The 111,474-nt window shown below is 43.3% G+C and overlaps 2 protein-coding genes across 4 annotated transcripts; one reads left to right on the plus strand and one right to left on the minus strand.

The window, feature by feature from the left end:
- The first annotated feature begins 6,545 nt into the window (after window positions 1-6,545).
- FAN1 (FANCD2 and FANCI associated nuclease 1) lies at window positions 6,546-40,690 on the plus strand. 3 transcript variants are annotated; one of them, XM_066635495.1, is made up of 15 exons: window positions 6,546-6,624; window positions 8,558-9,977; window positions 15,437-15,577; window positions 18,404-18,599; window positions 19,689-19,922; window positions 20,456-20,587; window positions 26,622-26,730; window positions 27,035-27,154; window positions 27,852-28,016; window positions 31,046-31,214; window positions 32,813-32,916; window positions 33,797-33,991; window positions 36,614-36,742; window positions 39,673-39,847; window positions 40,409-40,690. In XM_066635495.1, exons 2-14 carry the CDS (start codon window positions 8,681-8,683, stop codon window positions 39,808-39,810), a joined length of 3,129 nt encoding a protein of 1,042 aa, XP_066491592.1. In that variant the 5' UTR covers window positions 6,546-6,624; window positions 8,558-8,680; the 3' UTR covers window positions 39,811-39,847; window positions 40,409-40,690. The 3 variants fall into 3 exon arrangements, with proteins under 3 accessions (XP_066491592.1, XP_066491595.1, XP_066491594.1); XM_066635498.1 differs by lacking the exon at window positions 6,546-6,624 and adding an exon at window positions 6,910-7,004; XM_066635497.1 differs by lacking the exon at window positions 6,546-6,624 and adding an exon at window positions 7,831-7,999.
- A 543-nt stretch (window positions 40,691-41,233) lies between these two features.
- MTMR10 (myotubularin related protein 10) lies at window positions 41,234-93,407 on the minus strand. The gene is made up of 16 exons (XM_066636243.1): window positions 93,308-93,407; window positions 86,908-86,968; window positions 70,293-70,429; window positions 66,707-66,779; window positions 65,073-65,215; window positions 58,090-58,180; window positions 56,680-56,848; window positions 55,949-56,036; window positions 55,195-55,283; window positions 53,067-53,197; window positions 51,848-51,917; window positions 50,764-50,834; window positions 49,774-49,943; window positions 47,487-47,657; window positions 46,592-46,774; window positions 41,234-46,001 (listed from the first exon to the last, which is right to left on the minus strand). The coding sequence occupies exons 1-16, from the start codon at window positions 93,359-93,361 to the stop codon at window positions 45,402-45,404; spliced, it is 2,301 nt and encodes a 766-aa protein (XP_066492340.1). The 5' UTR covers window positions 93,362-93,407; the 3' UTR covers window positions 41,234-45,401.
- Between the last annotated feature and the right edge of the window lie 18,067 nt (window positions 93,408-111,474).

Genomic DNA, 111,474 nt, shown 5'->3' on the forward strand with positions numbered 1-111,474 from the left:
TAGTCTCTCTTGGCCTCCCATATCACCTTCTTACATTTCTTTTGCCACAGTTTATGTTCCTTTTTATTCTCCTCATTAGGGCAAGACTTCCATTTACGGAAGGAAACTTCCTTGCCCTTTACAGCCTCTCTAACTTGGCTGGTTAGCCATGCGGGCACCCTCCTGGATTTAGTGGAGCCCTTCTTTCTTTGTGGTATACACCTCTGCTGGGTCTCTATTACTGTTGTTTTAAGCAGCCTCCATGCACTCTGGAGATTTTGGACTCTTTTTACCTTCCCTTTCAACCTCCTTCTAACCAGCCTCCTCATTTGAGGGAAGTCTGCCCGTCGGATGTCAAGAGTTTTTGTGAGAGATTTGCCCGGTATTCTTCCCCCGACATGCATGTCGAAACGGATCGCAGCATGATCACTGTTCCCCGTAACATTGATATCTCTAACCAGGTCCTGAGTACCGCACAATATTAAATCCAGAGTCACCTGTCCTCTGGTGGGCTCCATGACTAGCTGCTCTAAGGCACAGTCATTTAGCATGTCAAGGAATCCAGTCTCCTTTTTGTGACCAGAACACAAATTGACCCAGTCAATATGAGGATAATTGAAGTCCCCCATGATTACAACCCTGTCCCTCCTTGTCACCTCCCTGATCTGTTTCCTCATTTCTGGTCTGGAGGACGATAGTACGCCCCCAGTATTACATCACTCCTCGGGCCTGGTAATTTAACCCACATAGATTATACGGTGGAGTCAGACCCACCTTCAATCTCTACTTTGCTGGATTCTATCCCTTCCTTAACATAAACGGCCACCCCACCTCCAACACACCCCTGCCTGTCCCTCCTGTAGAGTTTATAGCCCAGGATTGCGGTATCCCACTGATTCTCCGCATTCCACCAGGTTTCCGTTATGCCCACTATGTCAATGTTTTCCCTAGTCAGCAGACATTCCAATTCTCCCATCTTTGCTCGGAGACTTTGGGCATTTGCATAATAGCATTTGTACATGGAATGCCCCAGGATGGGCTGCTTATTCACTCCTTTGTCTCCGCATCCTCTCATTGTGCAAAACCGTCTATCACATCCCATCATGCTACCATTCCCAATTTGTTCTCCCACTCTGCCTTTGTCTTGTTCTTCTCTAACCTCCCCATCCTTGTCCCATAGGGATGAGGAGTCCCAAACCAGATGCCCCTCTGCTCCTGTCGGCCTTCCCCCAGGGATCAGTTTAAAAGCTGCTCTGCCACCTTTTTAATGTTATGCACCAGCAGTCTGGTTCCATTCTGGTTCAAGTGAAGCCCGTCCCTCTTGTACAGGCCCCACTTGTCCCAAAACGTTCCCCAGTGCCTAACGAATCTAAACCCCTCCTCCCTTCACCACCATCTCATCCACGCATTGAGACCCCTGATCTCCGCCTGCCTAGCTGGCCCTGCACGTGGAACAGGTAGCACTTCAGAGAACGCTACCTTTGAGGTCCTGGCTTTCAGCTTCCTACCTAATAGCCTAAATTTGGCCTCCAGGACCTCCTGGCTACACTTGCCCACGTCATTGGTGCCGACATGCACCACAACCGCTACCTCCTTCCCAGCACTGTCTACCAGCCTGTCTAGATGAGAAGTGATGGTAACATGATGGGGTTACTCCTAACCACCGTGATTTTAGCGCGTCACTCCCCCAGTGCATGTCACTCCCCCTGTGCGTGTCACCTGGTGCGGCCCGCACCCTCCGCGTGATGCCACTGGATGGACCAAAGGTCTGACTTGATATAAGTCAATTTCTCAATACAATCTATCCAGCAGGTTGGGATGGTGTCCTGTATAAACCAAGTGTGTGGCCTATGGTGCTCCCCAGAATCCTTTGCAAAATGCAGGGGTTACTTACCAGATGTGGACAGAATGCCCTAGAGCTAAAATTACTATTAGTACCAGTCAAGGCTTGGACTGCCTTGATTTGACCACACATTCATTCTTCCTATTGTGATGTGGGCAATTTCATTAAGCCAGTTCAACGGAGTGCCCGGCTCTCAGGAACCTTAGTGCAGCTGGGAAGAAGTGAGAATGTGCTCAGGTTGCCAAGACTTTGCCCCCATGGCTGGAGACCTTTTACAATACCTGAAAAGCACTCTGAAAGCAGAGGGACTTGGATCCTGAAAACAACCATATTTGTTGATCTACTGTCAGTCAGATTCAGGCTTCCTGGGGAGCTTCAAGACTGCTATTCATCTCTTAAGATGTCGAATTCTTTTTCAGTCTCCTGGAGATGGTGCTGACAAGCATTCCTCAACCCTTTAACCCAGTAAGAAAGCTTCAGAAGGATTTCTTTCTCTGTCTTTCTGAAACCAGGGGGGGGGAAGGGGGGAGTTTGTGTTATTTATGTTATTCTGCCCATCCAATAAGTATCACTTTACATTCTCTTTGTTGTTAGTGCTATAAAAAACATACTTCCAAGCAGGTTGGTGGGATCTGTGGGAAGGGATGGATGGCCTGGATTGCTATTGATGATGTTCATGGCCAGCCCAACACTTCCCAGTGTCTGAAGTGGCACTGAAAAGGCTACCTCCCCTTGTGCAGAGCACCTGCCACCTCTGCCACTCTTCCTCTTTTTCCAGCTACCTGGATTAGAAAAGAAAAAGAAGAATGGAGCAGAAGAGGAGGTGGTGGAGAGGAGAATCTCTGACACTCTAGCCCACCTCTCTTCTCTTCTGCTCTGTTTTCCTTTTCTACCACAAGGAGCATGAGGAGGATTGGTGGAGATGGGCACACGTACCCTGTCACAGGACCAAATCCTATCCAACTGCTCAGTGCTGGTGCAGCTGCAATGCATCAAATGTTCCCTTACCTTGAAGAGGCCCCTCCGTGACTGCCCTTCCACTGCAGAGTGGAGTGCACGTCCTGTTGGCACAACAGCTTCAGTGCTGGAAATTTGGATAGGATTGGGGCCATGGTCTTGGTAGAAAAAAGCACCCAATGTGTCCTCATCCTGTTCCCTGTTTTCCAGAAACAATCTCTATTTGCTGGTAATTCACTATCTCTATTTTACCTTCTGGAGTTATTTTACATATTACAAACCCCTTCCCTAACCTTTTAGAAGTTAAATCTTTGGGCATGGGACGGCAACATCTAAACTCCATAGACTCCACCCATCCCAATTTCTGGTTCCTATTCCTGGTACATTGCTGTCCCTGTTTTTGACTTTTGGGGGATAATTTGTCAAAACATTGTAAGTGTGAGTTGTAAGTATTGTCATTCTTCAGGATTCAGCTCCATTCCCAGAGTCTCCAGAAGTCAAATCTCAAGAGTGCATGGGTTGATGCATAGTGGTTTTACAGCACATGTCAGTAGATGCATGTGCTACAAGGCCAAAGTCCCAGGCAGAGTGCAATCTGTAAATGCATATATTTGAAGCTACTGAGACACATTTTGAACTACTGTACTCATCATCAGTATTGCAGGACAATTGTGTTTGCCTAGTATATCCTTAACCAAATGAAGGCGCAATCCAAACACCTTATGTCTGTGCTTTCCAGCACTGGCATAATGGTGCCAATGGGACATGTGCTGCATCCTGCAGTTGGGTGTCACTCACGGAGGCCTCCTCAAAGTCAGGGAATGTTTGTTCCCTTACACTGGAGCTGCACTGCCCTTATGTCAGTGCTGGAAAGCACTGACATAAGGGGTTAGGACTGCATCCTGAGTAATCCTCCCACTCACTAAATTGGTGGACAGAAGGAATAAATACAATCAGAGTAAAGCTGGTTTGGATTGCTCTGACAGAGTGCCCAGTTGAGAGAGACAGTGAGCTGCCCAATTGCTACAAATGCTGCAAAGACTCTTGTTGTGAGAGGGAGCATAAGAAGAGCTGTGCTGCATCAGGCTAAAGGTCCATCTGTCTCACGGTATCATGCTATCTTCCTGTATCTCACAGTGGTCCACCAGAGAGCACACGAGAAAACAAGATACCTGTGTCCCATTGCCACTGCTTTGTACCTGGCATTCTGAAGTACCCTACTTCTAAAATCAGGAGGTTGTATATGCCCATCACAGTTTGTAACCTGTGATGAACTTTTCTTCTAGCAATCTGTCTAATCCTGTTTGAAAGGCATCTAAGCCAGACGCCATCACCATATCTTGTGGCCAGGAGTTTCACAGATTAATTACACAATGGGTAAAGAAATATTTTCTTTTTTTCCCTTCTTTTTTCTTTGTGTGTGTGTATGTATATTGGCTGCCTTGAGCTTTTGGAAAGGTGGGGTATACATGTTTTTAATAAATAAAATAAATATGTATGTTACATTAAAAAAAAAAAAAGACCCAGAATGTGAACTTTGGCAATGCCAGCTCAAAAGAAAAAAAAATACAGAAGGGGAGAAGGTAACACCACAAAGGGTAAGGAGCTCAATTGGTCATAACAATCAAGGAGTAAAGCAGCAGTTCCCAAACTGTAGGTTGGACCCACTGATGAGTCGCGACCTGATTTTTGGTGGGTCACCAAAGAGTAATGGAACGATCAGATAAGGAATTGTCTCAAGCCCTGAGGCTACTGAAAAATCAGATACTATAGCTGCTGATTACCCTGCAAAGAACTCAGCTGCTGCAGTTTGCAAGATAGTTGCTGATTGCCCTGCAAGGAGCTGAGCTCCTGAAGTTTGCAACCATGTGTAAATATAGGATGAAAAATGTTTGTGGGTGTTGTAATGGTCATTGTTGCTTATAAATAAGTAAGTTGGCAACCTTCAGTCTCGGGAAAACTATGGTATCGTGCTCTGAAAAGTGGTTCGGGAACAGCATCTAGCGGGCTGAAAAGGCCCATTCGGGAGTGACAATCCCTTCCACACTGGGAGCAAATGTAGTCTGTCCCTGGTGTGTCTCCCTGGCTGTGGGCCTTCCTTCTTTGCCACTTTGCCTCAGTCTGTTGGGCAAGTGTTTCTTCAAACTGGGAGAGGCCATGCTGCACAGCCTGCCTCCAAGCGGGATGCTCAGAGGCCAAGGTTTCCCACCTGTTGAGGTCCACTCCTAAGGCCTTCAGATCCCTCTTGCAGATGTCCTTGTATCGCAGCTGTGGTCTACCTGTAGGGCGCTTTCCCTGCACGAGTTCTCCATAGAGAAGATCCTTTGGGATCTGGCTATCGCCCATTCTCACGACATGACCAAGTCAATGCAGGTGTCTCTGTTTCAGCAGTGCATACATACTAGGGATTCCAGCTTGTTCCAGGACTGTGTTGTTTGGAACTTTGTCCTGCCAGGTGATGCCGAGAATGCGTCGGAGGCAGTGCATGTGGAAAGCGTTCAGCTTCCTCTCCTGTTGTGAGCGAAGAGTCCATGACTCACTGCAGTACAGAAGTGTATTCAAGACGCAAACTCTGTAGACGTGGATCTTGTCAGCTTCTTGTCAGGATCTTAGACCATACTCTCTTTGTGAGTCTGGAAAATGTGGTAGCTGCATTTGTTTAGCTCAGTATCGAGAGAAAGAATGTCAGAGATCATTGAGCCAAGGCACACAGTCATGGACAACCTAAATAGGTCAGTAAATAAAAATTAATTAATTAATTTTTAAAGTTTTAAAAAAGATCTAGAAGAAATCAAGCAATCAATGTTTAAAAAGTTTACTTTTACAAAAGATCTAGAACAGGGGTGTCAAACATAAGGGCCGGATGCGGCTCATGGAAGCTTTTTATATGGCCCTCAGACTTTCAGCTGCTGCGTAGTGCTGAGGTGTTACTGTGGAAAGGGCAAACCACATGAAAATTGGGCTCTCCCATACCTTGAAATATGATCAAGCTTCATATATTTTTCTCTTTTGTTATTTGCAGCTAATGAGCTCCAAAGTGAGAAAAAAATTGTTTATTTTTGGTTATGACCTGTTTAATGACATCACTTCTTGCCTAATAACATCACTTCCGGCCCTCAGCAGGCATCGTGAATGCTATGTGGTCCTCCATATGAAATGAGTTTGACACCCCTGATCTAGAAGAAATGAATCATTTTTAATAATTTGTAGTTTAATTACTTTTTAATCAATTAATTTTTAAACTTTTAAAAAAGTTTAGACTTTTAAAAATATCTAGAATCAATAAATTAATCAATCAATCAATTTTTAAACTTAAAAAAGTTTAGACTTAAAAAGATCTAGAATCAATCAATCAATCAATTTTTAAACTTAAAAAAGTTTAGAATTAAAAAGATCTAGAATCAATCAATCAATCAATTAATTTTTAAACAAAAAAGTTTAGATTTTTAAAAAAGATCTAGAATCAATCAATCAATTTTTAAACTTTAAAAAAAGTTTAGACTTTTTTTAAAAGATCTGGAAGAAATCAATCAGTCAATTAAAATATTTCTTCTTGATCTCCTTTTTAAAAAGTCTGGCAAATATGGGTGGCTCCCAATACAGCGTCATTTAAAAAAGCGGGTCCTGCTGCTAAAAAGTTTGGGCACCACTGGAGTTGAGTTGATTGGCAGCCCAGGGAAAGAGAATGCGTGGGGATCGATCGCTCCGGCATCGACCGGATATGCCTGAGACGCAGGGATGGATGGATTGCAACTGCCTGGCGGCTGAAGGTGGAGAGCAACAGAGCGCGAGGGCAGGGGTGAGGTGAGCACGCGCGCTGCTACCAGTTCATCCCCACAGCTAAGGTAGGTGGTGGTCTCGCGCTCGGCGACTGCCGGCGTTCTGTGCGCCTGCGCGAGCGCTTTCGAATGTCATGCTAGCTGAAGCTTTATGCAGGAGCGTGTGCAGGCATTGCACTGAGCTTTCTCTGCCATGTGTTGCAGGGAGGGATTTCAGGCTGGAAGGGGGTTTGGAGCCTGATTGCTTCCCCTTTAAGTGGATGAAAGAGGAATGCAACAGGCTGTACTGTTTGTCCCATTGGACAATGTTTCCCACACTGTAGGTGTGGTCGCCACTGGTGGGTCGCCAAAGGGTGGTAGAAAGATCAGATACCCAATTGCCTCAAGCCCTTGAGACTGTTCAAAAATCAGATGCTGTAAGGAGATCAGCTCCCGCCGTTTGCAAGGTAGCTGCTAGTTATTGCCCTGCAAGGAAATCAGCTCCTGTTACCATAGTGTGAATGCAGTGCATGTGTTTTGGTTTAATGTTGAGAAGGAGTAAGGGGTTGAGCCAAAACTGTTATGGAAGCACTGGGTTTTGAGGGAGGATCTGCAGGAAGAGTACAGTGGCTAAACAACTGAGGCTGAGCTGTGAACGGGGGCTTTCTGGGTTCAAATATCACTTCTGTGAACTCGCTAGGTGGCCTAAGGCAAGATGCTTTCTCTTAGCTACACTACGGCATAGTAATATTTGCTTACCTTACCACAGCTATTCTCAAACTTCTCTGTCTCTGGAGCACTTTACTAAAAGGAATAGCGGGGAGCCCCAGAGTGCTGGTGCAAACTTGGCAGGGGGCAGGTGGTGGCCCCTTATGGGGTGCTTGTGAACTCCCAGAAGCGGTCTCAAGCCCCAGGAGCACACTTTAAGAAACACTGCCTTACAAGGTTGTTATAAGATTGAATGGCATCAAAATAATGCATGCAAATTTGCACATTCAGAAAGCACTGTACAAATGCTACTAGTCCTCATGGTACCACAGGAGTACTAGGGGGTATAAAGGCAGCAAGTGGGTATGGAAGAGCCTCTATAGTGCAGCAGTTGTCATCTTTTTTTCTTTTTTTTTAATCTCACAGCACACTGGCAAGGCATTAAAATTTTCAGGGGCACGCCATCAGTTTCTTTGACAATTGACAAGGCACACTGCACTGTAGATGGAGAGAGGTTCACCTCCCCCAATGGCTGTACTAATAAATGACCCTTCCCCAAACTCCCATGGCACACAAATGTGCTGTGGCACAAAGGTTAAAAGCAGCTGCTCTAGAGCAGCTTTTCTCAACATTTGTCCCCTGCTGTACCACTTCTCATCGTCCACCTATTGGAAGCACCACTGGAAGCAACTGGTGATGATATCGTCGCTAGTTACTTTGGATTAGGAGGCCAGATGCAATGCAACAAACACCGGTAAGAGGCTCAGGGCTTTTGGGAAGACGTTTTTGAGCTTGTGAAAAGCGCATGCTGGAGCTCTGCCCACCGAGCTGAGCCTCCTATCACCGCTTGTCACATTGCATGGCTGGTCTCACTGCCAGGTGGCAGGGGTCTGGGGATTCTACATGTACCACCAGGCACCACTTCAACTACCGCCAGTGGTACGAGTACTACTGGTTGAGAAACACTGCTCTAGTGTAACATTTTGCAAACAAAACTCATCCTATTTCAAAATTATGACTAAGTTGGTACCCATTCTGCCTGCTTATTAAATTAGTTTTGTTTTCACATTTAAGAAAGAAACCTTAGAAGCAATTAATAAGAAATTTTAAATCTGGCATCTGTGCTGGTCCTTTGACGTATTTTAATAATGCCACCGACAGTTCCATTGGCATAATAAACCTGATTAAATCTGCAGTTAGTTAGTGCTTTTCAGAACACTTCTTCGAGCTCACCAACAGAGAAAATTGAATTACTATTATTTTATAAAATGTAAAATATTGCTTCTAACCTTTTCCCTTTTTGTTTTTAAAGGCAAAGCAAAGAAGAACGCTCAATAATGCGAAACAGATATTCTTTCTTGGGTTGTGATGTTTACATGAGATGGTGTCTGGTAAATGAGTGACACCCATATTCGCCATGTTTTAGATTCTCATTATGGCAGAAAATGGGCCCCCCCAAAATAAAAGGCCACGAAGAAGCTTATCCCTTGGTAAGAGCAAGAACACTGCAAGGACGACATGTGATGGAGAAGCTAAAAGGGCACCTTTACCTCCAGCCTCTACCTCTATTGTTTCATTTTTTAACAATGTTCCCCCTGCCAGAGTTGCTTGTCCACTGTGTAGCCAGAACGTGCCAAGATATGACATCAACAAGCATATTGATGAAGTGTGTCCAGAAAGATGTGGTGGTGATGTGAACCTGGTTGACTCGACACCTGTTGTGAGCCCAAGGCCCTCAGCTGAAAATAGGCCCAGTAGTTCCAGCCCATACTTTGTGAAGAGCACCTCTACTCCAGAGAAGAACCCAAGTCCTCCAGAAGGTGGTGACTTTAAAGGAGGGACAAAGGAGCAGACAAGCCCATATTTTAAGAAAGGTGGTGGTCCAGCACTGGGTGACCATGCATCTAGAGTTCATGCAGTTACAAATATCTCTCTGGGAAGCTTGTCGACCAAGTTGTCTAGAAGACGACGGGCTCAGAGCAGCAATGTGGTTATTCAGGAGGCTAAGACCTGTGTAGCCGCAGATGCGTGCGACGACCCTGTAGAGAGGAACCTGGAAGATGTTACTTCTGAAGACGGCTCCCAGAAAGAGAACAGGTTTCCTTCCTCAAGATTTCAGGAACAATGTAGTCCAAAAGAAAGTTTAACAAGCAAGTGTGAACCTTTGGGTGTGATCCATGATGGTAATGCAGGAGTGCTCTGGGCTGATTTCCATGATTCAGCTCTGGCCTTACTTCCTTTGGGTGATGTTGCTGGCAGTGAACTTGAGCCACCAGGAGGGGACAGTGAGCAGCAAAATAGTCCCAAGGGCCCAGCTTCAGATCACGGCAAACATGCAGCGTGTTCAGCAGCTTATGGCAAAGTAGGGCCATCTAACCTGGAAACCAAAGATCTTGCCTCTAGTGAGCAGGTTTCATTGCCCAGTGCAGAGGAGACATGCCACAAACAAACACATAATTTCTGTGTTGTGGAAAGCCATAAAGACATAAGAAATGAAGTGAGGGATGATGCTTGTTCGAGACCTTTAGAAGAAACCAATTTTCAGAGTCCAAACACCAGTGTTTTAGAAACAATTCTCAACGGAGCTGGTCCAGCCTTAGACTCAGGGGAGCATCCATATTATCTCCGGAATTTTCTAATGGTCCTGAAAACTGTCCTGGAGAATGAAGACGATCGCAGGCTTCTTGATGAGCAAGACTTGGATGTCATTGCTAAATTCTACCAGCTCTCAGGTACTTTGCTATGTTATTATTTGCTGTACACAGTGCTTTATAAAGTTATATAAGCAAAATAGACTGGTCCCTGCATCCATGTAGCTCAGTATTTCTCAGACTGTGGGTTGGAACCCACTAGGAGGGTTGTGAGCCAACTTCAGGTGGGTCCCCATTCATTTCAATATTTTATTTTTAATATATTAGACTGGATGCTACCATGGTATGTGACTGCATCTGAGGAAATGTTACAGCTCTGTACTTTTAACAGGCTACTGTGTATATGCTTTTAACAATGCTAGTCAATGGGACTTACTCCTGGGTAAGTGTGGCTAGGATTGCAGCCTAGGATTGTTAAAAATTTTCCTTCTTGATGATGTCACTTCTGGTCATGACATCACTTCCAGTGGGTCCAGACAGATTCTCATTTTAAAAAGTGAGTCCTGGTGCTACAAGTTTGAGAACCACTGATGTATCTTATAATCTGAAGTTGTTGTTATGAATACTTATATGCCACTTTTCAACAAGAATGATTCATAAAGTAGTTTACATTGTAAAATAAATTGATAAAACTTGATGGGCAGTAGGGAAAAACAATAAAGGGAGAGAGAATTTGGGCAAATGCAGTTACCCTCTATATATACTTGGAGTTTGCTTACAGTTGGGAAATTTGGGTTAAGAATTTATAACAAAGTCCACTCATGCTGGCACCTAACAGGGAAAAGAAGCATGACTGGCACAGTCCCTGTTCCTCTTCCAAATCTCACCTCTGCAACAAACTCACTAGGTGACCTTAGGCATGTCACTATTGACCCTCAGCTCAGTGACTGCACCCTAGCAGTGAAAATCCTATGCAGGGATACTCAGAAGAAAGTCCCGTTAACCTCAATTAGCAGCGTGACCAGCAGTTTATGGCATAGTAAAATTGCATAGGATTGCAGCCTGTCAAACTACACATGATGCAGAGTGAGGTCGCAGAATTCTGAGCTGTTTCTGTTCAGATTGTAGGTGGGGAGTACAATCTTTGCAACTTTCCCCATGCAAAAAACATCCTTGATGTAGTAAAACAGCACATCAGGGAGAAATCTGTACTAAATGAATGCTTTTATTTTCTAGCAGGGGTAGGCTTTCTTAAATATGACCTGACATGCAGTCTCAAGCAGGAAAAATCCAGAATTCTACGTCCTCACTCTGCAATGTGTGGTTCGGGTCTTATTATGACCTGGATTTGCATGGTGACTAACAGACTGAGCTGCGGATCTCTGCCTTGAATTCTCATTAGGTGGCCTTAGGCAAACCGGTTTCTCTCAGCCTCAGTCTTCCCCACCTGTATTATGGGGATAATAATATTTGTTGTTCATTATAGTACAGTGCATACAATAGTAAGGTAAATAAGTTCTTATTGTAAGGACTAATGTTGAGATAATAGATATGAAATGCTTTGCACATTGGAAAGAGCTGTAAAAATGTTAAATGTTATGATCTGCCTTTCTATCTGGTTACTCTAAGCACATACATTTTTCCAGCTTTAGGGAAGGTCTATACAGCATCCTAGCAAAGTAGCTTTGTCAAAGATGTTAGCCCAGCTGACTACATAGACCTGTTAGTCTGTTGTGGACTGAAGGCCCGATCCAGAATAGTGTGTGCCAGCTCACCACCAGTGCGCACTGTTGCAAATATGCCATAAGGCATGTTTGCGGGCATTATTACTGATCCAGTGTGAGCCTACCCTGGGGCAGTGCTGGTCCGCAGCTGGAGATCCACTGCTTGACATTCACTGGTCAGAGCACTGGGCAGTGGAGAGCTAAGTCTGGATGGGGAGGAGGTGTTCCAGGGCGGGCAGGGGAGGGGTTAGACTGGTGGAACTCTATTCGTCAGATCCGGAGTCCTGTGTTGGATCTTGAGACCCAACACGAGGCATCCATACTCTGCACCAGCTGTAGCCATTGCGTGAACATAAGAACATAAGAACAGCCCCACTGGATCAGGCCATAGGCCCATCTAGTCCAGCTTCCTGTATCTCACAGCGGCCCACCAAATGCCCCAGGGAGCACACCAGATAACAAGAAACCTCATTCTGGTGCCCTCCCTTGCATCTGGCATTCTGACATAGCCCATTTCTGAAATCAGGAGGTTGTACATGCACATCATGGCTTGTAACCTGTAATGGATTTTTCCTCCAGAAACTTGTCCAATCCCCTTTTAAAGGCGTCCAGGCCAGACGCCATCACCACATCCTGTGGCAAGGAGTTCCACAGCTTTCCTTACTCCTGGGAAGGAAATGAATGTTCCCTTCCTCTGAGGAAGCCGATGACGGCTGCCCGGTTGCGCTCAGGATGCCGTGGCAGCCAGTTTGGCACCACAGCAGCTCTGTGCGCCAGGCAGCTCTGGATTGGTCAGTAAAAGAGCCAATTTTTGTAAAGCTTTTCACACCCTTGGTCTAAAGAGAGTTATTGCTGCTGATGTGTTGCCCTGCTTGAGGACCTTAGCCTGAAAGCATTGTATGGCTTTGCCATAATTAACTTATTAACTCAGCTAGAATTACTGAACTGAGTGCTTCATAAGAATTCAGACAGGGAATATTTTTTTCCTAATGGAACTGCTGCTATCTCCAATCTTTACACAGGCCTGCCTGCAGCGAATCTTTTGTACTAATTTGAGAACGACAGCAGTGAATGTTTCTCGGGGGCATAAACCGTTTGTCTGAGAGCCCCATGAGGTCTGAAATGCCCTTATGAAAAATGTGAGGGAGTGATTTTCTGCAATTTGTTTTTTTTGGGGGGGAAAGGGGGGAGATCTTGGATTCCTCCCCCCTTCTCTGAGGCTGGCCCACAAGCATTGAATAGAGTAGCGTTGCCTTAGCCCACCAGAAGCCTCTGTGAGTGAGTGATGACCAGGCTGTGATTGCCTGCTTGGGGTCAAAAAGAACTCGGTTCTTAATTAAAGTTTTTCAACCAGTAATACTAGTGGGTACTTCACAGTGCAGTGGGTGGTACTTGACCCCACTGCCAGGGTGGTCACGTGGCACTGCCCTGCCTGACCCCCACTCTGCTGGAAGTGGGGATGCCTGACACAGTGGAGCACCAGTCATTACTTGGACAAGAAAGGTACAGAGCAAAGCTCCAGCTATGGGGCAGGCCACCCATCCCTGTGTGCACCTGCTTTCTCTGGGGGGAAGTGAGCTGGTTTTGCATAGCGGCTAAAAAGACTGAACTGCAAATCCGGACTTCCTCGGTTTAAATCTTGCCACTGCCACAAACTCCCTAGACAAACTGTTCTGTCTCAGCCACTATCTTTCCCATCGGTGAGGTGGGGATAAGAATACGTACCTTCCTTACAGAGTGGCTGTAAGGATTTTGTCAAAATAATTGATGTCAAACACTTTTCACACTCAGAATGCACTATGCAAATGCTTACTATGTATTATAGCCAAAGAAATTGTTTGGCAACTGCTCTGTCCTGGATCAGCTGCCTAGATCCAGGCTTGAGTTTCTTCCACAACCTTGGGGTTGTGGGGTTGTCCACAACCTTGGGCAGCCAGCTTGAGTTTCTTCTACAACCTTGGGGGAAAAATAGTGGGGAGGGAAAGACAGTTGTTGTTAAGGGACATGATGGAGTCCTTCCCAGTAATATGTGTGTTTTGCTTTCCTTGGGCAAATGGGAAAGCTGATCTCTGGCATAACTCGGGGGTGGGTGAGCTCACCTTACTCAGCTCTCCCTTGGGTCAGGTGGGGGGAGGAGAGCCTTGTGCATGCAAATGCAATGAACTTTGGATAGAGGGAAGCAGAGCATGCCTTTGATACAAATCTGCTTTGCCCTGTTGCTATGCCTTGTCGGGCTCCAGCTATTTGCATAACGTGCCTGCTTCTATAATTGGTTGGTTTCTGCTAAGAGGCAGACATGATTTCTGCAGCTTTGAGCCTTTGATGTCAGGTTTTTGATTAGCATCCGGCAGAGGCTGCGCTGGGCGATTATTGCTCCACTTCAGTGATAATTTCCACTTTACGAGGCACGGCTGATGTTGGGAAGCCAGTTTCGGTGCTATCCACTGGGACCTCCTCTTAGCTGTAGGAGAGGGAAGGCGAGGCTTGGTAAATAGGGCTCTGGTTCTTGTTTCAAGGAGCACTTCCTTCCCCTTTGTCTTTGCTAAGAAAAAGGGAAAGCTTTTGCAGCCTTGAGGATAAGTCAGGGAAAGCTGCTTGCCCACAGCCCAACCCGCTTGCCCATGTTAACCTTTCGTTGCCTGACTTCCATTCTTCCCCCCCCACCACCACCATAACCTACAAAGAAAAAAAAAGAAACCTTGTAATTTTTGTAAGGCCTTCTTACCAAATTGCCTGGATAGGAACCTTCTTTGAAACATTAACTGAACGTACTATTTAAAATGTACATGCCACTTTTCAGCAGAACGGTTTTCATTGCAGAATGAATGAAGAGATGATTCTCTTGAAAGGGGCCTCCTTGCGGAGATAGCAAAGGCTGAATGAGTCAACAAATGGTTGCTTGCAAACTCTGCAGAGCTGGCCCTGGGATGCCAAGGAAAGGATCTTGGGTTTGTACTGGAATGCTAGTAGGTTTGTACTGGTTAGAGCAGTGGTACTCACACATTTAGCACCCACAAGTGGTACCCACTTTTTAGAATGAAAATCTGTCGGGACGCACCGGAACTGACATCATCAAGCAGGAAAATTTTTAACCATCCTAGACTGCAATCCTACCCACACTTACCCAGGAGTAAGTCCCATTTACTACCATTGTTAAAAGATTATATATAGTAGCTTGTTAAAAGTACAGGTCTGTAAAATTTCCCCAAATGCATTAACATATTAAAAATGAAATATTGAAATGAATGGGGACCCACCTGAAATTGGCTCGTGACGCACCTAGTGGGTCCTGACCCACAGTTTGTGAAACACTGGGTTAGAGTATTGCCCATAGACTGGGCATTTCCCAGGTTCAAATCCCTGCTTAGCCACAAAGGTCAGCATAGACGACCTTGGCCCAGTCACCTTGCCTCGTACAGGTGTTATTTGACTGGCCTTTATGTGTACAGTGGCTATATTAACAGCAGCATAATTAAGAAACAGACCTGCAGCAGAATGTGGTGTTTGAACTGTAATTGTAACTGAACCTTCTTTTTAAAAAAAAGAAATGGAGAACTAGAATGGTGTGGGTATTGGACTTAGACATGGAAGATCTAGGTTCAGATCCGCAGTCATGAAGCTTCTGGGGTGACCTTGGGCCAGTCACTCTCTCTCAGCCTCACCCACCTCACAGTTGTGAGGACAAAAGAAGGGGATAAAATAAATTCTATCCCAGGTCAAAAAGTGTTGGGCTTTCATTGGACTTCGGTTGGGTTGGCTAGTATGTTAACAGCAAGGCTGAGTGATTGCAAGTATTTTCCAAGTCCCTGTGTGTCGTCCAGCTCTTGAAACCATCTTTTTTCTCTCTGTTCCTCTTTGCTCATAATCAAACTGCAGCCAGTGGACAGAAGTTGTACATCAGGCTTTTCCAACGCAAGCTGAACTGGTTAAAAACAAACAAAATAGAATATGAAGAGATCAGTCGCGATCTGTCACCAGTCCTTGAAGAGCTTGTTGGGGCAGGATTCCTGCAGGCAGGTATGTCTGTTAAAAGCTGTACGGCAGTGAGACAGAGCATGTGTGTTCAGCAGTGTAATTATGATAAGAGTCCTTTACAGACTGTACCACTTTGAATGGTGGAGAATTAAAAAATGCTATCCCCTATGATAAATAGGCATGAAACATTCCTTGCATATTGAAATCTAGTGTATCAGGGAGAATGGTTGACATGAATCTTTTACCTTATTGTGCTAGCTTTCTACATGCATTGATGGTTTTTTTGAACATAGGGAGCAGAGGTGTACTGCCACTGTGGGTCATGGTTGCTTGACTTGGGAAGCAATTGAAGCGCATGCGCCCTCTAAGCAGCCAGTCAGGTGAAATTGCCTGGTCAGCTGCAGAGTGAGCGCTAGCGCTTCAATGCACATGCGCCCTAATGACGTCATGATACTGCGTGGTGTCTTGATGTCTCAGCATTGCCGTGGGCGCTTAAAAGCCCTCAGTGTGCCTCTGTTAGGGAGTGTTCTAGAACGTTATTTCTCAACCTGTATTTTGAAATGGTAACATCCAGAGGAAGCCTCCAGTGCTGCTTCCTTAAAGAATGTGCATCAATCAGTAGAGATTTTGGCCATGTTTGGGATACAAAATCTATTTACTCATTGCGTCCCAATGAGGAGGAGCCATAGGTGGCAGACCATGTGCTTTGCAAGCAGGCAGTGGTGTAGCTAGCGGGGGGCAGTCCGCCCCGGGTACCACCCTTGGGAGGGTGTAACACCACAAATGACCCAACATCAGTAACATTGCGAAGGTTAGGCGTAACCCCATCATGCCATACACCATTCGATGTGGAATTTCCAGTGGAACACAATGCAAAAAGCCGCATTGAAATATCTCCTTTCCATCAAAAGTTATTGCCAAAAAACTGGAAACAAAAAAATGCATTGAACCCTATGGAAAATGAAACTGAGCCATATCGCGCATTTACTCGTGAGTAGGCGAACATGCCATAGTTTGTCGGAAAGGGCAGGCTGAGAGGAATCCAATGACACCAGAATGGTTTCTATCCAATGAAAGCAGCCCCCAAAAAACACCCAAGAAGGAAGTCCCTCCCTCCAAGCAGACGAATGTATTGAGCCCTATGGAAAGCGAAAGTAAGCCGCAGGGTCGCGTTTACTCGCGAGTAAGCAAATGTGCCGTGGCTCCTGGTCAAGTCAGGCAAAGAGGAATGCAAGGCTAGTTGCATGGTCCCCATCTGATGAAAGTGGAACTCAACAAATGCTCCAGAAGGCAGCCTCCCCCCCCCCCAAAGAATAAACCAGAGGCTTGAGTTGGTAAGGTGTGCACTGGGGAGGGCTGAAAATCTCACTGATTTATTTGTGTGTGTGTATGGGGGGGTGTTATTGCAGGCAGGCTACAGAGAAAATTCATTTGGTGAAACAGGGCTGGCTTCCCCTTATTTATCTGTTTTTCTTTAATTTAATTATTTATAATTATTTTATTTTGCTTGATGATGTCACTTCCAGCATTACATCACTTCTGGTGGGTCCTGGACAGATTATCATTCTAAAAAGTGGGTCCCAGTGTGAAAAGTTTGAGAACCACTGCCTTAACTCAAACAGGCCAATGAGACATCCTTGGGGAGGGGGGGTGACACCCTAGTGACCAAAATTCTGGAAATCATGGCTTTTAGGAATAATACCATCATGTTATATACCATTTGATGCAGAATTTCATCCATTGCTTGTGGGGAAATATTCACTGCATTTATTTTTCTGGCCATTATTATTATTCATTCCATGTCATGACTTATTACAATCTCTGTCTCACCTACCTCACAGGGTTGTTGTGAGGACAAAATAAGGGGAGGAACCATGTACACCACCCTGAGCTGCTTAGAGGAAAGGTGGTACAAAAAGCAAATTAAACAATATAATTAATAATTAATTAATTAAGCAATATAATTAATAATTAATTAATAATTATTAATTAATTAAGTCATACGGGGTGACAAAAATTTATGGGCCCCGGGTGTCAAATGACCTAGCTACACCACTGCATGCAGGAGGTCCTGGGTTCAATCCCTGGCATCTTCAGGGAGTCTTTTCAGGACCCGTCTAAAACTCTGTCAGGCTGCTGCCAGGCAGTGCTGACCTAGCTGGACAGTGGTCTGACTTAGCTGTTTATTTGATCCTGAATCAGTGAACTATGTCAAATTTCAGTTCCCTGGCTGCAGCCTAGAGGCCAGGCCTGCAGAAGACTTGGGAGTCCCGAATACAGTTCTTGTATCTTCCCTGATTCAGCCATGCCTTGAGGATTGTCTTTCTAAGTCAGACCAAGGCCCACCATACTGACTTCAGTAGTGGGACAACCCCTACCGGCTGGTGGAAATTCACCAGCCAGGCATGAAAGTGGTGGTCTTCTCTTGTTGCTTGTCGCCATCATCTGGCATTCAGAGGTATGCTGCCTCTATATATGGAAGCCCAGTGGTGTGGTCTGATGGCACATGTTGCAGCAAATTTGGTGAAGCTGAGGAGAGTGGTCAGTGCTTGGGTGAAATCCTGTAAAATCTCTGGGTTTGAGCACAGGCTTGACAACTTAGGGCAATATGGAGGAAGGGTTGTAGCTCAGTGGGAGAGCAACTGCTTTGCATGCAGAAGGTCCCAGGTTCAATCCCTGACAAAGGAGGACGAGAAAAATCTCTGCCTGAAACCCTGGAGAGCTGCTGCCAGTCAGTGATGACAGCATTGACCTAGATGCATCAGTGGTCTGACTCGGTATAAGGCAGTTTCCTGTGGGATTGTGGGTTCCCTTGCTTAGTGGGGAATATATGAGAGTCTCTTGACACTTTTTCTCATGCACCCCCAGAGACAGAACTGCAAGATTTGTCTGAGGTTTTGGACTTACTCTCTGCCCCTGAGCTGAAAACCTTAGCCAAGGCCTTCCATCTGGCAAACCCAAATGCTCCGAAGCAGCAGCTCATCGATGACTTTCTCAGCCTCGCAAAGCAACGTTCAATCTTCAGCAGCAGCCAAGCCGGCGTTGGCAGCGTGATTCTCAAAAGGTAATAATAATCATTAGAATTCTGTGATGGAGCAGATGCAGTTTTTGGAAACTTCAGCCTGTACAGAATCGGGGCCAGCCAAGTGAAGCGTTCTCACTTGTCTCTGCTGCTTCCTGGATTTGGAGTGGAAGAGGAATTGTGGAGGAGAGGAGTGTGAGTGTTGATGCTGCCATTTGTGCATGTTGGTGTCTTGATTGTAATTTTGTTTTATGCTGCTTGTGTTTTGGTGTTTGTAACTTTTTTAAAAAACTGCTTTTGTCTTCATTGTCTTTGTGGTGGTGCTGTGTGTTAAGCATTTTGCTGTAAGCTGCTTTGAGGGCCTTTTTGGGTTACAGAAAAAGCGATTTGTATGTCTACTCTACATGAATACATGCTGCAGTCTGGATACGTGATGCAAATTAGGGCACAATCCTAACCCCTTATATCAGTGCTTTCCAGCACTTTTGCTTTCTGCAAAACCGGAAGTGGAGTATGATAGCTCCACTTTCACTTCTAATGAGCTGGGGAGCCCTGCAGACACTCACGCAGGGCTCTCTGCACTCCCAACATGCTGCTGCAGGAACTGGGTGAGTGCATCCCAGTCCCTGCAGCCCTCCAGAGCTGCACAATCCTGGGTATTGCGTTGCTGCCTCCTCCCTGCCTCCCCACTGCCCCCACCCCTTAAGGGGAAAGAGGTCAGGGAGTCTGAAAACCACTGGTCTAAACTGTAAGTCTCTTGGGGCAGGGGCCTGGTGCTATGTAAATAAATAACAATTTGAGGAGAGAGGAGAACTTTGCACATTGGAGGGTGGTGGAACAGGAGAAACAAAGGTTACAGGCAGGGTGTATCTAGATATGATTGTGGGGAGCAAAGCCATGAAACACTTTCAAGGGAAGTCAGTTACATGCATATTAATTATGGGTGACTTCCTGGTTTAATCGTTTGCAGAACTGAAGCTGCTAACACAAGTATCCTAGTGACCTACCTGAAAATGTTTCGATCTCCTTAATTTGCGCCTAGTTTGCGAGAACCTTTGCTCTAATATTTATACAATGCAGTAACAGGTAGGCTGAGAACTGACTTTGATTTTATTTTTGCTTGGTTCTCAGGGCCAAGGATATGGTAGGGAAGACCGTCCGCATTTGTAGAGGGCCTCGGGCTGTCTTTGCTCGAGTGCTGCTACTGTTTTCCCTGACTGACCCAGTGGAAGATGAAGAAGCTGGAAGCGGAGGCCAAGGACAACTTTCCACTATGCTGATGGTCAACATGGGTCGAGTAGTCTTCCCCACGTACAAGGTCAACAGGAAGACCCCAATCTTTCTTGATCGGGATGATTTTGTCAGGTAGGAAGGAAAGATGAGTTCCCAGGAAACTATTTTGTCATGTGTAGCTCCAGTTTTCTTATTTGTTGATGGTGATTATGGTACCATCACTATGCATGGTGCTTTACAAAGTACAAGAGTGCAGGTCTTTGCCCCGAGGAGCTTACAATCTAAAATTCAGTTAACTGAAGGTAGAAATAAAACAGGTGAAGAATATGCATCCATATAATGGGTTTAGGCTTAGTTACAGGAGGGTATTAAGGGGGCTCTGATGAAGCCTTAAAAAGAATCTGATACCTGTTTAAAATGATACCACGCTCTTCCTCTTCTTCCACCCTGTTTCTCACCACCTTAGTCTTTGAAGACAAAAAAGGTTCGTGAGCGAGAGGTAAGGCTATGGTGCCCCTTGCTTTCTGATTTTCCTCCAGTGGGAGGAGGCAAGGGAAGGAAGAAACGCTGCAGCTAGGATGTAGTGCAACCAGGGATCGTGCACTCATTTCTTTGATAATCTTCCCTTTGAGAAGACGTAAAGACTTTTCTTAATTTCCCACTAGGTACGCCAACGCCGTGCACGTGTCGAATGATGTATCTGCGGCTATGATAAACGGGAACTGGAAGGAGGCGCAGAAACGCTACGGGGTGGCAAAAGAAGCCTGGCAAGAATTGCAGAGTTGTCCTTCTATGAGGTATTAACGCTGGAAAATAAATGGTTTGCAGCTAGCAACAGTATGATCGCTACTGATGCAGCTGGTCTTTGGGAAAGGCTTGTATTCTTTGTGATGATGGTTGTCAGTGCCAATAGTTATAGGTACTTTGTATCCCAACAATTAACTCATATCCTTTTATGTTGCCTTGAGATGTCCATAAAATCTAAGGAGAGGTTCTCAAACTCTTTAGCACCAGAATCCACTTTTTAGAATGACCATCTGTTGGAACCCACTGGAAGTGATGTCATAATCAGAAGTGACATCATCAAGCAGGAAAATTTTTAACACTCCCCCAGTACAACAAAATTAAGTCAAATCCATTCATTAAGTAAATTAAAAGTTTACAATAAATTGAAGTTTAAAAATTTATTTAAAATAAAGAAGAACCCTTCTAACCTTCCCAAGCAGTTGCTGTTCTGTTAAAAAAAAATTCCCCGAACATCCCAAAGGCTGCAATCCTATCCACACTAGGAGTAAACCCCATTTATCACTGTTAAAAGCATATACATAGTAGCCTGTTAAAAATACAGATCTGTAGCGTTTTCCCAAGGGCAGTCACATTCCATGGTAGTATGAAGTCTAATATATATGAAAACCAAAATACACAATGAATGGGGACCCACCTGAAATTGGCTCGCGACCTACCTACTGGGTCCTGACTCACAGTTTGAGAAATACTGATTTAAGGGATATAAATAAATCAAAATCTGAAATGTGAGGAACAGTATATTAGTTAAAGTGCAGGAGGAATTGAAGGAGGGAACAACATATAAAGCAGGGGTGTCAAACTCTTTTCATACAGAGGGCCGAAGTTAGCACTCAGGGTGCCTGCTGAGGGCCGGAAGTGACGTCATTCAGTAGAAAGTGACATCATTAAGCAATTGAGTGCCAGAAATCAGCACTTTGTTCTCCTATAGAAGCTCATTACCTGCAAATGGTAGAAAAGAAAATCCTCAAATCTTGATCATATTTCAAGATACGGAAAGCCCAATTTTCATGTGGGCTGCCGTTTCAGCCGTTTCAGTGGTAACGCTTTGGCACCGCTCAGCTGCTGAGAGCCTGAGGGCCGGATACAAAGTTTCCAGGGGCCGCATCCAGCCCCCGGGCCTTGTGTTTGACACCCCTGGCCTAAAGGGAAAAAATAAATGTTTTAAGTATCTGGGAATAGCATTCTTTAATTTGGTTCAAGAAATGGTTAAGCATAATTAGGAGCCCCTGATTAGGAAAACCGAGCAAGATTTAGGCTGAAATCCTGTGTACAGTTCCTTGAGAGTAAGCCCCATTGAACACAATGGGGCTTACTTCTGAGTAGATATGCATAGGATTGTGCATTTAAAAAGATGGAGAAGGCAAAAAATGTCATGGTTTGGGAGAATTGCAGCAGGCAAAACAAAGATTCTTCCCAGTATTCCTCCCAGCACCTCTAACAATCTCTCAAAAACATTTGGAACTGGAAGAAATCAAGAGTTTTTTTTAAAGCCGTCTCTAAGGAAAAAAGGAATGGATGTTCCTAATAGTATAAAATATATTATAGTCACATAACCCTTTTGTGGGTACTCTTACAATGGGCCAACCGGAAACAAAGGAAATTCTCTTGGGAAATTGAACAGTGGGCAACAGTGGCCTGTGTTCTATGATTCCTTTCTGTAAGACACTGGGACAACACATTTCCAGAAGAAGCTGTAAAAAGCAATAGAGATGTCTTGATGAAACAACCGAACACATGGGTGATCATTGGTCTTCCCTCTAAGCTGCATGGCCAGAATTGGAGCCCCACACAGCTTCCACCACAGTGCTCTGGAGCTTGGCGATGGCCATGACATAATCACCAAGCACTCCAGAACTGTCCCTGCACACCTCCTTTAGGGCTCTGTACGCTGCATGTAAAAATTACAAGGAGAATTGATGATCATAATATTTCTCCAACTGGTGAACTGATGTGTGAGAATATTATTGAACTACCACGAAAGTTTTATCCACAGGCTTTAGATTGCCCCTGTAGCCCTTACTAACATACTGTTGTGAAGTACAAAAGAATATAGGACTGTAGGAGAAGGGAAATGCTGTGCACTGTGTTTTAGTTGGGCTCCATGGGGAGCTGACCCATATCCTCAAGGAATTCTGTCTTCAGCTGAGTCCGGTTTACATGAAGTTCAGATAAGGATTCTTAATAATTGATGTAGAACATAGATCTGATAAGGAATTGCCTGAGTACCTGTAGTGTTTATAAGGGAAATAATTTTCTTTATATGATTTGATATTTCGTTTTTGTTTTCTATGTCTAGTGTGCAAAGTTGTGGTTTTTATGCCTGGTGTTTTTTATTTTAAGATATAAATTTATAGATAATCCCAAGAGGTGTTTGAAAATGTCATTTATTTTACTCTGAAGTAAGCCTATTGCATTCAGTGAGACTTAGGCTGTAATCCTATCTTACTCACCGGAAACGAACACCTCTAAAAATCCCATGTTGGTACCGGACAATGTCTTGAAGTCTACTAATTTCAGAGAACTCATTCCCTCTATTACAATGGAGGTTATAACTTCATAGGTCAATTAGTTTCTAAATACTGAACTGTGAATTCAATAGACCCCATCTTTTCATTTATCAGAAACTTAAATTGCATACTTTGGTTCATGGGATCTTGTTTTTGCCTTTAAACAACTGAAATTTTGCGCCATACCTGGATGTTTGGAATCCGACCTGTTGCTGGGCAACTTACATTTCTTGCCAAAATAAGAAATTTAAGATTTAACATTTGTTGGATACTGATATTGTTTTGGATGCTGATATTTGTGAACTATTTAAATTTTGTATTTTGCTTTTATAAGATTGTTATATAGTTCTATTTTTATATGTCCTTTATTTTTCTATGAAATAAATATTAAAAATATATATTCATATTTACTTTGAGCTTCCAGTTTTACTTGTGATCTATTTTAGTTCCATAGAGGTAAACTCGAGATAGGTTTTGATGCTTATACAGGTCGAGACTCATTATTCGCGAGGGTTCCGTTCCAAGAACTCAGGTGGATGGCAAAAAACGCACTATAGCAAATCAATTTAAAAAACAAAGTCTCTTTCCTCCAGTGCTTTAAAAACAGCCTTGCTGACATTTTAAATGCACACAATCACTTTCTCTCCAGGAGCTTAGGCTTCAATCCCTCCCTTCACCAGGAGCCCCAGCAAGGGGGAAAGAATGGAGAAGGTGATCATTGCTGCCATTTAGCCTTCTTTCACGTGCTCAGGGGGAAGGGAGGAGTGAAGCCTGCAGAAAGAATGATTGTTGGATTGTCAGCCGGCTGCCCTCTCTGGCATTATTAAACGACTGTTTAATTTAAAGGGCCCTTCTCATCAGCTTTGAGATAGAAAAATCTGTGGATACTGTAATCACTTGCATGACTGTCTCTCTGCAACACTAACAAGCAGTTTTTTAAACTGTGATTTTAAAGGGGTGCATCTTTCCCCTTCTCCAGGGATCAGCACATTCCTTCTTATTTGCAGGGGGTCATTTGTGTTGAGTCAAATCCGTGTATAAAAAATGCATGTATAACAAGGCTGGACCTGTATATTGGGCTGACCAATCTGCGAGGCTGAGGTGGTACTCCATCCACCCACTAGTCTCCATTGCTTCTTCGGCTAGCCTACTACTCTCCTCTCTCACTCCATCCCCCTCTTCCTTTTCTAATTCATCAGGTGGGAAAAGCAGAGGCTGGCACATCACCAGGTAAATGGGGGGGCAGTATATGGCACTCTGCTTCAGTCTCTAGGAGGTCTTGGGTCTACCCTGGTTTTACAGGTGGGACCTCAATATCCACTGATTTTGATTCTCCACTGATACAGAGGTCCACCTTTAAATGCGTTGTAACAAGGGAAAAAAGCATCAAAATCCAGTTTCCTGTCTTTGCACTGCTAAATAATTATTTCATTCCACTCAATTCCATTATTCTGAATGCAGTATAACGCTATACTAATGCATTCTGGGGCGACAATGAAGCTGGAAGTGAGTCTTTAAAGCTATTTTTCCACTGATTTGGTATCCACTGATTTTTTTTTAATCCACTGGGGGTTCTGGAACGGATTAAATGAGGCACAACCTGTATGTATAATATTGAACAAACTTACAGGAGAATTTGTACTCAAAAATAAGAACTAACAGCCTGATGTGTGTGGGTTGACATAAATGCAGTAGAAAACAAATCTTATAGTTTTTTTCCCCCTTCTCTTTTTGTTCTTTTAAGTTTATTGTACTTTTTTCTTTTAACTAATAACAAGTGGGAAATTTTTTTTTTTATAGTTCTAGAACAAAACAATAATCTGCTGAATGTTCAAACAACAGGAATCAAAGGAAATTAGCAAACATTTGAGGGGAAGCCTTGTTGGTGGTTCAGGTGGTGAAACAGTCCAAGTTGTTCCTTGCATAAAATGCATGAACCAAGCCTCGGATTGTGGCTGGAGTGTGGGAATGTCTGCTCTGTGGTCTTAACCAGGTTTAGCAATGGCCACATATCGTGCTAAACTAGAGTAGAAAGAAACAAAAGGAATTTATGTAGGAGAAGGGGGAAGAAGGACATGGTCTCTTTTGGTCTTGAAATAATGGTTTTGTGTTACTCCTATACTGGTGTCAAAGTGGTTTTGAAGAGGCAAGGCACAGCTAACCAATAGGAGTGACAACTGGGGAGTTAAACCTCTAAAAACTTGGGTTCAGTTCTAGTTCAGTTTCATCGGTATTTTTTTTTTAACTCTCCAGTTCAATTCTGGGTCAGAAACTAACTTCAGAAAAGTGGTTTGGTACCCTGTTCAGATACCTTGAATCGGTTTAGATTAGTGGTTCCCACACTGGTTAATTGCAACCCACCAGTCAAGGAAACGCTTGTCCCTGACCCTTTAAGGCGTCAGGAGGGGGGAAGGCAGCAAGGCGATCCTCAGGATTGTGCTATTGCTGGGGACAGGAAGTTTTTTTTTAAAAAAAAAAAAACTTACCTGCAGCCAGTGCTGCAGTCCTGGGGCTCCACAGCCCTCCACAAGGCTTCCCGTGCCTGCAAAAGTCTAGACCCCTCAGAACTGGTTACAGGTCACTTTAAAAAAACAAAAAACACCTTTCTGTCCCTGGCAGCAGTGCAATCCTAGAGATTGCTACCTTCCCCCCCCCCCCCAGCAACTTATACTGCTCTCAACTCCCTTGTAGGAGTTTGGGAAGCACTGGTCTAGAAACATTTCATGTTATAGAATATGTATCATATTATCCAATATAACATTACAAAATGTAACTTTGCAGTGTATATAAAATGAAAACAATGCGAGAACTCCTTAACTTGAAGAAAAAAACATATTTTTAAAACTATTAATTTTTTTAGCAAACAAAAATATATGCAGCAGGAAAATAAAAGATGAAGACTACAATTGTAAGCCAAGGGCAGCCTACCATCTCATTCTGCTAGCATACCAACCCACACATTACATAATCTGCCTCCTGAATGACGGTCTTTCTAGAAGGTACTCTTGGATCAGTTTTATTCTGAGTCTGGAGGTAGGCAGTAGTTTTGTTTCAAAGAGCTGAAGGTGGTGCGAACGAGGTGTGCCTGTTTCTCCTGCTGTCACTCTTTCAGTTGTTTTGCAAATTTTCATGGTGTTCCAAAACCCTATTCACTCAGATATGATCTACAAAACATATTTTTACACAATGGGAAATAACAAATGCAACCAAAAAATCTGTTGCAGCATTTATTTCAGCATAAATGCTGACATATTTCAGATGTCCTTTGGTGAAGTGGACTCATCTGCTGTGGATGAAGTTTATGTTGAAATAAATTGGTTAGTCAATAAAGACTAAACTGGCTAGTCTTTAGCCTGATAAATTGGCTAGTCTTTGTTGTTTTTACTGCCACCGACAAGTGGTTTTGGGAAGCAACTTGTCATTTTGCCTCCAACTCTTAAATCCTGTTGTCGTCTGCTGACCTTTGCAGATCTTTTCTTTGTGGCAATCTTTGTGCTTGTGTGTGTTTCTTCCACAGGCACCATCTGTCCCTCCCCGAATACCTAAGGCGTTTCACAGTTGGGTGGGTGTATACACGGATCCTCTCGCGGGGTGTTGAGATCTTGCAGAGACTTCACATGTATGAGGTACTAAGCTTGCATTTCTGTAACAAAGAGACCCTGGTTGGTGTTTGTCAAATTTTATTTGTATACCTCAGATATGAGCATCCTGTTTTTCTGGTTCTTAACCACTTGAGATGGGTAATACAAAGTTTTAAACACCACAATGGGAAAAATACCAGTTTAATTTTACATGGATGACCCTAAACAGAACAGTGTTGTCTGGTCCTAATCCAAAGGTTTTTACATTATGTGTAGTGGGTGTCCACAGTGAAATGCAGACACTGTACAGATGTTGCTGAATACCTCTCTTGTCTTGTGTTGCTTTCAGGATGCAGTGAAGCAGCTGGAAGACCTTTTAGGACAGGAGGCTTATTGCACTGACAGCCGAGGCCGGTGGTGGGATCGGCTGGCCCTTAACTTGCACCAACATTTGAAAGACACAGAGAAGGTAAGATACCCACCTCTGTCCTTCACTATGCATGTTGGATATTGTTTTGATGCAGTGTTGGTTGTTGGTCTTGTAAACCCAGGGTTGGTCCATCCATGAGACTGATTGATGCCTGAGGCATCAGGCAACAGTTTGGCAGATGTGCTCACCTCCATCTGCCAGTGTGCCTCTACTTTTCTTCTTTTCCTCCCACTTTCTGGATTGGAAAAGGAAGAGGGGGGCAGAGCAGAAGAAGAAATACTGGCAAAGAGGAGACTGGTGGCCTCCCCATCGTGGTTGTTTACCGCTGCTTGCCTGCTTTCCTTTCCCAATGGCTCAGGACTTTTCATAAGTAAATCGCCATCTCCGTAGTGCAGCAGCCTCCTGAGATGAAGTGGTGGCTCCAACTGCAATTTATCAGTTGTCTGCCATTTGCAAACTGGCTTCAAACTGACTTCAGACCCTAGTCTGTTGGACACTAACTAACTGTGGTTTGTGATCAAGCTTGAATTCAGACAATAAAAGAAATCACAGTTTTGTTGCGTCTCAACCCAGCCGTTGTGTTGTGGATGAGATAATGTTGTTCAGAAAGCTGAACCATGGGTCTTCTATCTGAAAATATCTTGTAGCTGGCAAACAGCTGCAGTGTCAGAACTCCTTGGCTTCTTGGGTAGTCCATTGGCCTTTCTCTGTTGCTGATTGTTTGGTTGTCCACTAGACAGTCAAATGTATTGGGAAAGGCCTCCTGGATCCATCAGTGCGTACAGGCCATAGACTGTCCCTCTCCCAGCGAGCCCAGCGGATGAAGGATTCCCCAGCTTGTAAGAAGTTAAGGCATCTTCTCCAAGATCTGCCTCTTGTTTCTGTGGAAGATGTTGCCCATGTAAGTAACTCTGGCATGTGGTGTCTGGGGAAATCCTTCCTTGGCATTGCAGTGTGATTAGAAACTGCAGGAAGCAGAAGCACTTCAATCTTGATGGGTTTTTTTTTTGGGGGGGGGGGGTCTTGGCTTTTTTCTTAATGTTGTCTTTGGGCCACAGGAAAGGTCTGGGGGCACCTGACGTTGTAGAGTTTTTGGAGATAAGCAGGTGCAGATCTGATTGGTAAACTGAATGGGAGACCACTGTCTCACTGTAAAGGGAAGATATCAGGATTTTAAATAAAGATCTTGAAATTTATGTACAATAGTGTTTTCAATTTGCATGGCACTTCACAAAGTAAAGGGAGAGGTTCCTGCCCCTTGGAACTTACAGTCTAAAACAGTGATTTTCAACCTTTTTCATCTCCTAGTACACTGACAAGGTGCTAAAATGGTCAAGGCACACCTTCAGTTTTTTGACTATTGGCAAGGCACGCCATGCTGCTGGTAGGGGGCTCAAATCCCCCATTTGCTCCACTAATAAATGACCCTCCCCAATGTCCTGCGGCAAACCTGCGAACCATCTGCAGCACACCAGCGTGCCAAGGCAAAGTGGTTGAAAATGGCTGGTCTAAAATGTAAGATAGGAGAGATGGCAAAGGACGGGGAAGAAATACAAGTGGTGCTAAGGAAGGGAAGAACATGCATTTATTTCTGTTACACATTCTGAGGCTTAGTTATGGTGGAATACAGGGACTAAAGAGAGACAGTGTCCCCACACATCCTGAGAGCAGGAATCAGATTCCCAGAACACAGGCTATCCTGGCAGCTTTAATACTTGGCAATCAAAAAGGGGGGATGAAAGTGCTCCCTCCAAAGAAGCATAGCAACAGAACGAAAAGAATACATATCTGTAATTCTAAGAATGCAAAATGCCCTGTATGAAAATGTTAGACTGGTCATTTGAGCCCCTTGAACTGCCTTCTTTTAAGTCAGGTGGGCTTTGGTCCAATGAGTGGACACAAAGCCATGTTTACTGGTTGAGGATGACGAAGAAGAGCAAACCAGGAAGGACAGCAATAGGGGAAACCTGGCTGCTGCATCCAGATGACTCAGCAGTCTGTTCAGGATATCGAGACATCACAGCAGCCTCTGGGGTGGTAGGAAGGTCCAAAATGGGTGCAAAAATAGACAAAAGAGAGGAAAATTCAGGGATTTTCACAAGTACTTGGGAGATGTCTTCACTGCCGCCACCCCCGCACGAGAGCTGTTGCAGCGCGAAGCTTCCCTCCTACGCGTTAGAATGAGATGTGCCATGCGAGAACAATTTCTGATCCAGACAGCAGCCCCATTTGTCAGTTCCCAAATTGAGTTAGATTGCTGACAAGCGGATGGCAGTTTGAGTGTTGAAATGTTTTTATTTTTAGCACTTCACTTAACAGGTGTTAACCAAGTTCAAGTCAAGTCTCTCTCTCTCTCTCTCTCTCTCTGAATGCCAGATTGCATTATAATTTAGTATTGTATAATTATAGATTCCTGCATCATGGCTGATTGTTTGTGATCAACATGTGAAAGCCATCCCTCTCCTGCCTTCCCTCCTTTGCACCAATGGCACAGAGAACCTTCAAACATATGAAGCTGATCTGGACTGAGTCTAGCTCAGTACTGGCCACACTGATTGGAATTGCCTGGCTCTCCAAGGTCTCAGGCAGGAATCTTTCCCTGCCCTCCTGGAAGATGGCAGGGATTGAACTTGCTATCTTTGGCATGCAAATGAAGTGCTCTGCCACTAAGCTACAGTCTTGCTTATACTCTATAGTTTTTTGTTTTTTTTTGTCTCCACATGTATCACTGCTCCTCTCTAGCACATGCCCATTCCTGACTCTGGGCACTATGTATAGTTTCCCCCAGCTGATTGCTTGATCCCTGTCCCAGGTTCCCTGTTGCCTCAGCCTCCCTGCAGCTCTGACTAGGTCCATTTTGCCATTCATAAAAAAAGCTCTGCTGCATCATGCCAAAGGCCGATCTAGTCCAGCTTCCTGCATCTCACAGCGGCCCACCAGATGCCTCTGGGAGCACATAAAACAACAAGATACCTGTGTACTGGTGCCACTGCCTTGCACTTGGCATTCTGAGCATTCTAAAACCAGGAGTTTGCACATACCATACATGGTTTGTAACCTGTGATGGACTTTTCTTCTAGAAATCTGTCTAAATCCTCTTTAAAGGCATCTAGGGTAGATGCTATCACCACATCCAGTGGCAAGGAGTTCCGCAGACTAATCACACACTGGGTAAAGAAATATCATCTTTTGTCCTAACTCTCCTGACACACAATTTTAGAGGATGTCCCCTGGTTCTGGTGTTGTACGAGAGGGGAAAAGGAAATCACTCTATCCATTCCCTGCATAATTTCAACTAGTTCATTCAGTAATTCACCAGTAATTCAAACTAGTGAGAGAATTTCCCCCTGCATCTTTCATAGGAATCAGAGTTGGACCATCAAGTCCAACCCTCTGCCAATGCTACATGTCAACAACTACAGCTTCTCCAACAGAAGGCCATTCAACCTCCGCTTAAAGACCTCCAATGATGGAGAGTCCACCACCTTCTAAGGCAGACTGTTGCGCTGCTGAACAGTTCATATCATCAGGACATTCTTCCTGATGTTTAATCAAAATCTCCTTGCTGTAATTTGAGCTCATATGTCTTGGTCCTACCTGCCAGAGCAACCAAAAATCTGCTCCCACATGACAGTCCTTCACATATTTAGATAGATACCCTAGTCCCCTCTTAACTGTCTCTTCTTCAGTTTATCTTAATAGATGATGGGCTCCAGCACCCTCACCACCCTAGTCGCCCTCCTCTGGACCTGCTCTTGTTTGTCTTTGACTTTGATTTCCTCTTCCTCTCATGCCTTCTTGCTATCCAGAATCATGCAGCTTCTTCAGACCTTCAGTGCTGTATGTGGTATACACATACCACAGCCCAATTAAATCTTACAGTGACTTCACAGCAGCTGCATGGTTAACAGGATGTTCTTCTTTGTTCAGGTGACCATCAGTGGAAAGCTGTGCCCTCAAACTGGGATGGGGAAGTCGGTCTTTATCATGGAAGACCTTGATGTGGAAGACAAAGGTGAAGACCTTGAGCCATCAACAGTTGTGTGCTCCGTTGAGGAGTTGGCATTGGCTCATTACAAGCAGAATGGCTTTGATCAAGGTATCTTTGAATAATCTGTCAATGCCCAGTGTTCTGCCCCACTTTCCCAATGTTCTGTCATAGGCTGGTGTGGCTAAGACACTGAACCCACAGGAGAAGTTATGCAGATGAAGAGGTGGGACTATGTAATTAGAAGCAGGATTGATTTCTAATGGAAGAGATCTCCTGGGGCGTGTATTAAGTGTATTCTCCCACCATGGTGGTGTGACACCCCACCCCACCCCACACAACCAAGTGCTTTTTTTCAATTTTCTCTCTTTCTCAATTTTCTCGCAATCCAAAAGTGAAGGATTGTGATTCAGCTTTATAACGACCAAAGTATCACATTTGGGGAAGGCAAAAACCTACCCTCTGTTTCTGACCACAGGGTCACCTAACCATCATGGACAGGAATAAGATTGTAAGAAGATGCTTGCTGGATCAGACCAAGGTCCATCTTGCCCTACTTCCTGTTTCTTCTCAGTGGCCAACCAAATGTTTCTGGGAAACCCACATGAAGGCAACAGTTCTCTCATGCTCTATTTCTTAAGAATTGGTACTTGAAGAGACTGCCTCTGAATATGGTGGTTCCACTTAGTCATCATACCATTGTCCCAATGATAGACTTCTCTTCCTCCAGTGACTTTCCTAATCCCTCTTTAAAGCCATCACAACATCTGGTGCAGAGAATTCTGTAAATTAAACCATGATTTGTGAAGGATTTTCTTTTGCCTATCCTGAACCTACTGCCAGTTGCTTCTATAGATCCTGCAAGGTTTCAGTTTGTATATATAAAATGCACGTGTGGACACCACCCTCTCTTTTGTCATTTTGCTAGTTTTTAATAATTTGGGAACCAAGTAAGAGCGTGAAAATGGATGGTAATTTTCTTAACCCAATTTTTGGTTTGAAAGGCATATTGTTTTAACTCAGTGTTTCTAAAACCATGGGTCAGGACCCTCTAGGTGGGTCACAAGCCAATTTCAGTTGGGTCCCCATTCGTTTCAATATTTTATTTTTAATATATTAGACTTGATGCTCCCATGGTCTGTGACTGCATTTGGGGAAATGTTACAAACCTGTACAAGCTACTATGTATATTCTTTTAACAATGATAGTCAATGGAACTTACTCCTGGATAAGTGTGGGTAGGAGTGCAGCCTAGGATGGTCAAAAATTTTGCTGCTTGATGATGTCACTTCCAGTCATGACATCACTTCCAGTGGGTCCTGACAGATTCTCATTCTAAAAAATGAGTCCTGGTGCTAAATGTTTGAGAACCACAGTTTTAACTTGTTATTTTATGTTGCAACAGTATGTTTTTAAAAACTGGCTTAAGAAAACAGCAGATCTGTTTTCTGGCTCTTACTTATCTCTGCAAATTATTAAAAATTAGCAAAAATGACAATGGGCGCGCACACACGCATGTGCACACACAGGTTAATTTTGTGCTGATTTTTTTGGGGGAAAGTAATAACATTTCTCCAGACTCATTGGTAATGACATGATAAGTATGTACTGAAAGTATTTTTGTATTAGTGCTAACTAGACATCCCAAATTGCCCTTTAAAAGCACCCCTAAATGTGTTTTCACATGTGTGCTTGTGATTGTTCTTCAGGGATTCATGGTGAAGGTTCTACGTTTAGCACCCTCTACGGCCTCTTAATGTGGGACATCCTTTTCATGGATGGTATACCAGATGCCTTCAGGAATCCATACCAGGTCTGCTTCTGTACCTTCGGTTATCTTTATGAGGAGACTGCTACGAAAGGGCAGGCTAAGCAGCTTATTTTAAACTTGCAGAACTTTCCTTAGAAGGCCTTCAGAAATGACAAATGTTGCCCTATATATTTAAAGCTGCAGGAGATGGGTGTTAGAACAGCGGTGCAATGCTGCTTGCAGGACTGTGGGGGACGCAGTATATTGTACAATTGCTTGAGATCCCTTTCCTGCTTTCTGAGGTGCCCGTGGGAGGTGTGTCCTCCGGTTCAGCTTCCTTTTTCTCCCACATATTCTGTGCCTCTCTCTTCTCTGACCACCAAAGGAGATGCATCCAGGCTGCTGAGCTCTGTCTCCAGTGGCAGTCAGGCATTGCTAATGAGAATCCCTTCACACCCACACAAAGAGAACAGCTATAGGGTTCTCTGTTCCTTAAGTTGCAGAAGCCTCTGACACTTCAGAAGATGTATATGTTGGAGAAATGGTAAGCATGGTGTATTTTTGGGGGGAACCGGACTATCCCTGCTCCTGTGTGTTTATTGACAGCAGCAGACTAGCTGCGTGGTGGTACTTACCGTAGGAAAATTGTTCTTTTGCTGATTCTTCTGCTTGCTAGTACCAACCCCCTTTTCCAACAGATGGAATCTGATTGAATTCCAGTTCTCAGCGCTTGTGGTTTCAGATTGAATTGTTCATACTGTTTAAGAAACAAAAAAACAGAATAAGCAACAAGACCTGATACAACTATGGCCTAAGCGATGCTAGCTTTTCATGGATGGGTTCATTTGTTCAAGACCATGGATGGCCAGGTTCTTCTTTGTCCTGAGAGTGCCAGAATGTTAATAAATGTGCTGCCTTCCTGGAATTCCCTCCCCCCCCCCAGACCTTCCCGCTGGATTTGTACACAGACAGCTTTTATGAGAACCGGAGGGAGGCCATTGAATCCAGGCTCCAGTTCCTGCATGACGCTTCACCCGAGATCCTGAAGGACCTGATTGGGGATGTCTGGAATGCCCAGGAAGGCAAAGCAGCAGTGCTAGTCAGCTGGGACCGGTTCTCTTCACTCCAGCAGGCACAGGTAAGTACCAAAGCATTTTAGTTCAGTGGTAAGAGTTTGCACTTTGCGTGCAGAAGTCAGTCTCTGGCATATCCAGGTAGGGCAAGGAAAGACCAATCTAGAAACCTTGGCGTAGACAGTACTGATCCAAATGAATCAATGGTCTTGATTCTGTAGAGGGCTGTTCTCTGTGCTCCTTAGGAATTGTTCTTTGTTATTTAATAACACTGAGGATCTGCCCCCCCGTTTCATCATTCTTGTTACTTGCATTTGTACTGCACCACAATGCAAGCAGGTACTGGTTGATAAATTCAAGCTTCCTATTTGTTCTAGGATTTTTTGTTTTGGGGTTTAAAAAAAAAAAAATTTAAGGCATTTAGGTTACAAACAGTCCAGTTCTATTCATTTCCCTGCTGATGCAGTGGTACCAAAATGGCAACCACTGCATCCTATGGTGAGGGGGCAGTTTTGGAGGTCTCTTCTGGGTAAGGGAACAATCATTCCTTTACCCAGGGGTAAGTCTCCGCAGAACACGGGGGGGGGGGGCGCTATCTGGACCTGTGCTAGCTAAATAGCTGGTGCAAGTCTGCATGGACCCACACTGTGGGATTGGGTACAAGAAGAGGGATAGGATATTGGCAGAGCTGGCACCGCTGATCTCTCCCCCTTCCCTGTGCCGGATCACCTGTCCCCTACCCCCCGCTCCTATTTTGCCCCCCCCGACCTCTTCTAGAGAATGGTGGGAAGTGCTGAGTGACGCACTGTGCCTTTTACGACTGGTGCTGACTGCTTTGACAGCAGTGCTGTCTAAAATTAGTCCAAAAGGAGAGCATGAATAAGTACAAAACACAAGAAAGAAAAGAAAACAGTCACTAGAACACTGAATTCCCCCTGGCTGGTTCTAAAGTACGGCCTTTTACCTGGTTTTGCTCAAGCATCTTTCAGCAAAGAGATGATGACCATAATGATCGTTGTGCCATTGTTGATGTAGTTGCATAGGAAGTTTTATTAAAGTACACATTCCTGCAAATTACATCAATTGGTGAATTGACTGCACCTCATATCTGTGATTGATAAAATATTCTTCAGATAAGCTTATAGCCCCAATTTAAATATATTGTCAACTCATTTCAAAGCTCTAAGAAGAAGGCAAGATAAAAAGTGAAATGCAGAAGTGTTGAGTTTTAATTGCTTATTTGTTTAGATCAGGGGTGCCCAAACCCTGGCTGGGGGGCTACTTACAGCCCTCAGGCACTCCCAGTCCAGTCTGGCCCACAGGGAGCCCCCAGTCTCCAATGAGCTTCTGGCCCTCCGAAGACTTGCTGGAGCCCGTGCTGGCCCGACACAACTGCTCTCAGCATGAGAGTGACTGTTAAACGTCTCCCGTGAGCTGTGGGATGAGGACTCCCCCCACTGTTTGCTGTTTCACATCTGTGATGCAGCAGCGGCAGAGAAGAGAAGGCTGGCCTTGCTTTGTGCAAGGCCTTTTATAGGCCTTGAACTATTGCAAGACTTTCATTCATTTACATAAGTTCCATCTCTAATATGGAAGGTCAGGAGGTCTGGGCAGGAGGTCTGGTCTAGAGGGTTGAGCCTCCGTTTGCCTGAAGATAACGTCTGAAGGTTGCCAGTTCCAGGCCACCGGCACCGTGAATGGCGAGACCTTGAAGCAGCTGGCAAGCCAAGCTGAGTTATTCCATCTGCTCTTGGAGAGATGAAGGAGCTGCTTGTCAGCCTGCGTGGGAGGAATCTGGAGGCCAGAAAGTGATAACAGACCACAAAAGATCCATCTGAAATGTTGTGCGGTTCTTGAAAAATAGAACCTTTCTTCAATTGTAAAAATCCCTACAGGGATTTAGAACAGCCTGGCTGTGTAAACTGCGTTGAAAGGAGAAATCTGACGACCAAGAAAGGCGGTATATAAATACCTGTATGATGATGAGGATGAGGATGATGATGTGCGGTTCATGAAAAATAGAACCTATCTTCAATTGTAAAAATCCCTACGGGGATTTGGAATAGCCTGCCTATGTAAACCGTGTTGAATTAAAGTCTGAGGAGAAATCTGAAGACCAAGAAAGGTGGTATATAAATACCTGTATAATAATAATAATAATAATTATATTCATTTGTGTAAATTTATGTAAATTTATTCAAATTTGGAAATGTAAACTCATTCTTTTCCCTGGCCCCTGACACAGTCTCAGAGAGATGATGTGGCCCTCCTACCAAAAAGTTTGGATACCCCTGGTTTAGATAAACCCTAATGAGCAATGTTTCAGGGAAATGCACAAAGAGTTTTGGATGCTGCGTGTTTATTTGACTTTAATGTGCTGCAGATGTATGCAGTCAGTGTTGTGTGAGGGATAGAGGGAGATGGTCCCCCTGGTTTTTTTCTGATATTGGCAGAGGCTGAGAGATTCCCCAGCTGTCCTTCAATGTGCTAGAGAGAAAAAGGAGGGGGATTGCTGCTGCTGGACCTGAAGTTCTAATCCTTATTTGTGCCAAGTAGAGCAGAGGCTACTTCCTCACAAGAACAGTTGGTGCAAGAGCATCATCGAGACCTAGATTTGAATAAGTCTGGTTTTAACCATGCTTGAAAATGCTATTTTGGGGAGAAAAAATGGACCTTGGTTTTTGCAGAGTCTGGCATGTTGCTTCGGGGGCCCTTTTCTGAGTGGAGTTTGTCGGCGGCTCTCCAGAGACCTGCGTCACTGCCGTGGAGGCCTCCCCGATCTTGTTGTCTGGAGAAGCGACAACCGCCAGTTCAAGGTACATTCCCAGCTGCATTTATTGAAGTTGTAGGCTGTCCGAGTCGATGAGATGATATGAAACTAGGATGAATTCCTGTTTTTTTCTGATTGCCTATCACATGACACCAGACAAAAAACCCCTGTGTGCAGCCAAATGTATATAGACTCTCTGTGAATACGGTTTAATAAAGGGAAATGTTTGTTTAGGGACTGGTGCAATGAGCTTTAACTGGCTGAGTAGGAGCGTAGGAGAGTCCTGAGGGCTGCGCTAGCACCTGTAAATGTGTCTGGTGTTATGGGTGTACTGTCTTGGGTCAGATGGGATGGGGTAGTTCTAAGCTGCAGCAGAACCTTTTCAGTGGTACCACCTGTACAGTCGAACATGCTCCCTAAACAGGTTTGCTAAGTAAACCCTCTAAGGATGTTGAGAAGTCTGGCAAAGATTGTTGTCTTTAGAAAGGCTTTTGGGGAGGGAAGTCGGCTGTGGTTATTCTAGCCTGTTTATAGTGATTTTTGTTGCTTTAAAATTTCAACAGTCCAATACATAGCTACTGATTTCATATTGTCTTGTGGTAGTAAGCTGCTCTGTTAGGACTTTGTACCAATGGGGCAGGATATATAGGTAACAAACAGGGTAAATGAATATATGAGTTGGTTCCAGAACTGTTGGGGTGGGGGGAAAGGCGAGTGTGCATATGTTACTACCTGTCTAAATAAAATTCCTGGTAGAGTTGCAGTGGTGAAGCTCAGAAGGGTACTTTGCCCTGAGTAGCACACTGCAAGGGTTGTTCTAGAGGCCTCTGAAAGACCCCTCCGGTTTTCAGGGGGAAATGTGCCTTTTGGCGGCCTCTAAGCCATCCCCTCATAGCATGGTACCAGGACCTTAGAAGGTACACAGTGTTTCCCTGACCTTTGGGGTTTTATAAATTTTGGAGGTGGTGTTATGGAGGGATGGGGGGGGGTGTAAAAAAATTTTGTACCCCTGCCTACCAGATGCTTTTTAGCTACACCATTGGAGAGTAGTGACATTATCATATTTTTGGTAAAAGTTAAGATTATTTTTCTTTTCTCTGCAAACTGGGCAGTATAAAAGATCCCTTCTGCCCCAGCACATGGCATACATTCCATGCTGCAAAATTGCTTTTGTGCATACTTTCCTGTTGCTAAGTTTTTTTTAGTCATGGAGGAAAGGCAGCAGTCTTAATGATGGAAGTCTTGTTCAGCCTCATGGAATGAATCATTTCCCCATGATATTTTCATAGGGGCTAGCATCCTGTTTAAAAACAAAAAGCTAATGGGAGAAGCTTGTATAATTTAAAAACCATTTCTGCCCAATATTGCATATGTACAACAGGGACCAAATGTGTACACCTGTGGGCTGAGCAGAAATGGATTAACTCTGCATTGGGTCCTGCATGTTTTTGTGTGGGTTTTTTTTTCCCTGCATGCCCACAGGACTGTGGTATGAACACAGCTCTGTTCTGTCATTTTTCCATGAAAGGTGATCCCAACAAAGCATTACATCCAGACCTCCCTTTTAAAAGGAAATCTTCTTTTAGTGGCTTTCCTTCTTTTGGAACCCGCAGACCACCCTACTTGTATTGTTTAGCTCTGACAGTTTGGGCTTTTATTACAATTAATGTTGGAAACTAGAATGGGAGCCAAAAACATGTCATGAGTAAGTTCCCAGTGGAGGCTGACCAAGTGGTTTTGCGGCCTGAGAGCAATAACGCTGTTAGCTCAACTAAAGCCAAGACCTCCAAAAGCCAGAAGATCATCAGCCTGCTATCTGAGTTTCCCAGCCGGGCTCTGGTTGCTTTTATCACTTCCTGTGCAAATGATTGCCTCCTTGCAGCTTTCATCTAAAACTGAAGTGCAACCTAAAAAGAGGGAAGTCTGGACTGTGATCAGGGCTATCTGTCTGCAGGCATTTCACAAGAAGCAGGCCAGCTGGAGAATGGGATGATGCTTTTTTGTGCATGAAAAAGTTGCTAACTCTTAATCCAGAACTGTGCTTAAGGGTATGTAGAAGACATTGTCTGGTGAAATCTTAGAAGCCAAAGAGGTGGCTGAAGGTTTCTAGCCTTTAGAGCCCTGCATCACTCCTTCTTGCAGCTTGGCTGTTTTTGCCTCCCTTGTTCAAAGCAGGTCTTAACAATGTTTAAACCCTAAAAAGCCCAAGGGTCACTATCTCTCACCCTAGCCTACCACACAATCCTGTTGTTGAGGACAAATGAAAGGGAAGAACTATGTGCACCATCTCCCATATTAATTATTATTATTAACCGTATTTATATACCGCTTTTCAACTAAAAGTTCACAAAGCAGTTTACAGAGAAAAATCAAATAACTAAATGGCTCCCTGTCCCAAAAGGGCTCACAATCTAAAAAGAGGCAAAAGAATACCAGCAGACAGCCACCAGAACAGACACTGCTGGGGTGAGATGGGCCAGTTACTCTCCCCCTGCTAAAAAAGGAGCACCCACTTGAAAAAGTGCCTCTTACCCAATTAGCAGGGTGAATATGTACCTGCCCTGTGGCTCCTGCCATCTCAAGGTGAAGCTGGTGAGCACCTGAGACGGATTTTTCAGTTGTGGCACTGGGCCATATCTTCCTTGGAAGACCTACCTGGCTCCATTCTAATAAACTGTGAAAACTGCTGTCCAGCTGGGCATTTGGGGAACAGGTAGACTGACTAGCTTATATTCCTGCTTTTACTGTTGTGCTGGTTCTCTCCCTCCCTTTTTCTTGCTATTGTCCTTTGTCTCCCTTGCGTTGATAGATTGTAGGCTGCTTGAGGCAGGGACCTGTCTTCCCATTTCTCTGTAAAGCACCAGGCATATAGGATGATTTAAAGTAATCTTCTAACTTGCCTTTTTTAGGCTGTTACATGTTAAGACTTCATATGGGTTTCCTTTTTTTTTTCTTTTGTTACTAAATCATCTCCAGCTAGTGGAAGTCAAAGGTCCCAACGATCGCCTCTCTTACAAGCAGATGGTATGGCTGGCCGAGCTGCAGAACCTGGGTGCATCTGTTGAAGTGTGCCATGTGGTTGCAGTTGGAGCAAAAAGTAAACGGCTGAGTTGAGCGCCTCCATCATCATGACAGCTGGGCTCAAGGCCAGGTAACCAGTTTTTTGTCTTTTTAATATCATCCACTGGGTTGTCTGTAGAATTTTTCCAAGATAAATGCTGCCAAATCATAACCCCATCCCCAGAACTCTTCCTGCTCGCGTCTGCTAGAAGAGGAACACTTGCAGCTGTTTATGGTGAGACAGTGTCATAGTGGAATTTGGTTTTTAAAAAAATGGAAATCCTCCAATCTAAATTGACTAGGAAGTAACATTTAGCAATTAACAAAACAAACCTGGGTTAATTAAGCAGGAAGGCTACCATGTTTTCTCTCTGCCACTCAGTTGATGTGGCGGCTGCAGGTTATGCTGCTTGAAGCTTTAAGGCTGGCTAGAAGTGACAACTGGCCACTGACTTTCAGGGTGGGTTCCTGCAGTGCCTTTGAAAACTGTTTACATACTGGCTAGTGCAAAATGTTGCTGTTAGCTAATTGATGCTGCAACTATGCTGACCTGAGACCATCAGTTGATTTTCAGTTTATTTCTGAAGTTGCTCTTGGCCTTTAAAGTCCCAATTGACCTTGATTAATCTCATGCAACTTCTCCTCCTCACAGATTGGCTTCAATGAGAAGCAGACTGTTGTGGAGTTCATGCTTTGGAATGCCTTCCACCAGGATATTCATGTAACACCCTTCTGGCTGTCACCCCAAAGGAACCTGAAAATCTCTCTTCAAAGGAGCCCTCAACACTAGTCAATCCAGCTGCTTTATCAATTTTTCCCCCCTAAGGGACTTCACACACTACACAGCATAAGTGTAAATGATTTACTAGTCTTGTATATTAAAACTTTTTGTACACTGCTTTGGGAATATATCATGAACACTTTAAAAAATAAATTGCACCTTAAAAAACATTAACCTACAACAAGTCTTAATTTGTTTTGAAACACCACTCAGGGCCAAGAGGCCCTGAAGGGTAGTGCCACTGCTGTTTTGTTTAGTCCTGTATTTTGTAAGTTGCCTCTACATATTGCTTTTCAGAAAGGCAAACTATAAATTCTTTCACACTGCTTGATATGTAGTAGGATGGCTTATTCTTTCCATGTACTGTGGGTCTTGGTTCTCACTGTTCTTTTGAAGGAACATTTTAATGAAGTCTAAGGCCATCTTAGCTCAATTGGCATGGGATTCAGTAGACCCCCTCCTTTCTCACACCTACAAGCATGCACAGTATGGGAGTGAAGGAGCATGGGGGACAAAGTTAAGTGAACTTCTGCCAAAGTTCATGTCAAAAAAGGAGTAACAGCACTTTATAGCAGTATGAAGTTCTTCGTGGCTTGGCTTATCTTACCTGGGTGTGCAGTGATGGTGCTATACCAATTAAATATCCCCCCATAGCTGAAAATAGTCAGAAAATGATTAAGAGTGCCACACAACATAGCATTGGAAAGTTTTTTTTAATCAATAAGCCTGATTCACATTCACAACCACGACAGGCATTTGCAAGTATCCCTGTCAACTCTACTTTGCTGAAGTAAGGCATTGTTTGGCATTCAAGGTGTCAGATTTTATTAGGAGGAGCCCCAACTGCTGCAGTAGCTGAGAACCCAAGTGTTCCTGACTAACAGCTTCATCTTTTCCTTAAACAAAAAGGTTGGGCATGTTTGACTTTCACTGTACAGATCTTCTTTGGAGACTTGAACAAGCAGTCCTGCTGTCCTACTCAATCCTAAATGCAAAATCCTACACACACAAAAGTATCCTGTGTTGAAATGGGATTCCCTCTGCCATTATGAAACACACACTTTTCAGTACAGTTCCTTTTGGTTCATGGCCCGAAAAAAAACAGGTTAAATATAATTGCACTTCCATAATAAAGTGATAGAACAGTCAACATCTACTCTGCAATAGTGAAAAGACTTCGGTTTCTGGTAAGTCTGTACATAAACAGTTCTTTAACAAGTATCATTAAGAACTGCAGCCCCCTTTGCAATCTGAGCACTGCCTCTTCTGGGGAAGGGGGGGGAGATACAAAAATAAGCCTCTTATCATTTTCTATACTTACAAAAACAGCAAAAGGTAAAAAGTACCTGGGTTTTTTAAAAAGCAGTTAAGTTATTGGATTTGATCCAGCAGGGCCAGCTCCTGCAAGTCCCTTTCCAATTTGAGGAAACAAAGGAGAAGGGCAAGTTGCATATAGCACAGAGGAATGTAGAAGGATAAGACCTTTGAAGGCTGACAATAAGGCAGTTCATAGCTCTGTAAGCAGCCGTGCCTGCATTTCTTGCACCAAATACTTTTAAAATGTTAAACCATCCAGGGGTAGAATCTGCATCTCTTGGGGTTTTGCAAAGGTTTAACATGCTTGAGTGGGACAATGCTGAACATCTGTCATAGCCAGACCTTGCAAAGTTGGCTGTTGCCTCTTCCACACTGCCCTGTGTAGACCTCCCGTGGCCAATATTCACCAGTAAACTATATGCAGGCTGCCTTGTAGGGCAGGACTACAATTTTGCCATAATGGGACAGTGCAGAATGGGACATCAGCCAAGAGAGCACACTTCATAGGATAGGAGCTCCCCTTGTCCACCATCCTCCATTTTCTGGCCACTGCACTCCCTTGGGTTGCCAAAGGTTCGATTAAAGATCCCACCAAACATTAACAGGCTCTCTTGCTATGTATGCTTACTTAACAGTAAAGCAATGAGGCTTCTTTGCTCCCAAGTCTGGGGTATTCATCAGCCACATTTGCTGGGATGATCATACCCCCTGGCTTAATCCACTACTGTCTTAAAGCCATCCTAGTCAGTTTTGGTAAGTAGAGTTTATAGGCAACTGTTCTTAAAGGCAAAGTTCTGTAACAGCAAAAGGTCAAAAGTCACAAACTACAAAATGCACAATTTAAAAAACCCCACACATTCCTGTCTCAAAAAAGTTAAACATCTTTCCTATTAACTCTTGCAAAATATAGTTGCCCCATGTTCAGTTCATTAGCAAAATTTGGTACATCTGATAGTTAAGACTAGTAGGCGTAATTAAACGATTAATAAAAAGTCAACAATAAAAATCCAAGACCTTGTACAAAGAAAAAAGAGTCAGGACACAAAGATGGACATGCAAGAGTTTCAACAGAAGGGGAAACAAGACACTGAACTTGACAAGAGAAACACCTCAGGCATGTTGTTAATGCCCATGATTGATTGTGCTATCCAGTGAAAGCCATTACTCAAATTTCCACTTTGTTGACATAGGGACCCCTGCCCCATTTATAGTCGTCACATGCACATAGCCTGTGCATAGTGGAATCTTGCCGTTTGCAAGTCTACACTCTGCCAAATGCTGGTCAGCAGAATCCCAGTTTCTTCTACCCGGTGGCTATGCTCACAAGAGATCAGGACTAGAATGGGTAGTCACTGAAGTTTGGGGTATGAGGAAAGCAGGAATTCATTACTGGTGGGTGCAAAACCAAATCACCTTCTGGGTAAGTAGTACAAGTCACAAAACGGATTTGAGGTTTTTAGATGAAGCAGCCATCCACTGCTGAACTACAATCTTCCCATATTTACAGACTATATTCTTACTGTATGTCTGCCTGGACCACATAATCAATGGTACTCACTAAGGGACCCAAAGTATTACTGGCTTCGGAACAAAATGTACACTATCAATACAACTCCAGGGCCTTCTAGTTATAAGTTTCCCTGCCCCACTTTACCTTTTACGTGTCGCCCAAAGTCACAGCAACCTGCTTAGGGCATGAAATAATTCACCAACGTCTATCCAACATCCAAAATTTACAAAAAAAATATAAAATAATTTTTTTCTGGTGAGAGAATTTAGAGCAAGCCTACTGAGGTGGAAGAATTCCTCTTAGTGCTCATTCACAGTTATTTAGCCTTTTAGGGGCTTTTTTTTTTTTTGAGGGGGTCTGACTATGGCATCTGGTAACTTCCAGAAATTGCTATACAAATGAAACTCTGAAAATGATTGACAAGTGGGCAGAATAATAGCTTACCAACAGAGAAATTGAATTCCATGATGTAGAGAGAAAAATCTTACTTCAATGCAAGAAAAGGCACTTTTCAAAAGGTGAATACATATTGTCAATTTTGGCTGGTGCAGGTATAACAGCCCCATTGTCTTAAATGCACTTGTCACCCTTTGCAATAATTCCCTCTTCTGCTTCCAACACACTTAAGGCTACCCAGGATTCCCTTAACCTAGGTTCCAAAAAACTATTTTGACACCATGGTGCTAATTTCATTTCTATCTTTAGGAAGTAGAATGTGATTGTGAGGTACTGGAAAGTAATTTAGTGCTCTGTTAAACAGATAAGATTCTGGAGGATCCAGGGCTGATGTCATATAGTGGAGACAGATGACCCAGTGGTGGTAGTTAATCTGATGGCAGCTACTGTCACATCTGGGTATTGGGAAAAATTCATCACAGCACCTATATCAGGTTGACTTTTCAGGATATAGGATAGCATTGCACTGCTATCAAAATTAGTGTGCTATATTCAAATGTGTGGTGGTACATCTGACCAAAACAAGTTTAATTCCTAATGGTCTATGTTTGAAGCTTTTTGGAAAAATGTGCTGCAAGTCCATTATATGCTGTTTGTCATTAATTTAAGGGTGATTGACTGCTATTTATTCTATCTGAAAGTAGAAGTGAATATTTGTTTTGTATATATTGGCTGTATTTACTTTTGTAAAAAAAACTACAAAATCCATGGTTTCAAATCCTGGGTTAAGGGGAGACCAGAGTTAACACTGATACCAACGTAGTCCTTAAAGGCGCAAAAAAGACCTCCCAAAAGGGGGGGAGGAAGGAGTGTATGCATCTGATCACAACGGCAGTTAAGAGAGTGGGGCACTGTGCTCCAGTTTGTTAACAGCACACACTGCCTTCCTTGTAGGCAGATTCTGTGAACTAAAAGCAATCTCAAATACTAAACAGACAGAACTAAGAAGACACAGGCTCATGAGCTAAAGGAAATTAGTCTACTCGGAACATGACTGGCATAATGAAGTTAAAACACTAAAAAATTATTTCAGTGGGAGGGGTTATACCATTGAAAACAGGAATTTGTTTAAAGTGTTTTAACTTCTGCTGACTCATGCTGTAAATATTCAACTCAACAAATCATGTTTTTGTGTTTGCAGGAGTGAGAGCAGTCAGAACTGACACAGCACTTCTAATGGTTCTGATGTCTGTCTTCATCTGCTACTTAAACCAAGCTGACAACAGACTTACTTAAGATGGCAAGTGGAAAAGCAGAACCTCACACAACCACAACATGAGTCACCATGTCAAACCTGGGGTGAGGTGGAATACATTCAGCCTCAAACATTAGGTGCCTTAGGCAAGGGGCCAGATTTAGAAAGAACAAAAGGATGGGTGAAAACAAGATGCTTGACCTGACAGCTTCGGAAAACATAGTTGTGCAATGTTGAAGCATGACATGCTTGCTTTTAAATACTTTGTGCAAAAACAGGGGTAGCCTTTGTATATAAAATTAGTACAGCTTCTGGGGCTGCAGTTAGCAGTGCTGCATCAAGACAATGCAGCCAGTCTTTCTTCGGTGCTCCTTGTTCAAAAAGCATCAGTCTTCATTGGCAAGTGTCTCTGTGGACAACCAAATTTTGGCACCAGATAAGAACTTGCTCAGCGGCGTTCCCAGAATGCTCCGCCGGCAAAGGTTTCCTACCGGAGAAAATGGGAAAGAGGATGAGAGGAACTCTGGGCTTGCAGAAGCATCGCCGAACTCGTTCACTCTAAAGTACATCCGGCTTTGATCCAGTTTGGAAGTGCTGGCTGGCAGAGGTGGGCTGCTACTGTGTTGCCGCAGACTTCGGTTCAGCCTGTCTACTTCGTCAGCCAACAAAGAGATTTTATGGAAGGCGGTTATGAAACCGCCACAGTTGATCTGAGCCTCGGGAACCCAGCGGGAGTAGCAGAGTTTCCAGAGTTTGATTTGCGTTCCAGAGAGCCGGGGTAGGATTACACCATGGAGGTCGACTGGCTTCGAAAACCACTCTCTGAAATATTGCTCCATGCCGCTGGCATTATTGTCCGTGTGCTGAAGGAAGTCTGGTTTCAGTTTTAGTATTAAGGAATTTCTTCTTGGAAGAAAGTCTTGCTCACTGATGATCCCGTTCTTCAAGGATGGGGGAAGGCCTCTGAGCGTGGAACTGTAGTTCTTCTGGAAGCAAGAGAAAGAAAAGACTGACAGTTTCTATCAGGTTCACCTGCTGAGTGAGCTCCAGTTACATCTGACTATCTCTTGTCCTTGCCCCACCTAAACCAGGAATCAATACTTCTAGATACTATTAATGCAGCCATACAAGAGAGTGGTTGACCACAGGACTGGAGGCATCTTCCACAGCAACCACATACATTTGTATTTCCATGGCAACAGTGCAATATTTTAAAGAGGCAGCTTCCTGTCAGTAAAAGCCTATGCTAGCATTTTCTTACAGCAAGCTCTTCATCAAGCACTATGGAAGGGTGGGCAATCTCTGGCTATATAAAGAACAAGACTGATGACTCATGCAAAGCGTTTTACTTCTGATTGATGTGCTAAATGTTCCCACACACAGAGTTAACTAGGAGAAGGTTGCAGAAGATCAGTGCCCCAGTACACAACACCCCGCAGGTTTGTGTTTGAAGTACAATTAGGCCACTATCTAAAAATATGTGCCATTACAAATGTTGTCCTATATGACCACTACCTCTGGAGCCAAAGGGCAGCTGCGTGGCAACAGCTTAATGGAATCACTTCCTTATTCTTACCTTTGTCCGTTTAAAGGATTTCACAGCCCCGTTGTGAACACATGGTGCACTTTTTCCAATGTACAAGGGGTTGTGAAAGAGCATGCGGTCTCTCGCAGTGTGCTGAAGAGACCAGTCCCAGACTGCAGGAAATTTCAGGCCTTTCTCATCACCCAGCTGGATGTTTTTGCTGATTGCAAACTCCTAAGAAAAAAAATTCATATATGCAAGGGTTCACAAATTCCTGCTAACTAAGCATCAAGCTGTCCACCAACACAGTTCCCCCATTCCAAAAAGCCTCCACACTTTCAGGCCATGTTGTAAGCAAGTTACAATCAAAACTCCCAGACAAGATCACCACCCACTGTGGATTAGAACCTTCAAACAGTCGCTCAAGATCCCCAGCAGAAAAGTAACTGTGAGGAACTGGTAAAACTCTGGGAATCTCAACTGTTATTTTTAAAAGTATTTTTGTTCTGAGGCTTGATGGCTTAAGCATGAAAGGGAGCCAACAGAAGTCCAAGTTCTCTATGCTTATTGAAGTATAAATGGCCACAATGCCATTTGTTTAGATATTTTGTCAGATCTTTCTAGAGTTGAAGTTTAACATTTCAAAGTGAGAATTTTGTATGATCAAAGCACAACACGTCCTCTGTGTGTGACAGCCATGCTGACAGAACAAATTATGCCATTTAGACCCTAGTGTGGTTGAACTTTTGAGTGCTAAACAAGTCAAGTGCTCTTTCTATAGCTATACTACCTGTACTCCTCTGGAACAACTTCAGATTTTAGGAAAGGCAATTGGTTTGTGCCAGGCTTAGATGCCACAGGTATGGTTTGCCACCTTTCCAAACTTACACTATAGTTGCGACTGGCAGCTAAGTGATTCAAGGTTCAATCAGTATTGTGTACTCACCGTGCTTTGCTTTACTCTCTGATGTGGTGAATTGAAGAGAAACGTCCCAAACAGTGAAATCCGGGTACTATCATACAATATTGTCAAGTAGGCTTCGGAAAACTCAAAGGCTGAGGGGTACTGCTCTAGCAGTTGCCAGACACAGTCCAGGAACATCAAGAACAAGGGAGACTGGAGTGGGGAAGACGATGGATACAAGTTATGTAAGACCCACACAAATATGCCTCAATCTGTAAATTCACCATAGCCATCAACATTGTAAACATGGATGTTACACAGGATACTGCAACATGTCCAGAACATGGTTCAGCAACATTTGTTGACAGATCCACCTGATGGTCCCTACCTCCAGCATCTGTTCCAGAGGAGGGGCACTCTTGGGCAAACCCCTGTCCAGGGGCACCATCTGCCTCTTCCAGCAAATGGGCTTCCTCACACCCTGTGTCTGAGAATGCCTAACTGCAGATGGTAAAGGTGGGAGAAACCATTATGTCCCTTCCTTTTCTGTTTCAACCACTAGGCAATTCGAAACAGACCCAGGTAACAAGATGCACTGCTTTGCATATGCAGGCAGGGTTTCTCCGGAAGCACCCAAAATCCTTTTAAGACACAAAGGTCAGGTTTCTGACCTTCAGTAAAGTGCTGCTCTAACTGAAAACTTGTTTTAGGTTCTGTGGTGTGATCTTGTTTGTACCTCTCATCCCCTAAAAATTAGGTCTCCCTGACCTTGCCTCTACTTTGTTCTTTTGACATTTTTGGCCTGCTGGTGGTTCTTATTCTGCAATTAGTTCTGAAACCCTCTAGCTCTGTGCAGAATCAATTGCTGTGTGCATAGCTATCTCTGAAGTTATGCTTTGCTTATATATTCATATGATGAATCAGAGGCTGGAGATACTGCAAAAACCAACTCCTCCTGGCAAGGTAAGAGTGCTCTGGGATTTGTGAAAACGCCAACAATTGCAGGATGGGGTTCACAGTCCCACTGAGTAACAGACACAGATGCTGCTGAATGACTCAGGAGAGTCCACAAGGCAACACAGCCCTGAAATCCCTTGCATTTCAGAATATCTGTCACTGTGGTGCTCATGTGTTCTAAAATCCCCTTCCAGGAGAGGTTTGTCTGGCAACAAGTCATGCTTTTCTGGCACCAGGCAAAGGAATCTTTATTTGCCCAGGACATACAGTATGACAATTAGCTAGTTTTCCGCTGTCTCTCTCACCTTGAGCTGTCATACTGGGCCACTGCGTCATTTAACACTACTGCTGCTCAGGGATTGTGTTACGATTCTATGTGTAGCTCTGAGAATTTGTTAAAACTGAAGGACAGCATACAAGTGTTTTAACAAGAACACACACACGATGCCCACTGAACTCATGTCTCTCTGTTTGTGGTTAATGCAAAAGCTCCTCCAGGTTTTCAGGGACAGCCTTGCCCACCACATGAGATTTCCTTTCCAAATGCTTAACATGGCAAATTATTTGCATGGTTGCTTAGGCAAGGACTGATTTGGGGAACTTCATCAATAAGCTCTTCCTTGACTTCCAAGTTCTCTCACAGCAATGTTAGGACCACAGCAATCTCATACCAGGGTGGATCTTCTGCTTATGAGGTATCTCCAGCCACTGACCAGGCAAGCTAGGAAGGCTAATGAAGTGTTTACCCGTGTTTCTTAGATTTCAGGGTAGGGCATAAATTGAACTTAATGTATAAGGACTGGAAGGAACTTTTGTTCCCCAAGTTGCAATGGTGGGGGAGGGATTCAGAACATTATATTCACTGACAGGCTTGCTGGAGAGAAAGTTTCAGTTCCCCTAAATGCATATTCAACATTTCAAAACTTCTGTAAGTTAGCTCCAAAAGGAGAGAAGTACAATTAGTGTTCACTGAACTAACACTGCACATGCTTTGGATGGGAAGTGCATCCTCAAAATTAGCTGGCAGTTGTTCTATTGGTTCTCAGCGCGTGTGCACACACACACACACACACACACACACCATTTACCCAGTAGTACCCAACAATCAACTCCATTAGCACAGTTCATTAGCATGAACCGGCAGCATTTCCTGTCTTGCTAGGTTATAGCTCTAAAGTAAAATGCCTTGGCACATTCCCCAATAAACAGCACTTCCAGTTCCCCACCCTCAGATCAAATTTCCATGAATCTTAATTTCTGATTAACTCAATACCAGGGTTATACTTTTCTGGGGGGGAAAACAAAATCTCAAGATTCTGTAAAGAATAAAGATTAATTGACATGCCTACATATTCTTAAGATCAATCATTACCTCTTTGTCAGATTTCTTCAGGTGGTTACATCTGTCCAGGAATGGGTATCCTGCCATGACCCACTCCTTCTGTATCAGACTCTGAAATCCAATGATGGTCCGAAAAAAGGGATCCAACATCACTTGAACAAGGGAAGCCACACAACAGCTCAGGTCTCGTCCTTCTTCCTCTATGGACAACATTAAGAGTTATTTAAATGGGGCTGGGTTGGGGAGGAGAGAAGACCTAATAATTTAAGCAATGTAGGAATTTGTTAACATAATTTCTGGGAAGCTGTTCAGTATGAATGGTTTGGGGGGTGATAAGCTACAAGGAAGAGGCATTTGCTCCATATACTACGTAATCAAGACCCTCCTCTATAATCTTGCATGTCCAAATTTAGCTAACAAAAGGATGATTGGGACTGCGCAAACACTGTTAACACACACGAATCAGGTGCAAACAGAGCGATATCAGAGAGCCAACTGGTCTTTCTTGCTGGAGCAATTGCACAATCTTTTAATGAAATGCTGCTCTTCTATGCCACTAATTAATTTGGAACACCTCTTTGATGGACATGTTTTGGAAAAATATGAAAGCAATCTAATATCACAATTGCTGCTGTGATATGCTGCTATGCTGTTGCTACTTCCAGAGGTCGAAATGAACAGAAAATCGATTGCACCTTAACAAATTTATTTCAGCATATGAGTCCAGTCCACTTCATCAGGAAGAGTTCTGGTTGGAGACTTGAATGCAGGGGTAAGTGTAGAGAAAGCAACTAATAAGTTTAATTATGGTGTCAGCACTTCAAGTTAAGTGACTATGGGCACAATCCTAACCAGGTCTATTCAGAAGTAAGTCCTATTTTGTTCAATGGGGTTACTCTCAGGAAAGTGTGGTTAGGATTGCAGCCTATGATGGCTACAGAGACCCAATTATACTGGCATAAAGTTTGCAGTAGTTTCTACATGCTTCCAAAAAATATTGTCAATAAAACAATACCTTACCTTGTAAAGTTACTGAAACATGTTTACTATCCAACATGTAAACAAGTTCGGCAGAATGCTTCAGGAAGAGTCTAGACAAAAAGATAAATTACATGAACTTGAGTATGAAATAACTTATCTGTACTCAACATTTCTAGATAGACTGCCAAGTAAATTATCACACTACCTGGTATTTGCAGAGGCAAACAGAGTTTTAATCTCTATCAAAGTTTAGTTTAAACTCATGATTTTCCAAAATCAGATTTAGTATGTCTGTTGTCTTGTGTGCTCCCTGAAACATTTGGTGGGCCACTGTGAGATACAGGAAGCTGGACTAGGTGGGCCTTTGGCCTAATCCAGGGGCTCTTCTTATGTTATGTTCGTATGTTCAAGTCTGAAGTTTTCTTCTAAACATATAGACAGAGAATCCCTGAATGTCTCAGTTCAAAATACATATGAGGTTTGTAAAATTTGATTGTAACATCTCTATAACAAAAAAATTATATATATCATGCCTTTCCTCCAAAGAACCACTCAAGAGACATACATCCTCCCCCTACCCTGAAATGTTGTCCTCATAGCCAGGTTGGACTAGAGATAGTAGAGCTCAAGGTCATGCAGGGCCAAATCCTCTCCAAATTTCCTGTACTGGTGCAGCCATGTCCACAAGTCATATGCTGAATCCTGTGGTAGGAGGGTAGTCACGGAGGCCTCCTACAGGTAAAGGAAGGTATGTTCCCTTTCCTCAGCACTGCATTGTGGCTGCACTGGCACTGGAAGGTTGGATAGGATTGGGCCCTCAATGAGCTTCATGTCTGAGCAGGGACTTAGACCTGGATCTCTCTGGTTTTAGTGCAATTATATTCTGCAATTTGACACTAGGGCTCTTCATATGCAAACCAATCCATCAGCCTTCTCAGATACCATGTTAAATAGAAACAGCAAAGAGCAGTCTTTTACTAAAGACTCTGATTCAGTATTAACACTGAGGAATTTGACTGGCAGTGGCTCGCAGATGGGAGTCCAGGATCTCCCTGGAGATGCCGCAAACTGACACCAGGATCTTCTGCATGCAAAACACTGAGCTACAGCCCCTTGGTCATACCTCACATACTCAAGCCAACGTGCATTTTCCAGTGAGGACAGCCATTTCTCCTCTGTTTCTTCAAAAGGTTCTGTAATCAGAAGCACAGATATGTTAGGAACAGTGCAAAACAGTCATGTTAACCAATTTTTGCCCAGCAAAAATTGTACACATTTGGTATGAATGTACACATTTGGTCCATGTTGTACATATGCAACGTTGGGCAGAAATTGCTTGGAACTGTTTCAAAAGCAGTGCTGTCAACTTATTTTTTTTTTTTAAGTGGAATACATTTTATATTCTGCCTTTTGACAATCAGGTCCCCAAAGCATCTTAGAACATTTTGAAAAATCTTTTTATCTACTTTCCAGAAGCCAAAGCTGGGAGGAGCTAAGTGCTGTTCTGTTTGGGGTGCTTTCTGTTAATAGGCATGGAATTTAAGGACTGTCCTTAGAAAACAAGTAGAGGGCCATTTACAGTTTATTACCTGTAACATCGTTAAAGGATTCTGCTTCTCATGAGTGCAGATTCCTCCCACCCCCACTTTATCCACAGCCAAAGATTGTGACAGCACTGTCGTTAAACAGGGTTAACCAGGGTTCCTGATCCACCTTCAACCTCGTATTTTATACTGGAATGTATATAAATGGCCTTTAGGCACATAGTCCTAACAACAGTCAGTCTGTTTGCAGAAATGCTATCCATGGATTTGCTTATCCACGGGGAGCAGAATTATTATCTACCTCTTGTGTTTTGCAGTCTGTTTTTGGCTACCCATGGTAATCAGATTCCTCCAGCACACATGCAGCCATCCTGCTGCTATTCACACCCATCATTTAAAGGTCTCTGCTGCATTCAGAATGCCAGCAGAGACCTTCAGAATACAACATTCAAAATGGTGCCCACAAGTAGCATGGAACCCTTTAAAATGGTTTTGAGAAGCTTCAAAATGGTATATTTTAAAATGTATCTGGCTTTTATTCTCCTAAACCATTCCCTCCACCAATTAAGATCTAAGTGTTGCAAGCTCTAAGTGGTGTTTCTTAACAAAACAATTTATATAAAACCATTTTAAATGGTATTTCCTGATGGCTGCTGGCATCTCTGTGCATCTCACTCCACAGGACCGACAATGCTATAAAACTTTCTACCATGAACATTTCAGTATCCAAGTATACTCTTTTTCAGTATTCACCTGCACACTTCTACAAACAGTAACTGAATAGTTTGGAGACCATACCATTCACACATAATTGCTTGAGTTTGAGGAAGGCAGCCTGGATTTCTTGGATGTTGGGCAGGCTCTTGTCCAAATCAGATTTGTAGACATCACTTCTCTGAGGATGACTTCTAGTAATTGCATTACAAATCCTAGCATTTAAAAAAAAAAAGGAGAAAAAAAGAGTTGCAGTACCACAATATTAGGCACAAAAAAGTTGGTGGAAATATTCCCAAATAATTTTTCTCTTGGTGATTTGATAAACTAAAAAGCAAGTACAAGAAAGGTGACTCTCAAAAAGGTACAACTTTCACCTGCTTCTTGGGTGTGTCCCCCAAACAGTTTTTTTGGCACCAAGTTCTCCTTCCTCAACTTGGTGCATTTTGGTCCCAACTATCCACCTCTAAATAGTGGGTGACAAATAGATCCAGTAAATGGGGCTTCCAGAAGGTTTAACTGGGTTTGTAAAAAAACTGAATGATACAATATGCTTTGAGTTCATTATCACATTCAGAAAGGGATGGGAGAATCCCAGTAGCCCAGAGGTTCCCAAACTCTTGGGACATGCGATGCCCCCCCCCCCCGGTGCTGAGAACAGAATGCATGGCTCCCAGAAATGACTGGTGATGATGGTATCACCAGTTACTTCCAGGTTTAGAAGCCTGAAAGGCCGCTACAAACGAAGCTAAGGGAGCCAGAGTGGGTGAGCTTTTCCTAGCACATAGTTTTCATGCGCTGGAGCTCTCCAACCACACCAAGTCTCCAGGTGCTGTCTGGTGCGATGTGGTCTCCTTGCTGTGTAGCAGGTATCCCACAATGCCCCAGCAGAGCATCACAATACAGAGTTTGGGAATCGCTGCTGTAGTCTATTTCTCCCATCTGTAAATAAAATGTAAAGTTTAACTTTAATCATCTCCAGTCTACTATCCTTGCTGGCTAATGTTCTGAAGGTGCAAAAATTCATCCTAAAAAAACTGATTAACCCCTATTAGTTTATTGTTGTTTTGTGATCACCCTGAAAGAGCAGGTTTGCAGCTTGGGGGTTCTCCTGGACTCGCAGCTCCTCCTGGATGTCCAGGTGTCGACTGTGGCCAGGGGTGCCTTTGCCCAGCTTCGGCTGGTGCGCCAGCTGCGGCCGTACCTGTCTCGGGCGGATCTGGCCACGGTGGTCCATGCCATAGTGACATCAAGATTAGAATATTGTAACGCGCTCTACATGGGGTGCTCCTGAAGGCGATCCGGAAGCTACAACTAGTGCAGAATGCGGCGGCTCGGGTAGTTGCTAGGGGTCGGCAGTTTGACTCTGTCATGCCGCTACTCCGGCAGTTGCACTGGCTGCCCATTCATTTCCGGGCTGAATTCAAGGTGCTGGTTATGACCTTTAAAGCCCTAAACGGCTTGGGACCAGCGTATTTGAGAGACCGCCTTCTTCCGTATAATCCGGTCCATTCTCTAAGGTCATCAGAAGGGGCCCTGTTGGTTGTGCCATTCTTGAGAGTGCTGAAGGGAATGGCGGCCAGAAACAGGGCCTTTTCAGTGGTGGCACCTGCACTATGGAATTCCCTCCCCTTTGAATTGAGAGCAGCTTCCTCATTATTAATGTTCCGGCAGGGCCTGAAGACTTTTTTATTCAGGAAAGCCTTCAAGGCACTATAAGGGCTGTTTTTATAAATTATATCTTTTACTGCATGCTTTTAATCTGCTGCTATGTATTTTATCTTGTTTTAATTGTTTTTAAGTGTTTTGTATTTTTAATGTTTATCTGTTTCCTTCTTTCCTTGTATTTTAACTTGATTGTTAGCTGCTTTGGGTGCCCTTCGGGGAGAAAGGCGGAATACAAATCTAATAATAAATAAATCTATAGCAAGTAACTCTGCAAACATGCAATTGCATGTTTTCTTCGAAGTAAGGAGTTTAATCCCAAACTAAGTGTGCACAGGAGTGTTCAATACAAATCCTTTATCATTTGTAAAATTACTTTTCGGGCAGTTAATATGCAGCATATTATCCTTCATCCACATGTTTGCTCTCTGTTTGGGGTAAACTCGACAGACCATAGGACAGCATTGTCAAGGAAAAAACTTTTAAAACATGGTATTAATTATGTGCAGGGACATGCCCACGAATCTAGCAACACTCATGTCTTTACCGTTGGTCTATTTTTCGCTGGTGCAATGCATCTTTGATGTTGGCCATTCTCACAAGGGCACTTCCATTGGAATGATTCCAGCACCACATCTAGGAGAGAGAGAGAAAATTATTTGTATTGGGAATACAAAGCATGACACTAGAGCACACTTCCCCTTCTCACTGTTGTGCAAATGAGTAGAAGATTCAGCTATCAATTTGCATATTTCCTTGGGAATCACTACAGAGCCTTGTCTTCTTACAAGATAGTGTGGTCTAGGCATCAAGGCCCAGCCAAAGGTGGACTGACTCGTAAAGGAGGACTTAAATATTCTGTTCCTCCTCCCTTTCTAAATGCACACATTTGGGAGGTGGGAACCTCCCAGGTTCTTTCCAACTAGTCTGTTTTTAAAATGGGGTAAACAGAAGAGGTAGTGTCTGTGATGGGGGGGGGGAGAATGCAAGGCACTGCCACCATCCCATACACAACTACTAGAAAGAGAGTGATCAGAAGCAGGACAGCAGCAGCCCCCTACCTCTCTGCCACTATCTTTGGCAGCACAACTACAGGAGATTGTGCCGGGCAAACTTGAAGAGTGAGAGAGAAAAGGAATTGAGAAGCAGTTAGGGAGTGACAGCAGGATGAGGCCGGTGGGTCAGTGTGGGAAGCAGCACCCCCCCCCCCCGCATCCACACTTGAAGTGGTCTGCTCTGTGGAGCAACTGCCCCTTCAGTGATGCAGCAGGTACTAGCAAAAAGTCTTGCCTCATACTTACTGGCATCCGCCTCCCAGCAAAGGAGGGAGAGAAGTTCTTTAGATCTTGATCCGCCAAAGAAGATGGCACTACAAAGTATTCTGGAAGACTTGGGGACAAAACAGAATACATGCATAAGAAATGCAATCCAAGCAGTGTCTGTCGAAGCTTTGTATTTCTGAAGTCAAGCACAGCATTTACCAGAACGCTAAAACCTGAAAGCAAAGCTTTCTTCCACTTAACTTGAAAGACATCAGTGGCATCATTTCAAAGAAAGCACGTTTTAACTCTTAGCAGCATAATGAGCACGGGTGCAGCACAGCGGTTCACAGACCAAGATGTGAATCAGGACTTCCCTGGTTTGCATCCCACCTGTGCCGCCAACTGACAAGGTGGCCTTAGGCAAGTTACTGCATTTTAACCTGAGCCCCGCAGTTGCAACATGGTGATAATACTACTAGCTTACCTTATGTGGTTGTTGTAAGGACTACACTGAGGTAATAAATATATGTAAAGTGTTTTGCATGCTCGGACAACACTAAGTAAATGTTATTATAACCTCAAAAGAAAATGCACCTCTAATCCCTTATTAACTGGAAGCTTTACAAGATGTCAATGGCCATCTGAATGGATTAGTTTCTTGCAAAGACATCAGAATTTTGCCAGACACTCCTCTTTGAAGCCAATTCTTTAGGTACCCTGACTCTGTCTCCAACCCCAACGTGGCTCCTTCGTCTACAGAGCAAACTTACCAGGTAGATATCATATAGCCTTCATTGACTGAACACACGCGCCACTCGGAGGCTCCTGTTCTCTTTATCTCTCTATCCCAGTCTGAGTAGGTTTCATATAAGGGAGTCTGCTGGTTGCTGCCACCGCCGCCGCCACCCCCTCCAGGGTCTAGTCCATTCACTTTTTTGGCTAAAAGAGAGTGCACAAAAACTTTAAACACACACCCCCATACCCCTTTTCCAAATTGTACCATGTTAATGCACAGCAGCAAATACAAGAACTTGCAGAGCTGTCAATTTTTAATGCTGCCTGAATACAAAACCAATTGGAAACCTTGCAAAATGCCATCTTGTGGAGTGCAGGCATCATTATGGGACAACAGACAAGAAGGGCAACTCTAACACTACCACAGACTAATTGGTTTTAAAGGACAAGGGAGGCACGGCATTCAGGACCTTCCATTGCCTGTCCCAAGCATTTCATTTCTGTGCTCTGTCTTCACATGCTCTCTCTGCAAATTGCTTGGAGACAGAAAACAGATAAGAAATCAGCTCTCTTTGTTTATGACCACCTTTGCAAGCTGCGTAAGAGGCTTGAGCATGTGGGAGTTGGGGTTGTAAATCAGTTTTCCTCCAGACCAAAAAGCCCTAAAACTCACAATCCCAAAATGCCTTCAATCTACACCTATAACTAGAAGTGTATATGCAGAAATAGGGACAGCCCAAGACATTCTGGTGCCTGAGATGGAAAACCCAAATGGCACCTCTACACAAATTAGCATGGGGCATGACCCAGTGGAAAGTTCTCTGCACTACCAGGTTCTTGCACAGCTCTCATTCATTTGAATGGGGCCCAACTGTGAACACATCCCAGTAGACTGTGCACCATGGAACAGATCTGCCCATCATCATTAATGGAGCTTCAACATTAATGCAGCTTCAAATACTCCTTGCCTCATGATAGGGCCATCTCTGCAGAGAAGCCTAAACTTACAGATGTTAAGTTTGATGAAAGCCTCAGTATTCACTGTCTGTGAATGGGAAGAACTATGCCTCCATGGCTGGCTGCTCTGGTCAACTAAGACAGCTGCCTCAGACAGTGTCGGTGGAAGTGCCCAACTGCCTCTACCATGCTTCCTCTCCTTATACTCCCTGAATTCAAAAAGGAAGAAGGGAATGAAGCACACAAGTGTGAAGGAGAGGAGAGTGGGGGATTAGAGGGCCCTCATCCATGCTTCCTCTTCTGCTCTGTTCCTCTCTCAGGGAGAGGGAAATGAGAAGGAGCAGTGATGGCAGTGGCTGATTAGGGAGACTATTTGGTACTAGATTAGGGAGACTATTTGGTGTGGCAAGGCACCATGCAAGGGTGGAAACAACATCTGATCTGCCGTCTCGGGTGCAAGCAGGAATTGGGCTGCATTGTGCAGTTACCTGGATTGTGATATTTTTTGCTCACATATTCAAAAGCAAAAAGAAGCTGGAGATCTGCTGGCTGGGAATAATGAGCGATGGCAAGGCACACCTGAAGGGAGACAAGAACAACCACCATAACCAATGAAATTGGTCCACAGCCATATACCAGAACAGAGTACTTTGCAAGGCTTGCCATTTCATAATGAAGGCATGACCAGACCGAACTAGGATGTATTCTAGTCCAGGGGTGTCAAACTCATTTCAAACAGAGAGCCAAAGTTAGCATTCATGGTGCCTGTTGAGGGCAGGAAATGACATCATTAAGCAGAAAGTGGCATCGGGAGGCAGATGATGGTCAGAAACAAGCATTTTATTCTCACATAGAAATTCATTAGCTACAAATGACAGAAGATGTGCAAATCTTGTTCATATTTTCAGGATATGAGAGATCCAGTTATCATGCTGGGAGAACTCAATAACAGGGGGTCGGATAAATTGCTTCTGGGAGGCCGCATTCGGCCCATGGGCCTTATATTTGACACCTGTGCTCTAGCCTAAGGTATACAAAGTATATCTTAGTTTCCACCACCTGAAGAAAATAGGTGGAAAACTGAAAGTAGAAATTGACCAATTGTAGAAAGTAGAAATTGACCACAGCAATGACCAAAAAGGAAGTGTTAACAGTATGTGGAGAAAAAAATTCAATATAAGTATACTTAAAAAGTAATAAAGCAGTAGTAATACGCATAGATCTGCAGGTATGTTTTGAGCTCTTCAGTATCTATCATCACACTCAGTAAATGTTGCAATCCTATTTACGCTTACATGGGGGTAAACCCTACTGAACTTCATGTGACTGGCTTCAGAGTACATATACAGATAACCATTTGTATAGTGCAGTGGTTCCTAAACTATGGGTTGGGCCCTACCAGTGGGTTGCGATCCAACTTTTGGTGGGTCACAAAACTGACAAGCTGATAGCTGACATGGAAAATGCATTGAGCCCTATGAAAAGGGAGCAGCATGTGTGCATTTACTCATGACTGGGCAAATTGCCTTGGCCCACTTCAAAGGACAGGCCAAGAGGACTGCAATGGCATCAGAATGGTCCTGATATAACGAACACAGGTCCCAATGAACACAGGTCCTAACAAACTCTCAAGGAGTAAGTCCCCTCCCTTCAAGCAGAAAAGAAAAATGTATTGAGACCCATGGAAAGTGAACTGAGCCACATGTGCATGTTTACTCATGAGTAGGAGGGTGCGCCTCCGTCCATTGTGAAGGGGAACACAAGGCCATCAGAATGGTCCCAATCCGATGAACATGGAGCTCAATAATGCTCCAGAAGCGCTCTTAAAAAGGTACCACCACTGTAAAAAGGATAAAAACAGAGGCTTGAGAGGCTAGTAAAGTGAACCTTTTTTTTTTGTCTTGTAAAGTTAGGTGGGTCCCAATAGAATGTCATTTTAAATAGTGGGTCCCAGTTTGGGAACCACTGGTATAGTGCTTACTGGATGTGCAAAGCACTTCAGATGCATTACCTTGCTGTAATCCTTATAACAGCACCATAAGGTAAGGAAGTATGTATTACTATCCCCAAATTGCAGCTGGAGAGCTTAGGCCAGTGTTATTCAAACTCTGTTCACCATGAGAAAACATTTCTTTAATTAATCAGCCCTTCACAAAAATGCTGACAGTGCAAAAAGGAAGCTCTTGAACTACATAAGCTGAAGTTGCCTCCCCAACCCAGCCTGTGTGGCAGTTCTTTCTTCCAGGGGAGTAAGTGAAAATGGGGGTTAGCTTTCTTAAAAAGTTCACATAGGAAGAAAAAGAAAGTCTTCTACTGAACCATATATTTGGTTCATCTCTAGGTCAGTACTATCTCTACACCAACAAGAAGCAGTTATCCAGGGTTTGGACAGGAATCTTAGCCAACCCCACCTGGAAACACTGCGGACGGAGCCCAAGACTTTCTGCATACAAAGCATGTGCTCTACCACTAACCTATGGCCCCATTTCCTGTGCTTTCACCTTAAGAGTAATGACCAATCTACAGATTAACCCATTGGTTCCCAACGTGTGCGTTGTGACACCCTGGGGCATCACAAGGCACTCCTCAGGGCAACGCGAGAGGCCTGCCGCTCAGCAGCGAGCCTGCAGTGCAAGCCTAAAAATAGCAGTAAGGAGGCTTGGTGTGGTGCGTAAAGCAGCTATGGATGAAAATTATGCACTTGAGAAAGCCCTCCCACTCACCCTGGTCTCTATGACACTATTATTAGCCTCCATTCGGCCTATGGCTGGTGATATCAGTGCACGACACATTTTGCGTCATTGCAACTGCCTTTTGAGCAGCTTATGGGTTTGAATAGCATGTGGGCATTGTAAGCCCAGCAAAATTGGGCAGCGCTGTATTAAGCAATATGCTGTGGATGACTCATTAGGATCCACACCACTCAGTTTTACTGCATCATCAGGCAGCAGAGAGTATATACACTATTGCAGCTGCTCATTTTTACTGCAACGTTTTTGTCAAATTAAAATAAAGATATGGATCCAGAGAACCACCACTCCACTTCCTGCTGCAATTCCCTGCGCATATGCACACAGAGCTGCTATGGATTGATAGACACTTGGAGAACAGTGTGGAGATCGCAGCTGGAAGATAGCGGAATTGGTGAATGCCTGGTGGTGCTGGGGTGGGGGGAGTGCTTCCTGCTTACACATGGGGCATTTCCAATCCAAACCAAATCATCAGTATAAAGCCACAGCCAGCACCAGTACAAAACTGTCTTGTATTATTAATCTATATTCCAGAACAGGAGAAAAAAAAAATCACACCAGACCTCTTCTCCTTCCTGTCCTGCTCACTGTGGAATGTGTGGCTCAGCCTTTGTGGATTGGGGGGGGGGGGAGAATGGATTCTGACCTCTTCCAAACTCCTATTAGAGGATAGTGGGAAAGCAAGAACACCCTGAATGAGATAGGTACAGTTTCATCACACAGCTGCAGGGGAAATGGCTGGGAAGCACACGTAGCACTCTGAAGGCAGACAATACAGGTACTCACTGCTAAATCTCTCTGATTTTAAACAGCAAGCCCAGTTGACATTAACCAAGCATGCACGCAGGGGAGTGAAAACTGACTGGAATAACAATAATTTAAAACTAGTGCTCTGATTAATTTTGCATGTTAGCCTTATAGCACATTTTCTGTTAGTCCTTGCCAAGCTCCGTGAAATTTCAACAGCACCATCAAGCAGAGAGAACCGTTCCCTCCACGTTTACCGAGTTGCTTTTGAATGTTACTTAAAAATATATCACTTCTTTTAAAGTTGCTGACTGAATTCTTCCGCAGCCTCCACTTATGCTCTGTGTTCTTGCTCTTCACTTCCTCCCACACCGACCCAAACTGGGTTCCTTTGGAGACCTCTTCAGATCTAGTCTGACAGCAAACACAGCTGCATGCTACACTTCAGCCATGAAGAGTTGAGCATTTCCTCCAATTAGTCACAAGCCCCCAATGTGCAAACGTAGCCCATTTCAATTCACATGCCTCGCACACAGGTGGATTGTTCAACTTAAAACTGTGGAGTTCCATAATTTCAGTGTTTTTTTGTGTTGTGGCCAGGCACGCATGACTCAGAATGACCAGAAATTCCTTTAAAAATAATATTTCACAAGCGTTTGCTACCAAGGACAGCCCTCTTAAAGATCTATAAAACTACAGAGCAACAGTCTGCTATCTCACACATACTGGCATTTTCAATGGGAATGTTAACTCTGACTTAGCAACTACTGCCAGGAATCTTTTCCTGTGTCACATTCCAGAGGATTTGATGTACTTTTGGAGGTGTGCACTGACTGTGCAGCCACACTCAATTTTGTACATCAATTTTGATGTAATTTTGGAGGTGTGTACCAAGTTAGCCTTCCTGTTTTCTCTCACCCAAAGATGGTTACAAGTCCTGTTGCTGCAGCCAAGGCAGCTAATCTTCCAGCAGCAAGAAGAGAGGCTAAAGTTGGCTGGCAATGGCTGCAGGAATTCAGATGTTTTTATTCCCATGCAGCTCCAAAGCTCACCAGGAATGCTTTTGCAAGCGCAAAACAGAGGCTTCTTCCCCTTTTGGGAGGAAACGGGAAAGCTATTTTAGTCTCAAGAGTGAAAATGCTTTAGAGGGAAACACCAGCAGGGCAAGAAGACTGATTGAAGCTGGTTCCCAAAATCTGTAGAAAAGCCTGGAACTGCCCATTAAGTGAGAAACTGCAACCATCTCACCAACGCAAGGTAGTACAGGAAGCAAGTGCTTCCTGCAGCTTTTCCCGTTCTTGGGAAGATGCAGCAAAAAGGCAAAGTTGATGTGGGTGTAACATTGTCTCTCAACAACAGCTAGGAGATCAAGAGTGGGCTCATGTACCCCCTTCCTCCAATGCTCCACAAATTTTGGATGCCAAACATCTGCTCTTGCCAGTACCATTCCCCAGCTCTAGAAGAAAGGATCTTGCTTGCTATCCCACCATGCCTGAAGTTCAGGTGACTGCGTGACAAAGTGGCTGCCCTCCTTATCAGCTCAGAAATGGGCACTCAGCCATGTTGGGTTGAGCCTCAGTTTCTAAGCAACTCCAAGAACCAGAACAATATCGGCCCTTCTCCCAGCTTCGAAAAAGCTCAGGATCCTCCCTATGAAGCACCAAAGACAACATAATGCTACACAGTGCTATCAATAAGCCACAGAATTGGCACAGGAAGAAGCAGGGGGAGGGCATGCAAGCCTATGGCATGTCCCCATTCTCAGCTGATGCTCCTTATCAACTTGCTCACGCAAGTTCACCCACATGTACAATTGGGGCACATGTCATTCAAACCCTGCAAATGCTACCACAACAAGCGCTATGAGCAATTTGTTCCTTTAGTGCCAAGAAAACGTTCTTAGTCACCGTGTGCAGGAACAGGTTCCAACTCTTCACAGCATTTCACACTTATTAAAACAAACAAATCACCACCACCACCACCTAGCCTAATTTGGCTCAAGAAGAAAGTATGTTCAAGACCAGATCCACTCAGTTCACATTTTGGTTTCAGGATGCTAGGTATTTACAGTTTCCACCTGGGGAAAAAACACACCCCCATAATTGAGCTTGCCCTATTACATACAGCTGTGTGAGAAATTTAAAACCAAAATAGCAAGCACACTGGAACATGCCACACTGAATGGACTTCTTGTTCTTTCTTTAACCGAGTCCAAACATTCATCTGGCACTTCTTTTTTTTAAACCAAAAAAGAATGCTAAGCATTGGCCAGAGAAAACTCTTCCTTCAGCTTTTCAGAAGCTACGTGTGAATTTGCACATCCTCGCCTTTGAGTTACGTCGGGTTAAGGATAACCACTCTCAGCTATTCACTGCCTCCATTTCTAGCATCAACAGAATTGCAACTGCAGATGCCTTGCTTTAATGCACAATTTGATTCTAGTCTCAGGGGATTTAAACAAACCATTAGAGCTCTTGATCCATTAATCCCTAGGTTCTCAAACTGTAGGCTGGGATGCTTCCCTGGGAGGGCATTGCAAGTACTGGGATTCTGGGAGTAATCCAGAAGACGACAAGCAGCTGCTTGGGAGTAAGATTCTCTCCCTCCTCCTCAGGATGGTAAGCTACAACTGGAAGTAGGAACAAGTCAGTTCTCTCCTTTGGGCCAATGCTTAGGGCAGCCAGGAAAACGAATCCAGGTAACATACTAGCTAAAATAATCTTCAACCTTCATTCACTTTGATCCACAGATTATTGTGGGTGGTAGTGGAGTATGTCTGCTAGATGTATATCTCCACAAGATAAACTACTGAAGTTTCCTCTGAGCACCAGGTAGCTATTTACAGAGGAGGCTGCTTGCTGCACCTCTGCGTGATGCCCTTATCTCCTTGCAACCAGATTCCACTGACTTCAGGCAATTCTCAGTGCTGGCTGCGACTGGATCATGAGATTCCAATGCAGAAATACAAAGGAATCGCTTGGTCTTGGAGGAGGCAATGAGTTGAGTCTCTGTAGGAGCTATCGCTCTGAGCCTGCCTCTTATTTGCATGTGGGTTTATTACACTTTCAGAGTACAAACACTAAAATGCATTAAAAGACTAACTGCTTGTAGAGGCAAGGCTGGCAACACCTGTACAACTGCAGGGTTAGAAACAATACAGTGATAAGTGCACTATCTCAATCCATAGCTTTTCTACTTCATATTCACAACTCAGCCTGGATGGTGATTGTGGTGGACAAGTTCAATAAAGTATACAGAGTGATAACTATGGCCCTTGGGGGGGGGGGGTTCATTTGCCACTTGATGTTGTGCTCTAGTAGTAGTACCATGTAGTGCAATTTGGTATGTTTTGTGCACACATATGGCCATTATTCTTCCTTGAAACAATCCCACAAGAGGAAGTTACTATTCCCATTCTACAAGTGGGATGGGTGTTCATGGCCTAGTTCTCACTGAGATGAGAAGCCTGAATCTGGGTTGGACCACTTTAGACTGCAAGAGGGAATTGTATGAATGCTCCTTCATACAAATACATCCCATCTGAGTTTTTTCCTGACAATATAGAAAGGTACATTCAAATCAAGGCCCTATCTGCACTCTGAATTGGTCCAGATCGCATGTTTCACAGCAATGAGAACACCCTTCACCCTCTCTCACCGCACATAACTTTCACCACACACAACTTTCTCATTTTCTAGCCTTACCACAATGCTATGCGTATAGTTCAAGAAGTTATTTGCAGTCTAAAAAGACAGTTAAGGTTCTGCAGGAGTCCCAATATTTAAAGACCAGATGATGGTAATGAATCTAAGCAAGCATAATGAAAAGCTATTCCATACTTTTGGGGGTTTTAGAACACATGTAGTTGACCAAAATGCAACGCTTGCTTCTTCTTACCACCAACCCTACCAATAGTGAAGTATTTCAATTGTAGGCAATACCGAAGAACAAAAACGTCAGACCTGCTGCAATACCTTTTTTGCACTTTCTGGTCCTGCTTCATCAAAACGAAACCGGACAATGCGAAAATCCTTGCAGTAAATGATCAACTCTGTTGGATTAAATTTAAGCTTCTGGTTGGGGCCCAGAACTTTCTGTTTCCTCTTTGCGTCATTTACTGAAAAAGAAAAAAGATAGTTCAATGTCTTGTTTTAAAAGAAAAAGCTTACAAAGCACCACCAATTTGCAAATGCTGAAGACAATCTAGCAACATTTCCTGGACAATGAAGAAAAAAAAATCAAATTGGTACACAGCAGCTGTCATGTTAAGAGCTCACAAGCTGCTCCATTCCGGTCCCATTATGGTCACGTTCAGTTCCTCCAAGAAGCTCAGAGCAGCAGTTTAGCTTCACAATTACCCTGAGATGGATGAGGTCGAGAAGTAGTGATTCGCCCAACCTAAGGGCATCATAGTCAAGCCAGGTTTTGATGGTTTCCCACACCATACGACACTGGCTCTCTCCCATCTGGGCTCTCTGAGCTAAGACATCTAACTTGCTTGTGCCACACTTGAAAGCAGACAATGAAGGTGATTTGGGAAATGCATACTCCAATAAATGGAGAATCTTTGCTGAAGGCAGTGTTTTGATTTGATTTTTACAATTCTCACCTGAAATGGCACAGAGCTCTTATTCTCTTGAACCAGCATGCAGGAAACAGAGACTTGATTTGGGACTGCTTACCCTCAAGCTAACCAGACACAGCCGAAACCTGCCTCAAGTATCATCACTTATTGTGCTCCTGTTATCAAGATTACAGGAGTTTCCTATTTCTTAGTTCAGCCTCAACATACCATCACAACCAGACAGTGAAGTCCTCATGTTAATAAACTTAATCAGCATTTTTTTTCTCCATTTTCAGTTGTTATCTAGCTATTGGCATAGTGGCCAATAGTCCTAAACAATACAGCAGACTGAATATGAGAGACTGTCATTCTTTTACAAGTTTAAATGGGCTTGGTCTTGCTACTTTTCATATGTCATTGCCAGACTTCTTTTAACAATTCTGATCAGAATCCAAAAGAAACTTTTAATGCCCAGAGAAAGGAAGCTCATCCACAGCTGGGGCTCTCTTTAGCTTCCACCTTTCCAGCAGCAACAGCAAACAAGAAAATCTACTTTTAAAGTCAAGCAGTGGCTTTCCTTGTTTTCTGTGGAAACTACACAAAGCCTCAGCAGCATCACAGATCACTTACATGTGTGTAAATGGCTCTTTTGAATCCCAGGCATGACTGATATTGATCAAGGTCAGAAAAATATGCCGAAGTTAAACCAGCTCTGCTACTTGATATTGTTGACATTCATAACATCTCCCCAGGTCTAATACAGACCTCAAGTCTTGCTGCATTTGATAGTGTCTACTCCCAGGTAAACACCTTCATAAACACTGGACTGCACTGGATAAACATGCACTCTTACCTGCAGGTATGCACCACTGACTGGTGGGACTAAAATCTAAGTTTCCTGAGAATGCATGTCTCATTAAGTAACTGGCATGTGTTAATGGGCAAAACAAACTTTCCAGTACAATGCAATTCTGACTGCTCTTTCTTTTCTAAACCTAAATACATCAGTATTTTAGCTTTCACACCCAATTACTTCATACATACCTGTGACTATCTGTTCGATGCATGTCAGTGCAACATCATGTTCTCCCAGGAGAAGGTTCTTGTAGTGGAATCTCTGAATGGAGATAAATTCAAGATATAGGGATTCACTTCCAATTGAGCCCACAGTAGGGACAGACGCAATGAGGTAGATTGAAGTTGACTGACATAGTTATAGTAGACTGCAACATTACAGCCGGCAGAGACAAAGACATACAACTTTTGCAGCGCGCCAGATACAGTCCATAGGCTAGGGTTTGGCACCAGCTGATGTGGGGGATATATATTTTGCACAGAGAGATTTAAGTATCTGAAGGGCTGAGGATTCAAGATATAACAGCCACTTCTAACACTTTCCTAATATTTTCAACTAATAGTTTTTTGTCACAATTCTGTCTTGCACACTTTGAGAAAAGCACAAATTGAAAGAGCAGTAAGACCTGAATAATTCATATATCACTAGTAGTACTAGTTGGCAACCTTCAGTCTCGAAAGACTATGGTATCGCGCTCTGAAAGGTGGTTCTGGAACAGCGTCTAGTGTGGCTGAAAAGGCCGATTTGGGAGTGACAATCCCTTCCACACTGGGAGCAAGTGCAGTCTGTCCCTGGCCTGTCTCCCTGGCTATGGGCCTTCCTTCTTTGCCTCTTAGCCTCAGACTGTTGGCCAAGTGTCTCTTCAAACTGGGAAAGGCCATGTTGCACAGCCTGCCTCCAAGCGGGCCGCTCAGAGGCCAGGGTTTCCCACTTGTTGAGGTCCACTCCTAAGGCCTTCAGATCCCTCTTGCAGATGTCCTTGTATCGCAGCTGTGGTCTACCTGTAGGGCGCTTTCCTTGCACGAGTTCTCCATAGAGGAGATCCTTTGGGATCCGGCCATCATCCATTCTGACACATACATCAGCCATTCTGACACATATATCACTGTCAGACACTCATTTCCCCCATTTCTGAACTAGAAATTATGTATGACATGTCTCACATAATTGTTGCAAAGATTAACGAGTCCAAGGCTGCAACCTTATAACACCTACTCTGGAGTAAACCCAAGTGAACTCAACGGCACTTTCTAGCAAACACACATAGGATTGCACTGTAAGCATGTCACATTTGTATACTCATTCTTATACGAACATTATAGCATTCCATGTCCAAGACAGGACATTGGACTACAGAACTGCATACAAGGTATACAGTACACCCTTTTGATTTCTGCTGGGGAACAAAAAATGTATGAACTGAAAGCAAATAACTTTAAGGAACAATATATTTGTAAGAAAAGGCAATGTTAGTTTTACATATAAGAAGATGAGCTCCTGGGATTTTTTTCCATGCCAGAGAGAGAGAGAGAAAACAGTGGCAGATGAAAAGGTTCTCCTCTTCTTCATGCTGTTAATAATTCTGTTTAGGTACAGGAGAGGCTACAAATGGTATACTAGCTACTCCCACTTATAATCACCATTTGCAAACAACCCAGATTAAGCACTGTTTAGTATTGTTAGTGAAGTGGGTGACAACTATTTACTCAGCAACATAAACCAGTTGGTTGTTGCTACTGAAAAACGGCATATGATATTATCCATCTTGCACTAAGGCTGTCTTATACACCAGAACATCACAAGCACAAAAAGCTTATTTGAAAAACGTTCCGTGGAGTTTCATCTTCCTTAGACTGAAGATTCCATGGACAGTAGGAAGAGGTCGGACTTGGCACATTTCTAATACAAAGACAATATTTATACAGTGCTATCCAAAACTCTGAACCTACTTGCAGCAACTTCCAGTTCTCTTCTATGAAAGGAAATATCTTGGGCCCATGCAGGGATTTCACCAGCATGCAGAGACGCCATCCTCCTACCCACATAGGAAGATGGGAAAGCCCCCACTGATGTGGAGCTTCACACTCGCATTGCTCGTGCTGTGCCATGGCCATTGTTTCTGGAACGCATGATAATGGCCTCCTGAAGAGCGGATTTAATCATATTTCTTTTCATCCCAGTCACTTAGTTGTGCTAGGATTTTAGATTCAAGAATGCAGGAAAGGAAACTGCAACTGATTCAGGACACGTCTCGCTGAACGCTGGCTGTTGGGAGATGGATTAATCATATTACAGCAGTCTTGTGTGCTGGTCATACTGGCTTCCAGTTTGTTGCTGGGCTCAGTTCAGTTCAGTAAGACCTTTATTGGCCTAAAACTGGGCTCAGTTTAAGGCACTGGTCTTTAAAATCTCAAATACACTGGGACCAGGTGATCCTACATACCACTTTTGGACATGAGCCAATTTAGTCCTTAAAGTCCGTATTACAGGCTTTGCTTCCAGGCAGTAAATTGCATTTGGTTGGCAAAGATGAGAGACAAAGCCTGCCTGGTGGAAGTGCCGCAGCTGTGGCATTCCTAAAAAATATACCAAGCTCCCTCATCTGTTCTAAGAAGAATGTAAATCATTTTTATCCTGAAAGGCAGGGCTCTCTAAACTACAACCCATGGGCTGGACCCGGGGCAAAGAAAATGCTGTCCATTTTCTCGTGAATGGAACTTACTGTTCCTCCATATCTGATCTCTACATAAGGTCACTCCAGGCATCTGCTTCCACTGCCCATTGCTCCAGCAGGTTCTGTGTCCTAGTTTCAGGGCAGAAGCAGCTGCCCAGAGCGACTTTATGCAGAGATCCGGAAAGAATAGCCCCTGAAAGAAGTGCCTGTGTTGAAGAGTCCATCATCAGCCTCTGCCTTGTCTGCCTTTCCCAGTTGTTAGGAAGTAAATAGTCAGGCTAGCCAAACCCATGGGAATGAAAACTAGATGGATTCAATGGTGTGTCTTGTTCCTATATTCCATGTAGGGTAGTGGTTCCCGAATTTCTTTGACTGGTGACTCCCTTGACCTACTGGGCTATTGGCCATGGCTGCTCCATTAGGGCACAATTCTATACATTGTACAGGGTGGCAGATATTTTGCAAGGATTCTGAAGCTCCCCTGGCTGGTTTCGCAGCTCCTGGGGGGGTGGGGCACCACAGCTCACAATCTGGCAACCACTGGCCTTAGGAGATAGCAAATGCAGGGTATTGGATTGTTGCAGATGAGTAGGGAAAATCAGTCAAACCTGTGGGATAAAGTTGGATATGACTGGAAAATTGGCAATGGAGATAAGGGTCATTCATTAAACACATTTTTACCCTGTTCCTTCTCAGTACAACTTACATGGAGTTATTCCATTTTGGCCTCAGAATAACACTAGGAGGTAGGTTCGGTGAAGAGATTATGACTCAGTCTCTGACCAGTACAAAAGATGGTGGTATGGAATCTGAAAGGACTAATGGGAGAGACAATGACAAGTGACTGTTCTCCCTGCCAACACCTAGGACAAGTAACTCTGCTACAAGGCATGAAGCCTCATCCAAAGGATGGTCTGATGGAGTAGCTCAATCTTGGGTCCATTTTGGTCTAAGAGTGCAAGGTCTCACTTACAGTCTATAATCTCAGTCTACAATCTAGGGTGTGAGTGACAGCTACAAACATCTTCACAACAGATATGTGCCCAGGTGGATAATCATACCAAAGCAAAAATGCTACATAGATATAAACAGAAACCAACCTGAAGTGGCATGGTATCATCCGTAATGAAGGATATCTTGAAGTTACTGCAAATGAGCTTCCCCCACAGATCATACTGGCTTGTATCTGCTGCAATGCATTTCCTCACAAAATTCACTTCATTCACCACAATTTCACCTTTAACAAATAAAAGGGAGGGGGAAGAAAATAATTAAGGTCATTTACATTGCATGACCTGCACTTTCACTCACAAAATACACAATCACTTACAAAGACTTCACACCTATAAGATAATGGCTTCAAAAAGCTGATTAGCAAGGAGAGCCTGGGTGGGGGTTACGCCCTTCTTTATGAGCTATAATCTTATCATGTTTGTATTGCTCAACTGTACTACGACTTTTTATGGAAAGAGAACAAATACTAAACAATCTTTATTCATCAAAAAATTTTCAGTTGGAAGGATGAGTTGAACTGATATACTCCACTACCACTTGATCAAACATGTCAAGAAATCTAAAATATTTCTTCAGATCTAGCATCTAAAAAAAAAAATCTTAATTTCAAGTGGTATATCTGTGGTTACTGCACCAAGCAATTCCTCTCTTCTTTATGCCAAGAGCCTGAAACAATGTTCTCTCTATGCTGCCAAATTCCTGCCTGAAATCTTTAATTCCAAGTTACTCCAATCCAGACATTCAGGTAATTCTTTATCAATGGACAGTCATACTATTTGCCACCAGGAATCACTGCCTGCTTTCAACCATGTGAAAGAAAGTTTTAAAATGAAATATGAAACATAATCCTCATGGTGGGGATTACAAAAGGCAGAATGTCAAATTTGCTTAGAAAGATTTTTGCAGATGGCTAAGAACTGCTTCGTGAACTTGTTGGTTGAAAACTGATATATAAAACTCTTAACAACAACAACGGACTCCAAGGTACCTGATGCAGCTCGACAACCACAAAAGAATGTTCAGATGGGGTAACTGAGGCATTCTGCTGTATCCTCCCTTCCAGAGCGAAAGAAAAAATGGCTGCTATGTTTGCTCCCTATCCCCAACTGAAGGAGGGGAAAGCCAAAATAATGCGTGGGTACATTCACACAAGGGCAGCAAGACCGGGGGGGGGGGAGAGAAGATGATCATCCCTGTATCCTTATTTTGACTTTGGGTTACATGACTCCTATGCATTCATTACATCCTAATTAAGAAGAGTATGGTAAACTATTTTCCTATTCCTACAGCCAGCCTGAAAAGCATTAGAGATAAATAGTTAATTTGGGAAAGCCACCCAAAGAAAGCCATGGACCTTTGGAGAACATTTTTGGATTTTGCTAAAGACAGTATGGTAGTTCAGCCTCCAACAGAGAAAGTAAGCAGCAAAGCTATGGCCAGGTACTGAACTGCACATGCCTTGATGTTTGCTCTAAATTTAGTCACAGTGCAGTTCCCTTCTCTTTCCGTTTCAGAGGCACAAGCTGTTCTCAGTGCAGAGCAGTAGTCACTGACTTGCGTGTGATTTGAATAGCCAAAGAGCAGATGCAACAGACAAGAAAGCAGGCTACACTCAGGCTGCCAAAAAGTTAGAAGCGAATCAGCACAACTGTGAATAAAGATGTTTAAACATTCAACCCTCCCTCTCTCTCCAGTCAAAGAATAACCACATTAATTTTTTTCTCTCCTGAAGAACCAATATCACTTTCAAAGATTTGCAACTCAAATTTGAACGGCACCTTAATATTAAGGAAACCATGACTTCATAAGACGCTGGCTTTTTAAAAAAGTGTCATTTAAAGGAAACCCATGAAAAATTATCTACCTAACATCTCGTCGTTACAAACCACCAACAATCACCAGTGCAAACAAACATTGCAAAATAAGAAACTTTAAAGATCAAATCTTTCTTCAGTGTCTACAAAACTGCTGTACTTTTCTTTAAAAAAAAACAGTATGAAAAAAGCAGGGATGGGAAAGCAAAGACGGGGGAAGGGTGGAATAGCAATATCTAGCAGTTTCATCTGGTCAGCAATATCTAGCAGTTTCATCAGGGACCAGAGCATGGATGAAAGTAAAAAAATGAATTAATGTCAAAGCATAGCCTTATTTAGCCTGCAAATTCATTTTGGCTGGCAAAAAGTAAACTATATAACACATGCAAAGGTGTGGGAAACCTAAATAAAAGGAAAATAAACATAAGAACATTGACAAAGGTTGTGAAAGTTGGATAAAATTGGACAAAAAAGGAAAGCACACAGATAAAAGTGGCTATAATTAAAATGGTTGAAAGAGCAAGCGATGAAAATAAAAGTTACTGCTGTACAGTCCACCCTTCATATCCACAGGTTCGGCACCTATGGATTTGACATGGGAAGGCCAGGCCTCAGACCACCACCCAGATGCAACAGGAAGAGTCTTTCAGTCACGTCCAGGAGGTCCTCTGAGGGCTTTCTGTATCTGCGGAAAACAGTATCCGCAAGGGGTCGGAAAACAGATCCCCCGCAGATACCGAGCGCACACTGTATGTGATTTGAGATTTTATAAGATTTTTTCAGATGTGAAAAACTATTTTTTGTGGTGTACTTGGGATTTGACCACAACATATGCAATCAACTGGAAAAATGCTCTTCGAAATGACTGGGCAAAAAGAAATGGAGTATACTGCACAACTAAAAATTAAAGTGTGTGTGTACACAGGTGTGCGGGGATATGTTCTCCGACTGATTAGGTTGTTCTCCGATGTGATTAGATTGTTAAGCAAACATTCAGCCCAATCTAGTGCCTTACATAAGAACAGCCCCACTGGATCAGGCCATAGGCCCATCTAGTCCAGCTTCCTGTATCTCACAGCGGCCCACCAAATGCCCCAGGGAGCACACCAGATAACAAGAGACCTCATCCTGGTGCCCTCCCTTGCATCTGGCATTCTGACATAACCCATTTCTAAAATCAGGAGGTTGCACATACACATCATGGCTTGTACCCCGTAATGGATTTTTCCTCCAAAAACTTGTCCAATCCCCTTTTAAAGGCATCTAGGCTAGACGCCAGCACCACATCCTGTGGCAAGGAGTTCCACAGACCAACCACACGCTGAGTAAAGAAATATTTCCTTTTGTCTGTCCTAACCCGCCCAACACTCAATTTTAGTGGATGTCCCCTGGTTCTGGTATTATGTGAGAGTGTAAAGAGCATCTCCCTATCCACTCTGTCCATCCCCTGCATAATTTTGTATGCCTCAAATCATGTCCCCCCTCAGGCGTCTCTTTTCTAGGCTGAAGAGGGCCAAACACCGTAGCCTTTCCTCATAAGAAAGGTGCCCCAGCCCCATAATCATCTTAGTCGCTCTCTTTTGCACCTTTTCCATTTCCACTATGTCTTTTTTGAGATGCGGTGACCAGAACTGAACACAATACTCCAGGTGTGGCCTTACCATAGATTTGTACAACGGCATTATAATATTAGCCATATTGTTCTCAATACCCTTCCTAATGATCCCAAGCATAGAATTGGCCTTCTTCATTGCCACCGCACATTGGGTCGACACTTTCATCGACCTGTCCACCAGCACCCCAATATCTCTCTCCTGATCTGTCATAGACAGCTCAGAACCCATCAGCATATATCTAAAGTTTTGATTTTTTGCCCCAATGTGCATGACTTTACACTTACTGACATTGAAGCGCATCTGCCATTTTGCTGCCCATTCTGCCAGTCTGGAGAGATCCTTCTAGAGCTCCTCACAATCATTTCTGGTCTTCACCACTCGGAAAAGTTTGGTGTTGTCTGCAAACTTAGCCACTTCACTGCTCAACCCTGTCTCCAGGTCATTTATGAAGAGGTTGAAAAGCACCGGTCCCAGGACAGATCCTTGGGGCACACCGCTTTTCACCTCTCTCCATTGTGAAAATTGCCCATTGACACCCACTCTCTGCTTCCTGGCCTCCAACCAGTTCTCAATCCATGAGAGGACCTTCATTATGTGAGCACACTCCCTGCCACAAACTAGCTGGATACACTGGCTGCTGGAGATAGATTGCCTCTTCTTTGCATTGAGAGCCTCTTTATTGTGTAAACAGACACTCTGCTACAGGCTATGGGAGACCCAACTGCCTCATTAAGAGCCTCTTTGTTATGTTTTGACCACTGTTGTATATGTGTTCTGTCGGTTAAGTGACACACACCTGTATATGAAGGTTAAGTGACACACACCTGTATATGAATGAGAGAGACAGAGCAAGAGAGAATGGAGTCTATGATTTCTGTATTCTTTAAAAGCAAGAAGGAAATTGCTATGAACACACCCACTGCCAAGAACAGCCTTATCATCCACTCCCTTTCCAGTACTAGCAGTATCAGCGACACAGTGAAAACAAAGCAAACTTCCTTGAAAATATATCGTTTGATTAAAAAGAACTATGGAAATAGTTCAGTCATTCTTTAATTGATCCCATTTCAACAGAATACCTGTACTGAAGTACAAATGCTCAACACAACTACAACTTAAGCTTTTAACAACTCAGATCAACTTCTCTCCCTGAAAGCAAGGTGCTCATGAGTATTTAACAGTGGCTGGATACTGCTCTTAGTATTATTTTTATTATCAATACTTAACATCTGTTCAGGGCTTTCTGAGTGAGAGAAGTGTTTCACATACAGTACGACCCAGGCACTCGCAGATTTGACTCACACAAATGTGTCATCATGCAAATGCCAGGGTCCCACTTTAAATGCTGTTTGAATTTTTTTAAAGCTAGAAGAGTTTCCTACCTTCCTGGAACAAGACCACACCATTTTTAAGCCCCTCAGTAGGAGAAGGGAAAAATGCATCTCTTTAAAATCACAGTTTAAAAAACTGCTTTTCTTTCTGCTGTAGAGAAACAGTCATGCAAGTGATTATTCCATTCTTCAGCTGAGCCAGGCAAAGGCAAGGGGTCCTTTGCATTTCTAATTGCTGACTATCTCTCTTCCACTGTAAGAAAAGCTGTTTTTAAACCACAGTTTTGGTTGAAAATGGCTGCACTAGAGCGGAACCCTAGTGGATAATGAGACATAACCTGTATTCAGATTTTGGTATCCACGGATTTCAGTATCCACAGGGGCTTCTGGAACCTGTATATTATCTTGACCCTGGTAAATGCTATCAGTTCTATGCAGCTGGGGAGAGGGTCTGGCTTGTCCAAGGCCACCAAAGGGTACACCATGGCAGAGGTGAGATTTGAACCTTGGAAGTCCTCATTCGAAGCCTCAGTCATACAGTCAACGCACTATTCTAGTGTAGTATTTATAGATTACTCTTGTACTTTTCTTTAAGATCTTACATTATTTCTGTAATCCTTTACATTCAGTAATCTTTACACTTTCTAGTAAGACGACCATTATGACGCCTACATTACAGCCGGGATGGGGAGGCTCATAAATATAAGTGAACTGAGATTTTAACTTCCAGGACATAGCTTGTGCCCTTATTTTTTCACATTTGTATGCCATCCTATCTCCAAGGAGCTCATGGTAGTATACATAGTTTCTCCTAACCTTTGGTTCTCACAACAACTTGTGAGGTTGGCAAGTCTGAAAGTAAGAGAGTGACTGGCCCATGGTCACCTAGGAAGCTTCATGGCTGAGTGGGGACTTGAACCTGGATCTTCCAGGTTCAACTCCTGAACCACTACGCTATCCTGGATCCTTACAGCACAAACCTATGTATGCCTAATCAAAATCAAATCTCATTGAGTGCAGTGGGACTTACTTCCAGGTAAGTGTGTATAGGATTGCAGCCCTAACCACTGCATTTCACATTAGTTCTCCCTAGATTAAATATTCAGAACTTTTATTCAGAATATTCCTACCATACTTGCATACTAGCATAGCAGTAGTAATTAGGAAGTACAGTACATTTAGGTGGGTGCCAGATCTCAACTGCAGAATGTAGACACCAAGAAACCAAAACTAATACTTAAAAATGAAAAAGTGATGAAAATATTTGCTTTTCAACCAGTTTATGGTCTCCTAGCATTTTCAGTCAAAACATTCCTTGTTGGTGAGTTGAATATTCAAACAGAATGGGCTTATTAGCATGCTCCGAGCATTTAAATGTAAATTTCCTCTAATCCACTTTTAAATGAATCTTCTGTTCAGCTGCTCAGTAGCTATTTTGAAGTTCAAAAGGGAAAGACACCATTCTGATGAGATTCTACTTGTAAGCTCATGAAGTGGTTTTCGAAAATCCTTTTAGGGAATTTTCATGAGCTCTTACAATGCGTTAGTGGCCCCGCAAGAGATCGAGAAGTAATTGCATGCTGCTTGGTTAACTGTTGCCACCTGTTCCATTTTTTTTCCTATATTCCTTCCCATGAACCAACACTGAAAATCCAGAAAGTAATGACGAAGTATATTTGGAAAAAAACGCTCAAGATGAAGCACTTTTATAATTGTTTGCTGTACTTTAGCTACGTGGACACTAGAAACAATAATCTATTTTTCAGCAGGAGCTCTCAACACTGTCTGTGGTGCAAAGGAAGTCCAAAAAAAGCTACTCTAGCAAAGCAAGAAAATTCAAACAGCAAGGTTTTAGAGAGGTGATTTCTGTGACCAAAGTTGCAGCTTTTAGTGTCACCATTGTCCCAAATGAGTTGCTACTTTTTCACAATACAGAAAATGTCACTGATATGAGCCAACCTCCTCAACTGAAGTATGCAGAAAGCAGGCTTTCTTCCCATATGGCAGTCTGGATTACCACAGCATTATCTTTGCATCCCACAGTATGTACTATCTTCTTCCTTTGCGTGGTATACAACATACACTTCACAACAAATATATCGAATGACAAAACAAATATTGATATTCTGAATGAAATTAAACTGCATCATTTTCCATCTCTTTCTTCCATTCTCACACTCTCTCCATTAAGTACTAAGCATCTGTTTAGCATGTTCTGTACATATATTATCTTGATGTTGTCCTTACAACAACTCTAAAAGGCCAGTCTGTAGTATTATTCCCGTACTGCAGAGGGGGAAGATCAAGGCTAATGGCTTGCCCAAGGCTACTGAGTGAGAACAGGGCAGATGCAAGATCCAAACTGGACACTACGTGACAGGGCTCTGTCTCTTAGCCACGTGCTTCTCATAATCCACAATAACCAGTTTGACAACAAAGAAATTAAGACTTCAGTGTGCCCCACTGTCAAGGGCTTTGTGCTGCGCAACTAAAGACATGCTGTAGTTGTGTCACAGAATTATAATCAGTTTTGAAAGCATCTTAACCCCCTCACTTCTCACTCACTCACCTTTAAAGTTCAAAAAGTCTTGGGGCAATTGATCAGGAGGACTTTTAGTTTTAGGACAGGATTTCTGATCCCAGCACAGCTCAAAGTTTCTGTTGACAGTTCCACATTTCCTTGCCCATTTTGCCGTGTACAGATTCATCCATCCATACTCCAATTATTAAGAATATTTCTATTCTTTTCAACAAAAAGTTCACAAATCAGTTTACATAATTAAATCCATCCATCCAACCAAGCCATGGCCAGATTACCAAATTTCACAAAAAATATTACCCTGAGTACAAATTTTTTTTTGGCTGATTGTGTTTGCTGCTTCAGAATTTAAACATTTGCAGCAGCAGAGAATTTCATTTGTGTCTTTTTTCAACCATTCCAGTTATTTCCTAAATCATACTTCTTGTTCCTAGTTGATACTATGCCAAGGACATAAGGAAAGAGGATCACAGTCAGCTTATGGAATACGGATAAAATGAAACACCACCACAGTAATTCTCAGGCTGTGTGCTGCATGAGAACTACTTGCAGACAGCCATAAAGGTTTCTGCTGCTTTTTTGCTTCATTGTGTTATGCAGGATATAAAGAGACCACTGACACCAAACTAAGTTTAAGGCTTTTATTAGGAGGAATGGAACCTGAACCAAACAAATGGAAAGACCTTATTTCAAATTCCCCCAATTGAGAGAGGACCTGAGGCAGGCAGGCACCAGGCAGGCAGGAGGCAGCAGGACTTGAGGCAGGCCAAGGGCTGGAGCAGGGGTGCTCAATAGGTGGATCGCGATCTACCGGTAGATCGTGAGGTAAAATGAGTAGATCACGGAGTGCCGACCACCCACCTTCAGGTGCCTCTGGGAGGAAACGCCCATTGTACTCAATGGGGCTTACTCCCAGGTAAGTGTGGCTAGGATTGCAGCCTCACAGCCTAATCCTAGGCACGTCCACTCAGGAGTAAGTCCTGTTATACTCAGTGGGGCTCAAGGTACACCAACATACATTGTACACATAAATGTTATATGTTATGATGGCGCGAACATTGTAAAAAAAACTCTGGTAGAACTCCGGGCCTTGCTGGGTTTCAAAGTAGCTCTCGAGCCAAAAAAGTGTGAGCACCCCTGGGCTGGAGGCTTGATTGAAGTTCCCCTCTGGTTCTCAGCTCCAGCAAGAGGCTCTCTCGCCCAGGGCTCCTTCCAGCAGCTCTCTCAGCTCTCCTGCAGAGCTCAGGGTTCAGCTCCTCTCTGCAGCTCTTGGGGATCGCACCGCTGCCTTCCCCCACCCCCACAAGGACTCAGAGTGGTTTTCAAACTCCTGGAGAGTTTGAAAACTGCTGCCCTAGTCACACATCTATTTAATCAACCTCTGCCAGGAACAGGTAGTTTTTCTACTATGTCTCTTGATGATGTGCAATTGATCATCCAATCACTTCCAATTAACAAATGGAGCAGAATTCTATTCCTTCAGAAGAGGATGCCTGTTACATCTCTGTATGAGTTACTGTTCCAGGAAGAGTCCAGAATACTGACTCTCACAAACTAGTCTTACTCTAAATCAGGGGTGTCAAACTTCTTTCATACAGAGTGCCAAAGTTATCATTCATGGTGCCTGTTGAGGGCCAGAAGTGATATCATCAAGCAGAAACTGACATCATTAGGCAGAAATAACCACATTGTTCTCACATAAAAGCTAATTCCCTACAAATGACAGAAAAGAAAATGTACAAATCTTGTTCATATTTCCAAGATATAAGAGAACCCAATTATCACGCTGGGAGAGTCCCACTATAATGGGGACTGAATGAATTGCTTCCAGAGCCAGATTTGGCCCACAGGCCTTATGTCTGACACCGCTGCTCTAAATATTCTCCAAAAGTAAAGGTTTTCAGGTGAATCTCCTGATTTCACATAGAAAGGCTGTGAACCTGTGCTCTCAGGAATGTGGTAAACACTACTTTAAATAGAGACTTCCAAGCTATAGAAGACAAAGAACTCAACAAAATTATTTCAACCAATAACTATTATGGTTACATCCCATAATAGAAAACATTGCAAATTCATTTCTCATGATGAGGCAGCCCTAATGAATAACCTTGAGGAGCTTGGTTATGTGACCCAGTCTTTACCTGCCCCTGCTACCCATCATTGATGGAATTCTAAAAAACAGAGAAAAAGCATTCAAACATTACCTCCCTATACTTACTACAAGCATGGAAACTGAAGGAGCTTAGCTGTTTGTAGGGCAATTAGCAGCTACCTTGCAAACTGCAGGAGCTCAGCTCTTTGCAGTGCAGTTAGGAACTATTTGATTTTTGAATAGCCTCAGGGTTTGAGGAAATTAGTTATCTGATCTTTCCATCACCTATGTTTTCATTGGAGGCTCTGCAGGACCCATCAGAAATTGGGTCACGACCCACCAAGTTGGTCCCCATTCACGGTTTGAGAAACACAGTTTTAAATTAGATGACAGAATTGGCCCATAGTTGTATATATCTGTAGAAGTGGTGTGTGCAGACTCTGCTAGAAGATGGTTACATCTATGCAACAGATAAAACACTAGCACATGAATCATTCTAACCTCCAAAGTAGTAATTCAATCCCATGCACAGAACCGCAGACATACAAAATTTATTTCAGCTCTTAATATAGAACTGCACACACTCATGTTATACTAAATATATACTCCAAATGAAAGTCTGGTGTACAAAAACCAAAGTACAATAATGCACTTACGGTTTATTTATTCTATAAATATGTTGGAGAAGCATGCATGAAAAAAAACAGCATCACAGAAAGCCAAGGCCAGATGTTGGCCTTTTTTCTTTGTGGGGGACAGGGGAGAGATGGCAGTACATAGATAAACGTGTGCAGATCACACTGGCTTTATTTAAATCATTTAAAATTTCCAATGCATGCATTTCTTTAACAAGTATACATTGAAGTTGGTCACTTTAATAAATGAAACAACTAAATAGAGCCTTGATACGATTCAGAAGCATAATTAAAAACTTGTGGTCATGCCCTTCGCTTACATGCCTTTTGAACTGTAAAATTTTACCTACTTATGGCACAGTCCTATCCTGCCTTCCACTGGCATGATGAACTCGCGTGCAAACATGCAATAAGCCATACTGCGGGAGTATGCAAGCTCACGGCACCAGTGCAAAAGCCTTCTGGTACCATTTGAAACCTTCGCCAGCCGGTTTGCCCCATTTGAAGGCCTGTACCAGGTAGGCACTCCACAGACCAGCAAAGTAGTGGAAAGGGGGCAGGGAGGGGGGCAAATCAGATCCTTGGAGGATGCTGAAACAGCAGCAGTGGCTACTGCTATATCCTATCCTCCGAGCTTGAAAGCCCAATAAGGGGCAACTCAGATTTGCACCAGTCATTTGGAAGACACAAATGGCCCCTTACTTTAAGACCTTCAGTCTGCTCCTTCTCAATGCTATATACGGAATAGGCCAAGTGGCCTGGCTGCATTGGCACTGGATAGGATTGGCTGTTCAGAAAGTAATTGTGGAATTAAAGATTGCCGATTGTCTTTTGTGTACACATGCAAGAACCCCAAGTAAGACCACTCAATATATATATATATTGGACACAATATAATACCCAAGCTCAAGCTACGTTTTTTGCCCTTGTTCTTTTCTATGTAAAAAAAGGCAGACTTTTTGATAGAAAATCACAGATTTGATTTTATGAGATTTTGAGTGCATACGCCAATATGTTTGTTCTGAACAGCATCAGATATAATATGAACCAGGTTATTTTAAAAGGGACACTTAATGCATCTGAAATGTATTAAAAGAAGTCTGAAAAGTTATTTTTTCCACCCTGCTGTACATAGTATTATGGGTGCACTTGTAATTACGTGGCCTTCCTTTGGCATAACAACCCTGGTTGAAAAGTATATGGATGGAGAGCATGTAGGAACCAAGTAGAGATTTTATTGCACAGTGGCATCTGGGCCATATTGCACTACACAGTAAATCACAGTTCCAGCAGCAACCTCCGTGCTTCTAATTCAAGACATCTGCAAAACAGTCAGAGGTCCCACTAAAGACTCAAGGCTTGCAAAATATGACAGCGGGGCTACTGTCTTTCTAAACATAGAAAGCACATGAATTAATTTCTTTACCAAGAAAGGAAGTAGGGCCCATACCCCACATGGAAGTAGGGTCAGGTGGCAAAGTTCAACAGAAGAAATTGGAAAGTTTGTAAAAAAGAGGGGCTGTAAAGCAATACCTGCTTATTATTATTAATAATACAAGATATACTCACTTGCAATACTTCCATACGAACTGTACACACTCACAAGGACAATAGAAATGAAAAGATGGAGACCAAAGGATGGTTCAAGAGGATCCCGAACCTCAAAACAAAACTTGGCAAAAAACAAATGCTAAGAACCTCTAACCTAGGAGAGGACATATTATTGAAACGTCTTGGAAATGACCAAATGGAAAGAGTTTTATACACGTCACCTTAAAAATTCTAGTTAATCCCCAAAGCCAATAATTTATGCTCTAATTACAGGCCTAGAAGTCTCAAGTTCTAGCTCCCACTTTCAAGCTGCAACAGCACCAGTTGAAAGCTGAACAATTACTGTACATTTCAAACAATGAAGTCATTTGCAGAGAAGCATAAGTGAACAAAGGAGTGAAACAAACCCACACATTTGACAGCTCTGAGCATGTGGTTCTGTGGCACAAACGGCTTGCTAAGGCACTTTTAGGAGAATCACATGCAAGCTAACCTTTTTCTAAGCATGAAATAGCTTTGCCCTGGAATTGATGAGGTCAAACTATGCTTGCCTCAGTAAAAACAGAGCTGATAATGTCACTGAAATCTAGATACGTGGAGCCTATTTATCCACGTTGGTTCCATTCTGTGACTCGGCATGATTAACAAAAATGTGTTGTGCTAAATTCCATAGAGTTACGCAAAAACGCTGCAGCCTGACACTTCCAGATGGAAAGAAACTAAGGCAGCTGTTATCAATCCGCTCCACTCTGTACTCAGCCCTCCTGTTGCCAGCTGTCCTTCTTTCACAGTTGGAATGGTGAGCTTGCTTGGGAAGCCTCGTCCTCTGTGTCCCAGGCGGCCTCCCAACAGCGCTACAGGTTCTCCTCTTCCTCTCCCTCCCTGGTCACCGCCATCATGGAAGCTCCTCTGCCCCGGAGCATTCTGGGACTTGTAGTCTGGCTCTCTGCTCACCCTCACCTGTCTCTCCAAGGCTTCCAAAGTCTTGCTTGAGAAGGCTTGCTGGAGCAGGAGAGCCTGTATCATCTGGGGGGGGGGAATTTGGCAAACACTCCCTGGGTTTTTTAAATCAATCCCCTCTCCTCCCCCTCCTGCCTCCCCCTCCTGAACCCTCCCCATTGCCAGCTGCCCAGCTTCTTTCACAGTTGGAATGCTGAGCTTTTAAGAGTTCAGCCCTATGCATTTCTACTCAGAAGTAAGCCCCATTCCAGTCAATGGGGCTTACTCCCAGAAAAGTGTGGAGAGGATTGTAGGTTAAATCACAAGCTTTGCTTGGTGGGAAGGCTTGCGTGTGTTGTATTGCCTGCACTATCGGGGGGGGGGGGGATTCGACAAACACTCCCTGGGTTTTTTTAAAGCAATCCCCTCTGTTGCTACCACACCTGCCCATGTGTGTGAGTGAGAGCAAGCTCCATCTTGCTGCATGTGTTCTGGTTACACAGGATTTTCTGTCCCCCTCTTCAGCCTCGGCTGGCTCAGGGGCTCCAGGAAAGTTACTGTTCCTTCGCAAAGGGAACCTCTTCCATGGCTTCAGGGCTATTCCCTGCCTGGGTGAGGCAGAGCCTTTTTGCAGTGTTTTGGGCTGTCTGGAAACGGAGCGAGACGAAGGGCAAAAGAGGCAAAGGTGTGTGTGACTTTCAGTACCCCCACCCCATTCGCATTGAGACAAATCCACAGACAAAAAATCCATGGATAAATAGGCTGCACCTGTAGTTCTGAAAAAAGAGCTCTATAGCCAAGGTGGTTGAATAATCCTCCCCCCTCCAGATCAACTTCTACTGGGCCTTGTTGTCTCAACACACCCTCCTGTTGTCCCACTGCAATGCAGGGCAGACTGGAGAGGACCTGGTCACTGAACCATTGTAAGCAATAGCCTTATCTGAACAGGAATTGACACTCATCACAAAATACAGACCAGGCCTAGCACCATTTTCCAGCCCTAAAACTCTTGCCCATCGTGTATTAACATTCCACTTGCAAAGCATTTTTGGTGTGTGGGAGCGATGTCCTCTAGTCACACAATCCTTCATCAGCATACTGAATTGGAATTCCAAGACAAGTGGCATGCACTTACCCTGCATATCTGAGGAGCTATATCAGTAAGATGCTGATCATTCAGGGATAGCTAACACTACTGCCTTGAAGACAGAGGTGCAACAAGAGAAAGCTCTGTAAAAAGGAACTGTTCTGAGGAGACATTGGCCCTGGGAAATCAGGCATGTGCCTTGGACTTAAGCACTTCCAACTAGTTTCCAAAATGGCCACAAGAAACAAATGAACTAACCAGAAAATTCCTTGCTTATTTAGGTCTTGCAGGGTCAGGGAGATCCTGGGTTCAAATAAACTTGGGATCTCCCAATTAAGTAGGTGGAAGGAACATATAAGCCTGCAACCTGCTCCCAATTTCTCCCAGAGGACAAAGAGTCAGTATAAAAGGCTCAGTCTGAGAAACATCAAGTTTCAACAAGGCAGACAACAGTGACTGCTGTTACTGTTCTTTTTGCCTTGTTGTGGTGCATCTTGTATAAACCGAATACTGGGTATCCCGTAAGTAAGAACAGGGATCTGCACACCTGAGATTCCTTGCATGCAATTTAGACATCAGCCACATTTATAGTACCAAATGATTTTGTTGTACCTACAACTATGCCAATTACTCAGTAACCATTACTACAAACCCTAGGCTGATACAGGGGAAACAAACTAATTTCCCCTTAAGCAGATCTAAGAGGCTTTGCCATGTCATCTGCCAAACCACCTGCTGTAGACCTCCTTTGCATATGAGAAGGAAGTTTACAGCTCGATCTATAAAGATCCCTTAAAAGAGGAAGATAAACTGAACTGCTAAAGCCAACTCTCCAATACAATGTTTGGAGGAGGACATAACAAGACTAAATTATCTTAATGTTTCCATAATCTATAGCTGGATCACAGAGAGATGAAGCCTACCTAATGCCTTAAATCAGTCACATTTTCACTCTAAGTTATACCTCCAGTGAGCAGCTATTCATACCATCACTGCCATGCCCACTGAACAACACACATAAGCAAGTGTCCTGCACATTTCCTACTAAGAACTTTGGTTGCACAAAAGCAATCCCATATTTGAAGATCCTTGCCAATTCCAATGAGGTTGGCACTGAAGATGATGCTGGAGGACTGTGCCCATTGCTGGTCCAAGGCCACCCACTCACCAACTGGAAGGACAAGTCAGCATAACTCCTCTGGCAGGTAAGAAGGCATTTCAGAATGGTCTTGTCACTCAAGAGCAAGTTGAGACAGTGATCAGAAAAGAAACTATCTTGATCAATGGCATTCAGTATGGTCTTTAACAGGGTACCAACCACATTCATCCAAAGAATTTCAGCACCCCCTTTTTCAAGAACATGCAATTCTTTATCTTCTACCATGTCAAGGCATCTTAATTCCTCTTTGGGCAAACTGCACATTGCAATATCAGAAGCCTTAAGAGAGATCTGTTCTCCAGCCCACAGCACCAATTATCTCCCACTGCTTTTACAAGGCTGCGCACATTACAGAAGTCAAAGATTCTCACATACACAAAGCTGTGCCCACCTTTCAACTGAGAATCAAAATCTGCTGCCTTAAAATCTGAGACATTTTTAACTCTTTAAACTACCCTACAGTGAGGGTTGCTTATCTATTCACAACACAGGAATATAGAGCAATGCTAAAAGGAGCTGGGAGCTCCTTTCTGAAATTGGTGTGCTTCTCCCTATACATGATTCCTTTAAATTCTCTGCTGCTCGCAACTCAGCAACTGTTCCATTCCGACCCCCACATGACTTGGAAGCAGCAACCACATTGCCAAGTGTGGAGAAATCTCAAATACCAATAAATCACTAAGCCTGAAAAAATGAGTCTGTGTGCAATGTGGTGGAATGCGGCTGAGGCATGAGGAGGACAAGCCAGCATCTCTGTCCTTGCAGTTACATTATTTCTGATAAGGAACAGACCAGGAAGACTGTAAACCAGGACTGAGCATTGAAATAACCAAATGGAAAAGTCATAGTTACTTATGTTAGAATGATTACACTCACATGTGAATGTCTAGACATTTTCTCCCACATATTTAACACCTAAATGTTTTAAACCACACTATGCATAAGCCAGTAGTCCTGCACAGACAGTGTGTTGAAGAGTCTGCAGAACATATGATTGATGCAGAGTACATATACAAGCGCACCAAATATATACCACCATCCCAGGTGCTGGGTGAAGGGTTTCCCCTACGCCCATGCAAAATCTTTGTACGCATGCAAACTCCACTACGAGGAAGACATACTTGGAGGTCAGATTCAGTATGTGTGTGATCAGCCCAGAAGCATCAAAATTGCCTTCAGGTCAACATATCCTGTTGAGACACTGAACTGAATAGAGCTATGGTTCCCAAACTGTAGGTCTGAGACCCATCTGTGGACTCAGTTTAAGAAACTACCAATTCTTGGTAGTTCATGAAACTGACAGGGCAGCTTAGGCTATGTGCATCAAGGGTTTAAAAAGCTGTTAAGGGGAGGGGGAGAGCTGCTGCCCAATAACCATTATAGCCACATACCCCTTGGCAGCAGCTTCTAGGGTCTCTAAAATGTTTGAGAATTGCTGGCATAGAGGAAAAAAACGGAAGACAGGTTCCTGAAGTAGGGTTTCACAGAAGGTGTATTGCAAACTATGCACACGTGATCAGATACGACACAGAGAGATGGGGGAGTGCATACACCAAGTCTCTAACATGCATCTGCTAGATGCATGCTGTGAAGCAAGTAACCCAGATATTCTGCTGTAATTAACAGAGGTTCCATTTCCAGCATTTAACTGTGCAAGTACTATTTTAAACAAGTGCAAAGCATGTAGCAAGGGATTAATCTGGTGATCCAAGGAAAGTCATGACATTGGTATCTGCAACACTGAACACTCATTATCCTTGTCCCTCACAGATGTTAACACAAAATATCAACGAGTTTCAAGTACAGAAGAAATGGGTTGCTTCCAGAAGAGCTAATGGGAGAAAAAGTCTTGCAGCACCTTTAAGACAAACAAACAAGTCACAGCATAAACTCACGTGCATCAAACCCCATTTCCACAGATTTTCATAGCATAATTACCTGGCAAAAGGATTGGTTCTAATTTTTTAAGCCTGGGTTCTGGTGTTATCTTGTCTTCAGTCTGAAACACAAGAGCAATGAAAGAGATATGTAATAATAATTAAAATAGAATGCACATCTTCTGTACAATCCTTGTTAAAAATCTAAGTTTCAGGCTAAATGGGCTTACACACAATTGCTAAATATGCACACCAATGCTTCAGGATTATAAGTATCCGATTGTCCAGGGAGCTATGTGCATAAGACATCTTCTCAACTTAGGCTGCAATCCTAACCACACTTTCCTGAGAATAAAACCCATTGAACAAAATAGGACTTACTTCTAAGTAGACCTGGTTAGGCTTGTGCCCACAGCTTCACACATGACACTTGGAAATGCCCATTTCTACCCTCTAATGTAGAGGGCAGAGCCAGTTCCAAGATCACCATCATACCTACCCCATCATAAACGTGGCTGAAAAAATACACATTTTTTGTGTACATATTCCTTTACAGATATACCAAGAACCACAAAATGCAATCCTAATCTTAGCTCTCTTGATTTTAAACAGTCTCTGCACATTCTTTCGTTGCCCATGTTACCTGCTTAAACATTAGCCTTTCAATAAGGCTGACACTTTGCAGAATTTTAAAGGAGTGATCCCTCAAAGTTGGCTGGGAGTAGATTGCCAAGTTATCAACCTGGCATATGCAAGGCGTTTCATTATTATACTGAGAACAGGACTGATTATGGTGTTCAGGAAGCTTAGAATGTAGATGCTTGGGACAGGGTCCTTTCAGTGGTGGTTTGTCAACTGTGGAAAAGCCTTCTAGAGGAGAGCCAACCAGGCCACTGTGTGGGTCATCTTTAGGGAGGACATTATTGGCAGACGTTTATAAGAGGTCATAAGGGTTTTGAAACAACTTTGCTTCTGCTGTTCTTTTGCGTAAGGTTATTTGTTGTGTACATGACAGCTTTGAAACTCTCTTCTTCCCTGTTTACAGAAATGCAATTGATCAATTGTTCATTTTAATAAGTGCATAAGTAAAATAACGCTTTGCAGTGCCTTAACTCCAGTAACCATCAAAATTCTGTGCCAATACATTTGAAATATTTCATAACCACAACACAATAGCCATTTTATTTTTATTAACTTCTTGAACATGTTCAAAAAGAAAAACATGGCAAGAAGCCAAAAGAAGAGAAGCCAAGTTGTTCTAGAGGAGAATATTAACTACATGACAAAAAAGGAGCAAATAAATAAATGAGATTGATAATTCTTGGTCCAAAGATAAGAACATAAGAACAGCCCCACTGGATCAGGCCATAGGCCCATCTAGTCCAGCTTCCTGTATCTCACAGCGGCCCACCAAATGCCCCAGGGAGCACACCAGACAACAAGAGACCTCATTATGGTGCCCTCCCTTGCATCTGGCCTTCTGACACAGCCCATTTCTAAAATCAGGAGGTTGTACATGCACCCGTTTGTAACCCGTAATGGATGGGTAACTGATGGGCCACCCAACCTTTTCTTGTGCCTTCTGGGGAGGATTACCCCAGTGACATCAATGTCCAGCAGAGTCTTTATCAGACGTTCTGCCATTGAACATGATGTCATCATGTGGTGACAAATTAGATTCAACTTTTGCACAAGCCCTGCCATCTCCCCAGGAGCAATGGCAACACAAGGGCAAACTCCTGGAGAAGTGATAGCTATAGGGGATGCCCAGATTCAGAAGCAGTATGATACTGAATATTAGCTGCTAGGGACAACAGTGCAAAGGACTGGTTGCCCTGGTTGTGCCTTTCCTGGAAGCATATGGCATGCTACTACAGAACCAGGATGCAGGACTAAATGAACCCTTTGGTCCGATCCAGTAGGGCTTTTCTTCGGAGATATAGCCAGGCCCTTCTCTGTACAGCAAGAAAAGAGGGAGACTCTCTCCCTGAAGACTTTGTTCACTCCTGACTTAGATTCAAGGTTGGGAACCAAAGCTTTAAACTGACAAAAACTTCAAAAAGTCAGTAAGCAAGTTTTGACAAGTACACCTGTCAACTTTCCCTTCTCCATGCGTTTTCTGCTTGTGCTCAAGCATGATAGTATGTCACAATACCCACCCATTTTTAAAACTGACAATCCACACCCCAATTTACATTATTCATGTAGCAAAGTGCATCAATTCATTCTTTGTCATAGTGGAGGAAAAAAAAACAGATTTCTAACATTTCTTTAATTGCACTAAACATTACAGATGCCTTTTCATTTGCTTTTTAGAAGCCAGCTTTAAACTTAATGGCCACAGTGGCAGATTCATAGTCTTTGTTGAAAGGATCCTATTGTAGAACTGTTTTTAAAATGGGTTATATCACATTTAATTGTACAAGTACTAAAAACAGTCTTGGACATCACTTGTGTACGTTTATTGTAATAAAAATCCCAACAGCGTTTTAACCCATGAAATTTAGGTTGGCTTATTATTAGTTGATTATATTTAAGAGTTTATTTCAACAGAATGTTGAATGTTTGACAAAGAAATCAGAAAAAGACACACACAGAACAATACTCAGATGTTTGGGGTTCTTTAACACAAGTTAGGGTACTTATATCACTACAGTGACCAACACAGAGACAAGTTATATTAGCAAGCACTCTAAAGATAACTTAAAATGCTTCAGTAGGCTCCAGAGTTGCCATTTTTCTCTGCTAAGAACCTCTGTGCCTTTAGCAGTTCTTCAGCTCTGAGATACTGTTATGAAGAGCTGTGCACCTGTTGAATTTCTACTTGTCAAGCAGCTGTTAAAACCACAAAGCGTCTATCAGGAGAAAGACTTTACCCATTCTCCAAATTATGAACAAGGTAGTTATGACCAAGAGGGCACAAGTTACATCCAAAGGTATTTCTCATCACAACAATTAAGCACAAACGTGACCAAGTCTAAAAAGGCACAACGTGCTTTAACTACCTGCTGAAGAATGGGAAGGGGGAATTGAGGAACATGGCCTTGGGGGTACAAATGGTGACAGATCAGCTGACTGGCTCTTTCATGCTCACGCACTCCAATGTTATGACTTTGTGTCAGTGTGTGTGTGGGAAAATCCATCACACATATAGCTAATTTCAAATTCAAAACAGGCACAAAGGGTATAATTCTTGCAATGGGTAAACAGGAGAAGTTTGACTTGTATACCCAATTTGCTTTCTAGCTCACAATGCCCCTTACAGAGAAGACAGATAGTGAAATTAGTTGGGGACTAACCACAAAAGAAAGTTATAACTTTAAAAAAAGAGAAAGGAAAAAAACTTTGCTATGTTTTTTCTAGCTATGACAGAACTACAAGGAATTTGCTGCCCTGTCGCTTTCAAAGGACACCCTAAGGCTGACAAATCAATTTTTCTTTTAAATGAGACACGCCTTTGGAACTCAAGGGTTTTAAATAAGGGACATTCATCATTTCCCATGTACATTTTGGATACCTCATCTATCACCCTACTGACAGGATTATTCTTGAGAGCCCCACAACCTTTTTCCCAAACAATGGTTTGGTAATACACAAGCATATAGTCTGTCTCTTTTATAGATGTAACCATGTGTCAGAATCAGCCAGCATCACCCCATATTTTGTAAACAAACAAACAAACAAACAAAACACCACACACAGTTTAGTTGGTACATTTTCTGCAAGAACTACTAAACTAAGAAACATTCTTTCTAAATTCAGCAGCAATATTTGAGGATGACTCCCAAAGAAGTAAATTTCTCCATTTTAAAAGAAGACCAGAGAGCTGTAGGACAACTAAACACATATGCAAACTCTCTCTTTTATAGTTATCTACTTCCACATTTTAAAAGCAGTTTTTACAGCACTATCCTAAGTATGTTTTTCTAAAAAGTAATTGTCAACAATGAGTGAGTACTTAGGATTGGAGGTTGCTCTCTTCAGTAGAGAAGCCCCCCTGTGCTTCTCGCAGTTTGATCTTGAGCTCGGTCTTACTTGAGAATAAGCTTGTATAAGATTGCAGCCTGAAGTGATTGCCAACTACAGGTTAAGTATACCTTATCCAGACTGTTTGGGAGGGGAGGGTATCTGGATTTTGGAATAAATTGGATGAGAATAATAAGAAATGCTTCCTTTTGCTCTTTTCAGTGTTACCCACATGGGTGTCTGCTGGCCTCTGACATTTTTCATCAAGGTCTGTACAGCTATATACCACAGAGCAGAGAATAGCACTTACAGCTTGTACCTTCACTATAGCGGGAATGCACACAAGACCTTCTAGTCTTTGTCTTCACACTACAGAAGTCTTGGACAAAAATGTCTGGATTTTGGAACAGTCTGGATAAGGGATAATCTACCTGTACCTACAGCAACTTTTCTCAAAGTTTGTCCCCCACTGTACCACTTCACATGGTCCATCTATTCAAAGTACCACTGGAGGTAACTGGTGCTGACTTCATCGCTGGTTACTTCTGGGTTGGGAGGTCAGATGTGATGCAAAAAAACACCAGTAAGAGGCTTAAAGTGGACAGGAGGGCTTTTTTGAGCATGGAAAAGCATGCTTTAGAGCTCTACCTGCTGAGTCTCCCACTGCTGTTTGCTACATTGCATTCCTGGTTTTGCTGCTGAGTGGTAGGTGCCCAGGGGTTTTGCGAGTACCACTAGACACCACCTCAAGTACCATTAGTGATACCTGCATGACTGGTTGAGAAACACTGATCTACAGTCTAGTATTGCGATTTTCAACCTTTTTCATTTCATGGCACACTCACAAGGCGCACACACCATCTGTTTTTTCACCACTGACAAGACACACCGCAACGCCAACCAGGGCTCACATCCTCCAATGGCCCTACTAATAAACAACCCTCCCCCAAACTCCCAAGGCACACCTTTGGACCACAGTGTGCCACAGCACAATAGCTGAAAATCGCTGGTCTAATAGCAAGTCACCTGCAACTCGATCCAACACTCAGGTACCACAAAGGTGACCAGATGTCATAACTGCAAAAGAGAACAAGGCACCCCAAAATGTAGGAGATCCAAGAAAAATGTAGGACATGACAAAATAAAAGCTAAAAACACTCATATATAGATTTCATATGGTTAATTAAAACACTATAGTACTTATTATTAATTTAAGACTATATTATGTAGGATTTATTACACATAATTTATTAATTACAAGAAGGCTCTGTACTGTCTGCTCACAGGGAAAAGGGGGACATTTAAGTTATATTCCAGTAAATAGGGCTAAAAAAAGAGGACATGTCCCAAAAAAAGAGGATATCTGGCCACTCTGGTACCACTCAATGCAAGATACTAGCAAATAGCTATTACTACTATTATTACTAGCAAATTACTACTACTAATACTATTACATCTACTAGCAGGAGTGAGAGTGAACCTGACCTTCCTCGGGCATGATGACTAAGGCCTCCCCCCTTAGGCATCTTGACTCAGTTCTCACTGGATTGGGGATGTGTGGTGGGTGGGAAGGCAGGTGAGGCAGAGCCTCCCCACTGGAGTCCTTCAAAAATCCCCGCCACCATGGGAGACGTGGGAAACACCCAAGCGCTCTGCACTCCCTCCCTCCTCACTCCATGCATGGGTGGTGGATGCCAGGGCACTTCCCACATAGGTAGTGCTTTTTGAAGGACTCCGATGGGGAGGCTCTGCCTCACCTGCCTCCCCACTCACTGCATAACCCTGCCACTCACCCAGCACGGTTGCCCTGCGGTAGCTCACTCTCTGCGTAGGTTGTGGGTGCCTCTCACAGCAGCGGTGGTTTTCGAAGGACTCCAGCGGGGAGGCTCTACCTCACCTACCTCCCCACCACGTCCCTGCCATTCACCCAACCCCCCAGCTGCCAGGATTGCCCTGCGGTGGCTCACTCTGCGTGTGGGTGCCTCCCACAGCAGCAGTGCTTAGTACTCCAGTGGGGAGGCTCTGCCTCACCTGCCTCCCCACCTCCCTGCCACTCACCCACCCGCCAGCTGGCAGGGTTGCCCTGTGGCGGCTCACTCTACACGTGGGTTGTGGGTGCTGAGTGCCTCCCACAGTAACGCTGCTTTTCGTAGGACTCCAGTGGGTAAGCTTTGCCTCCCCACCAACTGCATATCCCCGCACTGGATGAATGGCCAGACTTATCTGCGAGTCAATGAGGGTGCCCAGGGATGCAGGCGGTCCCCCACCCAAAGTTTCCTCAAAGATCAAGTCTCAGGGAGTTCCACAGGGGAAGTGCTGGGGGAGGGAGAAGGCTACTCCCAAGCAACTTCAGTGCTCAGCACCGGGCAGCCCCGCTCCTGCTTCCTCAGGAGCAAGCCCAGCCCTGGAGGCAGTGAGCTTAATGGGCTTCCTCGCGAGTAAAGGAGGGAAGGCTGCACTTGGCCCGCCCCGCCCCGCCCTGCCCCGCCCTTTACCTGAGGCAGAAGGTAAGACTTGAAGGTGGCCTTGGGGGGCTTGAGGGAAAACATGACTCCGCGGCGACTCCCGAGCCAGGCCGGCCTCTCCGCGCTCCAGGCTGGGCTCTTCGCCCCACCTCACGGGAGGGGAGGCCGCTGGGGTCGGCCCCGCCCCCTTCCGTCACGTGCTCGAGCTTCTCTCCCTCCGTCAGCCTCAACCTGCCGGCGCTGGGGGTGGGTGGACCCAGCATGGCTCAGGCCACGCCCTTTTCCGTTGACGTCACGTAAACTGCCCAGGCGTAGGGCGTGGCCAGCGCTGCTCCAACAGCTGCCTCTGGTTTCCTAGCAACCAGGGGATGACGGGTCAGGCCTGCTAAGCGGGTGGTGAGGGAAGGGGAGAGGCGGACTAAGACGGCAGAGCGGAAGGGTCAAAAGAAGCAGCTCCGCTCAAACGGCGTTGGGTGTTTGGCATAATAAAGAGCGTTCTGAGTCTCTGAGTTATGTCAAGAGGAGGATGGAGAGAAGCGCGCAAAGGCTTCTGGGAGCGAGCCACTATCTCCTCCGTTCTTCTGGCCCTCTTTTGCTAGGCACGCCCCAATCCTTGCTCAGAAGGAAGCCCTATGGGGTTGAGTGGGGCTCAGGCTGCTCTCCTAGCCACCCTTACCTGGGAGTAGCCCCATTGGCTACAGTGAACTTACTTCTGAGTAGACATGCCTAGGTTTAGGCTGCTCTCCTATCCACACTTACCTGGGAGTAAGCCCCATTGATTATAATGGGACTTACTTCTGAGTAGACATGCATAGGATTTGGGCTCTCACTCTCAAGAAAGCATTCTAGCCCTGCAGTCTGAGATTTTTACAGCTCAATCCTGTCTACTCTGAAGTTGGTCCTATTATAGTAAATGCAGCTTACTCTCAGGTAAGATTGCAGTCACAAAAGCTGAAGTTTTATTTTGGTGTTTTTACTGCAGAAGAACCTAAGAAAAGCCCTGCTGGATCTCACCAGCCACCTGCTTTCCCAAAAGCCCAGACACTTCCTTGAAGCCACAGTCCTCCTTTACTGTCTGTCCCTCAGACTCTGTTACTCTGGTACAATGCCTCTGAATGTGGAGGTTCTACACAGTTTACTGCTGCATGTGAGAATCTATATCAGACTTGGGCATTTCAGGCTGTGATCATAAGCACACTTATGGGAATGTAAGCCCCAATGAGGGCAGTGGGAGAACTTCCGAGTAAACACATTTAGAGATTGCACTGAAAACCTACACTACACTTAAAGCCTTGGGCAAGAGAAGCCTGAAAAGAGGAAAAAAGCATCTGAATGATACTAGTCAGCGCCCATTAGAAAATCTGATTCATTTTGAGCAAATGCTTTTGTTCAGTAGAATATTCTTAACAAGAACCAAGCCTGATTCTCCAGGCCACTATAGTCAGCAATACTTGAAGCAATTTAGAGGGGAAGTGTGTGTGTGTGTGTGTGTGTGTGTGTACACACACACACACGCGCACATATGGGGCTACCATGGAGTATGGTTCTGGAAGCTGTAATTAGTGCAGAATATGCAGCAGCCCAGGTGGTTACAGGATCTAGATGGTTTGACTCTTTTGGACCTCTGCTTCAGCAGCTACACTGCCTGTCCATTTGCTTCCATTCCCAATTCAAGATGCTGGTATTGACCTTTAAGGCCCTGCATGACTTGAGTCCAGGCTATCTGAAGGACTACTTTCTCCCGTACATTCCAGCCCATCTTTGTAGGTCATCTGAAGGGGTTCTCCTTCAAGTGCTGCCTTGTGGCACTAACAAGTTGTGGTGGTTCAGGGGCAAGCTTTCTCTTTAGTGGCACCACAGTTATGGAACTCTCTTCCATGGGAGTTAAGAACTACAACTTCCCTCATGGCTTTTCTGCAGGAGCTCAAAAGTTTTGTCTGTCTTTTGGCTGGTGAGTGGATACTTGCCTGCTGTGGCTGGACTACTTTCCTGGACTAATTTGTTTTCTCCCTGAATGACTCAACGATATGTGATGGGTTATGTTTTGCTTTGCCTTGCTTTAAATGTGTGTGTTTTAGTGCTTAACATTAAAATTAATGTATTGATGCTTTGTTTTTGATGTTTTTTACTTATTGTTCTGATACATTATATTTTTATTATGAAGCTTTGTAAACTGCCTTGGACATTTGCTTCGTCGTGGGAAAGGTGAGCTATAAATTTTTCAAATAAATAAAATATACGTAACATAAATATACAGCTGAATGTTGGTAATTCACACAGAGGCTCTCAACTTGGCCTTTATCAGACCTCACAGACAGCAACAAATCCCATATATTCAGTAGCATGGGAGTTTATGCAACCTGAAGGCTCTTGTTAATCAGCATGAGAGTAGCATTACCCATTAGAATGCAAGGTCATAATTCATGCCTATGATGGCCACTGAGAAAGCAACAAGCCTTCCTGGAGCTGCTTGTAAAAGGGATCTCTCTGGGTTAAACCATGATAAGTTCCCTGCCTGCCTTCCTAGCTATGCACAGCTATTTCACCCTGTGTTTTTTTTTCATTAATGCTTTTGTTTGACAGTTTTAATGATGGAGTAGTAAACTATAGTCTCTTTTTCAATATTTCTACTCTGAAGCCTTTCAGGCTTTAAAACTTTGCTATTTTAGGAGAGAAAACTCTGCGAGAAATGCTGGCTGTTGCAATATTCATTCCACAGAAAAGCATCATCATGGCCTTTTCCAGATGACTAGAAAAAGAAAAAGAAGAAATCACATGTTCTCTTAGGGTACCCTGTTCTCAAATGGAGCTACATTCTCTCCCATCCCAAAGCCATGAAATTCCAAGAGGGAAAGGATCCTGCAGCAGTCAGAGCTAAATATTTTCTTCCTTGTTTAGCACTGCAGCCATTAAAATGGCTTTATTAACTATAGAAGCCACAGAGAGGCAGGGAACATCAGGGAACTTCTAGCTGAAGCATGCATCTTCTCCTACCTTTTAGATCTAGCACACTGTGCTTAGGAAGAAGACTTGAACTCAGTCTTCCTATGCAGCAGAAAGAAGCCCCAGAGGTCAAAGCTGGTGGAATGAAGCTACAGAAGCATTTCAGAAAGCAGGTGGAAGATCATGTTTATGAATTCTCTTGTTGGTGAGAAAAGTCTTGCAAGTAGAAGCATACAAGGAAATAAACTGGATTAGAATTTATTGATGAGCTAGTGTTTTTTTTGTTTGTTTTTTTAAAATATATTTGGGAGCATTCAAAATTCCTTCCACCTATAACCAAAAATGGCACAGTTTATCCCTTCAAGATTCTATTGCCTCTTTCTGTTGCAAGTGTCAACCAGGCCTCTAATGCCCTGTTCTCTCTAGTATAGGTGTTGGATTACTGTCCCAGTCAACAGAGCCTTAAGCATGCTGCTTTGGGTGGAGAATCTGTGTGCTTACATGCTCTCTATGGGTTCCAGGGAAACGAATCAGATGCAGACCATGAGATACTCAACCTTTCCTACAGTCCCATAATCTGAACCACTTTGAACCAAACCACCTTAAATCTTGAGTTCTTAGTTTAACCACTTGGTTGTGTTTCCCTCGGCCAGTGACTAGTTAAAAAAAAAAAAATCAAAGCAATTCTCATGACAATTTAAAAAAAAAAAATGGTGAATTTATTATTCTGCCATCCAATGTGTAGGTCCAGCCCTTAATGAATACATCTTTCATTTTTAAATTCAACATTTACAGAAGTCAAGCAAAACAAAGACAAGAAAAGCTGTCATTGGAGAGTTCCGCATGATCCATGGATTCATTTGTGTGATGAAGCTCAATCATTTAAATGCTAGAAATAAAGGATTCAAATGAAAGTTGACTTAACACATAACTTCATGACGATAACACAAGACGCACGCAATGTACCATACCTTGTGTACCGCTGCATGTGGTGGTGGTGGGAACTGGATCACGGTTGGGTTTGCTGTGAGCAACTCAGAAGGATTTTTTGCTGATGGGATGGAGGCAAAGTATGCAAGGCATCTGCATATTTGAACAAATATTACAGCTAAACATATTAAATCAAATGACCACATAAAAGGGTCACGTAGAAGTAAAGAAAGTGCAATATAGTATCAAATTGCATCCCACTTAAAAAAAATCCTGATATGACTACAAAGAAGTCCTGAACAAAGCCATTCTTCAAAATATTTTATGTTCTTTTACTCAGAAGAAAGAATCCCACAGATCTGATCTAGCACTCTCCTGTGTCATTGGAAGTGCAGAAACATTGGTGGGAAAAGGCAGAGGGTTATGTCCACCATTTGAGAAACAAGTGAACCACTTGCATTGGGCCTTTTAAATTGTGTAGCTTCTTGAGGGGCAGAAGCCCACTGTTTGGTTATATTGTGGGAATGACATGTAGAAACAGTACAATGGAACCCCAGTGTCGAGCCCTGAAAATGAACTGGGGCCAGATGATGTCATGCTACGAATATGCATCACCCAACCTCCGCAAATGAAGCATAAATGCACATCCTGCTTTGTTCCTGGTTACCCTACTTGACATTTTTTTTTCCTTTCGTGTACATGATTTACAGCAAAGCTGGGTTGGAGAGGCTTGTACAGTGTCCAAAGGTTCTTTTTTTTTGTAGGAATCAGGGGCTTTACGGTGTTTGGGATAGGGAGACACCAAACTCCATCCCATGACACCTGAAGAGCAGAGCCTAGGCAGGGGGATTTGAAATCAACAGTTCCTGATGATCTGTCTATTAGATTACAGTGGAGGATAAGAAAGTATTTCAAAGATTAGCTACTAAGGGCACAATCCTCTCCAACTTTCCAGCACAGGTGCAGCTGCAATGCAGCCCCAAGGCAAAGGAACAGATGCTCCCTTACCTTATGGAGGCCTCCATAGCTACTCTCCCACCACAAGATTCAGTGCACTCCCCATTGGCACAGCTACATCAGGGTGGAAAAGTTGAATAGGATTGGGCCCTCAGGCTGCAATCCTACCCACACTTACTTGAGAGTAAGCCCCATTGACTATAATGGGGCTTTCTTTTGAGTAGACATGCATAGGATTGGACTCCAAGTTTACTGGTTTGGGCATTTTACTCCTTTTGAAATATTTGAATAAAATGACGGATAGAAGAAAAAAAGGTCATTTTGTTCAAGCGCCCTTTATTTCACAGGAGCCAGTAATGGAAACAAGAACAGAATTCTCCTTCACGAACAAGTGGCAATGAATTTCAGCATGAACCTTTGACCAGATGTCTGTGAAAAATTAACTTTTCAATCTCAGTCAGCTGAAATTCTTTCTTTCTTAAGTTATATATTTGCTTGGTTGAAGAAAACCTTGGGGGTTTTTTTGGGTTTTTTTTGGTGGGGGAAGCACCCATGTGAAAAGAATAGAAAGAAAACAGTAACTCAGTACAAGGGTGTTCACAGAAAGATGCTGAGAAAATGCAGGACAAAAAGAATGCAGCATAGTTAATCTTTGAACAGTTAGAAGTTGGAAAGGACCTGAGGGATAGGGAAGTAGTAATTAACAAGGAGCCCACTCCTATTCCCCTCTCCCGGTTGGTGCAACTGTGCCAAAAATAGGCATACTGTATCCAGAGGAGGAGGGCTGGATCTGGAGGCTTCAGGTCTTACACCACTTAAGCCTCCCACTTCACATTGGGTCTCCTCAGACCTGCGCCAGTGAAATTGTTAGCACAAGTCCAAGGAGAGAAATGGGGTGGGGAGGGTGCAGAAAAGGGGGGATCGGATCCGGTACACACCCTTGCCCACTTTGCAGCTTCCATGCCCCATTTTGCCTCTCCTGCCCCTGCAGCTGCTTTACCTGCTCCGGAAGGTAACTGGCGATCTGCTGGTGGACTGGGAAATTCTGCCACCTCAGTGATCCTAAAATGGCCACCGATGGAGTGCCACACGCCCCATCAGTAGCCACTTTGCAACAGCAGAACTGGCGTCCACTGTCGCAAAAGGCTGAGCATGACAGTCTAACCCTCAATAGGACTGGGATGAAGGACAGTGTTCAACTTTAGGATTGGTTATAGAAATAAAATCCATTTGTGGGATCTGGGCACAGGAGGGGGTTAACAAATCTTGGATTGCAATTCTGTTAATGACGCAAGAGAAGAATCTAAACTTTTCAGAAGAGAGAAGAGGGCACAAAAAGGGTTACAAAGTTATGACTTGTCTTACAAATTGAAAGTGTCAGTTTTGGCTGTGCTTCTGGAACAGCAGTAAAATATATCAAGCATGACCTATGAAAGCAGTTGGGGGCATATTAATCCAACTTGTGACTTCTTTGGAACCCGCTACTCTTGTTCTCCCAAGCACTACAGGGGGCCACACAGGGTTGCCAACCAACTAGAGGAGGAAAAAAAACCCCACAATCCAGCTGTTTTGCTTTACTTTTTGGTCTTCTCTGCCAGTTGCTAAAGTTTTTGGGAGTCATTTTTCTAGGGACAGAAAATTCTGCAGATCCAGGAAAGACCCGATTTTGTTGGTTAGCATTTTGTCAGTCACCCCACTGAGTCCGCATTTCCTTCTGCCCCTTCCCTTTGGAAGACAGAGCCTAGAACCAGGCCTGAGAAGGAGGCCCTTGGGAGACTCCTGTTGAGGAAACCTTCATTAGATCCCCCAGATCTGAACAGTTGACCCATCTACATTATTCCATACCTAGGTATGATGTTTGAGCATGCGGCAGCAGCCTAGCTCCTAGTTTTCCAAGAGGAAACCAATTACCTGGAGCTGTTGCAATTCAAATTCTACATAAGAACATAAGAAAAGCCCCACTGGATCAGGCCATAGGCCCATCTAGTCCAGCTTCCTGTATCTCACAGCGGCCCACCAAATGCCCCAGGAAGCACACCAGATAACAAGAGACCTGCATCCTGGTGCCCTCCCTTGCATCTGACATAGCCCATTTCTAAAATCAGGAGGTTGCACATACACATCATGGCTTGTAACCCAAAATGGATTTTTCCTCCAGAAACTTGTCCAATCCCCTTTTAAAGGCATCCAGGCCAGATGCCGTCACCACATCCTGTGGCAAGGAGTTCCACAGACCAACCACACGCTGAGTAAAGAAATATTTTCTTTTGTCTGTCCTAACCCTCCCAACACTCAATTTTAGTGGATGTCCCCTGGTTCTGGTGTTATGTGAGAGTGTAAAGAGCATCTCTCTATCCACTTTATCCTTCCCATGCATAATTTTGTATGTCTCAATCATGTCCCCCCTCAGGCATCTCTTTTCTAGGCTGAAGAGGCCCAAACACATTAGCTTTTCCTCATAAGGAAGGTGCCCCAGCCCAGCAATCATTTTAGTTGCCCTCTTTTGCACCTTTTCCATTTCCACTATATCCTTTTTGAGATACGGCGACCAGAACTGGACACAATACTCCAGGTGTGGCCTTACCATTGATTTGTACAACGGCATTATAATATTAGCCGTTTTGTTCTCAATACCTTTTCTAATGATCCCAAGCATAGAATTGGCCTTCTTTACTGCCGGCACATACTGGGTCGACACTTTCATCGACCTGTCCACCACCACCCCAAGATCTCTTTCCTGATCTGTCACAGACAGCTCAGAACCCATCAGCCTATATGTGAAGTTTTGATTGTTTGCTCCACTGTGCATGACTTTACACTTACTTACATTGAAGTGCATCTGCCATTTTGCTGCCCATTCTGCCAGTTTGAAGAGATCCTTCTGGAGCTCCTCACAATCACTTCTGGTCTTCAACACTTGGAAAAGTTTGTTGTCATCAGCAAACTTAGCCACCTCACTGCTCAACCCTGTCTCCAGGTCATTTATGAAGAGGTTGACCTACTGACCTATTCTGACCTACTTTCAGGAACTTGGTCATCCTGTCGGACAACAGGTATCAAGAGATTGGTGGCTGTGGGGAGAATACAATTAATACAATTAATTCTCCTGGACCTCCCAAACTATTGACAACTATTGCTGTCTTCCAGAGGATCTTGTGACAATGAGGATGGTGGATACTCTGTTTAAGAGGTCATTTGTGGATAGGAAGAAGGTTCCAGAAGTTGGTGCTGGGAGACCAATGCTCCAGGCAGGTTATAAAATATGGTAGAGAAATAAGACATGGATGTTTGCACATGAGGATGGTGTAGTGATTTGGAAGTCAGACTTAGACCTGGACGATCCAGGTTCAAATCCCCCCTCAGTCATGAAGCTTCCTGGGTGACTTTAGGTCAGTCACAATCTCTCAGTCTCACCTACCTCACAAGGTTGTTGTGAGGACAAAAGGAGGGAAGGAACCATGTGTACCACTCTGAGCTCCTTGGAGGAAGGGCTTTAGAATAAAGGGAAGGGGGAAGGAGGAAGGGGGGAAATAAATATCACCTTTAGGCTGCAATCCTATACTCACTTACCTGGGTGTAAGCCCTAGACTATAATGGGGCTTACATCTGAGTAGACATGGATAGGATTGGACTCTGAGAGCACAATCCTAAGCCCTTAAGTCAGTGCTTTCTAGCACTGACTTAAGGGCAATGTAGCTCCTAGGTAAGGGAACAAATATTCCCTTACTTTGAGGAGGACTCTGTGAGTGACATCTAACTGCAGGATGCAGCACCCGTCCCATTGGCACCGCTATACCCGTGCTGGAAAGCACTGACATAAGGGGTTAGGGTTGCGCCCTTAGGCATTCAATACAGGAAAAATGAAAATCACACTCACATGCATGCCCACAGTTTAATCCATTCTAACCTCCAGCATTTTGGGGAAGTTGTTTGTGGGTCAGGCTATAATGCTACAACTTTTTGAGCAGTTATAACCCACTTCTGCTTATGTTTTTTTTTTTAATTATTATAAGTGGTAAATAGTGAAGGGTTAAAAAAAAAGGGTCAAGAAAAAAGAAAAAACAGGAAAAACAAAACAAACAAGCAAACAAAAAAGGAAAAAGAGGGGAAGAGGGGTGGGAGTAAAAGGGAAGGGAGCTTAATTATACAGCATATCTCTCATTAATATCCAATTAACTCTGCTTCCATATATAAAACATTCTCCAGCTGTCTTTAACATATGTTCTTGGATTGTTCCGTAAAGCTTCTGATAGACTGTCCATTTCTGCAATATCCAACAGTTTCTTAATCACTTCATCCATTTTTGGGATTTCTCTATCTTTCCATCTTTGAGCCCACACTATTCTTGCCACTGTTACCGTATATATCACAATATGTTTCACCTTTTTATCTATAATATCTGGCATTATGTTCAATAAAAATAATTCTGGTTTAAATAATATTGTCTTTTGAGTTATTTTTGAAACTAACTCATATACTTTATTCTAGAAACTTTTAGCTTTACCACAGCTCCACCATAAATGGTAAAAAGTACCAACATGATTCTGACATTTCCAACATTGACTACTTACTCCTGGATACATTTTTGCCATTTTATTTGGTGTCAAATGCCACCTATGAAACATATATATTTTAAATTTACTGGTTTAATCAACTTAGCACTGTCCTTCCACATCTGTGTCCAGTTATCAATATTTATATTGTAACCAAAATTTTGGACCCATTTGACCATGGTAGTTTTGACCCTTTCATCCTCCATCTTATATTCCAACAGATAAGTATACTTTTTTACAGGGCTTTTTTTTCTAATGGAACGCAGGGGGACGGAGTTCCGGCACCTTTTTGCAGGGGCCCCTCCCCTTTGGAGGCATTCCGGGGGCGGGGAGCAAAACAGAAGCAGAGTAGACAGGCACAGGATTGGACTCTAAGGTTGCCATCCTATCCACAGTAAGCCCCATTCACTAAAGTGGACATGAGTAGACATGCATAGGATTGGGCTCTTAGGCTGCAATCCTAGGCACTTTCCTGGGAGTAAGCTCCATTGGCTAGAACGAGGTTTACTTCAGAGTAGACATACCTAGGATTGGGCTCTTAATCCTGGCAGAGATATATATATCTGCACCCGTTTTCACATGCTAAAGGCAGGTGAAAAGGGATTCTACGTGTGTACAACATGCTGTCCAGCCTTGCCAGAGATCTTCCTCGTCCTTCCCCCACAAGCATGCCCTCCACCAGCCAGCATTTGCAGCTCCTCTCCAGCAATGCACAGCAGCTGCTCAGGGCAGCAGAGAACATACAATTGCATGCCAAGTGCCTTCCCAAAGACACAGAGTATTCTGATACCTGAATTAAACCATATTTAATCGCTTGTTTGCAAAAAATAGCTATTTCTATGTGCACCTAAGGACCCCTCTCATGTAAGAATTCCTTTTTTGTTCTTACTCCCACAATTGCTTAGAGTAATTTTACTATATGGAACTCATGTAAGCCATTTTTTGGAATCCATTCACTGCTTCCTCTCCTCGAAGTAGTGCCACACTACATACTACACGCTACAAGTGCACCTATACAGTATTTTCCCCCTTGTGTAGAAGAAGTAGCTAGGGGGAAGGGGATGTGGAGATTGACAGCCTAATCCTATGCATGTCTATTCAGAAGTAAGTTCATCTTTAGGGGGGAAGCACATAAAAAATATTTTATTTCTCCAATAAAAAATGGTTTATAAATAAATAAATAAAAGATTAACAAGTTGTGAGTTCCTGCACCTTTTTTTTCACAAAAAAGCACTGCTTTTTTATAACCTTATCATTTGTATAAATCCATAATTCATCAACCCTTCCCTTCCCTTCATAATACCCAATTGTTTTATCTTTTTTATATCTAGGTTCCAATTTTGTCCACCAATCTAATGGTAACCCTATCTTATTCATATCTTCCTTATTTTTTAATTCCAAATCTTTAGTTAACAAATCTTTATAAGTTATACGCATTACTTCGGTCATTAACCATGGTTCTGTAAAAGCTTCTAACGGTGCTACCCATATCGGTATTTTTTTATATCTCTCCACCTGGAATCTCTGCCATACCAAGTATAATGCTTTCCTAACAATAAGCTCCTTTAAATTTATTTGTTCCTTAACCTTTGCATACCATACATACGCATGCCACCCAAATCTCAAATCATGACCTTCTAACTTTAATAAGCATATATTTTCCAATGTAACCCATTCTTTAATCCAGACTAAGGAGCATGCCCTATAATATAGGAGCCAATCTGGTAAGCCTATACCTCTTCTTTCTTTTAAATCTTGAAGTGCCTTTAGCTTTATCCTTGATTTCTTATATTGCCACACATATTTAATGATCATCCTGTCCAAATCTTTGAAATATTTATAGTTCAAAAGTATAGGTAAATTTTGAAATAAGAACATGAATTTTGGTAAAATATTCATCTTAATGGCTGCTATTCTTCCCAGCCAAGACAACTTCAATCTAGTCCATATTAACAAATCTCTTTGTACCTCCTTATACATTTGCATATAATTATCCTTCATCAAATTACTTGTTTTTGTCAAAATATTAATCCCCAAATACTTTATTTGCAGCTTCAAATCCTGTCAGGAATCTTAATTTTTGCACAACCTCCTGTGAAATATTTTTTGTCAAGAATTTTGTTTTTCCCCGATTCACCTTAAGACCTGCTATCTGCCCATAATATTGCATTGTTTGCAAAAGTATCTCTACTGACTGCAATGGCTCTTCTAAAATCAATACTAAATCATCAGAATATGCTTGTAATTTAAGTTCTTCTCCTTTAACTCTCAGCAGTGGCGTCACTTGGATTTGTGTCACCTGGTGCGGGAGGCCTGCAGGTCACCCCATGTAGTGGGTGGGGCAATGGCCCAGGTGGTGATGTACCATTGTCCCGCCCCCACCGGTTTTTTGGCTGTACCTTTTGTTAGAACACAGATATTTCAATGTGGATTGTTTCATTGCATTCTGCATGAAATTACACATTGATTGATATATAACATGATGGTATTATTCCTCTAAATTCTGATTTTAGTGATTTTGAAAACTTGTAGTCTCTCTCTCTCTCTCTCTCTCTCTCTCTCTCTCTCTCTCTCTCACACACACACACACACACACACCCCACCGTGTCAACTTACTAACACCTTATTGCAGCAATTCTCAAACTTTTAGCACTGGGATGCACTTTTTAGAATGACAATCTGTCTAGGACCCATTGGAAGTGATGTCATGGCCAAAAGTGACATCATCAAGCAATTAAAATAAATAATTATAAATAATTAAATTAAAATAACATAATTAAATAAGGGGGAGCCAGTCCTGTTCCACCAAGTGAATCTACTCTGAAGTAAGTTCCATTGTGGTCAATGGGACTTACTCTTAGGAAAGTGTGGGTAGGATTGCAGCCTGTGAGCCCAATCCTATGCATGTCTACTCTGAAATAAATCCCATAGTGGTCAATGGGGCTTACTCTGTAGTCTGTCTGCAATAACAACCCCCAAAAAGAATCAGTGAGATTTCCGGCCCTCCCAGTACCCAGTTTAAAGTTCTTCTATTTCAGGCACATCAGAATAAAGACCCTCCTGGCTTTGCAAGTGCAAAATAGAAAACTTTCCCCTTACCATTCAAGTTAGTTTTTTGTTCTTTTTTTTTTTGGGGGGGGGCTGCCTTCTGGAGCAGCTCCATTGGATCAGGACCCTTCTGGTGTCCTCACATTCCCCTTTGCCTGGCCTGACCACCAGCCAAGGCATGTCTGCGTACTCGCGAGTAAATGTGACTGTGAGGTTGCTCTGCTTTCCATAAGGCTCCATAGACTGGGAGGGAGGGAGCTGGGAGGGAGGAACCTCTTCTCTGGTGTTTTTTGGGGCTGCACTCATTGGATGAGAAGCATTCTGACGTCCTTGGAGCCTCTCAGCCTGCCTCAAGGCAAGTCCACCTACTCACGAGTAAACACGGCTCAGACTCGAGGCTGGGAGGAGGGAGCTTCTCGGGTGTTTTTGGGGGGCTGCATTCATTGGATCAGGACCATGCTGGTGTTGTTGGATTCCTCTCAGCCTGCCCTTTCTGACAGACAATGGCAAGTGTGCCTACACACGAGTAAACACACGATACGGCTCACTTTCACTTTCCATAAGGCTCCATGCATTTTCCCTTCTGGTTTTTTGGCCATAACTTTTGAAAGAAAAGAGGGATTTCAATTCTGTTGTTTGCATTGCACTCCGCCGGCCATTCCACATCCAATGGTATATGGCATGGCATGGTAGCTCATAACACTGCGATGTTAGCGTGTCCTCCTCCAGGGTGCGTCACCCCCCCGGCACGTCAACTGGTGCGGCCCACACCCTCCGCACCTCCTAGTGATGCCAGTGACTCCCAGGCCTTTTATTCTCTCCTCTTGTCTTATTTGGTTGTTCAAAAGTCAAAATAAAAAGTAGTGGTGAGAGTGGACAGCCTTGCCTTGTACCTTTTTCTATTATAATTTCTTTCATATTCTCTCCATTAATTTTAATTTTCGCTCTCTGTTGTTTGTATATGGATTGTACTTCCCTATAAAGAGGCTTCTGAAGACCTATCATTTTTAATTGCAGCATCAGAAAATTCCAGTCCAGATTGTCAAATGCCTTCTCTGCATCTAGGAAAATTAACATCATTTGTTTCTCTGGATGTGCTTGATAATACTCCAATTATTACTGTTCTTATATTCCTAGAAAGTTTCCTCTTTGGTAAGAAACCTGTTTGGTCTTTATGAATTAGCCAGGAGAGAACTTTCTTTAATCTTGTAGCTAATATGGCCACAAAAATCTTGTAACCTACATTCAATATATTGGTCTATAATTGTTAATTTCTTTCCTATCTGTCCCTTCCTTATGTATTAATGATACATATGCTTCTCTCCATGTCTCTGGAATCCTCCCTTCCTTTTCAATTAATTCCAATAGTTTCTTATAATGCAGAATTATATTACTTTCAAAAGTTTTGTAAAATTCAGCCGGTATCCCATCTGGTTCTGGAGCCTTACCATTCTTCTGTCTTTTTAATGCTTCCATAATTTCACTCATTGCTATCGGGTTGTTAAGTTCCATTAGGGCGCAATCCTAACTGGCAGTTAGCTCCTAACCAGAGCACGTTTGCGCCTCCTTAGGCGGGAGCTGTGTCAGCGCATTCAGATGTGCCGACGCGCGGACGGAGGCTGAAGCCTCCACCACGGCTCCCGTGCTGCTGCTGGTGCAAATGTGCCGACATAAGTGGCAAAGGTAGGCGGGGTGTGTGGGGAGGGGGTGGGAGTAGGGAGTATATTAATTTTATGCTGTAACCAATTTATCTTATTCTTCAACGCTTGAACTGTTGGTCTTCGCTTAAGCTCATTTTCTTCTTTTTTAATTGAGCCAACAATTTTTTATATTCCTTAGCCTTTTCTTTTCTCTGCAGAGATGCATATTCAATTGCAACACAGCCTTGTCTGCATCCCATATTACAGTAGTATCAGAATCTTGGGGTTTATTGATTTGAAAAGATGAATCTATCTCTATTCTAGTCCTCTTAACAAAGGTTTCATCTTTTAACATAAAAGTGTTCAATCTCCAATATCTTCTCTTCCTGATTTGTCCAAGAACCAGCCAGATTGGATTATGGTCTGCATAGATGTTAGGCATTATTTCTATTTCCTCTACTTGTTGTAACAACTTGGCTGATATCCAACAATTATCAATTCTAGACCATGTTTTATGCCTATTCGAAAAGTAAAATCCTTCTTCTTAAGGTTTTTTGACCTCCAGGCATCTGTTAAACTCAGTTCTTCTGAGAGTTCCAAAAATGACCTAATAAACAAATTTCTCTTATTTTTCTTCTTTTTGGCCCCCTTCTCTCCTGTTGTGTCCATTGCTATATCATAAACTGCATTGAAATCTCCAATTATACACAAATTCTCATCTGAATTTCCATTAAGTCAATTGTTTCTTTAATACTGCATAAAATTTTTCTTGAGCTTCATTTGGAGCATATATGTTGACCACAAATGAATTCAAAACGTGGAGGAAAAAGGAGCAGAGAATTTGGAAGAGCTGATTTGTTTGGAATTGGGTCCGCAAATTGGTATTGACCCAAAAATTTTATTGCAGAGTATTGACAGAATTTACAGATTCAGCACAGCATATATAAGGAGGAATAAATTAGCATCAGAAGTACACGTTTGTCTTTCCAGAAGGATGGTGAAAGATCAATTTTTTGAAGTGGCACAGGAAAAAAAACTGATAGTTGATGGTAATGAGATACTGGTTTTGAGGGAAATTCCATGGAAGATACGTCAGAAGAGACAAGAATATGCATTTTTGACACGAATTCTTAAGGAAAAGAATATACCATTTAGATGGTTAATTCCGGAAGGAGTCTTCCTTCAGTTAGAATCACAGAGATACATGCTTAAAAGTAAAAGGGAAGCAAAGGATTTTTTGTGTCATATGCGGAAAAGACTTGATTTGAAAGAAGAAGATTTGAAATTTTCAGAAGGGAGTTCTGGAGAAGATGACAAGGAGGAAGAGGATGAGGTAGAGACATCAAAGAACAAAGGGGGGGAATTTCCATTACTGATGATGACAAGGACTAGAAAGAAAAAAACAGGATAAGGCGGGTAGTAAGCCAACACAAAATGGATAAGCAAATTAAAATGATATCTGTCAACGTTAATGGCCTGAACTCTCCACAGAAAAGGAAATCAATATTTAGCAAGTTGATTAAAGCAAATGCAGAAATAATATGTCTTCAAGAAACATAGATTAGATAATAAATTATTGTTAGAAAATAGAAAGTTACGGGAAATTTTTGTAGCAGCAGATTTGCAGAAACGGAAAAGGGGAGTGGCTATATATGTTAAAAAGGATTTGAGACCAGAATTAATTTATGTATCTAAAGATGGGAGGAAATTAATGGTAAAAGTTCAAAAATGCAATGAGGAAATAAATGCTTATGTTAATAAAAGCAAATTTCACTTCCTCCTTAGCTTCTTCTGTAACCACTGACTTCAAAAGCCACAAAGAAACTCTCAGATTTATATTCCCTCCCTCCTCACTTAAAGATGCCAGCTGCCCATGTGCTGCCTTCAAAAGAACAAGCATTGTGCTATAATAGCGCTTGGAGCATACAACCCAAAGACAGTACGCCACCGTCTCTGACCGAACTCTAAAACCGAAACCTTCTTGCAAAACTAAAATGTCCATTCACAGAAACAGGTGTTCCTGTTTCAGAAGGGCCATAGATGCAATGTCAAATGCACCTGCACATCTATTTTGGCTCTGGGACTTAGTGAAAGTTTCAGATCCCTGTTCGTGCTCACCTTCTGTCTGAGTTCTCCAAAAGGACACTACTGCTGTCAGCTAAGAGCATGAAGCACTGATTCCCGTGATGATATTCTAGATAAGGAAGTCACAGCAAGGGAAACAATCCCCCCACAGAGTAAAACCACAAGTTACAACATCTTGAAAGTGATTAGTTTTCAAGCATTTTTCAGGACAATGTATTATTTTATTGTGTGGTCACAGTTTCATAATAACCATTCATATATTTTTTTTAAACTTAACATGAGCTACAATTAATCTTGTTGCGCAGTGATTCCCAAACTTTCCCAGCTGGCATCTCCCTTGACCTACCTGGCCATTGGCTGCAGCTCCCCATTAGGGCTACAATTCTATACATTGTGTAGGGTGGCGGGTTTCTTGTCAGCATTCTGCAGCTTCCCTGGCTGGTTTCTGTGGCTCTCCAGGGAGTCATGGCTCACAGGAACCACCACTGTAGCGTCATTTTCACCTCAAAAATGGTTATGTGAAACGGTGACCAAGAGGAAAAACTGAATTGATTTCCAGAAGGAGGCATTTGTGTAAGACAATTATGCACAGGACACTTAATCAAGCTGTGTCTGATACCCATAATCCCCTTGTACTAATTGCTATGAGCCAAACTGCCTGGGGAAACCAGAAACTATGGTACAAAACTTTGGCCATGCACCAGTTGATACTTCTTCATTCTCTCCTCCCCTGACTTCTAGCATAGTTCTCAACATCAAAACAACTTGAATGGAATGTTGGGAAAAGGGTGCATAGGTCCACCATCTCCACTGTTAGATACAATGATATGACTTGCTAAATACCCTTTCTGCAGCATCATTTTCCTACTAAAAATCAACTTTCTGAAGCTGCTACTTACTTGTATGTTTTCAGAGCTGGCCCGGGACTTCTTGGCATCGGAGGCTGAGCACCGAATGCCACATCTCCTCAAGATCTCTAGATACCTGAGGTGGTTCCCCCCCCCCCATGATGTGCCAGTTCTACTTCTCCCATTCTCCAATGTTCTAGCTCAAAACTCTTATCCACACTTCCTCTTCCCCTCTGTTCCCCTCTTCCTTTTCCAATCCAGGGAGTTGGAGGAGAAGGAGGGGAAGCGAAGGCAATTAGGCAGATGGGGATGGGTGCCACCACCAACTGCTGCCCAGGATGACCACTTCACTTGGTCTAATGGATGGACTGACTATGCTCCTTTCCCAACAGCATCCTCTTCCTCCTCCTCCTGTTCTCTGGCTTTGAAAAGCAAGAGGGGAGGAAAAGGACAGAAGAAGTGTGACAGGGAAGAGAGAGATGGGCTTGAATATCTGAGATGCTCTAGCCTACCTTTCTCCTCTCCTCTTCTGTGGCATTCCCCTCTTTCTTTTTACATTCAGAGAGTGGGAGGACAAGGAGCAGTGGAGGCAGGTAAATAAAGGTGGTTACTCCTGCCTTTTCCACCACCTGAGAGGAGTGTCTCAGTTAGCCTCATGGATGTGCCAGCTCTATAGAGTCTGTCCTGTAGGACAGCTTCAGAAGCTCAAAGATGTTAGCTAGGAAATCTGCACAGAGAAAAAGGCTTTTCCCCTAGCACTCTGGTGTCTATCAGATATGGTCCACGTCAATGAAACTTTTGAGAAACAACTGGCAATTCTCACTGTCACATCAAGTTTGGCCATGAGCAACTTTCAGCCTGCAAAGAGTCCCCTGTTAACCAGTGTGTGGTCTTGCATTTTAGGGAATGGAGCTTTTACGGGTCAAGAGAAGCCTGCCTCCAGGCTCTTGAGCGACAATTTCATGCAAAGTTAGATCCCTCTAAGAAGTCAGAAAGAAAATAATAGATTACTGATTAATGCAGTTCAGCTTGTTGTTTTGGATTAAATAACAATGTATTGTATTCATGATAAGGACTTCTGTTACAAAAAAAAACCCCCATCAACATAAGAACATGGGGCTCTGATGGATTGGAGAACCCATATGACAGAATTGGCCACCCCTGCCTCTTGCACTCACTCTGCAAGAGCTTGT

This window comes from Tiliqua scincoides, chromosome 8 (assembly GCF_035046505.1).
Source record: "Tiliqua scincoides isolate rTilSci1 chromosome 8, rTilSci1.hap2, whole genome shotgun sequence".
NCBI lineage: Eukaryota > Metazoa > Chordata > Lepidosauria > Squamata > Scincidae > Tiliqua > Tiliqua scincoides.

Excerpts from the sequence above, each read along its gene's own strand:
- FAN1 (XM_066635495.1), top strand. The coding sequence starts at position 8,681 with ATGGCAGAAAATGGGCCCCCCCAAAATAAAAGGCCACGAAGAAGCTTA. Across the intron at positions 20,588-26,621 it reads CAGAGTTGTCCTTCTATGAG|GCACCATCTGTCCCTCCCCG; the intron begins GTATTAACGCTG and ends TTTCTTCCACAG. Across the intron at positions 33,992-36,613 it reads CTTCACTCCAGCAGGCACAG|AGTCTGGCATGTTGCTTCGG; the intron begins GTAAGTACCAAA and ends TGGTTTTTGCAG.
- MTMR10 (XM_066636243.1), bottom strand. The coding sequence starts at position 93,361 with ATGTTTTCCCTCAAGCCCCCCAAGGCCACCTTCAAGTCTTACCTTCTG. Across the intron at positions 55,284-55,948 it reads TTGCTGGGAGGCGGATGCCA|ATGTGGTGCTGGAATCATTC; the intron begins GTAAGTATGAGG and ends TCTCTCTCCTAG. Across the intron at positions 50,835-51,847 it reads CGTTGGCTTGAGTATGTGAG|ACTCTTCCTGAAGCATTCTG; the intron begins GTATGACCAAGG and ends CTTTTTGTCTAG.